Source organism: Rhineura floridana, chromosome 1 (assembly GCF_030035675.1).
Source record: "Rhineura floridana isolate rRhiFlo1 chromosome 1, rRhiFlo1.hap2, whole genome shotgun sequence".
Classification (NCBI taxonomy): Eukaryota; Metazoa; Chordata; class Lepidosauria; order Squamata; family Rhineuridae; genus Rhineura; species Rhineura floridana.
Window position 1 is genome coordinate 93,449,519 of NC_084480.1, and position 144,179 is coordinate 93,593,697.

At 42.5% G+C, this 144,179-nt stretch overlaps 1 protein-coding gene across 1 annotated transcript; it reads right to left on the bottom strand.

The window, feature by feature from the left end:
• Positions 1–22,513: 22,513 nt before the first annotated feature.
• On the bottom strand, positions 22,514–102,699 carry LRRC2 (leucine rich repeat containing 2). The gene is made up of 9 exons (XM_061626236.1): positions 102,578–102,699; positions 93,790–93,935; positions 81,552–81,759; positions 76,415–76,571; positions 68,450–68,586; positions 46,136–46,281; positions 35,416–35,571; positions 33,175–33,311; positions 22,514–25,845 (listed from the first exon to the last, which is right to left on the bottom strand). The coding sequence occupies exons 2-9, from the start codon at positions 93,912–93,914 to the stop codon at positions 25,796–25,798; spliced, it is 1,116 nt and encodes a 371-aa protein (XP_061482220.1). The 5' UTR covers positions 93,915–93,935; positions 102,578–102,699; the 3' UTR covers positions 22,514–25,795.
• Positions 102,700–144,179: the final 41,480 nt, after the last annotated feature.

Below are 144,179 nucleotides of genomic sequence, written 5' to 3' on the forward strand. Positions count from 1 at the left end.
TCATCTTTGGCTTCTTCTAGACAACTGCAAAATAGATTTTTGTTGTTGATGATGCTATCTCCATTGTCCAGCAAAATATGAGAACATGAAAACTTATTCTTAAAAGTGTCATGTATGCACACTTTGGCAAGAAACAGTTTATGTAAGGGTAGATTGGATTCCTTTAAAAAAAAGTGTGTGAATCAGAATGACTAGAATGACTAGACTCTGCATTTAGAACATGAACTTTCTAGCATATCTTCTGGTATTCTGCTCCACGAGCTAGAGGGAGCCCCAGCTGACGAAGCATCAAGGCCCCAGCTGACGAAGCGTCAAGGCCCCAGCTGACGAAGCGTCAAGGCCCCAGCTGACGAAGCGTCAAGGCCCCAGCTGACGAAGCGTCAAGGCGAGTTAAGCAGCAGAGCGAAAAGAGGGTAAGTAGCTCCCATTTATTCCATTATTTAATTGAAGTAAAACAGCTCAGCGCAATAAGTAATAAGGGCAGCCCAAGGTCACCCTGAGCTAGGAGCCAAATCCTGAAAGAACCTATATCTTAGGAGACAGATCCTAGAAGAAGGAAGCCCATAGAAAGCTAGTTTTCAACACCACCCTAGCAGGAAAGCTTCAGGGGACACTGTAAACAAGGCTAAATTCCAGTCGGAGAGAAGGGGGAAAAGGAAACTCCACCGACACATACAGGGAGAGAGTCAGCTCAGTCTTTGCTAAAAAGGGCAGCTTCAGCCTTCCTGAAACACAACCACAAGCTCTGTTTCCCTAGGTTAAAGAAAGGTCAGGCTGTTCTAGGTGGGAAAACAACAAACACAAAAGACTTGCCTGGAAGGCGCAGCCCCTTGATTAGATTAAAAGCAGCCAAAAGCTTAAACAGCCCCGCCCCTCGCTCAGGAAGGAAGAAAGCCTGAGAGAATACTAAAGAGTTAAGCCCCAGCTGATAGCCATCAGCCTCAAGTAACACATCATTGGCTGGCAGCAGTAGCTGGGAGGAACCAGCCACACATATAAAGTCAGAGCACCCTAGCGAGGGAGCCTGCTCCACGAGCTAGAGGGAGCCCCAGCTGACAAAGCGTCAAGGCGAGTTAAGCAGCAGAGCGAGTTCGGCAGCAGGGCAAGGAGGCCAGAGCCCCCCACTCTGCCCGTCTGTTCCCTGACCTCAACTAAACTGCAGTCTCCAACCCATTAACGTAATAAACCTTAAACAAAACTATGCAGGTAAGAAGCCAGCAGGGGTGTGGGGGCTTTCCAGTGTTTTGCACCGCCTGCAGCATGTACGACTATCTGCCTGTTGGACAGAAGTCGTGGGTGTGCTCTCGGTGCAATGAGCTCCTGGCTCTCCGGGAACGACTTCATTTCCTTGAGGCCAAGGTGGCGGACCTGGAAAAGCTGAGAGAGACAGAGAGGTGTGTGGAGGACGCCTTCAGGGACGTTATAGCTGTGTCCCACTCCAACGATGATAGCTCTCCTGCTATCATGGAGAACGATGGTCTCGGGGAAGGAGAGCATCCAGCTGAGGAAGAGGGAAACGATCCCTTAGAAGGGACCCATTCCTTGGGGGATGAGCAGCTATCCTCTCGTGCCAAGGATATATATCCAGGGGGTGGAGGGATCCTTGTAGTGGGTGATTCGATCATTAGGAACATAGACAGTGGGGTGTGTGATGGGCGTGTAGACCGCAAGGTGTTTTGCCTGCCTGGTGCGAAGGTTGCGGATATCGCCCGTCGTTTAGATAGTTTGCTAGACAGTGCTGGGAAGGAGTCAGTGGTCGTGGTGCACGTTGGCACCAACGACATGGGGAAATGCAGCCGTGAGGTCCTGGAAGCAAAATTTAGGTTGCTAGGTAGGATGCTGAAAGCCAGGACCTCCAAGGTGGCTTTCTCTGAAATGCTACCAGTTCCACGCGCAGGACCAGCCAGACAGGCCCAGCTTCGCAGTCTCAATGCGTGGATGAGACGATGGTGTCGGGTGGAAGGGTTTGAATTTGTTAGGCACTGGGGAACATTTTGGGACAAGCCGGGCCTGTACAAAAGGGACGGGCTCCACTTGAACCAGAATGGAACCAGACTGCTGGCACTTAAAATTAAAAAGGTAGCAGAGCAGCTTTTAAACTGACTGAGGGGGGAAACCCGACAGGAGCTGAGAAAGGTCCGGTTCGGAATAAACCTCCCCCCTGGGATAAAAACCAAAGAAATGATGAAATTTTAAAAGGGGTAGGCCTAGAAGTAGGCATTGTGAGAGCAGGGGCACAGGATATAAATTCAGAAGAGCAAAATTACCACAGGCCTAACCACAAGTGCCAAAGACACTTGAAGAGAGACACTGCTTACAAGTGCCTGTACGCTAATGCTAGGAGCCTCCGAACCAAGATGGGAGAACTGGAGTGCTTGGTCTTAGAGAAGAGCATTGATATAGTGAGCATAACCGAGACCTGGTGGAATGGAGAAAACCAGTGGGATACGGTTATCCCTGGATATAAACTATATCGGAAGGACAGGGAAGGACGTATTGGTGGCGGAGTCGCTCTATACGTGAAAGAAGGCATTGAATCCAGCAAGCTCGAAACCCCAAAAGAGGCAGACTCCTCCACAGAATCGTTGTGGGTGGTGATACCGTGCCCCAGGAGGGACTTAATACTGGGAACGATCTATCGTCCCCCTGATCAAAATGCTCAGGGAGACCTTGAGATGAGATATGAAATAGAGGAAGCATCCAAACTAGGAAATGTGGTAGTAATGGGTGACTTCAACTACCCGGACATAGACTGGCTGCATATGTGTTCCAGTCATGACAAAGAAGCAAAGTTTCTAGATATTCTAAATGACCATTCCCTAGATCAGTTGGTCATGGAACCGACCAGAGGGACGGCAACCCTGGACTTAATCCTCAGTGGGGACCGGGACCTGGTGCGAGATGTAAGTGTTGTTGAACCGATTGGGAGCAGTGACCACAGTGCTATTAAATTAAACATACATGTAACTGGCCAATTGCCAAGAAAATCCAACACGGTCACATTTGACTTCAAAAGAGGAAACTTCACAAAAATGAGGGGATTGGTAAAAAGAAAGCTGAAAAACAAAGTCCAGAGGGTCACATCACTCGAAAATGCTTGGAAGTTGTTTCAAAACACTATATTAGAAGCTCAACTGGAGTGCATACCGCAGATCAGAAAAGGTACCGCCAGGGCCAAGAAGATGCCAGCATGGTTAACGAGCAAAGTCAAGGAAGCTCTTAGAGGCAAAAAGTCTTCCTTCAGAAAATGGAAGTCTTGTCCAAATGAAGAAAATAAAAAAGAACACAAACTCTGGCAAAAGAAATGCAAGAAGACAATAAGGGATGCTAAAAAAGAATTTGAGGAGCACATTGCTAAGAACATAAAAACCAACAACAAAAAATTCTATAAATACATTCAAAGCAGGAGACCATCTAGGGAGACAATTGGACCCTTGGATGATAAGGGAGTCAAAGGTGTACTAAAGAACGATAAGGAGATTGCAGAGAAGCTAAATGAATTCTTTGCATCTGTCTTCACAGTGGAAGATATAGGGCAGATCCCTGAACCTGAACTAACATTTGCAGGAAGGGATTCTGAGGAACTAAGACAAATAGTGGTAACGAGAGAGGAAGTTCTAAGCTTAATGGACAATATAAAAACTGACAAATCACCGGGCCCGGATGGCATCCACCCAAGAGTTCTCAAAGAACTCAAAGGTGAAATTGCTGATCTGCTAACTAAAATATGTAACTTGTCCCTCGGGTCCTCCTCCGTGCCTGAGGACTGGAAAGTGGCAAATGTAACGCCAATCTTCAAAAAGGGATCCAGAGGGGATCCCGGAAATTACAGGCCAGTTAGCTTAACTTCTGTCCCTGGAAAACTGGTAGAAAGTATGATTAAAGCTAGATGAACTAAGCACATAGAAGAACAAGCCTTGCTGAAGCAGAGCCAGCATGGCTTCTGCAAGGGAAAGTCCTGTCTCAGTAACCTATTAGAATTCTTTGAGAGTGTCAACAAGCATATAGATAGAGGTGATCCAGTGGACATAGTGTACTTAGACTTTCAAAAAGCGTTTGACAAGGTACCTCACCAAAGGCTTCTGAGGAAGCTTAGCAGTCATGGAATAAGAGAGGTCCTCTTGTGGATAAGGAATTGGTTAAGAAGCAGAAAGCAGAGAGTAGGAATAAACAGACAGTTCTCCCAATGGAGGGCTGTAGAAAGTGGGGTCCCTCAAGGATCGGTATTGGGACCTGTACTTTTCAACTTGTTCATTAATGACCTAGAATTAGGAGTGAGCAGTGAAGTGGCCAAGTTTGCTGACGACACTAAATTGTTCAGGGTTGTTAAAACAAAAAGGGATTGCGAAGAGCTCCAAAAAGATCTCTCCAAACTGAGTGAATGGGCGGAAAAATGGCAAATGCAATTCAATATAAACAAGTGTAAAATTATGCATATTGGAGCAAAAAATCTTAATTTCACATATACGCTCATGGGGTCTGAACTGGCGGTGACCGACCAGTAGAGAGACCTCGGGGTTGTGGTGGACAGCACAATGAAAATGTCGACCCAGTGTGCGGCAGCTGTGAAAAAGGCAAATTCCATGCTAGGGATAATTAGGAAAGGTATTGAAAATAAAACAGCCGATATCATAATGCCGTTGTATAAATCTATGGTGCGGCCGCATTTGGAATACTGTGTACAGTTCTGGTCGCCTCATCTCAGAAAGGATATTATAGAGTTGGAAAAGGTTCAGAAGAGGGCAACCAGAATGATCAAGGGGATGGAGCGACTCCCTTACGAGGAAAGGTTGCAGCATTTGGGGCTTTTTAGTTTAGAGAAAAGGCGGGTCAGAGGAGACATGATAGAAGTGTATAAAATTATGCATGGCATTGAGAAAGTGGATAGAGAAAAGTTCTTCTCCCTCTCTCATAATACTAGAACTCGTGGACATTCAAAGAAGCTGAATGTTGGAAGATTCAGGACAGACAAAAGGAAGTACTTCTTTACTCAGCGCATAGTTAAACTATGGAATTTGCTCCCACAAGATGCAGTAATGGCCACCAGCTTGGACGGCTTTAAAAGAAGATTAGACAAATTCATGGAGGACAGGGCTATCAATGGCTACTAGCCATGATGGCTGTGCTCTGCCACCCTAGTCAGAGGCAGCATGCTTCTGAAAACCAGTTGCCGGAAGCCTCAGGAGGGGAGAGTGTTCTTGCACTCGGGTCCTGCTTGCGGGCTTCCCCCAGGCACCTGGTAGGCCACTGTGAGAACAGGATGCTGGACTAGATGGGCCACTGGCCTGATCCAGCAGGCTCTTCTTATGTTCTTATGTTCTTATGTTCTTATTACAAGCAAACCCAGATGCTACCATAAGATATAAAATATGTATTAATGATAGCAATTCCAGTCAAAACTCATTTTTCCTCAATTTGTCATCTCATGAAACCAAAAGCTAGGCTGTCCCTTAGAGCAGGGATGAGGAACCTGTAGCCCTCCAAACGTTGGACTCCCAGCCCCAGCCATCTTGGGATGGTGGGAGCTGCAGTCCAGCAACATCTGGAGGGCCAATGGTTCCCCATGCCTGACTTGGAGCAAATGAATATGCAAGCCAATTTCAGTGTAACTAATGACAATATTATACTGATCTCTCCATTCATATAAGAGAGGAATGCAAGAGGCAAATGGCCATTTTAAAGCCACTTGGACTCACCTCGGTAGTAATAATGCCTGCTGTGTCTGTTGTGCAAGTTGTTAGAAGAGAGGTGAAATAGAGGGACAATGCACAGTCCTGGCAATATGCCATTAGATCCATAGTGTTAATGGAGACTCTAAGAGCAGGCTGGAGGTTAGAGAAAATAACACACAGCAGTTTGTAAAGCAGTGGGGGGAAACTAACACAACAACTTTGCACCAAGTATGATTTACACTAACCCAGGAAGTCTTCCACTGTTCTTTTCTTTACAGTATTAGAAAATATGCAATTTCTCTTTTTTAAAAAAAATAATAGCTACCTATGGTGTAAATTAGTTCATTTCAAAACACATTCTGCTATGCAAACATTAAAAAACACAAGGGGAAAAACATTCAGCAGGATTTCTAACATTTACTTTTCTTGTCATGTGCTTTTGTTTGAAATACCTCTCGGAAGAAGAAACGGCTTATGTTCCCATAAATAAAATCCTTTTACTAATTGCAAGTAAGGTTCTCTCTTAGGTCAATTAAAAATTAAACTAATTGGAATAGCTGAACAAGATTTTATCTAATTACTATGCAGGCCATATTGCCAAGCATGATAGGGAAAAGTCTAAAACTCCTTAGTAGCATTTTGGAAAGGAGATGAAAAACCAGATAAAAGACCTCAAATGCCTTTGTGAAGCATTGGGTCTGTTAGCATAAAGTGGTAAAAGTGTATCATTTTGCCAATGGAAGGTGAAAGTTTGATCTCTTCCCATACTCTCGCCCACCCACTGCTAATTTTGCTTCTTCTAATAAGCTCACTTTAGTGTAAACTAAAGGCATGCTCTTAAAAGTATATTGTACTAATTGATTCCCCCCCATTGGAATCACATCTGCATCCACTTTTGTGAATGGTTCCACCACCCATGTCTAGACTGTAACTTAACAAGCTTTGGATAAAATGTGGATTGAACCAGGAAATGGAGATGTAGTACAATTTGAAACCTATTTGAAATATGCACATCTATTAGAAATAGATCTTAAAGGTGTTACTAAATTAATTCTTTCGGCATTGCAGAAACAATTAGCACAATCCTCAACTAGCATAAGTTATGGTCATTGTACTCATTAGTTCTGTAGCATCTAAAGTGACTTTTACTAATCCCCAGTTTTTAATCCCAAAGATTTTCACTACAGCAGCACTCAAGACTCAATATATGTTTGTTTTGTTGTTGTTTTCTTAATCTTCAGGACATGAGCCGCTCTGTCCTGCTGCTCCAAACCACTGCAGCTTCAGCTAGGCCCAGAAAGTCCACAGATTCAACAAGGCCCTTAATCAAGGGGTTAAAGACCAACTAAATAATAGCTTCCCTAGCAGCCGCACCCAGGACCAATTTTTCTGCTCCACGCTTTTGATTGCAGTCTTCTGTATCTTTAAAAGTTGTGCACGGGGAAGGGAGAATTCCACCTTGTGGTTTTTCCCATTACAGTGTTGCAAGAACACCTGCACTTGGCTGACTTTCTCTTCTCCTAAAATACAGGATCAGTCTCAGGGATTGAACCTGGCAACCATATCTAAGATGTTGGAAAACTCGTTGTTGTCTACACTGCACTTGATGATCTAAACCGGCCTTTCCCAACCAGTGTGCCTCCAGATGTTGTTGGACTACAATTCCCATCTTTCCTGATCATTGGCAATGTTGGCTGAGGCTGATGGGAGTTGTGGTCCAACAACATCTGGAGGCACACTGGTTGGGAAAGGCTGATCTAAACCCATTCAAGTCTCCTTCCTCTGGTAAATCTTCTTTCCCTGAACCCTCCCTCACCACTTTATTGTTGAAGTGTGTGCGTTGTTGCGTGAAACAGCATACATTACGTTGGAGTTAAGTTGAGCAAGAAACTTCTTCAGAGCATTAGATCATGTTAAGAGTCTTTATTAAGACATTATGGCCAAAGGCTTAAGAGTAAATACATGTAGAGTTTCTTCAGTCACCCCCCTTCTGGTACATCTCTCTCCAAAGGTAAACACAGAAGACAACCTCTCAGTTCAGAGGCAATACACAGAAAAACTCAGCTCAACACAGATAGCTGCTAGAACTTTTCCCAGTCTATCGCGATGGTTACCATAGCAACGGCCTTGGCAGTCCGTTCCCAGACTGGGCAAAGACATAACTCCCCCTAGCTACAGTTTTTCAGACTTGATGGAAAACAAACTCAGTGACAGTGCGGTTCGATGGTCAACAATTCCCCCTTTTTCCCATCATGTCTGTAACTCATTACAACAATAACAACAATACATTTCTCCAATACATCTTGCAATACAGCTTACATTTCAGTACAGTTCAGAACATCTCTGTACATTTAGCTAACACTTTATTCAATCAAACTTTGGTTGAACACATGTCATATATAACGTGTCAGGATCCATTTCAACCAGTTTGTGCATTCCAGGACTGGTCACTAATCCCACAGTGAATCTTTCTGGCGGTTTGCCTATATTTGATCTTGTAGAACGTCTTAAAGGCACTAGAGCTTCTGCTCTTCCATCCCCCCCACTTGAGCTGGTACTTGGCACAGCCTGCACAGGAGATTCCATTTCCTCAGCCTTGCGTTTCTTCGATCTACGTTTCCCACAAATGAGCTCATTTAACGCATCCCTGAGAGGAATATGTGTGCCCTCCACCTTTATGTCTGGATTTGGCTTAAATGTTTGTGATTGTGTGTCATCTGACCCTGTAAGAATGACTGTTTCCCTTTGATCCCAAGGTTTTTCTGAGACTTTAATGCTTCTGCTCAGAATTAACTGCTGTGTTTCTGGACACCAAACTCTGAAATATGCATTCTGAAATCCCAAAACAAAACCTTGCTGCGCCCTCGGTGCAAGCTTGCCCCTCCTTTTTCCCTGTGGAATGTGGATCCAGCATCTTGCCCCGAATTTTTGAATGTGTTGTATTTTCGGTTTTCTGCCAGTGATTTTCTCATAAGGAGACATTCCAAGAGCACTGTGTAATACCCTATTGTGAATGTAATTCGCATAAAGAATTGCTTCTCCCCAGAAGGAGTTCCCTAAACTGCAATCCATCAGCATGGCTCTCATTGCTTCCTGAAGCACCCTGTTTTTTCTCTCTGCAGTTCCATTGGAAAACGGGCTGTATGGGGCAGTGAAATTCTGTTTTATTCCCTTACTTTCAAGGAAGTCACTCAATGTTTTACTCGTGAATTCCCCCCCCCCGGTCCGAGCGTATAGCCCCCACTGTGGTGCCATGTTGAGTTTCGATTCTCTTAATGAACAGTTTCAGCTTTTGCTCTGCTTCACTTTTCTGCTTCAGCAAATAAAGATGAGTATATCTCGTAAAATCATCAACCAGTACCATAAAGAATCTCGCACCTCCTCATGAAGCATTTATTGGCCCTGATAAATCAACATGAACTAGCTGGTAGGGAGCTGTTGTGGTTCTTTCAGCCTCCCGGTTTATTGGTGCAATAGTCATTTTAGCTTTATGACATGCATCACAATCCATTAACTGTCCACAATCTCTTAAACGCATGTCTTCACTGTACATTGGGGTTTTCTTAATCGTGTCAAAGTTTGCATGCCCCAGCCTTTGATGCCATTCATGGACGCAGCCTTGATGTGTGTGTACCTCAGCGTTTAACACAGCACACCCTGCTTGACTGCTCTTTATTACAAACTGTGAATCATTAAGGCTTCCCTGCAAACACACTTGATCTCCCCTCATTACATAACATTGGTCTTTGTGAAACAAGACTGAAAAATCACAACTCACCAGTTTTCTCACAGACAACATGTTATGATTCAGTTCTGGTACAAACAAACAGTCTGACAGTATTCCCAACTTGTCAAATCTCACCAGACCTCGGGCTTCCACAATCTTTTGCGATCCATCAGCTAGTTGCACAAAATCCTGCACATTTTCTGAAGTGTAAAACAAACTTCTGTCTTTGATTAATATATGGCTTGCCCTGCTGTCAACAATCCAGTCAACAGGTGCTAAAGTTTGTGGCTTCTGTTTACAAACAAAGTTCACACTTCCCTGCTTCAAGCCTCCGTCCCTGGAGTTGCGCTTGACTGCACAGTCTCTTTGAACATGCCCACAAGCCCCACAGGCATAACAAGCCTTCAGCCGTTGCTGTTCTTGCTTGTTTTCCTGTCTGCTGCTGCTTTCGTCTTTCATCTTGGCTCTTTGCTTTTCCTCAGCACTTTTCGCCTCTTGTCTCTGCTGCCATTCCTGGGTCAGCTTTTCCTCAATAAACGCAACGTTCAGACCTCCGTCAGGTATGGCTTCGAAAGCCATGACCATATTATTCCAAGTCCCATCGAGTGAAGCCAGGATCAAATAGGTCTTCTGAAGTTCAGAGTGTTCGACGCCTCGGTCCATCAGCTCAGCAAACAAACGTCTGAATTCTGTGAGATGCTCACTCATTTCGCACTCACCCGTGAAGCGCATCTGGTAAAGCTTCCGTGCCAAACACAATCTAGATCCCGCAGTCTGTTGCACATGTAGGGCCTCCAACACGTCCCACATCTGTTTGGCGTTTGTAACATCTCTCACGTGTAGCAGTTGAGAGTCAGATAGAGCCAGAAGTATAAAAGCTTGCGCCTTCTGATCTCTACGCGTCCAGGCCGCGGTCAGTACCGCCGGAGGGGGTCCATCTATAATGTCCCATAAATCCTCTTTTATCAGCAAAGCCCGCATCCTTGGCTTCCAGCTGCCATAATTCTTTTCCGTCAATCTTTCCATTGGCAAGCCTCCCCCAGACAGGTTTACAGCCATGTTGCTCACCTCCGTCTGGTACAATCAATCAAGCTGCCCTCTGGAACTCCGTCTGCCATTCAGACCAGCAACTTACTCCCGTGTAATGCGCTGTGGATCTGGGCCCATAACCCTGTTGAAGTGTGTGCGTTGTTGCGTGAAACAGCATACATTACGTTGGAGTTAAGTTGAGCAAGAAACTTCTTCAGAGCATTAGATCATGTTAAGAGTCTTTATTAAGACATTATGGCCAAAGGCTTAAGAGTAAATACATGTAGAGTTTCTTCAGTCACCCCCCTTCTGGTACATCTCTCTCCAAAGGTAAACACAGAAGACAACCTCTCAGTTCAGAGGCAATACACAGAAAAACTCAGCTCAACACAGCTGCTAGAACTTTTCCCAGTCTATCGCGATGGTTACCATAGCAATGGCCTTGGCTGTCTGTTCCCAGACTGGGCAAAGACATAACTCCCCCTAGCTACAGTTTTTCAGACTTGATGGAAAACAAACTCAGTGACAGTGCGGTTCAATGGTCATTTATTTTATTTTGGAGGTTTTCACCAAGTGCAACTGTACCATGCCAGTAACAACAGGAAAGCCAGCACATGCCAGACTGGCTCCCAGCAGGGGCCAATGGGGCCAAGCCGCTGGCACACAAGGCAGCCTGATTGGCTCCCCCCTCATCTCAACAGGTACACAAGCAAGGAAGTTAGAAAGATGAAGAGTTGCTCCTTGAGATACATGACCCCTCATGCTGATGTCAGACATGTAGGACCACCCGCCACTGCAAAGGTAGGCATCTCAAATGTACACACTTTTGCTGGGATTCACTGTGTTTTGAATATAATGCTTCAGTTCTCAACTCGGATTGACTTGGGAAAAATGCGTTAAACAGCAGTATTTCACAAGAAACTACAGGATACCTTTGGATTGTGGCAAGCATCATGTGTACACAGATTCAAAAACCAGCAGTGGGAGCACACTGGAGTCAGAGTAAACAGTACTGTATACACAGCCTAAGTGTGTATAATCTATCAGATACATAGCTGTTCTACATTTCTTTGTCAAAGTGGAACATAACCAAGAATCCTTTGAGGTTTCATATCAAAGATAACTTTGATCCTTACATGTCTGTGTTACACATAGCTTCTAAATTTTCTAAATCACAGGTTACAGAGATCTTTCACAAAGAAATGCAAACAATACTTACAGGGAAGAAAGCTAATTTCAGCCTCCAATTTATATTTGCAAAAGTATATTCATGTTTCTTTCACAAAGTAAGGTTTTTACTTATTATGGTTGCAATCTTAAACTTTAAACTCAATAATGTACTTGTTTGAAATGTTATCATCCTGTCCCAAGGTGCTTCCCTATCTTATCTCTACCAAAACAATAAAAGAATTGGGCACTTCTTTTCCTTGTTCTAAGAGATATTGCCCCAAAATCAATGAATTTCTGGTGGAAAAACTAAAAAGTCAATGAATTTCAGGTGTAAAAAATAGAAATTCTAGAAGCAATCCTTTCAGGTAGAAAAGCTAAACATTCTAGAAGCAATCCTTGCTGACTCTTTAAAATTCAAACAAAAAGAATCTTGCAAAAACACTGCTATGGAAGGACATAACTTACCCAATGCTGCTCTTCTGAAAAGCCCACAGAGGTTGCACTGGAGCAATGCTTGGTAAATTGCATCCCTGGAGCTGATTAATACAGAATACCAATGCTGTAGTTTCACTTCTGAAAGTCATCTCCCTATGTGAGCAGCCAACAATGTAAGTCAGGAGGTTAAAGGTTTCAGGTATAGTAAGTTCTGAGATCTTCAAGATTCTGAACTGTTCAACATTGCAGGAATTGCTGTGACTCAGACAGACAAGCTCCTGGCTCACAGTTGAAGCAAGCAACTCTTCTAAGTGGAAAAAAATGGACAATGATTATGCCTCAACCTGCCTTCAGTTTACATACAGTGTAGTCCTGTGCATGTTTATTCATAAGTAAGTCCGAGTGTGTTCAATGTTTAGACAGGGCTGGCCCTACCATTAGGCAAAGTGAGGTAGCTCCCTCAGCCAACAAATGATGGGAGAATGGGCATGGTGTGAACAGAGCTGTGTGTACCATTTGGCCTGCTCTGTACCATCGATGCTAAGCTGCTACCCACAGGACGGTGGAGGATGCTGCCAGTGCTTGAAGTAAGATTTCACTGCCAGTCTGGTTAGGCAAAAAAATGATTTAGGATGGCCCTGTGTTTGAGATTGTAGGCACAGCGGAGTTTGTTCATCTGTGCTGTGCATCAGCCGTGCATCCACATAATGTATAAAGAAACTACACCAGGATGTGTGGAATGTAGACATGATTTACTGGGAGGTTTCCAAGTGATTTTAAGTAGATCAGAAAATATTCTGACTCCCATTTGTTTAACAATACCAACAACAAAAAGGCTTGTTTGCCCTTCTAAATTGGGTGCCAGGCTGGAAATAAGGAGTGATTTTGTGTGATAGAACTGCAAGTTCAGTTACTGTACTGAAAACAAATTCCTGGGCGAAGCCTGATCAGAGGCATCCTCTACCTTAACTTTAAGAATATGTTGCTCCATATTGTGCCCTGGGCACTGTTTTGCACCTGACTTCAGTTGGTAGACCTCAGGGTTTAAACCAGGGCCGGTTCTAAAGAGCGGCCAGGTGGGGCTCTGGCCTGAGGGCCCCTGGAGCTACAGAGGGTCCTCCGCTATCCTTCCGCGATCAGTGGAAGCATCTGTGGACCACCATCCCCCCACTATCCCCCCGCTTTACCTACCTTTCTGTTGTTTTTTGCAGCGCGCATATTTGCCATCAATCAAGATGGCGGCCAAGGTTTCCTTAAGGGGCTGAAGCCTCTGCTGCCATCTTAGCTGATGGCATGCATGCATGCATGCTACATGCACGCGTTGCTGCCATCAACAAAGATGGCGGCAGAGGCTTCAACCCCTTAGGGAAACCTCATCCACCATCTTGATTGATGGCAAACCTGCACGCACCGCAGAAAAACCGGAAAGGTAGGTGAAGCATGGGGATAGTGGGGAGATGGCAGGCGGCGTGGAAGCTCCTGTCTTGTGGTCCGCAGGTACTTAAGTTCCACAGATCGCGGAGTGGGAGCGGAGGGGCCCAGGGCAGGCTGGTACCCAAGGGCCCCAGCATGCCTGGGGCCGGCCCTGGTTCAAACAACAACAACAACAAACCAGAAACAATGTAGAACCAAGTCCCTGATCTACACTACTGCATTCCTAGACCTGAGGAATTGTAAAGCAACTCAAGGCATTCACTTGAGCAATCATGGTACACCAAGCTTTGTTTTTATTTATTACATTTATACCCTGACTTTCTTTTTCATGAAACCCAAGGAGGCTTACATATGGTTTCCAGACAGTCTCCAATCCAGGCACTGACCAGATCTGACCCTGCTTAGCTTCAACAGGGAGCTGGCCTTATGTGCCTTCAGACCATGGCCTGGAATCAGGCCATTGTTTTGACTGTGGCTCATCCTAGACCATTGATGGAGAACCCATGGCCCTCTAGATGTTGTTGGACTCAGCTCCCACCATCCTGGCCATGCTAGATGGTGGGCACCCATGAACCACAGGTTCACTTCCCCTGTCCTCAATCCTGTAGTTTCAAGGTAACACACATTGCAAGTGCCCCTTCCATATCCTGCCATATTGGAAAGGAGGAACAAAAATCAGATAGATAAAAGCAAGATCAGTTTATTCCTTTGGAAAAAGACAAAAAAGGATACTTGTGAATTTTTTATTACTTAAACATACTCGTTTTTATCAATGCAGCAAGTCATCTTCTTGTGAAGAAAAATACACTGTGAGAAAGTCAAAAATATAATTTCTATATATATAACTAATAATGTTTTCTATTTTCTCAAAGCCAAATGTATTTCAGTAATCTAACCAGGAGAAACCATTCAATACATAGACAAAATCACTATCTTACAAACATCTCATTTTGCAAGAGCAGCAAGAGACACAACTTACAATAGGAGTTATAGTACATGGATTTATGACTATGAAAACAAATATCACACTCACAAAGGTTTAGCTACTTAAATGTTTAAAATAAGACCATTTCAAGTCCACATTTAGTTACCAAAGTAAGAATTACATTTTCACACACACACACACCAGTTGGCTGATAGATACAGACTTAGCATATGAAATATGAGGAAACTGTGTCCCTTCAGTTCTTGTCAGACTCCAGTTGCCATCAGCCTCAGTCTACATGGCCAACGATCAGGGATGTTAGGAGTTGGACTCCAGTAACATCATGAGGGCCCCTGGTTCCCCAGCCTGGAAATAAGATATTTAGGCAACAATCCTATAGCAAAGGTAGCCAACATAGTGCCCTCCAGATTTGTGTATCATTAGCTACAGCTGACCTTCAGGCATATTGCCTGGGTCTGATGGGAGCTATAGTTCACAACATCTGGAGGGCACCTTGGTTGCTATCCCTGCATACTTACTAGAATTAAGTTCCATGAATCTGACTTACTTTGGGGTAGACATGTATAGGATTGCTGTCTTATTCTGTGTTTAAAGAGTGCTTCCAAAGGGTCCTTCCAGACTGTCAGTAATTTGCAGGAGTGAGTCAATCATATACCAGAATTTTAGGTTTGCACATTTGAAGTAGATGAAAGCACTCCGTCATGCAAGCACAATTTTGCAATTTGGGAAGTGATAGGAAATGCACTGAAAAGTGCAGGATGCACAAAATAATGGGAAGGCATATGAACACCCTGCAAGCAGATTAGGATGAATGCAGGAAGAATGCTCATTGTCATATAACCACCCTGTAAACATCAGAATGAATGCTCCACGAAGACCAGATAGTAGCTAACCTCTGAGTATATGCTTTGTGGAGAGGCCCCAGGTTAGCATTGTCAAGTGGTCTGGTCCATTTATTTATTTATTGGAAAACAAAGGAAAGAGTCTGAAACGACTTCCTTCTGACACGAAGCTACAAGAGACTACAAGACTAATGGATCTGCATCATCTGTAACTTGCACAACAAGGTCCTGTCAGAGTAAGAGTAGAAATATATTAACATTCTCTGACAGTAACAATATGCCAAGGAGTGCAAAGAACATAGATGCATGATAATTGCCCTAAGGCAATTAGTGCTTGAAGAGAGAAATTAATTACTACAGACACGAAAAACAAGGACGCCAAAAGGTAGTTCCAGAACTCAATTATACAGATTTCCTTTCTAAACACCACCATGATAAAGACTGCTACTTCCTCCAAGTGTAGTCAGCTGTAACTACTGCAATTAAATTAAAATGATCTGTTTGACCCATGTTCCCATTTTTTACGTCTTAGAATAATCCATAAAATGTAGGAAAGAAAGCCAGCACTAAATAATCGGGAGGCTTTTATACATCCAGACACAACATGGTTTAGATGTAATGTGACCTCCAAATGGCCAGGTCAGCCAAAAAAACTTCAATGAGCACTTAATTGTATCCAGCATCAAAGAGAAGCAAACTCAATGAAAAACCAAAGCAAGATGAGCACAACAGATAATGAACTCTTCTTGTTAAGGTAATGGCTCCGCTTACTAATAATGATAATGAATGAAGTTAATGGCTAGGACAGGAGTGTCCAATGTGGTTGGACTGCAGATGCTGTTGGACTGCAGTTCTCATCAGGCCCAGCCAGAATGGCCATTGATCAAGGATGATGAGTGTTGTAGTCCAAAATCATATGGAGTGCACCACATTGCATACCCCGGAGCTAGGATCTAAAGCCCTACTTGGATTCATACAAGGGTTTTACATTACGACAGTGCCTTTTTTCCTTTTTCTTTGAATAGCTGGTGACTACCCCTTTGCCATAACACAAGCTACTTTAGAAACTGCCCTCAGTTTCAAAAGCAATTTGCCACATGGCAGAAGGGACTGCTGTTTAAAATGTATAAAATATCTAGAATGGAAATGGTTTCAGAGTTCTAAAGATCCTGGCAAATGTGCTCGGAAAGCTATGCATGAACAACTTTTGTGTCTAGTGCAATGCAAGCCTCTTGTTGCCATCAAGAATGTTAAAGATCTACAGCTACATTCAGCTGCAATTCTGTATCCATTTTCCTAGGAGTGAGGAACTCAATGGGACTTCCTTCAGAGTAGACATATAAGAATTGCACTGTAGGAGGTTACTTTGGTTTACAGAAAGTGGCAGGAAAGTTTCCAAGTAAAATAATCACGTGGGGGGGGGAGGTTTACTTGGACAGAAATAATTGCTATATAAAGCTATGTTCAAACGGCTGTTTACTCTGGGTCCAGTGCACTCCTGCTGCTGCTTTTTGAATCTGTGTACACAACACATCAGTGACAATCTAGAGCTTTCCTAGAGTATTTGTGAAATATTGCTTTTCCTCAAGCCAGCTTCAAACTTGAAAACTATGGCATTATCACAATAAATCCCAGGTGTATACAGTTGAGATGGCTACCTTTCCTACAGCAGGATGGCCGTACATGTTTGACATCAGCAGGGGTGTGTATCTCAGAGGAGCATTCTCTTTGTCTTTCTAACCTCCTTGCTTGCTTCCCTGGCAAGTGGGAGGGAGCCAGTCAGGCGGCCATAGGGTCCCATTTTCTGACACTGGGAGCTAGTCCAGGCTTGTGCTGGCTTGGAAGGAAGGATTTGCCAGAGGAAGGAGGCTTGAATAGTTTTAGTTTGCCAAGGGCAGTACAGACAACATCCATTTTCCATACCTTAGAAGTAGGGTTGCCAGGTTCAGGGACTGAGAATGATTCTGTATCTTTACAAGAAGAGAAAATTCAGCCAAGTGCAGGTTTTCTTGCAACAGTGTAATAGGAAAAACCACAATGTGGAATTCTCCCTTCCCCCTGCACAACTTTTAGAGATACAGAAGACCTCTTGGAGGCTGGGCCTGGCAACCAAGAGGTCGTCTGTAGCTTCAAAAGTTGTGCAGGGGGAAGGAAGAATTTCACATTGTGGTTTTTCTCATAACAGTGTTGCAAGAAAACCTGCACTCGGCTGAATTTTCTCTTCTCTTAAAGATACAGAATTATTCTCAGGCCCTGAGCCTGGCAACCCTAGTCCCAATCCATGCATTTCCTCCACATTCTATGGAAACTACTGTCTTTGGGCTCCTACGTAATCATTCTCCCTGAACCACTTTGAACCTATTCATTGAAAAACTTATACTTGTTTTATCCTCACAATGTCTTCTTCCCCTTCCAAAGATAATTATTTCTGTGTAGGCTGCCATGGAAATCAGTTGATGGAAGAGCAGGATTGTTTTAAAGAAACAAAGCAAAACACAGTTTGTGAGTGCCTCCATAAACTGAAATGGCCATGTGAACAGGTTTATAAAAAAAAATATCCAAGAACCATTTGTGACTTGGGAGGTCTCATTTTAAGAGTCATTCCTCATTTCAGAAGCTCAGAACCCTGTAAATAAAAAGTGTAACTGATAACACATACACCCTTATCAAAGTTCAGTGAAAGATACTAGGGTTCATGTATAGATGTAAATATCACACACACAAACAGAGAGGGAGAGAGAGAGAGAGAGATGAGCTAATCTGGCAAACATGGAAACAATAATGGCAAACCTATGTGTGTACATTTTATGCTCCCAGTTTGGCAGGAAGAAACCCTTGTCATACACACAGAGAGAGCAGAGCTTGGAAGTAACTAGTTACAAGTAATGAATTACTAGCGATAATTAGGAAAGGTATTGAAAATAAAACAGCCGATATCATAATGCCATTGTATAAATCTATGGTGCGGCCGCATTTGGAATACTGTGTACAGTTCTGGTCGCCTCATCTCAAAAAGGATATTATAGAGTTGGAAAAGGTTCAGAAGAGGGCAACCAGAATGATCAAGGGGATGGAGCGACTCCCTTACGAGGAAAGGTTGCAGCATTTGGGGCTTTTTAGTTTAGAGAAAAGGCGGGTCAGAGGAGACATGATAGAAGTGTATAAAATTATGCATGGCATTGAGAAAGTGGATAGAGAAAAGTTCTTCTCCCTCTCTCATAATACTAGAACTCGTGGACATTCAAAGAAGCTGAATGTTGGAAGATTCAGGACAGACAAAAGGAAGTACTTCTTTACTCAGCGCATAGTTAAACTATGGAATTTGCTCCCACAAGATGCAGTAATGGCCACCAGCTTGGACGGCTTTAAAAGAAGATTAGACAAATTCATGGAGGACAGGGCTATCAATGGCTACTAGCCATGATGGCTGTGCTCTGCCACCCTAGTCAGAGGCAGCATGCTTCTGAAAACCAGTTGCCGGAAGCCTCAGGAGGGGAGAGTGTTCTTGCACTCGGGTCCTGCTTGCGGGCTTCCCCCAGGCACCTGGTTGGCCACTGTGAGAACAGGATGCTGGACTAGATGGGCCACTGGCTTGATCCAGCAGGCTCTTCTTATGTTCTTATGTTCTTATGTTCTTACTTGTAATTCATTACTTTTTTGAGTAACGAGTGGGTAATTCCTTTACATTTTGATTGTAATAGAATTAGGAGTAATTTTACTACTTTTTTGGAGTAATTGTAACATTTCCAGCATTACTTTTGGGCATTACTGTGGGGGGGAGCAGGGGAAGTCTTCTGCTCCTCTGATTTGCGGATGAAAATCATGTGCCTCAAACTGGGCTTCTGTGCAGCGTCACTCTTTCCTCATGCTCTGTGGATGGGCAGGAGGTGATGAGGGAGGAGGCGGAGAGTGAGACGGGGTGGAGTGGAGAAAACAATTATTTAAAAAAACAGATAGTGGTAGTGAAGAATGGAGTGGAGGGGAAAAGGAACCAGAGGTCAAGAACATGGATAAAGGAGGAGAAGGAGGCCGCAGCAGAATGGAGATAAAGAACTGTGGAAGTGAAAGATGACAGTGTGTGTATGTGTGTACTGTGTTTGCACTTGGCACACAAAGTGGCCTCCATCACCCTCTCTGGTTACTGTGCTGCATTTGCAGTATTTTAACTGTTTTGCATCTCAGGGGAAAATGTTTGCTTGAGTGAGTGTCCCTTAGTTGGTGGCAGGACAGGGTCTGGGAGGTGGATAAGTGAGAGAGATTATGCTTGCTGGCTGAGTGGAGGGTGGGGTTGCACTTGGTTTGATGTGCAAAGATCTGAGTACTGGCCTCAGCCTCGCTCCCCACCATCCTTACCAGTGGAGAGACCACCATTGCTATCTTATGAATAAAAATAATTATTCTACTACCTGTGTATGTGTTTGTTTATTTTTAATGTTGTTTTAGGCTACTTAGATGTGCAGCAGCCAAGGCCAGAACCTTGTAGGTTTTTTTTAAGTAACTGAAATGTAATTGTAGTGATTACTTTGGAGGAAAAGTAAAGTAATCAGTTACTTTCAGAGCAATTGTAATTGTAACGGTAATTACTACTTTTTGGGGCCATGTAACTGTAACTGCAATTTATTACTTTTTAAAAGTAATCTTCCAAGCTCTGAGAGAAAGGAATAGAGTTATGGAAAAACTCATTCTTTTAGTATGTTACAGAGCTGGCTCTATTCATAGGGTTTTCATGGTAAGAGGTATTCAGAGATATTCAGAACCAGAAGAACTATGGGTTGAAGTCAGAGACATTATCAGGGAAGAATGCAAAAAAAAAAAACACCCAATACCTCTAGTTTTAATGATGCTGATTTGCTGGTGTTGTTGTTGACTTCACTGCTGTTTTAGTGCTGATGTGATCTTTGTTTTCCAAACAATGGTAGGCAGTAGGGTGTCCTCCAGATGATTTCTATCATTCCTGAGCATTGGCCATACTGACTAGGACACATGGGAATTGTAGTCCACAAAAGCTGGAGGGTACCACATTGGCTATCACTGTTTTATATTGTTTTTTTGGGGGAAATAATATTTTAATAAGGGGTGATTGTTCTTTTTTGTGTGTGTGAAAAACCACATGGCTCCCAGGCAGGTTGAGAGATGGGATATATATTTAATGTATAAATAAATAAATATGAAAGTAAAAACAATTCCCTAACCCTACTCTAATTCCTATTGGGAGCCTTGTATTAACCATTCAGTCTTGCAACTGAAACTGATTTCATCTTTTCCTGGCCTCTTGATGCATACAACTTATACCAGAGGCCTGTTCGTAAGAAATCATATTACAGGAAATGCTGTCAGCACGTATGATAAATGGATGCTTTTCTTTTTCCTGAAGTGAAAAGATATTAAGTTTCAGATGGCGTTTAAATGTCACTGGTCAAGAGGAAAGAAAAGGTAATTGTATTTTCTTTTTAGCATTTTTAGTACAAGACTAACTAACTTTATTATTTATCACTCAGAAATGCTGGTTTATAGGTGATAACTCTATGTTGCTTGCAAGCACTTCAGGCATGACACAAGCCAGGCAATGTTAAGCACTCTTAAGTACCACTAATTTCAGTGCAATTCAAGTAAGGCTAATCACTGCCACAGAAAAAGCCTCTCTCCTAGTAACCTGGGGGTAACGTTTAAATTCCTCTCCTGTGTTTGTTCTACTGCAGTGCAGTTGATTTCATTGTATTAACATTCCATGCATTTGAACAGTGGTACCCAGTGAAGGTATCTTAGCATATTTTACTCCCTGCTGCATGGCTCACCATGTTGCTGGCATGAGCAAGATTTTTTTCCCTTAGCAGCAACCACATGTGACATTAAATAAGTACGTCTAAATGAGTGTTGGGAGAGAATTACACATATCCTTCAATTTCTCCTATTGATAATGTCAAACTGACTTTAAGGCTGCCATTCTGTACACACTTAACCTGAATGGGAGCAATTCTAATTGAATTCAATGGGGCTTATTTCTGAGTAAACATTTTGAGTTGCAGCCAACCAAGTTCTGCTCAGAGGAGACCCACAGAAATTAATGGAGCTAAGTTAGTTATGTCCATTAAGTCTAATGGGTCTACCTTGAGTATGGCTAATATTTGATACAACCCATTAGGATTGCACTGTAAAACTTCAGCATCTTCAAAAAACATCAGAATTCTATACACTTTTTCTCAGACCCAACATCTTCAGTGGGGTCTACTTTATAAAAATGTAAGAAGAGTTCTGCTGGATCAGGCCAAAGGCCCATCTAGTCCAGCATCCTCTTCTCACAGTGGCCAAACAGATGCCTATGGGAAGCTCTCAGACAGGACCTGAGTTCAGAAGCACTCGCCCCACTTGTGAATCCCAGCAGCTGGTATTCAGAGGCATACTGCCTCAAATAGTGGAGGTAAAACATAGGGGAATAGGAGGAAGGAAAACCCAAATGCTAGAAAAATAAGTATTTATTTGTAATCCAAGACCAACGCCTTTATGTATTTAGGCCTTCACAGAGCTTGGAAGATTACTTTTAAAAAGTAATAAATTACAGTTACAGTTACATGGCCCCAAAAAAGTACAGTAGGGCCCCGCTTATATGACGGGTTAGGGACCAGGCCCCCGCAGTAAAGCGGAAATTGTCGTAAAGCGCAACCCATTGACTTTAATGGGTCACACGAAAATGATGCCAAAATGCCGCAAAACGGCAAAATCGGCTTTAAAACGGGGAATTTCCCCTGATTGAAAGCCACCGCATCAGCGGAACGCCGGAAAGAGGAACGCCGGAAAGCGGGGCCCTAGTGTAGTAATTACCATTACAATTACAATTGCTCTGAAAGTAACTGATTACTTTACTTTTACTGAAAAGTAATTGCTGCAATTACATTTTAGTTACCTTTTTTAAAAAAATTGTGTACAAGGTGCTGGCCTTGGCTGCTGCACATCTAAGTAGCCTAAAACAACATTAAAAATAAGCACGCACACACAGAGGGTAGTAGAATAATTTTTTTTATCCATAAGATTAACAGAATGGCATAACAGAATCTCACATCCCCGCATCCCACCCCCAGCAATGATGATGCCCCAACACACATATTTTTGTATATATATATTGCGTCCAGCTCTTTTCTCCATCCACTCCTGTCAATTTTTAAACAATTGTTTTCTCCATGCCGTCTCGCTCTCCACCTCCTCCCTCATTGCTTCTTAAGCACCCATAAAGCATGAAGGAAGAACAACGCTGCACAGAAGCCCAATTTGAAGCAATGATTTTTATTCACAAATCAGAGGAGCAGAAGACTTCCCCTGCTCCCCCCCCCAAGTAATGCACAAAAGTAATGCTGGAAACATTACAATTACTCCTCAAAAGTAATGAAGTTACTACTCATTCTATTACCAGCAAAATGTAATGAAGTTACCCACTCGTTACTCAAAAAAGTAATAAATTACAAGTAATTTGTTACTTGTAACTAGTTACTTTCAAGCTCTGGGCCTTCATCAGGGGAATAAAGACTGGCAAGAAGTATCTTCCAATAAGCAAACTGCTTTCACCGATGCAAATGCCAGGCAGTTTGCTTATTGGAAGATACTTCTTGCCAGCCTTTATTCCCCTGATGAAGGCCTAAATATGCAAAGGCTGAAATGCATTGGGCTTGGATTACAAATAAATACTTATTTTTCTAGCATTTTGGTTTTTCATCCTCCTATTCCCCCGGTTTTACATGCTAGCCACTTTCTGTTGTTGTTGGAGGTAAAACATAGTCATCATGGCTAGTAGCCATTGATGCTTCCTAGTAAGTGTGTTTAGCAGCCAGCTCCAGGTTTGACAGGACCCTCAGTAAAGTGCTGTCCATGGGCTCTCTCCTATGAACCCTACCCCTGGACTTACCTGGTGGCCCTAGCAGGTTGCTGTGAGCCATCATTTAAAATTCCAGACAATGCCCTACTCAGCTTGACTCTGGGAATTGTGGGAAATTTCAAATGATATTGGCTTATTGTCCTGTTCAGAGCGGGATTCACAAGGCTGAGATACAGGTGCAATTAAATCTTGTTTTATTAAAGTAATGGATACATCAAAAGCACTGCGCTTCATAGAAACCTCTAAGCTAGCTCACTAGAATTCCCTAACTGCACTCTAGACATGCTCTGCAATGTGTGGAGAAAGTTGACTCAGCAGCTCAACCCAGAGAGCTGCAGTCTTAAGTAGGGAAAGTTTTAGATCGTAATCTCTGACTCCTTTGCAAGTCCTGCCTCTGTCCTGTCCGCTTCTCACAGCGTCGAGAGCGGGGTGATGGGGTGTGTGCTTCCAATGGCTCATCCAAAAGAACTGTCTCCTTAGCAACCGGCTCAAGGTCATGGGGCGGTGATGCGCTTGAAGCATCCCAAGAGCCACTTGGTAAAGGGGGAGTCAACGCGCCCTCCAAAACATCTTCCAACGGCTCATCCAACCTGACTGGGGGCGGCGCGCTCTCCTCTTCGGAGACCGCGCCATCCATGGGAACTGGCCCGGACTCAACCTCACTCCCCCGCCCAAGGTCTTGCTGAGACTCAACAACAACTGGGTCTTCCGCGCCTTCTGACAGCTGGGAAACCTGAAACTCATGTCTTCTCCCTCCCTGGCCCTCGTGGGGGAGTGGAGGCTCAACACTTATAGCCTCCGCCTGTTCGGTGTGATGGTCCCACTCCCAGAGCAGGCATAGGCGGCCTTTTCTGGGATACTTCTGCTTGAGAATGCTGCGGGACAACAGGCCTATGTTTTTAGCTTTGCAGTGTAACCATACTTGATATCGTATACCTTACTAATTATTGTTCCAATGAATAATGGTTATTATTATTTATAAATGTAATCTATCTTTTCAAAATGTTGTAACCATTTAGATGCTTGGGTGTTATACAAATGAAATAACTCTAACTGCAGAGGTTATCAGAGGTTATCAGCATGGTTTATTGATTGAATGAAAAAAGACTATGCAAAACAAAATCATTTTAAAAGTCTACTGTACACTAAAAAAAGTATGACAGATTACAAAACAAGTAAATTGTCATAAGTAAAAGTGAAGTTATGGCTATGACATTTGCACAAAGCAAATATTTTTATAACAGAAAAAAACTGTGATTCAGAGTTATCAATACTAATGAAAGTGCCTAGTTTTAAATATTACTCTAGCTTTTAAACTGAAACATGTTTCTTGAGCTGTTCTTTCTCTTAAAGTTCTGTCATATCTCTCCAAGTTGTTATTATAAAACTGCTTTTCAGAAAAACTGCCCCTCTGTAATATTCAGGGATGCCAACTTTTCAACTGGCAGCTATAACTGTGTCTTCAACAGTATCTTAATATACATATATTATTAGCTTTTACAGCAAGAAAATAAGAATTACCAACTGAATTCTGTATATCAAGCTATTGTGAAATGCACAAGAGCTGGCCAGGCTAGCTTTTCTACCCAATTGACATTCTTGGCTATTGTTTTAAAAATACACTCAAGCACATTCTCAAATTGTAAACCCTGTTTCTGTGCTAAATCCCAAGCAGCCCAGGGAAGTTTAAAGCAAAAAAGTCCCTGTTCCTTGAACTCATCGTTTTCTTGGATGGGAGTCCTGTTTTAATTCATTTTTATTACAGCTGTGCCCAATTTCAAATGATTTTCTTAAAATCTCCTGAGTTTAAAAAGTTGTTTAATAGTTGGGAGAGGACTGAAGCTGATGTGAGAAAAATGCAGGGCACCCCAGAACTGTGCACAGATCTGGCACATACATGCAGGATTCTAGACTACAGTCTATTGCTGACAGTAATTTCAACTGCAAAGTGGCATGGGGAAGAGGAGGTTCTGAACAGCAGAGTAAACAAGTTTACTGCAAGTAATCACCTTTTCTCCAAGGATGCAATTACAGAAAAATTGCCATTAACTACAGCTATGTTCAGACACCAGCCTTCCCTGGTGACCATACCACTAAATAAATGGCACTTCTAGGAAATGGTACCAAACACCACAGTCACTGATTTGATAGCGATGGTATGCTGATCCCACTAGTCCAAAGAATGATCAGCAGGGGAATCAGCATAGTCCTCTTGCGGGCTGGAAATGTCAGATATGCTAGTTCTGGACACCTGGCATTTGCAGCAACCCTGTCATCTGAAAAACAGCTTTAATTAGGCTTTAGTTCTTACAGTGCTCCAGTAGATAGGGCACATACACAGAAATTGCCGCTATCAAAAGAAAGGTCTTAAAGAATTCAGATGCCTATTTTTGGTCTAAAGAAATTACAGTATAGCACATATCTTAAAGTATCAGTTTTTCTACTCTTTTTGTATAAGAAACCTTTTCTAAGGGTAGACAGAGCCATGGTTACATATTATGATAACTATCCCATGATAGCCTGATCATTTGAAGCTTCCATTATGCATCAACTACCATAAACATAGATAGCTTTTTTTTAAAGAGCTTATATTGGCACTTAATACCGATGAAGTTTTCCCATTTGTTTTGGTGAAATTAAACCTTGGATTCTCCAGTGACGTATGAATTCCAGACCTCATATGTGGATACTAAGTGATACTTTTGTAGTGTAGGAAGGAACCGTCTCTGTAAAGAGAAAATATAAATATATAATGTTAGTTGTCAATCATTGAATGTTGATAGCTTACTTTGTTAGGCAGGTGTTGAAACAATTGTTGGAATAAGGTATACTCTTACACCCAAATCCTGCAAACATTTTTCATTAATAGCTTTTGCAGTGGAGAGGCTTTGGAATACATGGATGCTTCCCACACAATGTAGAACATTTAACTGTAGGATCTTACATCACATGAGGAGCCTCCAAGAATAGAGAAGACTCCCTGTTGCAGAGGTAATGGTGAAAACAGTGATGGTGGGGGTGGGAGGAGCCACAGAATTTTGGGGGTGTGGTGACAGTCCCTGTTGCCATACATATCCTGTTCATGGGAGGAATGTATGAAAAGAGTTTCAGTGTGTAATGGTTACTATGCAATCAGGAATAACGGACTGACACTCAGGGTGCTTCAATCAGATACCAGCAAACTCAGGTTGCACAGTTACAGTTGATTGGGAAGTCTTGTGCAACAAACCTGGTTTCCAAAAAAACCTGGCTTTCTTGCAATAAGAAAAGTGACAGGGAAATGCAACTGACATTGTCTCTGGGTGAGGAATTGGAGCCACAATTTATTTATTTATTAAATTTATATCCAGCCCTTCCTCCCAGTAGGAGCCCAGGGCGGCAAACGAGAACACTAAAAACACTCTATAACATCAGAAAAACAGACTTTAAAATATATTAAAACAAAACATCTTTAAAAATATATTTTTTAAAAAAGTGTTCAAACCTCTTAAAAAGCAATTAAAAAGCAGCTTCTGGACCAACCTCAAGGGCAACCCCACACAGAACGCATTACAGTAATCCAGCCTGGAGGTCACTAGTGCATGGACAACAATGGTCAGGCTATCCTGATCCAGAAATGGCCGCAACTGTCTTACCAGCCAAAGCTGGTACAAGGCACTCCTAGCCACTGAGGCCACCTGGGCCTCTAGCAACCAAGATGGATCCAGGAGCACCCCCAGACCTGCTTTTCAAGAGGGAGTACAACCCCATCTAAAGCAGGTAACTGACCAATTATCCAAACTCGGGAACCACCAACCCACAATGCCTCCATCTTGCTAGGATTTAGACTGAGTTTATTGGCCCTAATCAAGCCCACCACCAAGTGCAGGCAGGGGTCCAGGGCTTGCACAGCCTCTCCTGATTCAGATGTTACAGAGAAATATAGCTGGGTATCATCAGCATACTGGTGACACCTTGCCCCAGATCTCCTGATGATCACTCCCAAGGGCTTCATATAGATGTTAACATTGGGGACAAGATGGTACCCTGCAGCACTTCACAGCACAACTGCCAGGGAGACGAAAGACAATTGCCCAGTGCTATTCTCTGAAAACAACCCTGGAGATAGGATTGGAACCACTGTAAAACAGTGCCTCCAAAACCCATCTCACCAAGTCGGCCCAGAAGGATACCATGGTCAATGGTATAAAAAGCCACTGAGAGATAAAGTAAGAATAACAGGGTTGAACTGCCTCAGTCCTTGTCCCGATAAAGGTCATCCATCAGGGCTCTACAGTGCTAGAGAGGGTACTCAGGGGCAACTGTCTTATGAGCCTGATGCTCCCTATTGTTCCACAGCGTGACAAGAGCTTCAACACCTGCTCTATCTACTGGGAACTGCTGGGCATTCAGGAATTGGGGATTCCATTAGCCTCCGAGAGTGGACCATCTTAATCTGTCTACCACCTCTTCAGGGGAGGATCAGAGCTGTAAGTCTAAACTTCACCAGGAAGTGTTCTGGCCATGACGATGGGGTGACATCCACCTTCCCTATCTCCAGAACACCCCTTCCTCCATCTGGAGCAAAAACCAAGTTGAGGGTGTGCCCTACCCTATGTGTTGGGCTGGTGACAACTTAAGACAGCCCCATGGTCTTCATGAAGTCCCGAGCAGGAACACTAGAGGCAGCCTCAGCATGGACACTGAAGTCACCCAGACCTATCATTCTGGGTTCCTCCAAATCCACAGCTGAGATTGCCTCTGCCAGCTCGGTCTCCCTGTCTCCTTGACCTGAGACCAGGTGCAGGCCCTCACAGCCAGCTCCAATACAGAGTATTTTCCTGGTGACAGAGATGGAAGTTCTGTAGACCACAGCAACTCCTCCTCCCCCTGTCCCTGCAGCCTGTGCTGGTGTATCCAGGTGGGCAACACTGGGTCAGAACAACTTCTCCCAGCTCACCCACCCATGTCTCGGTAATGCACACCAAGTCAGCACCCTCATTCATGGACAAATCATGGATGAGTGTGGTCCTATTGTGTACCCATCTGGCATTAAACAGCAGAACGCACAGGCCAGTGGACACAGCAGATAAGCAACGAGGAGCCTGTCCATGTGAGGAGTGGGAGCAAGGAACAAGGCATAGATAGACTTGCCTTGCTGACCACCTTCCCATGGCTATACCTCTCACTACCCATGATCACTGAGTTTGGGGTGGCATCACCCATGTCCCTCCTTACTAAGACTCCTCCTAAACACCTGATATGGACCCAACAACAGCCCAACAACAAAACCTATCAGAAACGGTTATCCCAGTAGGCCTCTGAGAGAACTGAGAACAGTCAGACCCACTCAATATCTTTCACACAGGGCACATCTACTCCCCCCCATCTCATGCCCAGGGAGGGTCAGCCTTCTGCCAGTTGCAGACTCTCACTCCAAAGGCATCTGGCGACTTTCTCCTACCATTCAGTTCACTGCACGGGCTCTCACCCTGCACAGGAACTACACATGCACTGTATACCCTCCCCACTACCAATCTCCTTTAGATTGTTTTTTTAAAAAATAGAAGGGGCTAGCGCCCTTACCCTCAAAACTCCCCAAGGGGCTCTCTGAGGGATGACCCCCTTTGGTGTTGCCTCAATTATGAAGTCTCATCTATGTATACAAGGCTTCAGTTTCCACAAAGGTGTGAAACATGTTGAAGTCTTGGTTGTTCTACTATTTTATTATTAGCTGACAATATACAGTTTAGGGCAGCATGCCAGATCCTTCAATAGCCAGAATGATCATTCTTGGTCTCAGTTCAGACTCTCATAGATCTCTGTTTTTATGTGTTTGGACAAGTCATAAAGTTCATACAAGTGTCATCTATAGTTACTCCTGACCTTACACAATTATACATATAACCTTCTTGATTATTTTCCCTAAAGCTTCTGCCCCAGACTGTCTTCCTATAATCTAGCTGTTAACCTATTCCCTCAATGGCTCCCAGGTGGAGTAATTATTTACTTTCAAGAAGCATGAATGGGCTGCTTGCCCTAAAAACTGGCAAAGATTTGTAGGTGCTTATGGCAGTGTTTGGCCACACGACAATAAAACAAATATCCAACAGTTTGAGCACACACACAACTTCCAAAACATCTAAGCAACGGCAGAGTTATCCCTCTGTAAATCAACTAAGTTCAACAAATGGGATGCTTCCAACATGATCATTACTGAATGCCTACCCTTCTCTGAATTACAGGGATGTCTCCCAACTGGATCTTTGTAATTTGATTCAGCCTATGGGTGTTTTCACAAATGATACTGAAAACTTCAGTACGGATGGCAACTTACCATCTATTCACAACCTTAGCTTGAAATGTATCACTTGTGAATGTTGTTGATATAGGATGGATGAAAATCAAAGAGGGCTAGTTTTGAATCAAATACTCAAGGAGCTTTTTCTGAGTAATCCTAAATGGGATGGGTGGGGAACATTAAGGAACAGATGATCTGTCACTTCCAAAACACTGACAACCGGCTCTGGCCAAGGCAGGAGGTGGGGCCATTTTCTCCAGGTTTTTCTCTTTGGTGGTTTTTAAATCCCCCCCCAGCTCATTCAAATCAATAAGTTTCAGGCTGGCATAGTTAAGGGACCCAATTCAGAGGACTGTTGGGGGAGTGAGGGAGCTTTGGTTCCAGCAGATCCAAGGTCACCCTGACTTGCAGGGTCACTGATTGCATATTGGCTTCTGATAGCCATGTGCAGTATGCAAGAAACGCTGAGGGCAGGGCCAGTATGCACAGGTCAGGTTGGGCCCCCTACACATATTTAGCACTCCCATGATCAAGCTGAATGCCTGGGCAGGCCTTCTGATACTAGAACATTTTCTTCAATCGGCGGTTGAACCATCATCCCTAGTAGGAAATGAGGGGAATGGGCTTGATGAAGGCAGGTACCAAGATGAGAAACAATGCCACCTTTTTTCCCTGTGTCTTCAACAGGTGCTGTTTCCAAGCATAGGGATGCAGTGATGGAAAAGCTGTATCACTTGCATTTCTGCCTGTAACGCATCTGTTAAAAGGATAAAGCCTAACTGGAATTTTCTTAATTCTGGGCCTATACATGATTCAGCATTACAATGGCCTTTCTTGGAAATGGATCTGTGTATAAACTTTTCCCATACTATATTTTTTAGATACATGAGTGACCTATAAGAGGGCAAAGGGGTTCAAATATAACATGAAGAGAAAAGCTGCTATTGAATTGAAACTGTGGTGGTATTCTGCATTTTTTTGGCAATCACTGAAGATGAGAAATAAATTATGGCTGCAAGTTTATGCCTAATAACTGGGCTATTTTTTAAAATTTATGCAACAATATCTTACAATAAAGATTATATAGGCTCTACAAAACAAACATGTAGCAATTTGGGTTAAGCGTGTCATAGGGAAATAAATATTTCCTTCAAAGAGGCAAATTCATCCCCGATTCTTGTGGCTCCAAACAGCATCAATCAAGAACCTGTTCTATATGATAGGCTGGATCCAGGCTTGCTGTTTCAAAAAGGGACTGAGATCCAAAGAAGTCTAACAATGGACTAGGGATGGGGGAGAATATCCACCATCCAACCTATCCAATTGGATTTATTACTGGATTTTGACATAATCTGATAATCTGCTGTGTTTTCAGACTGGCATTGATTTCTTGCAGTGTCACAGCTGTCATCAGCATGGTTTTTTTAAAAATCTGCTCTGAATTTTACACGGTTGTCTTCAACATTGACTTTTCTTTAAGCTTGACTACTGTCAAGGTGATAAGGATCACCACTTACATCCATTAACCTCCCTCCAATTTTCTTCTCACACCCATTAAATTGTAGTACAGAGCAGACTTGGTCAGGATTCTCCCCACAGGCTTTTGAACCTCTGCTCTGTGTATGTGTGAGTGAGTGAGTGAGTGAGTGAGTGAGTGAGTGAGTGAGTGAGTGAGTGAGTGAGTGAGTGAGTGAGTGAGTGACAACTATAAATTCTCAAAAAAGAAGTTAAAATAAGCAGTGGTGGTTGACTTTTCAACAGTAAAAATCAAAAGTACAGCAAAACAAGAATAATGAAAGTGGGGGGGAGTCATCTTTTATCAGCACATCAGTTAGGCTGAGGTAAGAGACAGACTCAATGGGCGATTATCTGCCTAATTGATATGTAAATAGAAAAAAAAGGTGGAACAAGCACCTACAGCATAAGCAGTGTGGTAAGCATTTTCATTAAAAATTACGGGTTTTTTTGCTTAAAAAAACCAGCAGATTGGCAATTGCAAAACAAACGGGAACAAAAAAATGGTGGATCGACATTGTAAGCCAGACTGTTGGAATTAAAACAGGTAGTAACCAGCTAGCAAACCCCATCCCTACAATGGAGTAAGGGGGGAGGCAATTTTTGCTCATTCCCCCTCCCCCCTGTATTGTAGGAACATTGAAAGCTACCTTATACTGAATCAGGACATTGGTCCATCTAGTCCATTGTTCTACTCTGACAAGCAGCAGCTCTCCAGGATTTCAGAGAGAGAGGGATTTTCCAAAACCTACCTGGAGACACCAGGGATTGAATCTGGGACCTTCTGCATGCAAGGGAACTGCTCTGCCACTGAGCTGCTGCCCCTACCCCCTAATTCTGGGTCCATAAACAAACTAGAGGAATGTGGAATTCTTCAGAGGAATTCTGAAGAACCCTATTCTTCAGAACTAGATACACACCATACATTTAAAGCATACACACCAAGAATCCTGGGTACTGTCGTTTGTAGCTCTGTGAAGGGTAAACTACAGTTCCTGGGATTCTTTGCAGTGTGCTTTAAATGTATTATGCGCATGCAGCCAAAGACAAACTTGTGTAGCAACTTCTAGGCTGTTGGAACTGCCTGGATCTTGTGACCTTAGGGCAAGTTCCCTAGTGCTAAATTATAAGATCTACTGTTAAATTATAAGATCTAAATGCTTACATCCTTCAGCCTCCAGCAATATCTCTCACACTGTTTGAAGAAGTTCCTTGATCCTCCAGAGCAGCTTTTGGATAGCGGGATAAGGGAGAATAGGCAAAAATTGTCTTCCCTTATCTACCTCCAATGGGAAACTACCATGAGTGAAATACCACCCAGGAGGAGTTTGGATCCAACCCACAGAGTGTTTCTGCCAGGCCTGGCAACCAAGAGGTCTTCTGTATCTTTAAAAGTTGTGCAGGGGGAAGGAAGAATTCCACCTTGTGGTTTTTCTCATTACAGGGTAGCAAGAACACCTGCACTTGGCTGACTTTCTCTTCTCCTAAAGATACAGGATCAGTCTCAGGCCAGGAACCTGGCGACCCTAATTTCCACATATGGGAAAACTTCATCTTCTTAATTTACAACACAGTAAAAAAAAAAAGACAACCTTAGTGGGGCCTGACATTTAAAAGATGGCTCCTGCAGGCAAATAAAAATGATGATACCAATAGCTTCCAATGTGATTGTTTAATATGCAATAGCTTTTAAAGCACTACACCGCACTCACCATACAACAAGAACAAAAAAGGCACACAGAAAAATGGCAGGGACATGAAAAGGAGGGCAGGTACAAAGTCTCGGGGGGGTGGAAGAAATCAGGCCCTTGTGGAGTCAGGGGTGAAGGAGCTTAATGGTCTATAATTTTGTAGTTTCTAGCACATATAGGAATGGTTAGATGATCAACCAAGAGTTATTAAATAACGGGGCAGAGTTGCTTTAAGGAACATGGCAATGACAATGGAATGAGAGAGGAAAGCAGTCTGGTAGGACAAAAAAATTTAATTCCCACCCTTCTCTCTTTTTAAAAAATATCCTTCTTGCATATTTCAAGCAGAATCCATAACAAGATTTAGAAATTTTCTTTCTTTCTTTCTTTCTTTCTTTCTTTCTTATATGCTATTCTCAGGAATCCTAATTCTGTGCCAAATTCTATGAAACACCTCACATAGGATCACAATTGACTAACATTTTTCTAATGTGTCAAAGAAACTAGCATCCGAATACACTGGAATGAAAAAGGAATTAGGTTGTAGTCTCATTCATGCGTGTCTGTACCTCTTTCTCTTAGGTCTGTAATGTAGGCTTTCATAAATTCTTTTTCAAACAGCTCACGATCACGGTCACTTTCTCTTATTTCTTCCATCTCTTGAAATGAGGTTGTTTCGAGAGGGTTATCCTTGAGGCTTATAAATCTGTGAGAAGATGAAATATTAGCATGAAGTGGGTTATATAATGTTTCTTATCATGAGCAGACTGCAACTTGCTATATGCCAAATGATTTATTGCCCTATAAATTTCCTGTTCTTCCTACTTTGTGACGGAGCCAAGTCAATTTATCTACTGGGCACAAGTTTGCTACGCTGTTTGTGGGCATGTTCGTCACAGACCTTTAATGCTAATTAGCTAGAATAAATATTAATTCAGAAGTGGCCTTGTGGAGGCAGACATGTACAACACTGAGAGCATGTGTGTAATTATTGAGTCAAAAGGTGTATTTCCCATCTGCTGTGGAACATGAAAACAGTTTACACTCCACCCTCTTAGTCTATAAATACTACTTCAAACAGCAATCTTTTGGGGGGGGAAACAGAGGAAAAATATTTTAACTCAAAGGGAGGACTTTCCCTAGAGTTACAAAGAGGTAAACTTCCAGATTTCCATGTGAGTCAACTCCCATATCCCTTATGTCTTAAAGACAAGGATTGCTGGTCCTGGAGGCAGAGGACTTAAACCACTGATATGCTTGAACTTGCTGAACTTGGCAGCTAGGAAGTATGGATTACAGAATTAAGAGGGCTAAGGGAGTCTTTATCTTATCTTCAAATATGGTTGTGATACATAGTGATTAGGGATGGGATCTATTGGCCTGTGCCAGTTCAAAATAAATCTGTTGACCTAACAGGCCTAACAGGCTATCAATTCAAGTTCATTCTTTGTCCTCTAGCCACTGCTTTTATTTCCCCCTCAGAAAAATATTGTTATTAATATCTATATTTTAAAAAGAAATATAAATATTTTGAAAGGCAATGTCAATAAATTAAAGGAAATATCAATAAATTGAAGGAAACATTAAAAAAGCTATTTTAATATCAATATTTTATACGTGGATTTTTTAATTTAAATATCTGTTTCTGAAAATAGCCATGGAAAATCACAATATAAAAATCTGATCTGCAACAATAGTGAATAAGCAGATTAATGGAAAATTTGGTACCAAATCTGAATTGAGCAGAATTCTAGCACATCCCTTAAGAGTGAAAAAGTCCACAAAATTCAAATAATTAACCATTTAAATGGCTCCATTAATTGTTGTGGGCAGCTCTCCCTTACATCCCTGAGGACATTTCAAAATACCTTCTTAATAAGAACCATGAAGAATAACCTATTCAAACAATGAGATGGTTCTCTCTATCCTTTTTAAATCTGTGTTGACTCCAACGAAGCCTTGTGCAAATGCAACAACTTCCACTTGTGTGACAGAACTTTCCCTCCCTCTTCTCCCATAGCATTCTCCTGATCTCCTCTCCAACTTGCTCCCAAGGGTTGGGGGAACCCACAGTGCAGATGTGGGTGGAGTGCAGGAGGTGCAAGGGGTGGGAGAGGGAAAGGAAATTCCATTGTTCAAGCAAAAGTCATTCTGTTTGCACAATATCTTCACTGGATACAAGCTTCTACCTCTATACTTCTTTTCCAGTCACTCTATATCACTCTTCTCAGTTTCCCCCCAAGTCTCTCAGCATTTGTTCCCTCTGAGCACACTCAGTCCTCACTAACTATTGTGGTTTTTTTGGGGGGGGGGATTATCTCCTTAAAGATTTTATTAACGATTTTTACAAATTTTGGGTTTCCGCCAAGTCTGCCAATGCCCTCCTCTTGTGTGTGGGTGCTGCTGTTATGTCTACTTAAGTGCAGGATCTCTCCTCTGAAGATTAGAAACAAACTATTCGATGATTCCTTCAGAAGTGCTATAGAGATAGGTAAACAATCAAGAACTCTTAGTTGGACCTATCAGTTCCCCAACAGCAAACCAAGGCTACAGTTTCTCAACTACCTGAAAGTATTTCCCTGATATTTCCCCCCTTGTTTTACAAGCATGTATGTCAAGATGTTTCTTCAGGAGTCTGTTTATAATACATTGTAACCTGGCCAATATGGCTTAATCTGCTCTGTGTATGTGTGTGTGTGTGTTGGGGTGGGGAGATGCTGGACTAGATTCCATCCACTGCAGAATCTAAATGAATAAATCCAGGAAAGAGAAGAGGAAGAGCTTTGTTTAACATTTTATTCATTACTTACTTTAAGCCGGTGGTTGATTCACATACAGCTGTGGGCATCTGAACCAACCCTTCACTGCTCACTACCAGTAAAGTGAGTTTTGACATGTTGACCAAAGCTTGAGGAAGATACGTCAGTTTGTTTTTCTGCAGGAGAAGAGTCTGTAATTCTTCTAGCCTTAGGGGATTAAAAAGAGTACCATAGTTAAATGTGTTATACTTTATTATATACCAGCAAACTGCCTGTTGATCTGACAAGCTGTATTTGCCAGGCAAAGAGAGTGATTGCCTAGCATGACAAGAGTCTTCTCTCCCCTTCTCTACCATCCTGTGTCAAGAAGAGGGGACTTGTTCATTTTCCCTAGATGCCAGTCCATCACGTGGGTAGTAGTCTGTCATCTGAGTCCAAGGACAGGAAATGCGCTGAAGCTTGCAGCTTGAGGGGGCATCGCTGGCTTGTAGACCCCAGTTCATTTCCTGTCCTGGTCCAAGGCAGACACATCAGAACTACTCTCCACGTGAGTTCTTCCCAATCTTTTAAATTCCCTGATATTTATTTTTTTTTGCTCCCTTCTTTGTCGAGGGTTAAGGGGCCAAAGATCCCTTCCCCCCCTTTTGTTGTTCTTTTGTCATCCGTTTTTCTCTTTTTATCCCTTTAAAGTTTTTTAAAAGTTTTTGGCGTGAATGGGCGCCATTTTGACTGGCTCCGCTGAGGCCGCATGGTGGGGAGCCCGACTCAGTCCTCTTGCCGGGACTGTGGAATGGGGGCAACTGAGTTGAGTTCCTCGGAGGCTCCCCCCTCCCTCGTTCTCTGTGGCCTTACTGGGGCAGAGCAGCAGCAGCCCATTGGCGGTTGTGGCCGTGGCTAATTTGTTCCACCATGGCATGGCGAGGTGTCCTCGTTGCGGTGGCCACCACTTGCCCTACCGGTACAACGCGGTGGGGTTTTTTTTTGTGGCTGCAGCCACGGCTGTCACATCACCACCACTGGCAATCAGCTGGCCATTGGGATCCAACACAGTCGGTCCTGACGCAGCTCTTCCCTTTCCTTGCAGCTTCTGCCACTTGTATCCAACATGGACCCCCGGTGATCAGCTGGCCAGCGGGTCCAACACAGCCCATTCAGCCCCTTTTTTCTTGCAGTGCATTCTTCTCCTTTTTCGGCACTGAGATTGACACTGCTGCTGACGATCAGCTGGCCGGCGGGGCCGTTGCAATTGCCCCCATGTGATCAGCTGGCCGACCCTCCACGTTGTCGCTCAGTTCCTCCAGCGCCCCCTCCTGGTCTAAAAAATAATAAAAAATAAAATAAAAATAAATAAATAAGTCGCTAAGTTCCTACAGCTGGTGGGGAAAAAAAAGAAATTAAATTAAAAATAGTGTAAATAAGTAAGTTTAAGGTAAAACATGACATGTTAGGCCAGACCTCTAGCTCCACCTCATACCAGTAGTGGTACTGGGCAGAGCAGAACTCGCTTATACCTTGGATCCTAAGTTCCCACCCCATATCAATTGCAGTACTGGGCAGAGCCAAACCTCGACTGGCACTCGCATGTCAAGCTCCCACCGCATACCAATTGCGGTACTGGGCAGAGCAAGCCTTGGCCGGCATTCAGATGTTATGCTACCACCCCATACCAATCGCGATACTGGGCAGAGCATGTCTCCGCTGTCATCCAGGTTGTTAAGCTCTCACCCCATACCAGTTCGTGTTACCGGGCAGAGCAAGCCTCTATAGACCACAACCTCGGGGCTAACCTGCCTTCTTCTTCTTTTTCCCTTTGATGCCTTTCCTCTTCTCTAGCATGACAGCGGTCAGAACAGAGACTCATCAAAGAGGACAATGGGCCAGGCAACCTCCTCATAGCCTCTCCTCATGGCCTCTAAGCAGGATACAGCCGAACTGCCTGGTTCGTCACTCGCACAGTCAGCTCAACCTAGGGTGAGCCCATCTCTTCCCCCATCTGGTCAGAACACTGCCCAGCCCCCTCCTGCCACCAAGAAGTCAAGGAAGGCACATCACAAGGGATCCACCAGTCAGCCCTCCAACAGGGCTAGATACATGGGGCAGGAGGAGCAGGCACAGGACCTCATGCCCGAGACAGCTTATAATCTCGAGGACCAAGGCCCCTCAGGACAGGGGGCAGGCAATATATCCACTGTAGAACCCTTGGATGGTGAGTCTAGTGGGCTCTCTCAGCAAACAGCTCATTCGACGCATTCTTCAAGCCGCTCCACTTTGAGCCGGGGCCAGCCTTTGGAGTTTCCTGAGTTCATGGTGAGGTTTAGGGAGGCCTTCTTTAATTCCCTTGCCAACGGCATCAGCTCCTTTCAATCTACAGTCTCTACCCGCCCCTCTGATTCAGGCACCTCTGGTGGGCGAAAAGCTAAGCACAAGTCTCATCACACGATGGAGCCCCAGCCTTCCTCAGAGGAGGAAGGGGAGTTGTCCCCAAGCCCCTTTGACGCGTCGAGAGGCAGGTCCCAAGGGGAGCAACTACAGGACTATGACCTCTCATCGGATCAGGAGTTCTCAGAGGCTGGTTGGAGCACCGACTCTGAGGAGGAGAAGCCTGAGCCTCTCCCGCAGCGCCTCTTCCAGTTTTCGGACCTTGTTTCAAGGTCCATCCTCCCTAAGGGGGAAACACAGCTAAAGGACCCCACGGAGCGTCTTCTGGATTATGCCTTGAGGCCGTCACCATTTGCTTCAGAGCCTCTAACAGCGCATCAGCCTTCGCTAGGGCCTCCCTGGTCTGGCTGAATGAGCTACCAGAACCCTGAGCAGGACCCAGAGCACACTAGGAAGACACTGTTAAAGCTTCATAGGACAGCGTCCTTCATTGCAGATGCCACAATGGACGCCTCTCAATTCATGGCCAGATCCATGGCTGCTCACATTGTGGCATGTCACACTGTCTGGCTCAAGCACTGGGAGGCAGACAATACAGCCAGGGCCAATCTCGCTACTAGGCCCTTCGCCGGAGTCAAGCTTTTCAGCGACAAGATGCTTAAGGAGGTGCTAGTGGATCCCAAGGAAAAGAGAAAACCATACATGGCGACTGCAAGGTGCGAGGAGAGGTGTGTCCAGAGAAGATATATCCCCTACAACTCCTTCCAGTCCTTTTGAGCGGCTAGGCACTCCCCAAGAGGTAGGGACTACAAGCCCACCTCCAGCTACTCATGGGCTAGGCCCCACTATCACACCAAGCAGCGTCCAGTTCAGGGAGGCCGTTCAGACTACGCAGTCACCCCCCAAGCGAGGTGGCAGGCGCCAACAGCAATGATGCCATACACATCGGGGGCGTCTTCTACGCTTTACCCCCACCTGGGAGGCCATCAGGGTGGATGCCTGGGTCCTCAATACAATCACCAGAGGTTATTCATTAGAATTCTCCCATCCACCACGCCCCTGATACATTCCCTCCAGGGTCCCAAAGGATCAATCACAGAAATTCAATCTGTCAGCTGCAGTACAACACCTGGTGGAGATCCAGGCCATGGAGGAGATCGAGAAGTCTCAGCATGGCTCAGGCGTCTACTCTGTCTTGTTTCTCGTGCCCAAACAAGATCTCTCATGGAGGGCGATTCTAGACCTCAAGCACCTAAACAGGTCGATGAAATACCGCAGGTTCAAGATGGAATCCCTAGCCTAGGAGGCGCTGCAGGAAGGTGACTATTTGGCATCCAAAGACCTGAAAGAGGCATATCTCCACATCCAAATCCTTCCTGCTCACAGGAGGTTCCTGAGATTCTCGCTCGGGCACCATCACTTTCAATACAAGGCCCTGCCCTCCGGCCTCTCTTCAGCCCCGAGGGTATTCATGCAGATCATGGCAGCCATAGTGGCCCATCTCCGACTACAGGGAGTACACATCTATCCATACCTTGACGACCTGCTAGTGAGGGAAAGCACGCTACAGTACGCTCGGGACTATGTCCATCTAACCCTGAGTCTTCTCGACTGACGAGGTTTCCTAGTCAACTACAAGAAGAGTCACCTAGCCCCATCTCGACAGCTGCAACATCTGGGGGCCCTCATAGGCACAGATTGCGGCCTCGTTCGGCTCTCCCCTCAAAGAGTACAAACTATCATCCGCCAAAGCAGGTCGGTGGACATCATGAGCCTGGCCAGGGCCCTGGGGCTCTTTATCTTGACCATTCAAATAGTTCCATGGGCTCGCCACCACACACGTTCCCTGCAGTGGGCCCTGCTCCCCCATCAAGTGAACATTGCGAGGTCCCGGCACAAGCAGATTTCCCTGACCAGGGAGCTCTGACAGTCCTTCCAATGGTGGACAAGGCGGGCCAACCTTCTAGGAGGCACCCCCTTCAGGGAACCCCCCCCCAGGACCATAATTACAGCGGACACCGGAGACTGCTGGCATGGGGAGCACACTGCAACACAGCCTACAACCAGGGCACTTGGTCAGAGGAGGAGGCAACTCACAGCATCAACTGGCTAGAACTTTGAGCAGCCCATCTCGCCTCCTTCACTTCAACCAGCTTTTTCATCTCGACAACATCCTGATTTACACTGACAACTCAACAACGAGGGCTCACATCGTCAGGCAAGGGGGAACTCGATCAAGGAGCCTACAGGCAGAGACCACCCTTCTCATGCAGTGGACAGAGCAAAACCTCTCCTCCTTGCCAGCAGAGCACCTCAGCGGAGAGTACAACACCACGGCAGACTGGCTCAACTGCCAGAAGGTTCTACCATGGGAATGGGCCTTACACCCACAGGTATTAAGATTAAGGTATCAAGATTCAGCAGAGATACGGCCGGTTAGAGATAGATCTCTTCGCAACAAATCTCAACCACCAGCTGCCTCGCTTCTTTGTGTGACACTGGTCCCTGGGAGCGGAGGCTGTAGACGCTCGCTCACAACCTTGGCCGAGGGGCCTTCTCTATGCATTCCCGCCTGTCCCTCTCCTAGACCACACCTAGTGGAAGGTGAGGGAGGAGAGGGCCCACCTACAGCTGATTTCTCCCTGGTGGCCACAGAGACCATAGTTCTCGGAGCTCCTCAATCTCTCAGTTGGAGAACCATGGAGACTACCACTAAGGCAGGATCTGCTGTCCCAGGGGCCACTTCGTCACCCGGACCCGAAATGATTGAGCCTGATGGAGTGGCTCTTGAGCAGAGAGCCCTGAGACGCTCAGGCCTTACGTCAGGAGTCATTGACATCATTCTGTCAGCACGTTGCCCATCCATGACAAGAATTTACCAGGCTACCTGAAAGGCATTTGCTAGCTGGTGCCCCTCCAGGAAAATTCACCCATCTAAAGCCAGCACTCCGCAGATTCTAGAATTCTTGCATAGAGGACTCCTACTTGGCCTGAAGGTCACCACATTAAGGAGGCAGACATCAGCCATATCTGCCTTCCTTTCGCCCACTTCTGGTCAGCCAGTTGGCAACAACCCGCTGCTCTGGCATTTCTTCAAGGGGGCAGCAGCCTCACAGCCCCCTGTTGTCCACCGTTTCCCCTCATGGGATTCACATAGGGTCCTATACGCACTACAGAGATCACCCTTCGAGCCGTTAGAGACCATTCCTTTTCAGCTCCTGACCTATAAGGTTCTGTTCCTCATCACCATCACATCAGTCAGATGCGTCTCGGAGCTGGGTGCCCTGTCCATTGCATGCCAGCTCTGCACCTTTCATGAGGACTCTGTGGCCTTAGAACGGACCCATTCTTCATCCCTAAGATCAATGCGACCTTCCACAGGGAACAGGAACTGGTCCTATCATCATTTTGTCCCACCAATACACCCAAGGGAAAAGGAGTTGCATTGCTTAGATGTGACTAGGGCGCTCAGGGTGTACATAGGCAGAACAAGGAAGCTGAGGTCCACAGAGGCAATGTTCATATCATTCCACCCCAGGTCTCTGGGCAAAATGGCCGCCACTCCAACTTTAGCGAGATGGCTAAGGATGTGTATCTGGCTGTCCTACGAGGCCAGCAACTTGACACCACCACCAGGCATAACGGCCCATTCAACTAGGGCAGCCTCCACCTCGGCAGCCTTCGCCACCAAAACTTCTCTGAGAGAAATCTGCAGGGTGGGAAACTGGTCTTCTTCTTCCACCTTCATTAGACACTATAAGATAGACTGTTACGCCTCAGCCGAGGCCTCCTTCGGGAGACGAGCCCTGCAGCAAACGATCTCTACAGATTAGTGGGCTTGCCCCGACCACCCAACTGGGACAGCTTTGGTATGTCCCACGTGATGGACTGGCATCCAGGGAAAATGAACCATTGGTTCTCACCTGAAAGGTGATTTTACTGGATGCCAGTCCATCACGGCCCGCCTGGTTCAGTCCATCGGGGCTTGACAACTATTTCGAGTTTAGAGTCAGGCCGCTGCCAGTGCATGCGAAAGTTCATATTAGAAGGAGAAGGAGAATCGACCTGCTAGGCCGATCGCAGTTCTTGTAGATATATTGCACACATCTAGACTAGGTTAGCACCGTAGTTTTTTATTAGCTAAGTTAGGACATCGCTGGCCGCAGCATTGTTACCCATTCTTCTGGGTTCGTGGCAGGGCTGCATACAGGCTATTCCAGTATTACGACTTGGTGGGCGGCGTCCGAAAATGAACTGGGGTCTGCAAGCCAGCGACGCCCCCTCAAGCTGCAAACTTCAGTGCATTTCCTGTCCTTGGACTCAGAGGACAGACTACTACCCACGTGATGGACTAGGATCCAGTAAAATCACCTTCCAGGTGAGAACCAATGGCTCAATTTCTCACTTGCCCCTACAGTGGCAGGAATCTTTAAGGAAAGACAAAATGCACAGAGGCATTGCCATCCGATCCATTGGTCACACAGAGTTTCCAATGCATGCATATCCCCTTCAGGACAGATATCACACCAAAATCCACCATGAGAAAAAGGAGCTAGTTTTTATGTACTCATTGTCTTCAAACATTACCCACTCTCTTTCTCTTTTCCTCTTTCTTTGTATGTGTTTGACAGATAAGCCATAATCACCTTTTTTAAATCCTATTACCAACATATAGACCAAATTCATCCCAATTTTCAAGAGGGACTTTTAAAATAAGTGATTTGATACATCTGTACAGCAGTGAGATCACACACACACACAAACACACACATATATGCACACATCATCCAGATTTATTTTCCCATTACAATTTTGTAAGCAATATTATTTCACCACCATCACCAAAATCTCAGAAGTGTCATGTACCACTATGATGACTATGACTGCACTTCGTCACAACCTGACTTTTTCATATCCTGAAACACTAATTTGCAAATTATTCCTTAAGGCTTATCTGCACAATCTTGGTTGAGCAAGGTTAAGTTCTAAGCACTGCGGGCACATAGGATTACAGCCACAGGACTATGGCTAGCTAGATTAGTGCTGGCCCAAACCTGTCCTCCAATTTCTCAAAGGTTTTCTTCCTGTGCAAAAAAGAGTATTATATTTCCCTGCCTTGTTCTCAGGGCATGACAGAATTTCTTTAGCATTTTGGTGTGTGCAGGATCTATCTTACCTTATCTTTGGCCATGGGTGGGGTGTGTGTGGTTTTTTCTTTCCATTAAACATTTCTCCAGCATTCTGCAGCTTCCCTGATTGCCTTCATTTCCTAATCTGAAAAAGGCCCATGGGAGAAGTTACCTCATGACATCTTCTCCTGAGCTTTAATTGAAGCATGGGAAGCCAGAGAGGCTAACTATTGAGCACTTAACATTGATGCATTCACTGATTTTGGTTCATATCGAACAAAAAGCACTTACTGAAATTAATGTCCACTGAAATTAATGTCCATTAATTTCAATGGGTCCACTCTGAGCGTGACTAACGTTGCATACAGCCATCTGTGTTTAAGGGAAGTCCTTCCTTTAAACATTTCCTTTTTTTAACATTCTACACTGATTTCTTTAGATGTAAAAAGACTTCACTTAAACCAAGGAAAAACTGTCAGACACACTGTAGTCAACCTTCCCATGCTTACAAGAAAGACCAGCTGAGGATATCATGGGAATCCCAGGAGAGCTGCAGAAAGCAGACAGCCGCAGAGATCAGAAGCAGCTTGTCAGGTGGGGCAGAGTGGCTGTGCTAGCTTCCTGGCAAGTGGCTCACTGTTGCTCATGGGGATGCAGAGAAGTGAGGCAGCAGGGAGGTCGGTGCAGAATTTGTGGAGCCAATTCAGTGCTCCTGCCAGGGCATTTGCACAGTGTCAAGCTCACTGCCGTCTTGCCCCTCCCTCCCAAAACATAACAGTGATCCATCTGCTGAGAAGCTAGCTTAGTAGTTCCATCCCACCCAACAAACCACTTCTGGGAAAGATGATCTGTAGGATGAAAGAAAGGGCACTCACAAACACCTCTTGGCTACCCTGAAAGCAAGAAAAGTGCAGCAAAAACCCTGCACCCCCATCCACGAGAATTTCACTGACATTTTCTCTCCCATTTGATCATTTTCCAGTGCAATTTCCTTTCTCATTACCTGACAGAGAATGACAGAAAAAAGGTTTGGCATATACAATATAAACCAAGGATGAGGAAGCTGTGGCCCTCCCGGTTTTGGTAGACTTCAGCTCCAATCATCCCTGACCATTGGCCATGCTGGCTGGAACTGATGGGAGTTGGAGTCTAACCACATCTGTGTGGCCGCAGGGTCCCCATCCCTGATATAAACCTTCTTCAGGCATGCAAAAGAACATGAGGGCTCAAACTGTGTAGGGTTCTCAATCAAAGGGAAGATTCTAACTGCATTTAGCTGGACACTGTTAAAATCTCCCTGAAGACCTTAATGCTGAACATGTGAAGGGCAGAAGAGGAGGGGACAGTGTGTAAGGGGACACCAAGGGCAGGGATGGTGCACTCATGCCCCCAACCCAGTTTGAGCCCTCACACATTTTTTGAACAACTGAAGAGGGCTATATAGTCCAGAACATTGTTTTCAAAGCAGAACAGCACACATGTGGCTTAGCTGTCACCATCTCTCATACAGTGCAATATTTTTGCACATCCAAGGCTTCATGGCTACCACAGCAAACCACAATTAGACTAGTGGTGGCTGGTCTACTATGGTGAATGAAGCACTGTCCCACCTATTAATGAGATCAATTCTTGGAGCAAATCTGGGTGCGTGATGAAGGTCATAACCCAAGAAGCTGTGGAATGGAATCAAAGAAAACATTGGTCAATAGACTCTGCTTCATGACAGAGATAGGCCCGAATGCTTGCCTTGGAGGCAGAACTGTTTTTTTCACTTTGAGGTGTGTGACAAGCAGAAACGCTGACAAGACCATGTGTCTCCCAGTAGCCTGAGAAGGCTTATCATGTCAACTCCTAAAACAATGGAAAACTGTTTCTGAGGGTGTTTGTCTTGCTGCTTGTCATTTACCAATATAGAATCCATTTTTAAACAGAAAAAGTAGCGTGAGAGAAAAGAATAAAACAGAAAATTTGGGATGCCATTAAAGATAAAAAAGAGACTTCACTCATTGCTAGAGCTCATTTCTTCCTCTTCTTCTTTTCTTAATTTTATTTGTGGTTAGCTCCAAGTTTTTCTAACAGATTTTTCCTTGTTCGGGTCTTTGGAGCCCAGTTTGCCTTCTCTTTTAGATAAGAGATTTCTTGCTTTGAACCTCTTTTCTTCTATTTTGAGGCAGTTTGTGGCCATTTTTCTGTAAGTCTCCTGGGGATGTGGCCTATAAACAATTTTGAACATATTTTGCTTTCTGCTAATTATTGGTGGTGGTGGTAGTTGTTGTTGTGGTGGTAGTGGTGGTAGTAGTAGTAGTAGTTCCCAGGTGAGGGTTATACCTCACCATTTTATTTCCATTTTTATTTTTCTCTCTTCATCTGGAATCTTCTGGATCCTATCCATTGGATCCTGCAGTCATGTCTCAGCTCTCCTCGAACTCTCTGAAACTGGTTTCTTCCTTTCTTAATATTAGGATAAGTTACTATATAGCTGAACCATAGTAAAGCTTTTAACTAGTTTGGAGTGGATGAAGTTATAGGGGACAATAAAAGTAGAGCTGCATAATAGTTAAATATATTTTGTTTTACATGACATAATTATTGTTTGTAAAAGATAAGCTGTATTTTGTTTCTCTGAGTAGTGTTAAGTTTAATAGTTGTACCATATTCATAACTCATTTCATTTTTCCATACAATCATTATTTGCATATACTGTACCTTATTCTCCCTTTCCCAAGATTTATTCATGGACAATGTGCTGTTGATTTCCCTTTCATATCACTACACTCATCTTTTATAAACCGCATTATAAACCGCAATGTATTCACTGCTCTTCTGCTGATGTCTTTAAAATATATGTTTTCTAATAGATTTTAGTCTCTCAAGTCCTGTTTGGTCACCACCCTCCCTCCCATACGGGCAATTTAAGAACTTCATTTTCACCACCAACCTCAGCCCTCACCCAGCTCCCTCTCATCCCTGCCTGCCTTCTTACTTACAACCAGTCCAGAATGTGGCACTGCCTGTCACCTTTCTCCTTCTTAGTCTCAAAAGGGAGGAGGATGGGGACAACAGTAGGATTAGTTGTCATTGGCTCTGTCTCCACCTACTGTTGGTCTCACTCTCTTCTTTTCTATCAGTCCTAATGGGCACCAGCCACCACTGAATCAAGACAGCCTTCCAACCCACACCACTTCCAGATTTCGACCATATAACTAGTCAATGCTTTATTTGTCAAACCCAAAGTTAATTTCAAAGACAGTATAAAGAACTACCTGTCTATGTCTTGTGGGAGATCTTTGAGGTTGTTGCTGCTCATATCCAACCACTGCAAATTTGACATCCGGAGCACACATATTGGAATTGAGGGGAAACTGTTTGCTGACACATCTACAAAGGTCACTTTTTTCAAGTTACTTAGCTGTAAAGCAAATGAAAAACCATGTTATAAGAAATTCAGTGAGGAAAGGATACATTTAATTATGGTACTTGGGGTTTCTCTCTCAGAAAGGGGTGAACCCAGTGATGTTGCATATAAGGCATCATGCTGCTCCTCTTGAAATCAGTAGAAATCTTTATCACAGCTCCTCCAGAACCAAATGATGTATGTATCACAACAAATGCACTGGTATATCTCATTTGCTGTGTGGGATATATATCTTCTCTCACATAAGTTTTTCTGTTCCAGGTATAACCTGTTTTCACACAGCTGAAACAACAATACATTGAGAAAATGCAACTATTCCTCACTTAGCAGTACCTCTTGGACAGGGTGATAAGTAACAAAACTCCATGACTTTGCTAATTTGTTACTGTCACCAGGCTTTTAAAATCATATTTATGTCCCCAGTGGATATGCATTACTCCAGTGCAGAGGATCTGGATTAGCTACCTCTACTTTAAAAAAAGGAGGGAAAAGCAGTTGAGATGACTTTTTTTCCACCACTCACAGTGTCCCAGCATTTAGGATCAGGTGGGGAAACACAGCATTGCCTGCTCCTTTGCCATGTCTGATATGCAACAGTTAGATGGTGGGAATTTTCATAGCCTAGAGCTACGCATTGTCACTTGCCAATTGTTGCAGATCAAACTACTGTTAAAGGGACTGCTAGTAAAGAAGCAGGTCAAAAGCTATCAACTCTATTGCCACTTCAGGGACCTAAGTGAAACTGGGAACCAACCATATTTACCCCTCTGTAATGGCAAAAATAGCATGGTGGGAGGGAAACATTGTTCCTATTTCCTTATGACTGTGGCACTCGGTCAATTTTATGGTTGCTAAAATTAGTTGGATTGCAGACAAACTATAATCATTCAAAGAATTGGAGGTGGTACAATAGAAACATTTTGACATATACCTCTTTCTTTTGTTCTAGTCTGTCAAATTGGGTTTGCAGATGTCCATTTTATTGAGCAGTCATCAAGATTTGTGCTCATGATGATATCAGGACAGTTATACGCAATCATGCTTTCAATACCTGCAGAAGTGTTGGGGCAGTCATACTGCTTTGTTTGCAATAAGTGCATGTCACATAGTTTTCTGCTAAAATCCAGCAACCTTTCATTCCAACAATTATTCCTCTGTGTGTTGTGTTGTGTTGTGTTGTGTTATGTTTCTGTGTCGCCTTTGAGCCAAAAAGGCCCTCAAGGCGGCTCACAAAAAATAAACACAAATACAAAATACACATCAGAAAAGAACAATAGTTCACAAAAATTTAAATAACAAAATATTAACATTATTAAAAAGGCAACAGCAAAAACTTTCAATAACAATACAGTAACAATCAGTTTCTGTGTGTGTGTGTGTGTGTGTGAGTGAGTGTGAGTGAGTGTGAGTGAGTGAGTGAGTGAGTGATCTGTCCCACTTTTGTTGTGTTATAATGCAAGAGTGCATTGGGAAAACATCACAGAAATCTAATAAAGTGGAATGATGTGGACAGACCAATATAAATCCACCACTAATGTGCTATTATTGCATCAATGACATGTTGCAGAATACACCCGCAAACAAAAAAACACCAGTCTGGAGTGGTCATTTGTAGTGCTTCAAAAACCAGTTAAACCTGTTTTACTGAGACATCAATGCACATGGCATTAGCAATTATTCTTCTGTCATACCACCTTCAAGTCTCTGGGTTCATCTCCAGCCCATCAACATGCTATATTTATTTAGAAAATTTATAAACCACTTTATCAGAAAGGTCTCCAAGCTGTGTACAAAATAAAATTATAGATAAAAGACAAGTAACATCCATAAACCAATGAAAAACAAATATACATAAAACCATCATAAATAAAACAAAGAAAACATTTAAAACAAATATAGGTAACTAAATCACATGTCTTAAGATAGATCACTGAGAAATACATATCCCAATATTTTGAAGAAATAGTCTTACAATGCCATTTGATTATCAAATAATGTATACTCTCCATGGCAGTTATTTGGCTTTTATTTGAATATCTGTTCCCAAAATTATGTTTTTTTCTTAAATTATAAAATACTTCAAGTCTAACTATCCAAACACAGTACAGATGTTGGGGGAAATTATGTGTTAATCTTGTTCAAAAACAATGTTTTGCATTTATGGGAATACAGAATCTTATGCAGTAGCTAAAATGAGAGCAGACATATTTGTTTACAATTGTAATATGAACTATTTTAAATGGTCACCTAGTCTTTAAAAATATTTTACCAAATAAGCAATGTTGAAGTTTGACTACATTTAAAGGAGCTGACATATGCAAGTGAGCTGAACTTTTTTTTAACATTCTCAGACAGACAGCAACATTATAATAATCACAAAGATCTAAGAATTAAAACCATATGCATGCTTTCTGACTCAACACAAAACTAGAAACTTATAGAAACTAGAAAATATTACTAAGGCTATAGTTCTAACAATGCAATCCTATAATGACTACTCATCAGTTAAGTTCCATTTTCAATGGGATTTCAGCTCAAGCAAGTGGCCATAGGATTGTAGCCTCAATCTACAATTCTATGCACATTCACTAGACACTGACCAGTCAGGAAACACTAAAGCAGATCAGAATGATCTCTCCTGTTTCTGGGATGCTCTGCTCTGTTCCAATCAAAGGCAGCCACTAGAGCAGAGATGCACTGACACCACCAATGCTGACACCACTGCCAGTAAATTGGGTCAGAACTGAAGGGCAAGAAAAAGACTTCGTTCATCCCATTGAGCGTAATGAATAAATATGCATAGGTTGCACTGCATATATCTGAAAGTGCAACTAGGATGACTCAGATACAGGCACACACATTTAAGTCTTGCATGTCCCAGAGGGTAAAAAGTGATAGTTGCTCACTTGCATGTATTAAATGTGCTTAACCCTCTCTCAACAAACATGGAAAAGACAACAATGGCCCACAGACTGGAAGCGTTTAATATACATCCCAATTCCAAAGAAAGGGGATCCCAGGGAATACAGTAATCATCGAACAATTGCCTTGATATCCCATGCAAGTAAAGTAATGCCCAAGATTCTACAACAAAAGCTCTTACCATATATGGAGCGAGAAGTGCCAGATGTCCAAGCTGGATTTAGAAAGGAAAGAGGCACCAGAGATCATATCGCAAACATATGTTGGATAATGGAAACAAACCAAGGAATTTTATAAGGAAATCACTCTGTGCTTTATAGTTTACAGCAGTGATTCCCAACGTGGGTGGTAGCACCCCCCTGGGGGGTGTTACAGCCTTTCAGGGGGGCATTGGTGTGACTGCAAACTTCAGGGGAGGCATTTAGGTCATTAGGGGGGCGTTGACATTTGGCGGTCTGATGCGACAGTTGAAGCATTTAAGTTTAATTTTATTTAATACACAAATCATTAATGTTTAAAGTGTTTTGTCCCCAGTTAGAATGTATTTAATAGTCTCAATTCATGGAAACAACACTATAAATAGTGTGTGCTCTTTAGTAAAGAAATTCTGAATAGCGGCCAGTGTCATATCAAGGAATGGGGATATTAGCCATGCCCCGGCACTAGGTAATGTTCCGATGCTGTCTTGAGGAATGTTGGAACCAATCATGAGAGAGTGTTTGATAAGCTGGGTGTATTGGTGGAGGGCGCATTCTTCCAACGGATGAGTGCTGTGTGCAAACAGGTGACACAGACAGTCAGTTATTCGCTAGTTTTCTTCAGAAATGGGACATACTCGCTACCCGTTGTTCCTATGATGTTTAAATAAACTTGTTTAACGAAACAATGCCGGTAAACTGAATGAGTTTGTTGTTAAGTAACACAGTGTATTCTATTGGTTCATACTGTGTGGACTTAATTCGTTTTTGCTTATGTTTTTAGGATTTGTGAAATAAGAAACAACTCCTATATCTGCAATTTGTTTCTTGCGTGTAACTATGTATGTATATTAATAAATCATACTAAGAATTCAATGTGTAATCTAAGTGCAATAAAAAGGCATGATAAAAGCGATCAGTAATAATCACTGGAAATACCTTTTATGCATTACTCATATTTTAAGGGAAGAATAGGAAGCATTGACATATACTTAATCTGAGGGGGGTGTTGGGCACAAAAAGATTTTGCAAAGGGGTGTTGGGTCGAAAAAGGTTGGGTAATGCTGGTTTACAGCAAAACATTTGATTGTGTAGATCATGAAAAATTATGGAATGCTTTAAAAGAAATGGGGGTGCCACAGCATCTGATTGTCCTGATGCACAACCTATACTCTGGACAAGAGGCTACTGTAAGGCAGAATAGGGAGAAACCAATTTGTTCCAAATCAGAAAAGATGTGAGACAGAGGTGTATTTTATCACCCTATTGATTTAATCTATATGAAGAACATATCATACGGAAAGGGGGGTTGGACCAAGATGAAGGAGGTGTGAAAATTAGAGGGAGAAATATCAATATGGGCAGATGATACCATACTACTAGCAGAAACCAGTAATGATTTGAAATGAATGCTGATGAAAGTTAAAGAGGAAAGCACAAAAGCAGGACTACAGCTGAATGTCAAGAAGACTAAAGTAATGACAACAGAAGATTTATGTAACTTTAAAGATGACAACAAGGACATTGAACTTGTCAAGGATTATCAATACCTTGGCACAGTCAATAACCAAAATGGAGACAATAGTCAAGAAATCAGAAGAAGGCTAGGACTGGGGAGGGCAGCTGTGAGAGAACTAGAAAAGGTCCTCAAATGCAAAGATGTATCACTGAACACCAAAGTCAGGATCATTCCCAATGGTATTCCCAATCTCTATGTATGGTTGTGAAAGTTGGACAGTGAAAAAAGTGAATAAGAGAAAAATCAACTCCTTTAAAATGTGATGTTGGAGGAGAGCTTTGCACATACCATGGACTGCAAAAAAGACCAATAATTGGGTGTTAGAACAAATTAAATCAGAACTATCACTAGAAGCTAAAATGATGAAACTAAGGGTATCATACTTTGGACACATCATGAGAAGACATGATTCACTAGAAAAGACAATAATGCTGGGGAAAACAGAAGGAAGTAGAAAAAGAGGAAGTCCAAACAAGAGATGGATTGATTCTATCAAGGAAGCCACAGAACTGAACTTTCAAGATCTGAATAGGGTGGTTCATGACAGATGCTATTAGAGGTCTCTGATTCATAGAGTCGCCATAAATCATAATCATCTTGAAGGCATATAACAACAAACTCTCTCACAGAAATTAGTGAGACATAAAAGAATCTAACTTTGCCTAGATCTCACACATTATAATTAAATCAGTTAGGCTTACTTTCAAGAAATGGATGAAGCATCAGAATTTTGATGCCCCCCGTTCTTTAAGGGACTAGCATAGGATAATGCTTTGCCTTATTCTAACATGTTTCCTGCAGAGCAAAACACACTGGAAAGCCAAAAAATATAATTAATCTTATTTCCTAGCAAAGTCATAATAAAAATAGCAAGCAGAAAAAATATGGGCAAGAATTAAAACAACATTTTCTTTTGCTTATGGGGATTCAGTCCACTAGCCCCTTGTGGAAGAAACATCATAGAATGTGTCCCATTGCTTTATTCCACCCAGCATAACTGTCGTATGACTTCCATATATTTCATCCTCTGAGATAAACAAAAGTTGCCAGTAGCAATTCTTGCTTAGTGTTAGCCTGCATTTCAAGCATAGGTTGTGCTGAAATCAGTTTCCTTTATGCAGTGATTGGCTTCTTTCACTCCAGGTTTTGCACAGTGGGCAGGGTTCTTACCAACCCCTATCCCCAGAAAATAACACTAAATAATCAGCCTTGCTCACCTAGAAGAATAAGGGTATTATTTAAACACAGGTTTGCTTGGGTTTGAGAGCAGGGCCCTTGAAGCACCTGAACAGCAGACTGAACAAAGATCATGTGGTCTCCACTATGGTCAGATGTCTGCAGAACGTGTACTTTTGCAAATGTCATCATAATGGTCATTCTGTATCTGCAAGAAATCAATCTTTCAGAGTGGCAGGACCAGTGCTTTGGAATTCCCTGCCTATTAACATCAGGCAAGCACCTTCATTATGGTCTAGGGCAGGAATGGGAACCTGTGGCCCTCCAGATGTTGGTGGACTACAACTATCATCCCTGGCCAAAGGCCATATTGGCTGAGGATGATTGGTACTGGAGCCCAACAAAATCTAGAGGACTACAGGTATACAGAAAGTGCTCTGTGAACCAATGGTACACATTTGCATCCATTTCTGAGACCACAGCAATATTACAGTGTGTACCTGTGTGCCATTGGATCACATGGTTCTCTCTCCATGAAGTTGGACTGTCAGGAGCAGCTCCTATGCAGAAAAAAAAAACAGCCAAAGATGATTGTATAAATCAACCCTTGAAAATACTGGGGTGAGGCTGAGAAGTAAGAGATATGGCTTGTTTGTGCAAACATGATTCAAGATTGTTATTCTGCATTAACTTCCTGTCAAGTCCAAATTATCTCAGCTGTAGCCAAGGTATTGATATTAACAAGAAATAAATTAAAATGACCCAGAATTCTTTTTTCAAATGCTGGCTGCATGGAGCTGCTTCATGAACTCTGTATATTGTACTGGAAAGGCAGGAAAAACAGTAACAGACTTCTAACAGCCACGTACTGTAGATATTTCAAGTCAGTTGCCCAATGATAGAAAAGGACTTTATCAGTAGTAAATTTAAAATGTACATATAAGGGTCAAGCACTGAGAGAAACCACCCTTCCTTTTCCATCAAACAAATGTCACGTCCTCCACTGTAAAAAGATCCCTGTTTTCCTATTGCAAAAAGACCTAGTCAGACATCACGGCCTTCAGAAGCTGCCAAGTATTTCAGTATCCCAGGCCAACTGCTAGACTGCAAAAATATTATGTAATATAAATGCGGAACTGTTACAGGTGCCGCAAAATACTCATTCTGCACTTGTAAGAAATCATTGTTTTAGTGTGGCAGCACCCACTCTTTGGAACTCCCTGCCTATTGACATCAGGCAGGCATCTTCCCAGTATTCCTTTCAATGCCTGCTTAAAAGTTTTTTTGTTTAGGCAAGCCCATCCAGAGACATAGATGTTGACATGTTTTAATATTTTTAGTTTGTTGCTGTTTCAGTTGGTTTTTAAATGTTTTTAATTACTTGTTTTCAACTGTTTTATTGTTTTTTGTAAACTGCTTAGAGGGTTTTTTATAATCAAGCAGTATATAAATGTTGTTAAATAAAAAAATATGAAGATGCAACAACATAAGAATGTTTCACAACCAGTGAAATGCTCACTAAATGGTTGGGTGTGTATAGAAAATATAATGGATGATTGAGGGATTGATTAACTGATTACATTTTAATCCTGCGCTTCCTCCATGGAGCTCAGGGCAGTGTACATGGTGTCTCCCTCCCCTTTTTGTCATCACAACAACCCAATGAGGCAGGTTACCTTGGAAGACATTGACAGATTCTGTCACCTAGCAAACTTTGTACCAATCAGGAGCTCCCTAGTAGTTCTAATCCTAGCACCTCGCCGTGCATTTCTGTGCCATGCCAACCTCACCATTGCCTCTCCCCTCCCCCTTTCCAGCCTGGTATGCAGTAGCAACTCACCCTGAGCGAGGCCATGACTTAGGCCCTACCACACTGTCCACGGCTGGAAATTTGGGGCCTAAGTCATTTAGGATTTTAAATACTAATGTAAGCACCTTGAACTAGACTCGGAAACAAAATGGCACCCAGTGCAGCTGTTTTAAATTATGGGTTATGTGAGTTCTACATGCAACCCTAGACAGTAATTTAGTTGCTGCATTTTGGCCCAGTTGCAGTTTCTGAGTCGTCTTAAGGGCAGCCACGTGTAGAGCACATTGCAACAATATGGTCTGGAAGTTACTAGAGCATGGAGGACAGTCACCAACTAACCTGTGTCCCAATGGGGCCGAATTTGGCAAACCAACCAGAGCTGTGAAAAGGCCCTCCTAGCTGGAAGCTGGGGATGTGCTAGAATTCTGCCCAATTCAGATTTGGTACAGAATTTTCCATTAATTTGCTTGTTTGCTTTCAGTGTCAATTGGATTTATATGTAGTCAGTTTTACCTATCTTAAGCATGATTGCACGGAAGTAAATACCACTAAACTCAATAAGCATGCAAAAGATCAAACCTGCCCTCCCCCCTTCCTTTGCCCCCTCCAATCCACTCCTTTCCCTTCCCCCTCCTCTGCCTCCTCCCCCATGGTCAGTTTTACCTATCTTAACCATGATTGCATAGGAGTAAATCCCATTGAACTCAATAAGCATTCAAATGATCAGACCTGCCTTTCCTCTCCTTCCCCTCTCCTCTCCCTTCCTCCTCCCCTCCCCTCTTCCTTCTTCCTCCTCTCCTGCCCACTCCAGCCCTCCCTCCCTGCCCCCTGGTCAGTTTTACCTATCCTAAGCATGATTGCACAGGAATAAACCCAACAAAATTCAATAAATATGCAAATGATCAAACCTGTCCTTCTCCCCTCCCCCTCCTGTCTGCTCCCATCCCCCTCCTCCCCTCTGCCCTTCCTCCTCCTCCTCCTCCTCCCCTCCCCGTCCCCTGTGGTCAGTTTTACCTATCCTAAGCATGATTGCATGCAAATGAGTAATCCATTCTCAGGAAACTTGCATGGGATCCCATTTCTTATCTCCTGGATAAAAAAGAGAAATTCACTAATAGGCAAAAAACCTTGAGGTTTAAGAATGTACCTATAGCCCACAGATATTTCTATCAAACTTTAAAAAGCAGGGAAATTGGGCAGGTATTATTTGGGATGATTGCAAGTGTTGCCACCACTCACCATATGCTCAGAGGCACGTTACCAAATTCTTCCCAGATACACGGGAAGTGGATTGGACTGTGAAAGACCAACCCAAATTGTGTTTGCATTTTGACCAATTTGTAGGGCAGTACAATATCTCAGAGAGGAGGTCAGGTCTCCTGCTCCTCTGGTGCATTCACTATAGCTGCCCATTTCCCTGCTTTTTAAAGTTTGATAGAAATAGCTGTGGGCTATAGGTATGTTCTTAAACGGCAAGGTTTTTTTTGCCTATTAGTGAATAATCCTTTGGAAATGGGATTTGACAAAGAAATATGAAGAAATGGAGTAACATGGGAGAGAACAAACTTGGGTTAGTTGTGCCTCAGAAATATGGGGTTCTGATTATACTGTAGAACAGCTCCTTCAGACTCTTTCATATAAGGCTATGTTTAACAAACTCTGTCTGGTTTCTATACTGCAATGAAGCCAAATGGGGTTTTTATTTAATCTTTCTCCCCACCCCGAAATGCTAACAAATCCCTAAGGTATAGGACACAGAGGAAATTATGGCAGCTGAATAGTATATTTAATAAAGGAAGTCCCATACACTTTATTTCCTTTAGAAGACTGATGCATTTCTGCACCTTCAGTAACATTTTGTTTTTAAACAAGTACACCAAGCTTATCATTTTTACCTCAGCAGTTTATTTTGCCACCTCTATTTTTTTCTTCTTTTAAGCGTTTTGTTATCCAACTCTGAATCAGTTATAATGCAGGCTTTGTGCAAGTTTCATTTTATACCACATTTGACAGTCAAACTACCCGGCCACCATTACTGCTGTCCTGATTTTTAATCAAAATTGTCATCTTTATTTGACAAACAACCTATATTTCTGCTTATCTTAATCATTTTGCTGTAAAATATAGCCTGCACAACATTCCAAACAGCCCCACTCCTTCGCTTCCCAATTTAACAGTGAAAGTTTCAGCTGAGAGAAAAGGACGCCATGTCCCTGAATGGAAAGAGTTGTTTGATTAATGGGTGTGTTTTCAGTTCTGCTTTATTTTTTTTTGTCATTGAAAAGGATCTGCTGATAAGGTTGGCTGCTTGTAGTTTTAGCATGAGCTGCCCATTTTATAGCATGTCAAAATGCAGAGGTCTGTGATAATTTGAGTTGTTGGCCACCTCTGTAAAACAAAGCTGCAGTCAATTAAATGCAATCAATGTGTCATATTCCAATAAACTAAAACTTACACGGGACAAGAACGAACAGGGCCGGCCAGTAAGGGAGCAAAGAGTAGCCTCATCACTAGGGCAGCAGATTAGGAGAGGCAGCAGATTACACTCCCTTATCCACCATCCTCAGGGGACATGCCACAATCACCAGGCCAAAGCCTTCCTGCCACTAGTTGCCCTCTAGCTAGTCCACCATCCCCCACACTATGTGGTGTCCTGAGATTTGTCTGTTCAGGTGCATCCTAATGGCCATTTCTTAGGACTCTGGAACTACCATTACTACTTTCTCACATTGGCAAAATTTAAATTTTAACATGATTTTTACTGTGGCAAAGTAGCCCAGGGTACTCCTACAGGAAGCTCCAGTGCCATGTCTGGTGCTCATGCCTCATTCTGAAGAAGGGGCCTTCTCATCGTGAGGCACTGTGGGCAAGGTGACTGTGGAGAGTGCTTGTGCCACTGCCATTTTGCCACTGTGGCAGCAGATACTGTTGTTTAACAATAGCAAACTATTGTTTGCTATTTATTTCTGCAACAAAGCAATGGCAGTACGATGGCAGTACAGGCACCTTCAGGGCCACCTTACCTACAATGCCTCATTCTGAGGAAGGACCCTATGTAACAATGTAGGGCTATTTCTCATAGCAAGGATTTGTGGGTTGAGATTGAGCCCCGCAGATCTGAGGCATGCCCATGCCGCCACCACTGATGCACAAGTCCCCAGCTGAAGTTCAGCAAAAGTCTCCCAGAAATTTGAATAACAAGCTTTCTCTTTGCAGCTTCTGGTTGTAACTGCTTCCTGTTCAGCACGGTGTGGAACTAATGATGAAGCAACTCAGTTCCTGTTCTTTGTGCACAAAGAATTAATTCATCTCATTCTATTCTTTTTAATTGTGAAATATTGCTATTTCATATTTTTTTTAAAAAGGGGGGATGTGGAAAAATGTAATTAAAGTTGAGAGGCAATTCATCACTTATTCCTTGATGCACTGAACAGGAAGCAATCAGAGGCCAAAGTGGCATAGAGGAAGCGTCTAATTATAGACCAGTTCCCCAGAAATGCCCTTTGTCAGCCAATACTGGAAAAACTGGTGCTGAAAAAAGACAGGAGAATAACACAGAACATATTGAAATGCAATGGATTGGCAATGACATTTTCATGGAGAATTCAAACAAAGAGACAGAACAATAAGCCAATGCCAGGCTGAATAGCAAGCAAGGACCAATGAAGCAGCACAGCTATATCTCAACATTCTTTATGACTTCACTCCACACAGAGACGGAAATATTTGAAAAGCACTTTCTCATTGATTGACCTAATTGCATGGAGCTTCTCAGTGCCAGTACCATTGGCTGCCAGGATTCTACAGTGCTGGCATAAAGTGAATCCTCCCAATTAGGTCAAACAAGGTGGAAAGGGGCTTTGAAATGTTAAAATCATTATGTGGAGCATTGGTTCATGGGAACCATTTTTGACAACCTCCAGCTAGGTCTGTAATGATTGATCTGGCCCCATATACTGCACAAACACATTTTTATATGGGTGAATTATCCTGGTGTCCAACACCACTAGACATAGCCTGCAAGCAAAACCACTAACGAACAGCCGAAACAAGGTTTAAATCAGGGACTAGCAGGAGATAGACAGCAGTGGCTCATGTAGCAATGCTGTGTCTTGCAAAGAATGCTGGATTAAGTGGGCATTGGTCTGATTCAACAAAGCACTCTATGTTCTTAAGCAAGTGTGCATGATCAGAACCACTTAGCATAGATTAGTTCTGCCTTAACTGTTAAGAGATCCTTAATGAGTATGTGTACTTGCTTTTCAAATTTTAAGCACATTGGTAGACCATGGATATTCTAGTAATGCATAAATAAATAAGTATAGTAGACCATATAGGCAAGAATTATGTTAGCCCACCCATGAAGCATTAGATACCGGCCTGGCCTGAATTTCGTTTGGCCTTTAATTGCCACTTTTTCTCATTGTCCCTTTGGCAAGCTATAGAGCCAGCTAATCCATAAATGTGGTTTCAGTGGAAGAGGCTGCTAAAGTCAACAATCAGCAATACTTCAAAGTAACCAGCAACAACTGCAATATAAGTTATTGTTTTATTTCTCATAAACTGCCATTTTAAAAAAATCCTTTCTGAAACATAAGGTAAATCAATCATTGCTTTCTAGAGGAAAAATGAAGTTTTTACAGAGGTAATTTCATTGCAAACATTCATATTTGAGTAATATAATCCCCTCCACCACCACCACCCCAAAAGGACACAGTTACGCTGAGAACTGTAAAACACTAGTTGGCTGCTTTCATCTACCCTATTGGGGGGGGGGAGTGATTGTTCACTTCAGGGTGGAAAATATTGAGAACATTTTAAAAGATAATATCACTGAAATGGAACCCTGGAATAGGATAGCAATGGCAGATGCTAAATAAATGTCAAAGGAAAAGATGGGAGGTAAATGTTAAGGCATAGCTAAAAGACACTGATCTTTGGCAATGTGCTATTATAGCAGCAACATTTCAATGACTGATACTTCGGAGATGTTATCAGCTGGTTTGATGGATGCTGGTGTAGCAGAAAGGCAATTGCTTACATGTAGCATTACTGAATCATATATTCACAACTGGAAAAGCTACTTTTTTATCCTTCGGCTAATAACAGATCAGCTTTTCCATAAAGTAGCATTGTGACTTTTGAATATCACACATGAAGATGAACTTTTAATACAACTTTTATATTTGTATGGATGTTGGACTAAGAAACACTTTGAAAGATAGCACCAAATTTTGACATCTATTAGCAGGAAGAAGAGATAATCTCATTTACATAAGCAGATTCCTGAATGTAATAGAATTCTTTTATGAAGGTGGGGATGTCATTTAACTGGCTCAGTTTTTCCCATAGATATGCTTAACTATAGTTGCTGGTGACCGTCCTGAAAGAATGGGGTCAGGACAGCAATCAGTCTAATAAATCTGCACTAGAACTGAGCATGCACACACACACACTTTTTAGTTTCCTTTTCACTTTGTTAATATTGAAAATGAATGCTTTGGGGTATGCTGCTGACTGCTCCTTAATTTTTTTCAAGTCCTGGACATTAGATGTGACCCGGTGAGTCACGGGTTGTTCAAACCTAAGATTTGGATTTCTAGTTCAAAATAGTTCCCTCTACTCACTACTTTGATATACACCATCAACTACTTTAAGTTGTTGTTGTTGCTGCTGTTGTTTGTTGTTATTTCAGTTTCTTATCCACCCTTCACTATAAGGTCCCAGGGCAGGTTACAGCAATTTAAAGATACAATAATAAAATCAATTTAAAACAAATCAAAAGAATAAACAGTTTAAAACAAATCAAATGAATAGCGTGGGTCCTAATTTATAGGGATATAGTCATAAATATAGATACAGATATCAGGTATGAAAGGCCAGGGTAAAGAGGTACATCTTCACTATGCAATAGAAACTACATAATGAAGGGACCAGAGACACCAAGGTGGGGAGGGAATTTCACAAGTTAGGGGCTGCCAGCCAAACTTCTAAAGGTGGTGGAACTACCAAGAGGGCTCCCTCCATTGATCTTAACACCTGAGAGGATCTGTAGGGAAGGAAGTGGTCTTTCAGCTATGTGTTGTATAAAGTCTAGTGAGTAGTTACAAAGGATTCCTGAAGAATACATTCTAGGCCAATAAAGAGCTATCAGATCATTGTACCCCAAGTTCATGAAATGTTCATCAAGGTCATGCTTGCTTCAGCAGTAGTTATGACGGTGGCAGTGATACCCTGGTCCAGCCTGTGGACATACATGGGAGGACTAATAAAACTGGTTCTCCAGTGTAGTCATGCTATTTAAAACTTGAAGCAAAACACCTCAATAAATGGGGTTCAAAGGCATGGGATTCTGAGAAATTATTGGCATCTTTACCAGTAAAGCAAGCAGATAAACTAACATTACATATGGCAGAAAAGGACATCAAGCTATAAAATTTAGAAATTAAACTTCCCATCTGTCTTGGATCAGAAAAACTTTCAATTTACAGAAAAATTATTCTGTGGTGCTAGTTTGTTAGTCGTGATAGTTGCTTTAAACTTCCTGCTTTTGACCACCAGAGAAGGCAGATATTGTCTTAAGACAAACTGTGCACTACATGAATTGGCAAATATAGGCCTAAGAGAGCAGAATGACCAGAGGGCAGAGCCCCCCAAGTTATAAATCAAAGCATTGGTGGTGTGAAAGACCATTGACCTTTGCTGATTCACACGGTACTAGAAACAGTATGTTCAGAATGAAAAGTTCAAAGAAAGTGTTGAACCAGGCCCTCAGCAGCTCACCTATTTGCCTATCCTCTTTTACAGTGCAATCCTATGCCTGCCTACTCATAAGTAAGTCTTGTTTTCAGTGCTTACGCTCAAGTAAGCATGTATAGTGGGGCTGGAGAAGCTGTTTTCTGTTTGAGAACCATGTTCCCTTCTGGGTAACTTTCCAGGGGCCACATGCCAGTGGTGAGAAGAGCCAGAGGCAAAACTGGATAGAGCAACAAGGGTGAATGTTACCTATGTACAGTAGGCTCATTTCTTCATACTCACACATTCCTCTGTCTCCTCCACTCAGAGGCACGATCAGAATTCAAGGGCATATCCCAGGCAAGCAAAAACACTCAAGGAAGGTGCAAAGCAGGGTTGGGGAGGGTCGTAGCTCGGGAGGGTGTGTGGCCGTGGGGGGAAATCCGGAGGGCCGTACTTAGAGGGCCAGTTCTGATCCCTGGGCCTGTTTCCTGTCCCTCATTTACAGGATTGCAGCCATAGCCTCTTCCAAACATTTATAGGAACTCATGCCATGCAAATACTTCCACAAATCTCCTCTGTCAACTGACACCTCACCACCTGCCCTTTTCATTTTCACACCCTCCTGCTAATTTTGGGAATTATATGTCATGCCAATACCAATGCCTCAAACCACACACACACCCTGCAGAAAAAAGAACCCACCTGCTTCTTTCCTTAGAGTGCCAGACTTTTGGCAAACACTGTAGGGGTGAGGGTAACTATTTGGGACAAGCGGCTTATCCAAATGGGGTTTTACTGTGTGTTTGCAGCTCCTGCTGTCTCCCTTTGATTCTCATCGTTTACATGACATTACCGCAAACATTTTTCCATGTAAATTCAAAGTAACCTAATCCGCCAATAATTCAAAAAGTTTAGATACAACTCTACTCCACGTTAGTGATGAGCTCCATTTTTTCAATAATCAGATTTGCCATTGGATTAATTATTATTTCTGATATTCTCTCTTCGCGGAGAAAATTTTGAAATAGCACCTCTCCATGCCTGGTTTCCAATTCATTCTTCTTCTGTTCTGATTTGCCTTTTTTTTAAATCACTTTGGAATCATTGATAGTGTGAGTGATACTGATATCAATCTACTTTCTATCTGAGCTCTTCAAATGTGTATTCCCTTTCACCAATGTCAATGAGGAGTTGGTTGTAACTAAGAGACAGAAAGCAGCAGGGGGGAGAGTTTAGAATAAAGATCGATACCAGTGGAGACTCATGAATAAATAGTGATTATGATATTGATAATTCTCTGCCAGGTAATATATTGGGAAAATGAAAAGATATTGAAGGAAAAAGGAATCGGATCGTTAATGACCACCAGGGGTCCACACTTAAAACAAAATGAAAAAAGGAGAGGATTCCATTCCACTTTGCAGACTGTTGGCTTCTATGCTTTTTGGTGGATGGATGAATCATCACTTTCTGCTACTCTCCTTTCTACGTCCACTATTTCTCCCATGAATTCTATTTTTTTTCCGGTGGTTTATCCAGCAACTTCCAGCTGCTCTGTCCTCCCCCCTTCACAGTTTGTTGCAGCCCTCCTTTCCTTTCTTCCTGCCTGAGTAAACAGCCACCAGGCACAGTAAGCAGCAGCACTTCTCATCAGAGGGAAGTTGCCTTTGTTTCCCTCCCTAAATTTTGCACAGCACTGCAAGGCTGGTCTAACAGAGCTCTATACTCAAGGAAAAGCTGGGAAAAGCTCTTGCAAGAGCTCTTGCTCACTTCAACATGACTAGCCATGGAGTGGAAAACCTTCCAGCTGATGGAAGCATCATTCCCTTTTGGATTAATTTTTATTTGGGGGAGGGGGGTGTTTTAGAGAGAGCCAAAACCAAAGTGGGTGGCACCAGAGCTGGCCATAAGTGGAGTGCACACACACACACGAACAGGGGTACGAATCTCCTCAGTGCTTTCTCAAACAATGCAGACAATATGTCGCTGCCATGCTCCCACAAGAAAGGCAGGGGAGGGGGAGAAGAACTTCTCCTTGTAACTGACCAGGAAGAAGAGGGGGGGCTGCTTGCATGATTGAAAGAACTGATGGCGAGCCTGGACAAGCCTGGAAGAAGAGGAAGGGGCAGACGACCCCACATCTTTTCAACTGCCAAATTTCAGGGAGCGGTGGGAAGGAGGGAGCAAAAATGCTGCACAGGTCAAAAATATTTGCACATGCCCAGTAACTGAGCAAACAGAGGGAGTAAAATGTAACATTAGAGGGTGGGCCACAAGGAAACAGTGACATTAATCCTTTCCAGAGGAACACTTACTTGTGTGAAAGGAAAAAAAATGGATTTGCAACTACCATTCAACACAAACTGCGAATGGTGCAGATCAATAATGAAGGTAAAAGCAGTGTATTTGCTACAAAGAAATGCTACCATGTAGATTATACAGCCACAAGAGTGGCTATATACTATAGTCAGCATGGATTTTTCGCATTCCGCAATGTTAAATTGAAAATACCCCCCATGCCATTCTGATGCTTCCCATAAGCTCAGTTCAAAACAAAATCATACAAAGCTTACAGTCCTAAACTTGGAAACGTTTGCTTAACAACCCTCTCAATTTTCATGGCAATTCACAAAACAGTCAGAGAGAATCAAGAGTTCAAAGTCTAAAAAGAGGGGGGGGGGAAACAAGACCCCTTTTGGACTTTTTTTCTGTCAGAGTTCTCATAATTTGTTTAAATTAATTAAAAATCAGCCATGTTCACAGAGTACCTATAATCCTATTACCGACCTTGCCCCATACTCTGGCCTTCATTTTCTGCAATTTAAACGTTAAAAAAAATGCCTGACTGATTTTTAATTAAAGAAATTTTGCATTGAACTCAATGATAAGGCAGGGCATGCTCAGTAAGAACCATCAGTATTCTAAAAGCCAGACTCACAGCTGTTTGGCTTGGCTAATCAGGGGACTACACCCGCACCAGACCTTTATTTCACTTTAGACAGTCATGGCTTCCCCCAAAGAATCTTGGGAAGTGTAGCTTGTGAAGGGTGCAGAGAGTTGTTGGGAGATTTCTATTCCCCTGCAGAGCTCCACTGGCCAGAATGGTTTAACAGTCAGCCCCTCTTCTGGGGATTGTAGCTCTGTGAGGGGAATAGGGTGTGTCCTACCAACTCTCACCACCCTTCACTAACTACACTTCCCAGGATTCTTTGAGAGAAGCCATGACTGTCCCAAAGTAAAATAAAGGCCTGGTGTGGATGCGGCCAGGGACAGCTTTGCTTTAAATTTGGGTGAGAGGCTACGGGTGCCTGCTGTAGAATAAAAAGGTGGGGAAAACACTGAGAAGCAATGATACTGTTCACAATGTGTTCCCTTTGGAAAGGAAAGGGGCTTCCCCTCTGCCCAGTGCCCACCCATCCAATCTCCTCCCCTCCCCCTCTTCTTTCCTCCCTCCTCCTCCCCTTCCTGCCCTCGTCCTCCCCTCCCTGCCCCTCCCCAAGGTCAGTTTCACCCATCCTAAGCATGATTGCACAGTAGTAAATCCCACTGAACTCAAAAAGCATGCAAATGATCAAACCTACCCTACCCTCCTTCTCCCTCCTATCCCCTCCCTCTTGCCCCTTCCCTTCACCCCTCCCTTCCCCTCCCCCATCTGGTTCCAATCCCCCCCTCCTCCTCCCCCTCTCCAAAGTTATCAAAGGGTGTTGATGTTGTATACTGTTCTCCCTGGCATGGGGAGATATCCCCTCAGAATTTGCTCACCCAGCTTTGACCTCCCTGATCAAAATGTGGTAAAATACTCATGGTTGGGATGTTTGCAACAATAAGGTAAGATCAAAACCCTGCCCAGCTGAAATTCTAAAGAAATTATCAGGTGTCCTGAGAATGAAAGAGAAAAATAGAAGCCTCTTTTACAGAGGAAGATTTTTATTGAGAAACTGAAGGAGAAATTTTGGCATGGCATGATAGTAAACATTTAAAACAGGAGTGGGGAGTTTCTGGCCTCTGGGCTAATCATGGCTCCCAAGGGCTCCAATTTGGCTCCCAAACTCATTTCCCCCAGACTACACTTACCCCCCCCACCAGCTGACATCACTGGTGAGGGCAGGTATTAGAAAGTGCACTCCCATCAGCCCATTTCAGCTGATGGGCCAGTCGGAGCATGCCTTCAATCTCACACTTCCCTGCGCATTTTCCCAGCACTTTCTTTATCCCGATCCTTTGGGGAAGGAGGTTTGTTTCCAAATCAGCTTTAATTGTGCAGCCTGAATTTGCTGGGATGTGACTGAATCCCACCTGAAAATGATGGCAATCTGGAAGTCACCAGATCTACTAGCAATGGCATGAGTTATATATATACCTCCCCCAGCCCCCATGGACACCCATGGCCTTTATGGGCATTGCTGCACTTTCATGCTGTAGCAGGGCTGTACTCAGCCAGTAAATAGTTGTGTTGTTAAATGTTTGGCACAGTAAGGAGTTATATCATTCCTCATGACTTCTTTAGGAATATAGGAAGCTGCCTTATTCTGAGTCAGACCATCAAGCTCAGTACTGTCTACACTGACTGGAAGCAGTTTTCCAGGATTTCAGGCAGGGCTCTCTCTCAGCCCTACCTGGAGATACTGATGCTCTACCACTGAACTGTGGCCCTTCTTCCATAGGCGCCAGCTAATATGTGTCCAAAGACTTTGTAAGTCAAAAATGGCACCAGTTACTGTAAGGGATGATCTAGCTGAATTGAAAACAAAAAAATAAAGTGGTAAAATATTGTGTTTCAGTTCTTGGGGGAAACGTATTTTCCCCACTACAGTAGTTCTTCTTTTATAGAAAAGGCTGTTTTCCTCACAATTGCCTAATTACTTTTCATTTATCATGCCCATAGTAATAATAATAATAATAATATGGAAAGGTTGAAGGACATTTTCACAAATGACTCTAAAATGAGTATTTGACTTTACTGCATCTGTATGAAAAAATAAAATACATTCACTAGAAACCTACATTCTGCTTTAAAATAGCTTTCACCCATTTTCTGTATTCCGCTAACAACATTCAGGACAGAAGGACACATCCCAGACTAAAAAGGTTCCAAACAGCAGAGATTATATGAGAGACTGATCATGGCACAAATATGTTTACTAGGAAAAGTGTTCCACTAGTTGATGCATGTTTAGAAGTGTAGGCTAGGATGAATTTTCAAACAGCCCTTATAGGGCAAAGTGCAGTTATTCTGAGAAAATGCATTGACTCCCAAGCTTGATTCATAAAGCATTCTGCCGTTTTTGTTCTGTTTTAGACAGACCATTGTTTCAGCATCCTTGCAAAATTTGTGTTGCCTTCCCTGTGGAAATAAGAAGCAGAATGGCACATTTTTTGTTGTCGTTGTCCTGTATGTTTGTTAGACTAATCTGACACTGTTCCAGTGGTCATTGCAGTGACTGCAAACACCTTCTTTAAAATTTTATTTGTTTGCAATCTCAGACTTGGCAACTGAAAACTGAAAGCTAAATCACGCGTACCTTTTGACAAGGCAGATTGCCAGAATGCTTTATCAGGCAAATCCCCAAACCTGTACATTCCTAGGTGTCAACATAAGTCTAATATACCAGTTATTCCACAACAAATGTTAGAAATATACTGTGTTTAGTAGATTATTTGAGATGGCAGAACCGTTAAATCTGTGACAAATGTCCAGTGCATTACGTATATTGAACAAAATAAGGCATGTAATAAATGAGATGCTGGAGATCTGTACATTTGATTGGATTTAAATTTCTTTAAAAACCAGCTGCAGCAGTAACCCAAATTGCATTGGGACTGCAGTATTGGGGGAGGGAATTAACTCTTTCCCTAAAACATGGTGCTTACCAGCATACATGTGCACACAGAGACCTTCCTTGGTGCCCATGGGATTCCCCCACTGCTGAAATGTGGCTTGAAACAAGCATTCTGTGGTCGTGAATAGGTTGGCTGTAGTGTGTGTGTGCTGCCCATGACAGTTTTTCTGTTTTGCAAATGTGCCCACAGGCCCCAAAAGTGCAACATTTCCCCAATAACAAATAAAACAGGCAAAATAGCAGCTGAGAGGGGGGCAATTTATAGCAGTACATGTACTTATAATAGTGTGGGGAGATACATACCTCAGCACCACAATTCCAACGATGAAGGCATAGTTGAGTAATAGAGTACATATTTTGCAGGCAAAAGTTTCCAGGTTCAATCCCTGGTGTCTATAGCGAGTAGAAGAACCAGCTAGGAAGTGATGGGACCAGGGCCGGCTCCAGGCATGCTGGGGCCCTTGGGCATCAGCTTGCCCTGGGCCCTGGCGTGTGCGCACATGCACACGCGTGCAGACCCCCCACTCCCTCCCACCTACATGTCTCCTGTCTTTTACCATTGCCCTTAATGAAGATGGCAGCCGCAGTTTCCCTAAGGGGATGAAGCCTCCACCACCATGTTTGTTGATGGCACGCGTGCATGCTGCGCACATGCATCTCTGCCATCAACTAAGATGGCGGCAGGGGCTTCAGTACCTTAGGGAAACCGCGGCCACCATCTTCATTATGGGCAATGCTAAAAGGCAGGAGACAGGTAGGTGGGGCGAAGGAATGGCGGGCAGGCAGAAGCTCCTGCCCTGCAATCTGCAGCTGGTGCCGTGGATCGCAGAAGGGGAGCGGACGGGCCGCTGAGGGGGCCCCCGTAGCTCCAGGGGCCCTCGGGCCAGTGCCCCACCTGGCTGCCCTTTAGAACCGGCCCTGGATGTGACCCCTGCCAAAGACCTGGAGAGCTGCTCCCAGTCAGCATAGACAATACTGGGTCATATGGAGAAATGATCTTACTCAGTTTATTGCACCTTGGCAGGTTCATATGTTCAACACCACCCACTTTCATAAACGTCTCTTAAAAGATCTCTTCAATTTCTGATCTAGTTTGGCCCTAAATGTATATATGGATGCATGAATCTTCCTTGTAGAAAGTCAGACCACTTGTCCATGTAGCTCAGTCCTCCTGCCTATCCTGACTCACATTGGACCTTCAAGGCTTTTCACAAGAGTCTTTCCCAGCATTGCTACTCATGGTTTATTTAATTGAAGACACTTGGATTAGACCTAGGAACTTCTGCAAGTCACTTCTCTTTATCCCTGAGTATACAACTGGACAACTGTGGATTCCTTCCCCTTCTATTAAGAATGCTCACCTAATTCTGTGACAGAGCTGAATGTTCCTTAGTGAAGAGCATCCATATTCTTTAGGAAAATCTTAGCTGGACCACTGACATAAGTGTGTGTAACTGAACTTCTGCCAGACATTTTAGTTTTGACTGTGGATGGCAGTCCTGGAACCTAGCCATGTGCTTTTAATAGGCCACGCCTAAATAGTAGTGGATTGCATGAATCCAGCTGTCTACATAATTCTGTTTTTCATGGCATAAAGCCATTGACGCTATTATTAGCCTGGTACAAAGCACCTCTTGGCAAGATTTTGCTCTCCTATTTGCAAGCACAAAGAGAGCCATAACACAAAGTCATATATAAAACAGGCACTCATCTGCTTTTCCCAGCGACAAGGCTTTTTGGTTTTATACATTCTAAAGCTGTGTCATTAAAATACTTTTGTGTCATGGACTACAGTTGTGATATTTTACATGAAGGTGTGGTTTATAAATATTTAAACAAATAATGTTAATTTTCATCAGGGTCTCAGTTAACTGGGCATCTGATTTTTTAGAAAAAGAAAATAATAATAATCTCACAGCCCAAATTTACTACCATCTCAAAAGTGAGGTCAAAGTCTTACTTCAAATGGGAGCTCCGTTAGTTCTAGATTTCCAGACAAATCAAGTTTTTCCAGATTCTCACAGTCTCCCAGTTCTGGAGGGATAGTCTTCAAGCGGTTAAAACACACATTGAGCTCTTTCAGGTTTTTTAAACAACCTGCCAAAATAAAGTGAGCTAAAATCAGCTGAGTAGTAATTCAGATTACTATAGTAACAACAAGAGGCACAATCACCTTAATACAGAGAGGGAAAACAGGTCTGTTATAATTTCACGCTGGAAGTGGGAGAGGGATTAGGGCTATCGTCCAATTAAATACATTTTTCTTGATGAATTGTATTAAGTAATTGATTGATTAAATACATATATTTAACTATGGGGAAATAGTTGTAAAGAAAAAAGTGATACACCTTTTTAGATTACACCTTTAAATAACACACAAGTATCACAACAAGTATCATCTTAGAACAGGTGTGGTCCTCCAACTTGGATGGCTTTCAAAGAAGATTAGACAAATTCATGGAGGATAAGGGTATCAATGTACTAGCCATAATGGCTATGCTATGCTTCCATAGTCAAATGCAGTCTGAAAACCAGTTGCTGGAAGCCACAGGAGGGAAGAGTGCTCTTACACTCAGGTCCTGCTTCCCATGGGCATCTGGATGTCCACTGTGAAAACAGGGTGCTGGACTAGATGGGCCACTGGCCTGATCCAGCAGGTTCTTCTTATGTTCTTATGTTTCTGAACTACATCAGCCATCATCTCTGGCCATTGGGCATGTTTGCTGGGACTGGTGGGAGTTCTAGTTCAGCAACATCTGGAAGGCCAAAGGTTTCTTACCCCATCGTGGAAAAAGCATTCCCCATTCTCTCGTAGGAGGAAATACCTCTTTTTAAATGGTGCTTGCCATCTGCAGTTTTTATAAGTACTTACAGTTAAAAAATAACAAACAATTTAAATCTGCTTAAGGTGTTGAAGTACAGCCTGGGAGACCAGGGTTCAAATCCCCACACAGCCATGAAGCTCACTGGGTGACCTTGGGCCAGTCACTGCCTCTCAGCCTCAGAGGAAGGCAATGGTAACCCCCCTCTGAATACCACCTTCCATGAAAACCCTATTCATAGGGTCGCCATAAGTCGAAATCAACTTGAAGGCAGTCCATTTCCATTTTTACCCAGTTAATCAGGAGCACTTGATTCTTAGTTGATGGAAAACGTTTTTTAAAATAATAATAATAATAATGTCACTTCTCATAGAAGACAACAACATAACCCTCTCTCTCTTGTACTGGAGAAAATGAAAACTGGAAGTTAATTTTATGTTATTGATCAATATACTGTATATCTTGCCTTTTCTATAAGGACCTATAGTGCCACCTTGAGGTGTTTAGGTTGAGAGACAGAGTGACTAGTTCAAGGTCACCCAGTGAGCCTCATGGGCTCCTGCTGGGAGGAAGGGTGGTATGTAACAACAACAACAACAACAATCATAATAATATAAACAGGGATTTGAAACCAGCCTGCCCAGGTCTTCCCAGTCCTAGTCCAACACGCTGCACATCTCTTGAATGTTATACTCTGTATCATCTAGCTTACATGCCAGATATACTTATGCACAAAGGCACCATTTGCCACTCTGCTAATCCCATATCTACAGTCTGCTGTAGTAATATTCTAGTCAAAGACTACAGGAGAAGAAACAAAGAGAGGAAAAATAAAATCCTTGTGATTTCTGTTCTCTGCCATGTGATGAAGTGCACCATCTCTGATGTTCTAGGGCTGTGGGAAATTTTAAAGCAACCCAGTATAGGAAGCAGATCTGGTATACTACTACACAAAATCGAGCCTTCAGAGTTATCAGCCCAGTTCTCTGGAATGCTCTGCCAACTGATATTCAGGAGGTGCCTTCTGTTTTAATTTTTAAGCGCTGGCTGAAAACCTTTCTGTTTCATCAGGCTTATGCAGGCAATTAAGAAGATGCTTTTTTCGCAACAGTTGGCCTTTGTTTTTATTGTATTGTTAATGTTTTTTTATTCTATGGTGGTTGTTTTTAACATGTTGTAATCCACTTTGATGTTTTTAATGAAATAGCAGTATACAAATGTTTTTATAAATAAATAAATAATAATGTGAATCATTTTGTGAGGCTGTGCAAGTCTTTAACTTCTCGGGCTCTGATATAGGACAAGAGGAACAATATTGAAGTGGAGGACCAAGTTATGGCCATCTCTGGCATGATGACCCACTTCTACAAAGGGCCAAAGGCAGCATCTCCATTTTAGAGAGGAAAATCCCCCGTCAGTCTCTTGCCCCATTGTAAGGTGGCTTCCGAATATATTTTACTGCCTGAGGCAGAGCAGCAAATGACACAGCACCTCCCATCAAGCCAAGGTGCATAGTACTCAAGACCAACCAAATGATTTTGGTACCTGAGGCAGAAAACGCCACAAGCACATCTCTCTTTCTCTGGCAGGAACATTTAATAACACCAAATTACAGAGCTAAGCTTTTGCTGCCCTTTTGTGGCATCCAAAATCTGGTGCTTGAGGCAGATACCTCACTTTGCTGAGTGGTAGGCCCAAACCCACCAGAAAAACATAGGAAATTGCCTTATACTGAGTCGGATCATTGGTGTCTCTAGCTCAGTATTGTCTGCACAGACTGGCAGCAACTCTCCAGATGTCAGACAGGGGACATTCCCAGCCTACCTGGAGATGCCAGGAATGTAACCTAGGATCTTCTGCATTCAAAGCAGATGCTCTACCACTGAACTATAGCCCTTCCCCAGAAACATCCTGCTATAGAGCATCTCACTGAAGCTATACTGCAAGCTTCTCTTGGATACTGGAACCCTTTATATTTGCTATCTTTCTACAAAATAGCATACGTTCAGATGTAGACCAAAGCTTTCAGACAGTATAAACCCAGGATCTAAGGAAGCAAATGCAACAACAGGTGAAGAGGCAGCCAGTGTCACTTGATTTGAGATCATTTACTTGCATTAAAGTCAGTGGGACTAAATTATTTTACATAGACGCATTCTGACATAAATGGTATATGTCTGTGAATATCCATGTGTGTGTGTACAAATTAAAGAATGAAACAACAACTTTCAGAGTGCTTTCAGAGTAGAAGCAGTTAAAGTAGTAATGAAATCCAGTTTCCCTGGTAATTTCATGCCTGAGAATATTTTACTTTTAATTAGTAGCTGCGATAACATCCCAGTCACTCCTGAGTCATGATTTATTCTCATTTTTATTTCTGCCTTTTAAAAAAAAATTAAACCCATTAAAACCAGTAATTAAACTACAACTTTTAATTTTAATAGGCAATGGCTATTATTATTCTGGAAATACAACTTCAAGATATAGAAAAGCTGCATTAGAGTTCCTAGGTGGCTCTTAAGAAAACTATAAGTAGAGACAATTATAAAGCCATTTTTGTAACCTAAAGCCTTTTTGAAAGGTAAAGAATCTTCTGATAAATACTGTACTAATAACTGTTGCTGCCTATTACCCATGATCGCCTCCTCTCCTCCAGCCATTTTTTGCTATGATGTCATGGAAGGTTCTACACCACTTAATCACTGTGTAGCAAGAATGTTATGTAAAGGTGTAAATGATGATGATAATAATGGTGGTGATGATGATTATGCATCTTCTGTGAAAAAAGGAAAGGACAGCTTGACGGGGGTGGGTGGGAATCCTACACAGGCCTAGCCCTATACGCAGGAACAGCATTGTGGGCAGATTGGATGAGTGAGCCATGGGAAACTTAGTTCTCACAAGAGAGGGATGATAAGAGAGGGCTCTGGAACGAAATATGCAATAGGTGGTTAAGAAGCAGCTGGGGTGAACAAGAGAGATGAGTAGATGCCGAAGAGAGAAAGAGAAACAGGGAGGGCATAAAGTTTCCTCAAGAGATTTGAGAAAAGGCTGGTCCAAGCAAAGGGAAAACTTCACATATTTATTTATTTATTTTGTTCAATTTATATACCGCCCACAGCACCTTGGGCAGGAAAAACTACAAGTTCCTGGCAGAAAAAGGTGGACAAACCATGGACCATTGGAGGCTGTGGAGACAAGAGCCCTGTATGGAGAAAGTGGTAACATGCCTGCTGCTTCTGGTCCACAACCTATGCACATTAAGCATCACATCTCCATAAGGGAAGCCTACAGGTATATAGCTGAATATGTGTAGGGCTTTTTGGGACTGGAAACCACAGCTGAACAGTCTACATACACTGAGCTGTGCACATGCAAGCTTTCCATTTGCACATGTTGCACTCAAAACATGGACAGGAGGAGAGGGGTTGACAGGGTGCACAGCATCAGTGGCAGAGCCAGCATGCATAGTAGTGCCCACTACTCCTTTCATGTGTAGGAACATCTGCACTGGAGTGAGGAAACAGAAGTAGGAAGGGGTCTGAACTTTTCATATTGATTTGAACCAAGTACACAAAGTTTTAGCTACAGGTCCCCAAAATATTAATAACTTTGCTTTGTTCACTGACTTCTTACAAGGCATCTGTATGCTGTTGTGAGCACAATATCCGTTTTCCATGTTTTTGTCCTTCCCCTTTTCTCAGAGTTCAGAAAATTGTATTCTTTTTTAACACCTGGACAATCTGCTTCAGAGTAGATGACCTGTTGCGCAGCTGTTCAATAGCTTTTTGAGCTGATATGGCTTGTATAGATTGAGCTAGTTCCACAAAGAGTTATATACAGTGTAAGTCATACTCAGAGTAGACTCACTGAAATTAATAGACATGGCTAACTTAGGTCCACTCGTTTCAGTGCTTCTACTTTGAGTAGAACTTAACTGTATATAACTCAAAGTATCTCCTATAGAATGTAAGTATCAGCTCTCCTAACAGGAGAGGAGAGAATTTTGAAAAGGCAAGTTCTGCTATCACACCTGTGACTTACAAGTATCCAACTCATATATCTCCAGGAAATTAATGTGCAGGGAACAGGCAGTTCATCATGGTAATTTCTGTTAGCCAGAGTGTGGAGGCTATCAATTTTTCAAGAGGTCTTTCTTGAGGAGAGTGAAGAACATACATAAGTGAAGTGCATTTTATGCAACTGAGTGAAGTGCATTTTATGCAACTGAGTGAAGTGCATTTTATGCAGCTTTTTAAAAATATGTCAAATCATACCTCAAGAAGTCCTGTTGTGTGTGGCATCTCAAAAAGCAAGTATCCTTTTTTTAAAAAGAGAAACCTTGAGATAGAGTCTAATTTCAAGAATGATTCTATTTTTATACTGTTCTCCACTGCCACCTTGTGGAATACTTAAACCAATTAACCCTGCTATCTTGTTCCTTCCCAAAGATCAAAACACCCATAATACAGCCAGAATTTGACTTCTTGTTTTATATCCATTAATTCATGTTTGTGCCTTCTTGATGGTTTTCTAATGCATTCACCTTTCAGATTGCCCGTAAAATATATCCTGATGTCATTGTGCAATTCTCTTTGTAAAATATAACGTACATAAATAAATAAATCATATCCATTAGAGGTATTTTTACAGTTGGAAAAATCTAACATGGTTAACCAGTTCATATACTTTAGATATGCCTAATTACCCCTCCCCCCCCTTAAAAATGTACAAAAAGAATGCTAAAGTTTTATTTTGTTTCATTTCATTCTTAAGTAAATAAACTTGGTTTTTTTTCTGCTATAAACTAAGATTCTTGTATTCAAAAATTCAGCAAGAGCAAAGCATAGTTCTTTTGGTTTAAGCTCAAAAAATAATAGTGGAAGTAGTTATACATTGGAATCTTTTTTAATTCTAACATCAATAATTTATTGACTATTCAAAACCCCAATCTGAATATCACCCAATCCTTCATATCTCTCGATGGTACTAATCACTTTGGATATTCTTTAGGAGTATTTTTGGAGAACAAACATAGTGTCTCATGCCTTTAACTTTTGAGACACAGGATAAAAGATGTTGACCATATAAGTGATGTTGGAGACATGGAGAGTGACCTCTCCATTTTTCTCCAGTTGTTGCTGTTTTTTTTTTTAACAAGTGCATTTTAACCCCTCAAAAACTGCTTCCCAGCAAGTAGGCAGCTCTAAAGAAGGCACAGAAGCATTCATGGGGGGAGGCAGAGGGAACATGTCCCTGTTGCCTCAGTCCCAGAGCAATTATCTGTTTTTCTGTGCTGAGCTACAGAAATATAAGACCATCCAGAGTATCAGCCTAGCCTGGATGGACAGCCTGGATGTACCTCTGAGAGCTAAACTGCAACTGTGCTTGTAAGTCTAACTATAAATTGGAAATAGGGTTGGAAGTAGGGGTTTCATTTTTTATAGAAAAGGGACCACATGGGGGATAGAAGTGAAACCAGGCTGGGGGACAGGGGGAGTCTTTGAGCAACACAGCATTGGAAGGTAAGATGAGAGAAGGGAGAGTTTTACTCCCATTCCCCATGCACATCATCTAGTCTAGAAAAAAAATAACATCACCACCACACCACTTTACAGTCAAACCAATCAGCACATCTTTAAGAAACACCTGTGCATCTGATTTGGCCATATACGTGCATTAAGAAATAATGGCCATATTTGGCCATATACGTGCACTGTTAAGGAAGTGCAAGGGGATTCTCATGAGACAAGGGAGGGGCCAAGGAGTATAGAATGTTGTGGTCCCATCACCATTCATAACCACGGTTAAGATATTGGGAATGTTCCATTTGCAGTGGTTCCACATGCCTTATCCTTTTACTAGGGCCTTTCCACACTTACCATTTAAAGTGGTATAGTTTCAGATTTTTTGGCATGTCACCACATGACATCACTATTCAGCTGGTATTCTGGAATAATGTACACAAAAACTGCTTTTTCTTCTACCTCAAAAAAAAAAGCCTGTAAAAGATCTGGAATGGATCCTCAATATTTTCATTTGTGTGGCATGTGTACAAGCATTGCCTTGGTTTCTGTGTGGAGGGTGTTGGAGTTGCTGGGCGTTGTTTTGGAGATGCCGCTTCTATCTGACCAATGCAAACTGTCAGTTTCTGAGCTCAGTTCAGAGGTGGGTCATGACAGATAGCAAAGGGAGTTCAGGGACAAGCCTTAGTGGTCATGGGGTTTCATAGTTCCTCTCATCTAACTTCTAATCTCCTGTACACCCACAAGATTGGATTTCTGGAATGCTAGCAAAAGGGCTATCCCTGTGTGCATGCTCACAACAGCAACATACACTGGCTAGAGGAACCAGAGAACAAAAGGGGTATGACTACAGCCATGGAACTTTTCTCAATTTGGGCACAACCCACCACTAATGTGGAAAGAAACCCCCCAGCACTCACTCTCTAATAACAGTGACGTGAGACCAAATATGAAGACAATCAGCTACAAATTCACTCTTTAAAATGTCGGATCAAACAGCAACTATACCACTATAAATGGCAAGTGTGGAAACTTCACTTTAACTGATAAAAAGCTGCTTCTAGAAGGGTATTCCTCAAGAATGTAAGTGTTGTTGTTGTTTTGCAGTGTTGGCACAATTATAATCAAAGTGGGCCTATCATCAAGGAAGATGGATGGAAGTACCTGTTGCAACTATCCATTTGTGATAACAACCCAAATGCTCCCTTCTGGAAGTACTGAAAAGCACTGCCATTGCAGAACCAGATGCACATCTAGAGACAACAGTTACCCATCCACACAGCGTTGTCTGCTTCACCCATTCACATTACTGTCATTGGGGTGTGCACTGAGATGTGCATTCATATGTACACCCCCATTTATAATATCCCCCAGTTACTCAACTATAGGAGAATGGATTGTGGTGAACTGTCTCTTCCTCAACAATGCATGCAAAATGTCACCTAAAACTAAGAGAGTACATTGGATAGGGATCAAAGATGTCCATGAAATGCATCCTCCCATTTAGTTCAGCACTAAATGTGATTAACAAACAAAAAAGTGATGTCTTGGTGGTGGCAGGGGTGGTGGGGAACCTACCAATTTCAATGGGAAGATCTGTGATCTGGTTACAGGGTAATTCTAGTATTCTCAGCTCCTGAAATAAGGCAATGTAGGTTGGAATGGTTGCGATCATGGTGTTGTTTATATGCCATTCTTTTAGATGTGTTTGTTCTTTCAGCGAATCTGGCAATTGCTAAGAAAAGAAGATACAAGTAAGATCTTTGTTTAGAGAGATTCACAGATTTTGTCAACATTTTTGGATGGAAGCCAATGTTACCAAACATGCTATGAAAGGACATTTCATTGTCTCGTGCACTTCTGTTCACATTTCATAGAAATATTTAAAGTAGATGAACTGAAGTTCCATTTTACAAGCCTTTGTAACAGTGCCCCACATATTTTATGAACATCGGCTCTGCCAGGAGTTGTGCAAATGAACAAAAAAGAAAAAGCCAGCTCTCATGAATAATCCTACCAGCAAGTAGACTTCCATTAGAATTAGAATACCGCCCTGGGCTCCTACTGGGAGGACGGGCGTGATATAAATCAAATCAAATCAATCAATCAATCAATAAAAATATTTTCTTAGACTGACCTTTCTCTCAATGTAACTTTGGCCCCGATTGGGACCTGCAGGAGTGCTCTGGATGGGAGTTGGATGTTGAGTCTCTCCAGCTCCTCCTCCAATATACCCCCCAGAACAACCATTTTTCAGGCCTTATGCTGGCTTCCACTGACACTCCTTCCACCAAACTGGGTTTCCCCGGTGGACCCCTAGCTGAGCAAGCAAGGTCCCAGTTTCATCACGGCAGAGCTGGGACTCTGCCAGCTCAGCCAGGGGTCCACCATATCCAACTCCCCTCAGCCCGGGGTAAATACAAGTTGGATTGCAACCTTAGTCATTTTGCCCCATACCATTTCACTAGTGCAAATCATCCCACAGCTGCTATTTGTGCTATTAAAGGAAACATACAAGTATATGTATGTTTTCTCTAATGGGGCAAATTTAAATAAATGAGAGATCCATTAAATCATAAATAAATGAGAGATCCATTCACAGATGTCCAATGCCTCATATAGTTTGGCCCTGAAGACACTATACTTTTTCTCCTGGAAAATTCACTACAACGTGAGAAATCTCTGTTAACTATTTCATGGTACATTTTCTTAAGGATGGTCCAAAACATGATTAACAGACACAGAATTACAAGATTTTTTTTTCATTGAACAGGAACAGAGATAAATCTCTTTCAAGAAATTATATATTTTTTAATTATTTTGTATCTCTTGTTGCCAGAACATTTCAGCAGAAATCACAATTTTAGTTTCTTTCCATTAAGAATGATAGTCTACCTTTCTAACAGGGATGGGGGAGAAATTTGTTTCAGTTCTCATTTAAAGGCAAACCTGCCTAATTTGCACTTTCTGAAACAATATGAGAACCAAAACGCAGCCATCCTTGCAAATGTGCACCCCTCTGAATTTTGCAATATGGTTCTCCAGCCAAGCAATGTGCACCAACATCCATATACTGGAGCAAAGTGTGCATAAAGATGCATATTTTAATGAAAATAACACAAAAAAATTACCAGAAAAAAGTGTGTATTAGACACACTAGTGTGTATATTAAGAAAAATGCATACTCAAATGCTGATTATTTTTTTAAAAAAAAAATCTGCGAACTGCCGTGGAAATGTGGAGAACTGAATTTAAGACTTGAAAAATGAGAAACTGAAATTTACAGATTTGCCCATCCCTATTCTGTAAATTATTAGAGTTAGCAATAAGCTGTTTCAAAAGAGTACAGGAAGAAATGAAGACAAGAGAGATGCAGTGATGATCTTCTAAAACGGGTGGGAAACCTCCAGACTGTGGTCCAAATCTAGACCACCAAACCTCAGAATACAGACTGCACAGGTTTCTCCTCCCCTTTTGGTCATAAACATTCCCTAAAAGCTGTTTGGGATGCATCTGAGAACCTGAAAGCGCTTCCTTTGTTTGTGGGTTTGCAATGTTTTCTTCTCTAATCTTGAAAGAAGAAAAGGAAGAAGAGGAATGTCTTGTATTAAGAAAAGTTAACATGATACTGCTGTAAGGGACTACAACAAAATTCATACTTGAAAAATAAATTTTAAAGGGGATCAAAAGAAAAGTTGAAAAAATGAATTGGAAAATCTTTTTAAAGGACACTAGAAAACTTATTATGAATGGCTTTTCAGAATTGTGCTTTCTACCATGCATGTGGCTATGCACAGGCTCATATGGCATTTTAGTGCTGGGTTTACAAACCAGCTTATGATAGGAAGTGAAATTTACACAGGCTTCCTTTTTGGCTCTGCTCTTCAATTCCCTCATGTTCTTCAGTAATCTTCACTTAGGACACACAAGCCAGCAGGAAGTTGATAAATTGTTCCACAAAGACAGCCACTAGAAAAGTCCAGTTTCATAACAAGCCAATATGGAAGCCCTCTACCTTTCTAACATTATTTTAAGGTAAGGTGTACTGGAAAGATCTTTGGGCTATAAATGGATGGCAGAATTCTTTTAACCACGGGGTGGAGAACCTCGGGCCTCTGGATCAAATGCAGACATCCAGACCTCTTTACCGGGCCCTCAGAACTCTACCTGGGCCATCCCCTCACTGGCTCTGCTTTACATCCCAAATATTTTTGCCTGGCTGGAATGCAACTTTGAATCTGAGAATGCCACTTGCTTCCCTGGATATAGGATAAAGAGGGCTGTGTTAGTATGAATAGAGACTAGCCTACTGTACAAAGGTAAAGTTTGCATTCATTGCTCCATCTACTTTTGCCTCTGGCCCCACCCGCCACTGGCATGTGGTCCTCAGAAGTTTTCCCAGAAAGGAATGAGGCTGGAAAAGGTTGCTGGCCCCTGCTCTACTGTCACAGGGGCAACCGTTCACTGACACAGACACTGACCAAACTTGATTTATCTCCAAAAGGACACTGATGTTGACGTGTGTGTGTTGTTGCGTGAAACAGCATACATTACGTTGGAGTTAAGTTGAGCAAGAAACTTCTTCAGAGCATTAGATCATGTTAAGAGTCTTTATTAAGACATTACGGCCAAAGGCTTAAGAGTAAATACATGTAGAGCTTCTTAAGTCACCCCCCTTCTGGTACATCTCTCTCCAAAGGTAAACACAGAAGACAACCTCTCAGTTCAGAGGCAATACACAGAAGACTCAGCTTAACACAGATAGCTGCTAGAACTTTTCCCAGTCTATTGCGATGGTTACCATAGCAACGGCCTTGGCAGTCCGTTCCCAGACTGGGCAAAGACATAACTCCCCCTAGTTACAGTTTTTCAGACTTGATGGAAAACAGACTCAGTGACAGTGCGGTTCAATGGTCAATAACTGAAAGGCCCTTTATTATAGCCAGTTCCAGTGCTGAAAAGGTTCAAAACAAAGCTGCCCCTGGTGGCCCCTGGCAGGCATATCTGGCGGCACTCAAAGCAGTACTGGGTGACCTCTAGCAACATAAAGGTATTGTGAGAAATTAAAGGGGTGGCAAGATACAGCCCCCTAGTGCTGATTACAATGCTACTCCAGACAATACATTAATGGGGAGGGGGGGGCAGGGTATGCATCAATAGCAGGCCCTGACAACTGCCAAAGGATGCCAAGGGTTGACACCAGCGTTGCCCTTTATACTGCTTTGCAAACCAGTGTTAATCCAGTTTTTTGGGTTGCCAATAGGGATGGAGGGATCTGTCAGTTTCAGTTCTCTCCATTTCTCATTGTTCCAGTCTTAAATTCAGTTCTCCACATTGCTGCAGCAATTTGCAATTTTAAAAAAATAAAAATTCTTCATTTTACTGTGAATTTTTCTTAGTAAACACATTTTTGTATACAGTTTTGAATAAAGTTCACATTTTTGCAAGCCATTTCTCCTAATATAATGCATGTTTGTTATTTTCACAAATATATTTGTTTTTATGCACCTTTCATAATATAATATATGCATTTTTGAAACATCGATTGGAGAACTGATCACAAAATTTGGGTAAGTGTACATTTCGAAGGATGGCTGTGTTTCGGTTCTCATATTTATTTTGGAAAATGCAAATTTGATAGATTTGTCCTTAAATGCAAACTGAATAGAATTCAAAGTTTCCAAACTTGGTGCTAAAAGAAGTCAAAAGAACTCTTCCCATATGTCAGTGGGCTTCCCACATACTGAGAGTTGGGAAAAGAATCCGCACTGCAGTGGCTGCATTGTTTCAAAAGGTAACGTGGAAAAGAGTCACAGGTCATTTCCGGACAACCTGCTTATTTAGCATTTGTCCTGACTTTTTTGCACAAAGTTTGGGGGGGAGGATATATGACATCCTTTGCTGAGCATTTTTTTCTGATTTGTTTGCAACAAGTAATTGGTATTCCACAATTTCCAGTGCATTTTCCCATCACTTTCCATAAAAAGTCCTATGGGGGGGTGTATTGTTTTGTTTTGGAAGTGGATTTGTTGCACAAGAGCTCCAATTCCACTTTAGCTGCGCAACCTGAATTTGCCAGCATCCAACTGAATCATACCCACAAAATAGTGACAGTCTGGAAGTGCCCATAGAGTTTCCTAACCTTCAAGCCAGGATCATGGGGTGAAGCTTCCTGAGTGAAAGATAAAAACATTAATAGACACCAGGAGAATGTGGACTGGGTCAGTTCAGGCCATGACACATCAGCAGCAAAATGTCACTCTGTGGTTTGCCCTTTCAACAATGTTTGCTGAAGATTTTATGACCCACAGCTTCTAAAATGAAAAATATATGATTCCTCATTTATCGCAGGAAAAGAAAAAAATGTTGCTGTCACTTTTGACCAGTGCAGTAACAATCTACTGGGTATAGACAACACTGACAACTCTAATCTAGGATGTGGAACCTAGGGCCCTCCAGATATTGCTGGACTCCAGCTCCCATCATCCCTGACTGTAGGCCATATGGCTGGGGCTGATGGGAGTTGGAGTCCAACAACATCTGAAGGGCTATAGGTTTCCCATCCCTGCCCTAATCCAGCAAAGTATGGGCATGCTTAAGCCTATTGAAATCAACAGACTTTAACACACCTAACTTTGATGGATTGTGGCCAATGTATAATAAGGCAATCATTTGTGGAAAAGCATTGCATCACCCAACTATACCATCTACTTACCGTCCAGTGCTCCCCTGAAAGTTGAAAAATAAATTTGTTTCTTTTTTTCTCCGTTTCATTCAATAAGGCAATCTTCTTAATGAGAGAAGAGTTGTTTTCAAGCTTATCCAAAATCCTGTTAGTATCTACGACACCATTATTCAGATATGCAGCTTGTGGAATGCCTTTTCTTCTGCACTCGAGGATAATGTCCCATTCTTGCCTTATCCTGAAACAGTACAAATGAAAGCATTTCTCTTTTCTTTCTTGTTCCCTCCCTACACAGAAAAAAACCTGAAATAATGTCATGTTTCAAAAGATGAGATCATTCAGCATCCAAAAGAAATTGTAGCATTTCTGCCTCTATAAAAGACACAATTTAAAATCACAGGAAGGGGGTGTGACTGGGTGCAAACAACACAGTCAGTAATATGGATATCATTATTACATGTGGAACTCAAGTTTTTTGGCCAAAGACAAAAACATCCATTGGGTCTTCTCTTGTACGTGAATAGGTACTACAAGGAAGCCACACCCACTCTTAAAGAACTCCCATACATTTCTGAGATGCTTAGGAAGACAGGAAGCTGTCTTACATTGAGTCAGACCATTGGCCATCTAGCCCTGAATGGAAGCAGCTCTCCAAGGTTTCAGGCAAAAGTCTTTCATTACGGCAACTAGGAATTCACATAAGCAAGACAATGGCTCTTTGAAGAGGTCGCACAGATATAAATTTTCATTCTAAGATCTAAGGGGATTGAACCTGGGACCTTCTGCATGCAAAGCACATGTTTTACCATTGGAATACAGCCCTTTCCTGATGGCTTATGCTGCAATTCTCTACACATTTACCAGGCTATAACACATCAGTTGCACTGAAGTCAGTGCGGGAGTCTTGCGTCTTTGGAATCATGTTTATCCTTATACTGGTTTGCATCATCAAGTTATCTTTTCTTTTTCTTCCTCTTCCTAAAATAGTTTTCTGCTGCTCTGTGTGGAGTAGCAAAAGAAGAATTAAAGAATGACTGTGAATAATCTTTAGCCTATTATATAAGGTTACAGTGTTTGTTCATGGTTAGATCAACTGATTGGGAGGTCAGCAACGTAGAAGCAGACTGGAGCATTTTATAGCCAGCATTTATGTGCCCAAGCTCACTTGATTGTCTATTTGCCTTGCATAGGATGCCTCTTTAGTAGAGGCAATGTAAAGTCTCTTTATGCCATAGCAATGGAAGTTAAGACTGGGTTGCTACACCAGCATGCAGCCACCTTTTTCATTCCTAACACAGTGTTTGGCACTAAAGAAATGTTTCGGAGTGGTAACAGCTATAAACAGTCACGAGCCAAAGGTCACCAATGCAGTATAGCTTGCTGAGAGTGACTTTAGAAGTGATGTTACTAATGTAAACAGTAAAGATCACCAGTGCAACTAGGAATTCACATAAGCCAGACAATGGCTATTTGAAGAGGTCATGTATGCACCACAGTGGAAAGCTTCAAAATGCCGTTATAATAGCGCTGAATAAAAATAGGCCCAAGAGAGTCATGCATAAACGTTGTCGGTAAGCCTTCAATCAGCCAGGGCTGCTAATGAGCTGCAAAGATTTTTGAGATGTTACTGAGGAGAAAAGATAGGTAAGAGGTGAAGTACATGGAGAAAAATATGTGAATAATTTAAAAAATTGAGTGATGTAGGGAGGAGCTTCATATGAAATCTAGGGGGGGGATTAAAAGAGAGGGAGAAGTTGAAACCGAAACATAATCCAAGTCACAAAGAACTCTGAATGAGGCCCATTTCCCAGATCTGCATGAAATTCCATGTTCTTCAACACCTGTGAACTAGGCATACCTCCCTATTTTATAATGTCTGTCCCTAGAAAATGACTTTCCCTTTTGCCTTTGGAGAATAAGTTAAAAATACATTTTTAAAAAGCACCTCGGTACAGAGAAGTTAGACTTTGTGGGGAGGATGAACTACTTATTTACTACATTTATACTCGGCTTTTCAGTCAAGTTTGGTTCCCAAAGCAGTTTACAACTGAAATCCACATAGAGGTGTAATATAATTAGAAATATGTTGGTAGGAGTGGGCAGTGCCTTCTGGCAGTTGGTGGTGCAGTCCAGGTTCCAGGCTCTTCCTTTTCGAAGGAGGGGGTAGGAGGTATAGATGGATTCAGGAACACACCTCCATGTAAATGCTCAAACACATGGATGAAAAGTACCAGTTTACTGCTTTTCTTCTATCCCTCCTCCCATTACGTCCCATAACTCAGATAGTAAAACAAAGAATTGGAAGGTATCTCAAAGGTCATCTAACCTAACCTCCTGCCAATGCAGAAAATCCACTACATGTTATTTATTTAAAAACATATTTATTAATACCAACTTTCAATCCTAAAAAAGGGCTCACAGGGCAGCTTGCAATAATGCAAGGCTCCTCCAGACTGGTGTTTTATTTGTGGGTGTATTCTGCAACATGTTCTTTACACAATAATAATGCATTAGTAATGGATTTGTTCTGCGATGCTTCCCCAGTGCTTCCACATTACTGTTGTCTGGAAGATCTACAGCACAACAAAAGTGGGACAAAAGTAATCAGAACATTTGTGGTATAAAGAATGTATGAGATTTCACAAAAAAAAAAAAAAAGCAGGATGTGCATTGATTGGAAATGGAGCAGTATGACTGCCCCAAAACTTTTTCAGGCAGAAAGAGTATTGAATGTGAGATTGCAAATGACCACCCAATAGCATCAGGAGCACAAAACATCATGAATGTGTAATTAAAATGAATGCGCAATTAAAAGGACTTCTGGCAGGGCCTCAAACCTCAATATAATTAAATTAGTGAGTATTAAAAGCCAGACTAAAATTCACTAAGAGTTGCCTGGCAGAATAAAAATGTGTTAATTACCCACTTAAAAGACATCAGAAAAGGAGTCAATCTAACCTTGGGAAGGAATTCCACAATTAGGGTGCTGCTCCCAAAAGACTGTTTTACATTCCTACCAGTCATACCTCTCTTGGTGGTGGAACACAGAACAGGGCCTCCAAGAATTACTGCACTTGATGACCAGGTTCATATGGAAATATTGTAGTCAGCAGCAAGTACAAGATAGTATTTACACAGAAAAGGAATACTAGAGGTGTGCATTGACTTTGTGTGCAGCCCAAATGATCAGGTGAACAGGAGAAATTTGGGTAAGGTTTTCACATGCCTGACTCAGATTACACCATTAACAAGGCAACCTGAGTTGTATCAGGGACTTCCTAAATGACCAAGTCACTCTGTGAATTCAAGTGCCAAACAAATTTTTCAAGATCATTGCATTTTTTCCTCTTAAATGAGAAACTAAACTTTGGGGAAATGCCCTGAGTACAAGTGGGGTGAGAATGGAGATTAGATTCAGACCCAAATAACAAGCCAAGTTGGAAATAGATGTCGTTTCTTCAAAACGCTAGATACGGATGAATCTTGTGGTCAGTGCACATCCCTAATGAATACAATATACTACAGGTGGAGAAACTCTGTCAGCAAAGGGTCTGAGAGAGCGCCTCAGGCAGCAACTCATGGTGTGGAATAAGGATCTTATTAGTACTCAGAAACGTTCCTATTTTTATGTGTAAAATGTTGAAGGATATGAAATTCAAGTACAGCAGTTAACTCTTGTAATATTAACTAGATTATCCCAAGGTCTTCAAAAGCATGCAGATCATTCGGTCAAATGATTAACAATGCAGACAAGTTAGATGTTCTGGTTCATTTCTGATGTTGGCCATACAAGACTCAGTCTACTCTATTCTAGATGAAATCCACACAATTTGAAATGACCATGCCATGTAGAGTATATCTCTAACTTCTGCACACCTTCATATGCAATCTTTTTTGTCTACCTTGGACTTCAAAAACAAGCGGCATTCAAAGCAACTGGCAGCCTATCATACATGGTTGATGGAGGTCTGATTTAGACAGATATATTTTTATCTGCATGCTTAACCATGCCAAAGTTATAGTTAGCTACAGTTGTGTGACCACCAAGCCTGGCAGCAGCAGGCAACCAGGTCAGGCAGTGGCCAAGGAAGCCTGCAGCCCAGAAGGGCCCCTGAGGGGCCTCTCCTTCAGCTGGGAGAGTGGGGCTCCCACTCTGTGTTCTGTGCCAGCATCAGGTCGCCTAGTGACCTGACACTGCCACAGATTGGGAGCTTCACCCTTCCAGGAAACACCCCCCATGCAGGCGGCGCAGGCTTAAATAGGCCCACCCACCCATCCTAACTCCCATGTCACCACGCCAGCACACTAGATGTTGTGTGAGCATGATGGCAGGCATGCGTGCACAGTGCAATAGTGTGCTGATGCAGCGACATGGGAAGTAGGTGGGCCACACTGCCTGCATTAGGAGGGGGTGTTGGGGAGAATGACAATGAGGGCCCCAGGCAGTCTGGTGCTGGCCCTAGTGACCATAATGTTTGAAAATGTTTATGTTAACAGCCAGTGAAATGGTTTTACATGTTGAAAGGAAAGCAAAACATGATGATAAGCTAACTCAAAGAGCCCGAAAACTGTTGTATATTTAAATTTGTGCTAGCATTCAGTCACTAATATTCAATAATTATATTTGAAAAGCCAATTTCAATAATGCTAAAAACAGATATAATCTCCTTCCCTTTCTCATAGTAAATTCTCTTTCGAGGCTGATTGAGCTGAATTACAACCAGTAATCTCAATGTAACTGACAACTGAAAATGCTGCTATACTGCCATATACTCTATTGCGGTGTATTCTGTGACTTGTTCTTGACACAATAATAGTGATTAGTGGTGGTTTTAATCGGCTTTAATTTATTCTGCAATGCTTCCACATTATTGCTGTCTGGAGGACCTACAGTGCAACAAAAGTGGGACAAAAGTAAACCAGAACATTTATGGTATAAAAAGTTATGGGATTTCAGCAGGATGTTACTGGATATGCACTGACTGGAAACGAAGCGGTCTGACCACCCCAAAACCTTTGCAAGTGCATATATATATATATATATATAAAAGAGTAAGCAAGTTCCACGCTGAAATGCTTGCTGGCACAGTATCTAATTCATAAGTGGGCTGAAGTCTTTGGTGCAAAGCTTTACTAACTACAGCTGGCTGAGAATGTAAATACCATAAATCCCACACAAGTGGTAAAACATCTGGACTTGTCAGCCAAGAGTTGTTGTTGTTATGTGCCTTTAAGCCAATTACGACTTATGGCGACCGTATGAATCAGCGACCTCCAAGAGCATATGTTATGAACCACCCTGCTCAGATCTTGTAAGTTCAGGTCTGTGGCTTCCTTTATGGAATCAATCCATCTCTTGTTTGGCCTTCCTCTTTTTCTACTCTCTGCTGTTTTTCCCAGCATTATTGTCTTTTCTAGTGAATCAGGTCTTCTCATGATGTGACCAAAGTATGATAACCTCAGTTTCTTCATTTTAGCTTCTAGTGACAGTTCTGGTTTAATTTGTTCTAACACCCAATTATTGGTCTTTTCTGCAGTCCATGGTATGTGCAAAGCTCTCCTCCAACACCACATTTCAAATGAGTTGATTTTTCTCTTATCCACTTTTTTCACTGTCCAACTTTCACATCCATACATAGAGATCGGGAATACCATGGTCTGAATGATCCTGACTTTGGTGTTCAGCGATACATCTTTGCATTTGAGGATCTTTTCTAGTTCTCGCATAGCTGCCCTCCCCAGTCCTAGCCTTCTTCTAATTTGTTGACTATTGTCTCCATTTTGGTTAATGACTGTGCCGAGGTATTGATGATCCTTGACAAGTTCAATGTCCTCATTGTCAACTGTAAAGTTACACAAATCTTCTGTTGTCATTACTTTAGTCTTTTTGACGTTCAGCTGTAGTCCTGCTTTTGTGCTTTCCTCTTTAACTTTCATCAGCATTTGCTTCAAATCATTACTGGTTTCTGCTAAGAGTATGGTATCGTCTGCATATCTTATTGATGTTTCTCCCTCCAGTTTTCACACCTCCTTCATCTGGTCCAATCCCGCTTTCCGTATGATATGTTCTGCGTACAGATTAAATAAATAGGGTGATAAAATACAACCCTGTCTCACACCCTTTCCGATGGGGAACCAATCGGTTTCTCCATATTCTGTCCTTATAGTAGCCTCTTGTCCAGAGTATAGGTGGCGAATCAGGACAATCAGATGCTGTGGCACCCCCATTTCTTTTAAAGCATTCCATAGCTTTTCATGATCTACGCAGTCAAAGGCTTTGCTGTAGTCTATAAAGCACAGGGTGATTTTCTTCTGAAATTCCTTGGTGCGTTCCATTATCCAATGTATGTTTGCGATATGATCTCTGGTGCCTCTTCCCTTTCTAAATCCAGCTTGGACGTCTGGCATTTCTCGCTCCATATATGGTAAGAGCCTTTGTTGTAGAATCTTGAGCATGACTTTACTTGCATGGGATATTAAGGTAATAGTTCGGTACAGCCAAGAGTACAAGGAGGAAAAGAAGAGAAGCAGCTGTTAATGAATTGGTGTTCTGCACAATCAGGACCCCAAATGTGTGGGGGTTCCAATCACATGACACACCTCTATGGGAGCAGCTGCTCATACATAGCTGCACCACTTCTAATGTGTGAATGCTCTACACTCTTAGAACAAGTGAGAAAAAAACCTGCAACTTTTCCAGTTTTTTTATAATGAAGGTAAAACCACCATGCACAATAGTCCCGACTTCAGCAAGTTTCTTACCTAGAGACACCTTCCTCATGTCCCCAGTTTTCAAACTGATTGCCCCCTAAAACTAGGGGAGGGAATGTGATTTCTATTTTCCCACTCAAAAGTGGTAACATCTGCCCTCACAGGACAACTGATGCACCTATCTTTATGAAATTTGTCAGACGGCCTCTGTGTAGAAGGGGCAAGAATGCCTGCAGTTTGCATCCAATTCTGGCAGAAAATAAAAAAGTAATAGATTTTTCCTTTTTTAAAAAAGTTAAAAGTTCCTTGTACAAAAACTCCCTGGATAGATCTGCTTGCACTTTGGCAGGTTTAATCCACTCTGAGGGGACAACTTTGTCTGCAAATTTCATCCACTTATGTTTTAGATTCCACATTATAGTCAATGGAGACAAAACAGGTTTGGATTTAACAGATCAGATTTAGGCCCAAATAATCATCATTGGCGATCACTCATGACCAAGTAAAATTGTCTTCCAAGGTAAGGTCTTTAATGGTGGGTCCATAAGTGACTGTGGAGGCCAATCCTAAATCCACACAGCCTCCCACAGCGAGGACATAGGTTTCCAGATGGAAGACAGTTGTGATAAGAATTTGCTTGATGTGCCTTCCACTTAGCTCGTGTGGCCCTTTCCCCCTGCACTCGTGCTTCTTCAAAGTCCATTGCATGTTTGATCATAGCCAACCTCCAATTGGGACGCTCATGGGCCAAAACTTCCCAGTTCTTTATGCTCATGTTACATTTTTTTAGATTATCTTTAAACCTCTTTTCACAGTCCTGCCCCCGTCACCATCCGCCAGTCACCACGGGACTTTTGTTTTGTTTTATTTTGGTTGGAAGATGCCTGTGCATGAATTTGTTTCATGTGGGGAGATCAATCTTGACAGAAAAAGGCTTTGAACCAATGGCATGGATACCATGATGAATGGAAGTCTTTTATCTGCTGCAGCCTTCATCCACCTTCACAGCCGTTTCAACATACATATTGTTATCCTCTGTCTGTTCTGCCATTGAGGACATTCTTGGATCATTCTTTGTCTGCTACCTCTGCCTTGACCTTACTGGCATGGGTAAGGTACTGGGTAAATTGTGCTGGGAGTACATGACTCCCGACGCCATCACTCACAGGGTTCATTGGAACACGCAAGCCCACTCACCACTACAAGGTGACAATCCAGCAAGTGATTTAACAGATCATATTTAGGCCCAAATAATATAACTAATTGGAATCAGATAGAGCCATTCTGAAACAGATTGGGCTGCTTCCAAAAGCTACAGATACAAGGTAGGTCTTGTGGTTACTGCACACTTCTAATAATTATTATACCTCAGTGAATACGTCTAAGAAATTTTCCAGATTACTTATTTACAGCATAATAAATGTCATAATAAATGAAAGAAAATTAGTAAGACATTCTTACTAATCACACAAGAACCCTCAAGGTAGCACTTTTGGTGCTTGTAGAGCAGCTTCCCAGAACTCAGAGTAGAATTTTTTGTCATGGGGGAAAATACACTTCTATATCCAGACACAGCCATCTTCATACTATTGTGCAAGCTATATGAAATGTGGTTGCACCAGTGGCATGGGCATCTGTTAATATGTATGACATCACTAGCAATAAGAATGACAGCTACTTACTTGCACACACACCCCATTTTGTGAACTTAAAAAATTGTTGTTTGTGCCTTTGTGTTGCCATACTGTGCTACCAAAACATGGAAGTGCTCAAGTTCAAAGAACAGCAAGGCTTCATCTAGACCTATGTATTAAAAAATGTTGCAAACAGTAGCATAGTTGTCCCCTTACAGCATTCTTATGCATTATATGAGTATGGGAGGCTTTCATTCGTTCATTGGCGATCACTCATGGCCGAGTAAGATTGTCTTCTGATTTTTCAGAAAGGCATATAGCCAAGTTGTTCTGAATTCAAGATCAGTTACTCTAATCATTTGCAGCCACTTGGGCATCACAACTAATTCAATTTATCAATGTAGCCTTCCTGGCCCAGAAAAGCAGCAACCCAATCAACTGCTGGCTGTTTCACTCAATACATTCTAAACCTTGGCCAAGCAGAGAAATCTCAAAAACTGTAATAACAATTTTAATGTACTTGATTAACTCTAAAGATGAATTAGATATTTGTATGCCACAGGCATGTCCAAAGCAGTATGTAAAAGCATTGTATCCAAGCCAGAGTTCATTGCTATGCTTTAGGTTAGCCTGTATTAAAGAATGGAACTGCTGCTGTCTCTTCATGAATGCTCATGCAATGGGGAAAAGTGCTGGATTTAAGGAGGAGAGAGAATTTGTAGCTGTTTTAATTCAAGTAGGAGGCTGGAATCAGGCTGCTGCATGTGTTAGCTCTAGCTACTGGAAGTGAAACAGCATGCACAACAAGCCCTGTGCATGGTTCCCTCCCTAATCCAACAGCTAGAGCTATGCGTGCAGAATCTCCTTTTAAAAACAAAAAACTGCAGAGCAGCTGCTTGGGAGATGGAAAGGGGGGCTTCCCTCCCTTGCCAATAGCTGATTGGTGTGTTTTTTTAAGGGGGCTCCTTATGTGTAACCACAACTGTTATGTTCCTATGTTGGATGGATCCATTATGACATATCATTAAAAGTCTGAAGGAAGACTGTCCTTTCTACTGAAAATTTTAAAAAATTAAGAGGTAGCTTTTTCTAAAACAGCAGAAAGGTAGCAGCAAATGACCATGTTTTATTTTATTTTATTAAAAGCATTTATATACTGCTTAATATTTCAAAAGTCATCTAACCATAGTGATCATTTGTTTAATGTAGGTGGGGTTTTAAGACAAATACATACACTTAGAGCCAGAATAAAGAGGCTAAACACTTGTTGTTGGTTTAACTTGGGCCACAACTTTTATTCATGTTCAACATAAAAAAGAGATCTGGTACTTCACACAGTGCATAGTTAAATTATGAAATTCGTTCCCACAAGAGGCAGTGATGGCCTACTGGGATGCTTTTAAAAGAGTATCAGTAAAATTCATGGAGGAAAAGCCTATCAATGGCTACTAGCCATGATGGCTATGCTCTGCCACCACAGGTGGAGGTGGTATGCTTCCCAATACCAGTTGCTGGGAACCGCAGGAGGGGAGAATGCTCTTTGCACTCAGATCCTGCTTGTGGGCTTCTCATGGGGAACTGGTTGGCCACTGTGAGAACAGGATGCTGGCCTAGATGGGCCATTGGCCTGATCCAGTAGGCTCTTATTATGGTTTTACAATTACTCATGTCTATGTAGGGACACTGTCTAGGGACACTGTCCTTGTGACCTCCCTGCCACTTAAGTAAGGGTGAGCCTGAGTTGCCCCGAGTTACATGCAGTGTTCTGACTGTTTCTACCTCTTGTCCAATGCTGAGCATTGTCTATCTGATTCGCAATCCCCCAAGCCCCCCCCCCAATTTTGGAGTTGTGCTCTAGGTCAGGTCCCAGTGTGGGTTTCTTTCCCTATCCCTCACATCCAAGCTCCAAGTGGCATGTCTAGAGAATCCCCATTTCCCATTGAAGAAGGGCCATAGCTGAGTGGTAGAGCATCTGACTTGCATGCAGAAGGTCCCAGGTTCAATCCCCAGCAACTCCAGGTATGGGAATGTTCCTGCCTGACACCCTAGGAGCCACTGCCCGTCAGTGTAGATCATATTGAGCTAAATGGAACAATGGTCTGACTTGGTTAAAGGCAGCTTCCTATGTTCCTATGTTCCCATGCACTCATCTGGGTACCTCCAGTTGGTCACCAACCAATGGCCCTATTTGTAACTTACTTTCCTGCACAGCCCCTCTGTCGTGACTACACTATTTAGAGGCATGTGCACACACACACAGAGCTCTGACTGGTGATTCACTTGACATAACATCATGTAAACTAAATGAAAAAACCCTTCTGTCTTTGCCAATTTGGTTGATGAGCACAACATACCTATGCTGCCATTACGTAACCAGCTAATCCCACACTATGATCTTGGGACGGTGAGTGAGCAAACTGCAGACTGTTGTGGCTGTGGTTCAGTTGCCAGGCTTGTAAACTGACTAGAGGTTTTTCACAATCAAGCTGTAGATAAATTTGGATAAATAACAAATAATATAATCCTTGTCTGGCTCCACCCCCATACAACCTTTGCATGCATTAGATGTGCATCCATAAAAAAATCCTGCATAGCCTGCACATTTCTGAGGCCATACACAAAACGTCCGGCACACATACAGACACTTACATACTTGGTGGGCCTGGGGGAAAGTGTGGGTTTGGATCAATTACCAGTTTCTTCTTAAGTGATCTGTTTTGCCTTAGAACCATGTACTAATGATATATTAGTCATCTTGCTTATCATCATTCTGTATTCCCCTGTGGAAAATTATTGGGAGTTTCTAACAAGATGTAGACAGCAGTCATAAAAGCTTTAAATGTCATCAGTGATGTTTGGCATTTTGCATGCTTTACTACCACAGTTCAATCCAGATCACTACTGAAATGGCAAGACTCATAGCAGCCACAGCAGCAGGGCCGGTGCCAGGCATGTCAGGGCCCTTAGGCATCAGCTGGCCCCAACACACACGCCCCACCTACCTACCTTTCCCCTGAAGGGCCCCTCCTTAGGGTGGGTGAGTAGCGCTCCCTTCCATGATCTGCGGCAGCATTGGCTCCCGACCCTGCGGCGGATTGCAGAGAGAGAGCTCTCAGGCACCCCCTACTACCGCACAGGCCTGCAATGCCTGCCTGCCTGCCCCACCTACCTCTTCCTTGAAGTAAATGCTGGCTGCTCTGTGCATGCATGCGTGCCATCAACCAAGATGGCGGCCAAGGCTTCCCTAAAGGACTGATGCCTCCGCCGCCATCTTGGTTAATGGCATGCATGTGTGCCACACGTGCACATATCTGCTATCAACCAAGATGGCAGCAGGGGCATCAGAGTATGACAATACTGGGCTAGATGTACAAGTAGTCTAACCTGGTATATATTACCATCTTTTTAAAAAAATGACATCATGGTGTACAGATAAAGAGACTACCCTATGAGAAAAGGGTAAAACAAAGGGGCAAGATGATAAGAGGTTTATAAAATTATGCATGTTTTGGAGAAAGTAGATAGAGATTATTTCCCCCTTCTCCCATGATGCTAGAACCTGGGGTCACTTGATCAAATTTATTGGAAATACCTAGGACAGACAAAAGAGAGCACTTTTTCGCATAATTGACATATTTTGCCACAAGCTTGGTAATGCCACAGCTGGTTATCACAGGATGTGGCAATGGCCTTCTGCTTAGATAATGTACAAAACACGTTAGACAAACTCTGGGAGGATAAGCCTAGAAAGGGCAATTACCAATGGTGCTGTCGGGGCATGACTTTGGGGTAGCAGTCCAAAATTATCTAATAAAATAATGTAGAGAAGCCATTGTTGACTGTGATTCATCGACTGCTTGATGTATAATTCAGTTTTCAGACAACATCAGATTAATGTTAAAAAGAATAATACGTTTCCTTACTTTTCTAACGCGCTTGTGGCTACTCTTTCCTTCTCCTTCTTTTGCCTTTCTTTGTGCTTCTTAGCCCGAATCTCCCACATGCCTCTTATGGATGAAAAGTCGAATATTATCACCTGATGCCCCATGGTGTTGACATTAAGATTCTCCTGCAATAACAATTTTATTAAGAGAGTGTCATGATAAGGAAAAGAAGCATCTCACATATACTGCAACCACACTGTGCTCCCCACACCTTGCCCCTCTCCCTCTCAGTAAGCAGCAGTGACGCTTAGTGTCTGGAAGCCAGGTGCAAAACACCATCTCTTCTTCTTCGCCTATCGACCACTGCTGAATTTGGGTCACATCTATACAATACATTTAAAGCACTTCCATTTAACAGAGAAAGCAGCTTGAGGAGTTGCAGCTAGAGTCAGAATGCAGCTAGAGACCAAGGCTGTTTCCAGATGGGCAGCTCCTAATGCTAGTCACGGAGTGATCTTCCACCATAAGCTACATGCTTTGCACACTGTTGTGCTTTTTATGTGTGAACAACATGCAATGTTCCATCCACACTAGTGGCATGGCATAGACCTCTGGGTGGGTGAAAGGGTGGATAAAATTCATCTCAGTAGCACTTTAAAAAAAAACTTAATATCACAAAATACAGGTAAGCTTCCAGTTGTCTCACTCAAAGGAAACCATATACATTGCACATCTAGAACTCTCACCACTTGGAGAATTAGGCTACGTCTAACATATTATTAAAAGCTGCATCTCCAATAGCATTGTTCTGGGACGTTGCTCCAATGTCAACATGGTTACCAGTCAGTCAGCTATTAAGTCTGTCAAAAATGTAGTTAGAAAACTAATTGAGCTACTCTCTCATGCTCAGAGTCATAGCTGAAGATGTAATCATTTCCATTTGACTTTTATCATGAAATACAACAAATCCATCTATACCGGGCTTTTGTTGTACTTGTTCATAAAATCATTCACTGATCTATGTAACTGAAGTCAGAAAGCCTTTAAAAAATAATTGCTTCATCCCAGATCAAAAACTGCAGTTTCTTTTCCTTTTTTAAAAAAAAAACTTCACTGGAGATTTCATCAGCTCTCATTTTTATTACACTTAATAAAAGAGAACTGAGAGCAGTTAATCCACTACTAGAGAAATACCTCGTCCTTTCTTCCCTCCGTTTTAAGTTTAGACAAATTGAATGATAGCTACTACAATGTAACATCATATGCAGAAGAATACTAGTTGCTGGGAAGATGTTGCACAACTGTGAGCAATGTGCTCTTAAGGTTCTTGGGAGCATTTAGTAAGGCCAGACTTCCCCAACCTGGTGCCCTCCAAATGTTTTGGACTACAATTCCCATCAGCCCCAGCCAGCATGGCCAATGATCAGGGATGATGGAAATTGTAGTTCAAAACTTTGGAAAGCACCAAGTTAGGGAAACCTAGTGGGCAACCTCAAGGAGAATACAAGGGCACACCCATCATGAAGAGTAATTCCCATGTCACCTATGTATGAATATGATATGCTCCTACTACATGGAAAGGAAAGGGGTGGATATAAATCAAGTATGTGGACGTCCTCTCACAACCCTTTCATTCTGTATTCTACCATCCTTGCTTTCGTCCTCTGACTCATGTACGATTTATCACCTGCATCATCTCCTATAAATACCTCTGCATTAGCAAAGGAGGTGCTTGTATTACTTATATTTGAATAAGGCTTATTTGGATAAATCTTCTTTGCCTAGCTGCTTGCATTAACAGTCAGAAAGCAGGTGCTAATTTATTCTGTTGGATGAGCTTTTGGCACATGCAGCTTACAGGTCTGGGATGGAAGAGCATTTAGCTGTGGTTTCTGCACAGCTTTGCGCTATAACCGTTGCTGCTGAATCCCATCTTTCCTGGAGGACGTCTGCTTTTGAATTATTTTTGAGGTCATGGCCCATCTTTCTCAGATGTTGTATTATTGTAGTATCACTCATTTCTCAGAGAGATCATGAAAACTGGTCTCTCTCGCAGTATGCTATAAAAAGAACAGGATTTCTGACCAAGAAGGAGTTCAAGACCAGAAAAAAGGGAGATGATGAGTAATTTATAATGGTATCACCTGTGACAAAGAAGCTCTGTGTGTTGGAGTCTATAATAGTAGGTAGCCTTAACTTTAGCAATACCTGTTTACACATTGGGATTTTACTGGGCTTCAATCAATATGCCCAGTGTCTCTCCAACGGCTTCATCAGATTTACACAAGAAATGAGTCAATGCATCAACTGTAATGCATGGCTGCTGCAAAACCCTTTTCTGCTTTCAGAGCATATATACAAATTTTCAGAGTCGCTGCTGCTCTTTTAACTAGAGCAAGATTTGGAGCTGCATTTTATTCTACAATTGGTTGCTGGATGTCACATTAGCATTATAACATTATTCACAGTTACAGGCTTCAGAAATTGATTTTTTTTATTGCTTTCATGTCTTTTTGGTTATGATTTTGTTGCTTTTATATTTGGTTTGCAGAAACAATGTCCTTTGTATATTTGCTTCTATTTATTTTATTTTATTTTTACAAGAAAAGCTGCAGAAAGGTCCACACCATACATTTAAAGCATATCCAATGCACATTTAAAGCACATGGCTTCCCCTCGAGAATCATGGGAACTGTAGTTTGGTGGGAATTTGTAGCTCTGTGAGGTGAATATCATAGTCCCCAGGATTCTTTGGAGAAAGTCATGTACTTTATTTATTATTTTATTTACATCCTGCCCTTCCTGTTGGAATATATGTGGTTCAACTCCAACTTGTGGGTTGAGGCTGCATGGGGTTAAAAAGGGTAGTTAGAGAGGAGACCTCTTGGTTGCTAGGCTATACCTGTCCTTTGATCTCCTGCTGTCTCTTCCTGCCTGCTAGACTGATATGCAAGGATGTTGATCACAGTTTCTTCCCTCCTTCTTACTTCTTCTTTCTCTTGAGAGGGGAGCAGATATATTCCTTTGTCTCTCCCTCTCCTCCAAAGCATGAGGGCAAGCGCTGGGCTCAGTGTTTGCGGCTCCAACTTAGCTAGTTAGCTAGATATAGGACTCTTTCCTATCAAGTATGTACTTCCAGAATAAAGTAGTTATTTCTTATTTTAAAGCTTAAAGTCTCTGTCTGACTAATTTGCATGGAAGGTAGAATCTTTAGCAAGGATTCAAACACACACACATAAGCTCGCACAGAACTCTCCGTTCCCAGCATCACGACTCTCCGACACTTCCTCCCAGCAGGAACCCAGGGTGGCTTTAAATGTGCATTGATGTGCTTTAAATAAGGTTTGGCTCTTAGTTTAAATGTAATTGTAACCCAGTGCAGGTCATCATAACATTCACACAGACCAAAGTGTTCTCATTTTTTCTGAGGGTGGCCAGTCATGCATCACCAACAAAGCATTTCCATCGCCAAAAAAGAGGACACCAATCTGCATAACATTTGCATATGATATTTATATCTATGGGCACACGTTTGGAAATAATTACTATAATTTAACTATAAAGACAATACATCTACCCAGGGGTGTAGTTATCCAGGGTCAGGGGGGGTCTTAGACCCTTTACTTTTTTAAGAACCAGGTCCCAGCAGGGTCCCTATGTCTCCAGCATCCTATGAGCCAATCAACATAAAAGGGGAGTGTATTAGGCACTAAGAAGAGTCCCAATGAGTGTCAATTGTAAGCAAGCCTTTATTAGTTCTTACTTCAAAAAGCAAAGACAAGTTGCAGAGAGTGAGAATTCTGTAATGGCAGAAGAAGAGCCAGTGAATCCTATGATAGCATCTCATATACATCATCAAGCAGTTTGGTAGCAGTAGGAGATAAACGTGTAGACACTGAATTCAGTAATTTCAAGCAATGTCTCTGGCAGTGAGAAAGGGCAGGTAAATGGTGACTCTGATAGAGAAGCAGAAAGCAGTATTATATAATCTTAGTATAATCAGTATAGCAGTATAATCTTAGAAGGGGGCATGGCTGTGAGGGGGTATGGCTGTGACGACCATGAAGGGACCCTGCACTTCTGAATTTGCCACTACGCTACTGACCTCACCATAGATGACTTGTGCACCTGCTCACTCTGCTGACCCGGTGCTGCTACTGATGGGCAGCATCAAGGCTCTTGCTCTCCCTTTTTATGGTTCCTTATCTGCAAACCAGGACTGGGTATCCCTCAGACAGAAGGCACCTTTAAATAAAGTGCTGGCAGCCCTTCAAAATAGAAGGCTAGTCTCAATAAAATAAGACATGTGGCCACTCTATTCTTTCCCATACACAGGGCAAATTGATAGAAACACTGGGCCTTTGAAAATATGGTCTTGATAGGCCTTTGGATATTATGCTTCAGCCTTTCCCACATCACTCCTCTGAAGAAAACCTTTCCTTTCTCCCTGTACCCAAGTTCCCAGAGAAGTATGGTTCTGCTCTCAGGGCCAGCCTGAAGCAGAGCAGCAAATGGCACCACCATGGCTTGGCATTATGTTCACAGATCCCCCGATTTATGTGAATATATCTGATTTGTTTGTTAATGCTGGGCTCATGGCTCTCTGTCATAGTGGTAATGCATGCAAGCAAAAGGCACATGTGTTGCTCCACTTACATGCTTTCCCAACTAGCACCATATCTCCATTGGAGCCACTGGCTCTGGCAAGGAAAGCAGCAACATGCTCTGGATATGTGTTGTGGTTGCAAATTGATGGGGCAAAACACATTTTATTTTATTATTTATTTATTTATTACATTTATACCCCACCTTTCTTTTTTCATGAAGTCCAAGGCAGCTTACATATGGTTCCCAGGCGGTCTCCCATCCAGGCACTGACCATACCTGACCTTGCTTAGCTTCAGCAGGGAGCTGGCCTCATGCACCTTCAGACCATAGCCTGAGACATCCATACCATTTTGTGGTCTTGCCTCTTTTTTCATTCTTTTGGCTGTGGTAGATATTTTGTGTTATGCTACCCCCATGACAGCCATTGGTGTTATGCCATGCCTCCAAAGCAGCCATTCTGTGACTTCCACCCACAGCACTTTCTCAAAATTCCAGACCTGCCCACTTGGCCAAAAAGGTTGATAAACCACTGGCAAAGTTTTCTCATACCCTTAATGTGGGATTCATCGAAAGAAATTATCTCATCAACAAGGTTTTCTCTTATTACTGTATTTTTGCCCAGAAAGTCTAAGCTCCTCATAGGGATGTTCATTAATTAAGCCTTTAATTATGGATTAATTAGTGGTTGATTAAGAGTATTTTTTGTACTTCCCCTGCTCTCACAGCACTAATGTGTTTGCCATCAATCTTGATGGATGCTACTGTTGTTACTCATGTAGAGGGATTTATTGCAGATGTATTCCCCTATCTCTTCACTTAGAGGGGCAAACCCATTCCGTAAATGAATTCCTCCTTCTGCCATTTGAAGAAGCTACTTTTTTCCATGCTGATTTCCTTTCATCCTTTTCATATTTTATTGACAAAATGTTGATTATCACCATTTCATAAAAAACATTTGCCAGGGAATTCAGTTCAGTGTTTCATATTATTATAATTACAATGAACTGTTTGATAGCAGTTTAGGAGCAGAGGAGACTGCCTTATACAGAGTCAGACCATTGGTCCATCGCGTTCAGTATTGCCTGCAATGACTAGAAACAGCTCTCCAGGATTTCAGACAAGAGTCTCTTCCAGTCCTACCTGAAGATGCCGGGGATTGAACCTGGGGCCTTCTACATGCAAAGCATGGGCTCTACTACCTTGAGCTACAGTCCTTCCCACTAGCTCGGTCTTTACTCAAGCAAAGGGCTTAGAGTGAGGCCAAATGTTGGCCCCCAGGCCTCTCTAGCCAGCCTTTGGGGCTCTTCTTAGGCCACATCACCTTTCTCCAGGCCATATTCCTCCCTGTCCCAGCTCTCCCCCAGAGTGCTTTTGCCTGGCTAGAGCTGTGACAATCCATTTTGTTTTCCTGGATGGAGATGGATGTGTAGAGCCCCCTGACTTTTGCAGGCCTGGAATATAGCATTCGGTGTACAAAGGTAAAAATCACTCCCATTGCTCCCCATGCCTTTTATGTCTGGCCCAACCCACCATCAGCTTGCGGCCCCCAGGAGATTTCCTAGTAGGGAATGCGGCCCTTGGACTGCAAAAAAGGTTCCCCACCCTTGGCATATGGTTGCTGTGCATTAAGGAAGTGAGAGAATATCAAGAATCCTGGAAGGGGAAGGAAAATTAGTTGTGTTACAACAGGAAGAAAGAGAGAGCTGGAAGCACTGTACGTTGTATGTCAGACATGTAGGAAGGAAGCACTGCTGTCTGACATAATAACATAAGAGCCCTGCTGGATCAGACCAATCTAGGTCAGCATTCTGTTTCCACAGTGACCAACCAGATGTCACTGGCAAGTTTTCAAGCAGGGTTTGAAGGCAATAGCCCTCTCCTAACAGCAACTGCTATTCAAAGGCTTACAAAAACCACAATAGTGAATACTGCTCAAATTCACTTGATTTCTCTTCCTTACCACTGATGAACATGAGAAGTGCAGCAAGTTCCACTCCCCTTTCTGTTTCTAATGGAATTCTCTGAACACCCCTAGCGGTAAAGCAACTGTTTTGCACGCAGGAGTTCCCAGGTGCAACCCCAGCCTCTCCAAGTAGGGCCCAGAGAGACACCCTCTCTGAAACCCTGGAGGGCCACTGTCAATCAGTGTAGACAATCCTGAGCTGGATATATCAGTGAACTGTCTCAACATAAGGCCACTTCCTATGTTCCTGCTGTAATCCCCTGATCTCTCCTCTCCCCCAGAGCCATTTAGGGAGAAAGAGCCATATAGCTCAGTGATAGAACATCTGTTTTGCATGCAGAAGGTCCCAGGTTCAATCCTCGGCACCTCCACGCAGTACTGCCTGAAATCCTGGAGGGCCCCTGCCAGTCAGCATAGTCAATACTGTTGGAACAGCATAGGCAGACTATTGTTCATGTAGCCCAGTACTATCAACACGATTCCATTGGCCTTCAGCACCTGGGTCAGAACCCACTACTGCATTGTAACAACCATAGGAGGGCCTCAGCAGTAGCACGACCGCCATATAAATACATGATCCAGATAAATAAATGATAATAAAATTAATGAAATGGGTCCCCAAAGGCATGCTTGTGCTAAGAGGTAGGTTGCAAATCTTAAAAGGTTGAAGACATACTCTGACAGGCAACAGCTACAGTGATAGTTCCTCACACATTGATTGGCAGAGGTAACATCTAATTATTCCAGCCTAAGCTCAGTAATGAATGTGGATGAAATGTTTTGTTGCCATTTGCAGCAGTCCAGTGTTCTGCACAGGGTTTAGCTAATTGTGGGTTTTAGGCAGGGGATCAACAGTAGCTTTTAAGAAGCTTGATGGTGGCATGTCAGAGGCATGATTTATCATATGTGTGTTCACACTCCCCACCACCACTGATGTGACCACTGATAAAATAGACTGTGCAAAGTTTTGAATCACTACAAAAACCCGCAAATCCTGCTTAGCAAAGGCGACTGTAAGCAACAATGCCTCTTTTGTGCCATTCAACTCTCTGAGGGGAAAAAAACCTGTTACAGACCTAAAGATAAAAACACACTCACTGTTCTGCCAGTTCTAGTGCGTCTCCACCTCTCTCTTCTGATAATGGGGGCACACGACACTAGTCAAACCCACCCTTTTTTATTGTAAAACCTGGTGGGAGCCACCATTTTTAAAAAATTCAGCTTCAAAAAGATTGTGCAACTGATCCGTAGACCAACCCATTCCCACTCCAGGTGTGGCCAATGGAAACGCTTTGATCTGGCGACTAGCGTGTTTACAGCCTAAGAGCCCTTCTAGATCAGACCAAAGGCTAATCTAGTCCAGCATGCTGTTTCCCCAAACCAGATGTTTCTGGGAAGCTTACAAACAGGACATGAGGGCAATAGCCCTCCCCTGCTATTGTTCTTCAGCAACTAAATTCAAAGGCATGTTGCCTCTGATTTTGGAGGTAGCATAGCCACCATGACTAGTAGCCATTGATACCCTTATCCTCCATATCAGCCTCTAGTCATAATATTTACTCCCTGAATATTAAAGACAAGTACTTCACCTTTCAACTAACATGCATTCTCTTCTTACAGTGATGGGCGCCAGGCGATAACTTGTTAACCTGCAGTGTAACTTCTTGATCTACACCAACACTCTCATATACCATCGTCTCTTGGCTTGCTAGATATGCTTTATCTGTGTTAGATGCTTGGTGTACATGGCCTTCAGAAGCAGACATTCTATAACTCTTTTAAGCTTCACTCAAGATCCTGACACACAACAAAGATAAATAGCCATTTTTTTATATAATAAATCATTTTCACTCCAACCTGTGCCCTTCAGATATAATAGTCCAGTGTTTAATGTTATTTTGTTTGTTTTTTACAGCAGAGACAGAGAGAGAACTAGAAGCAGGTGTCAGGTATGCTTTAAATAAAATAAAACATTAAAAGCTCACTATATACATTACAGGTTCAGGTTAGTATCATAAATGCATTTTTTAGCTATCATTACATTATATTTGAAAGATCAAGTGTATCAAAAAGTATAATGTTCTAAGCTTAAACTATTTATATGTCTCCCTTGCACTTGCACGCTCCCACACACATACATTTTGGCAGACACCACAACACTACTAGCAGAATCAATCAGCAATGATGACTTTGCATGTTTGATCCCCACAGACCCAAAGAGCTGTAATCTCAACAGTCAGCAAAATGGCCACTTACCTAAACCTAAAGAGCACTATTGTTCTGAACTCCTCAGTGTACCTGTGGTAAATAAACTGGAAATGCTGAAGTTGTTTACAGCAACAACATAGCTGTTGGTCAGCCCAGTATCTCTGTTTGTTTAAACTTGCCAACGTGACTAACCTTCCAGATTCGCTAATGTTCTATATTTGCAGCGTGCTAACATGATCTGTGGTTTGAAAGCAGCCAGGGGGGTGATAGAATATCAACACTGCAAGGCTCCACTTGGAGAAATGAACAGAACTTTGAATAGGATAACCAGTTTACCAGCACTTCAGCAAGAGTGATCAAAGCAACATCAACTTGACCTATAGTCCCAACATTATTTAAAATCAAAGAGAGATGGCAAGAGGAGGAAAGAAGACAAGGTTTGTTTTTGTTTTAGAATTAGAATAAGTTTCTGTAGTCTAGAGACCTCGTCATAAAATAAGGAAATAAAAAGAAAACTGAAACAAAGTTCCTGCAACTGTCAGGGCTGCAGGGTGACACGAGTGATACTGCAGAGCCAAAAAGACTCCGATCGCAAACCACTCCAGCTTGACAAGCACGTGTTTAATGGGAAAGGTGTCACTGCCCTTCTGAACTTGGCAAGTTCAACTCTTCCTGATATAGTCTCAAAGAGCGCTCTAAGGAATGGATCCAACTTTTTTTTTTTCCTGGCAGAGCTTCATCTCTGAGACAGCCCCTTTGAAATATACGTGGAGTAGCTGTGCCAGGGAGACACCATGCTTAAGGACTCTTAGTAAAGAGTTTGCTGAGGCTGTAACAGAAGGTCGCTGCAGAGGGCTGCCACCTTTGGTTATGTGCCGAACCTCTGCACTTTTACCAACTGCACAACAGGCAAAAAAAGAAGGTGTTATGTTTCCTCCATCACTGCATCTCTATGCAGAGGAAAGCGTCAGCTGTTGATTTCTGATTCACCTGAAAAAGAGTTGAATACTATGGGCCGAAAAGAGACAGAGCGGCTTTCATGCAATTAGTATTTGTTTTTCTGGTGTGTGTTCACCCCCTTCCTAAGAGAGCCAGTGTAGTGTAGTGGTTAAGGTGTTGGACTACAACCTGGGAAACCAGGGTTCAAATCACCACACAGCCATGAAGCTCACTGGGTGACCTTGGGCCAGTCACTGCCTCTTAGCCTCAGCGGGAGGCAATGGTAAACCCCCTCTGAATACCCCTTACCATGAAAACCCTATTCATAGGGTCGCTCATAAATCGGAATCGACTTGAAGGCAGTCCGTAATTTTTTAAGTCAGTGGGAAATGTGAGTGCCTCTATATGGATTGGGACCCCAATACCCCTCCATGCTTACTATTTGCATTGGAATGGGAAGCTTTTATTGTACCAATGGAAGTTTTTTTTTCCATCGCAAATCATAGGTGCAGGGGTGAGGAACCCTATCCCCACACCAGGGACCCCATGTCTAATATTTCATTTTCAAATGCCATTCACACAGTCACTCACTGTGCGCATGGCATCCCATCTAGTATAGCCCCAGATTACACTTGCTATGAGGATCAGAATTTTCCAGCTGCATTGTTTGTAGTAGAATTTACCATGTAAGTTGAGGTTGTGGCATAGAGTCTCCCCATTCACTGCCCACAGAAATGACAGAAACTGGCAGGGACAAGGCAACCTATTACATGATGGCCATGTGGTGCTATATGGTATGGCCAGCAGGGTAGGAAACTTACCAAGGAGATGTTGATCCCCAATGTGAATATATATTTCTAAGCCATTTCATTTGGTCCTCCCTTGACCACTGGAAAAATATGGCAAAAATATAAATCAGCTACATTAATTCTTTCCAGGAACAGCAGCATCTAGATCACACTTTAAGAGACAAAATAGCAGAATATTGCCACTTTGATTTATGAAACACATCTTCCTTCACTTGTGGAGAGTTGATCCTGCCTTTGCAAAAAGGCTGGTTTGGGGAAAAAACAAGGGGGGGCATGGCTGAGGTTTATGAAATGATGCATAGTGTGACAAAAGCAGGTAGAGGAAACCTTTTCATCCTAGCTCGTAATACTGGAACCCAGGATCATCTAATACTGGTTGGAGATTCAGAACAGGTAAAAGGAAGTATTTCTTCACACACAGTGCATAGTAGTTCAATTATGGACTCCACTACCACAAGATGTAGTGACAGCCATCAGCTTAGCTGGCTTTATATTCTTGGAGGATGCTATCAATGGCTTCTAGTCACGATAGTTCTGTCTCTAGATACAATTGCTGGGAAACAATTGTGGGAGAGGCTACTGCAGTCTTGTCCTGTTTGTGGGCTTTCCATACGCATCAGGTTGGCCACTGTGGGACTAGATGGGCCTTTGGTCTGATCCAGTGGGGCTCATCTTGTAGAAGTACTTCTGGTCCCCTCCTGATCTAGGATTCTATGAAACTACTTTTTAAAAGCTGTAAGGGCTACCGTTAAAAAGGTACTATATATTTAAGTGCCTCCACATTCCTCCAACCAGTCAAGAGATTTTACATGGGAAAAGACTGCATGAAATTTCCCTGTCACCCTATCACCATAAGAAGGTGCTTAAAGTGATAAACATCAAAGGGGCTCTGATAAGACAAGCTGCATTTATAACAAGATGGGTGGACAAGTAAGTGCATTGAAGAGAGATGATCAGTGTATATGGCATCAGTCAACAAATCACTAGCTAAGAACAGATATCCTGTCCCTACAGATTCTTCTGGTCTTTTATGGTAATGCAGAGTGCCTTCCTAGAGATTTGTGAGAAGCACTGAAGAGACTTTGGGAGTTTTCCTAGAACATTGTCCCATCTGCACCAGTCCCATTTAAAACATAAATAACCAAAGAATGTAGTCTGTACCAGTAATACTAGGAATCAATCCCTAAGGTTCTCTAAAAGCATTTTCTCACATGAAGGTTAAAACAGTTCTTGCTTCAGTTGGCTTATGACACTGGCAGGAATGCTCATTATATTACACTAGGGGCTCCACCCCTGCTCGCTTCACTTACCAACCCCACCTACTGTCACCACCACTATCCTCCACGGGTTGTCAGCACTCCTCCCTCACTCTCTCCCCCACAGGCCGCTAGTGCTACCCCTCCCTTTCCCTGCACATAGGTCACCAGTGCTCCTCCCCCCATGGATCACCAGCACTCCCCCTCCCTCCACAGGTCACCAGCGCTCCCTCCCTCCCCCTTCCCTATGCCTCATGCCCCACTGCCATTGCCACTGTCGTCTTGCCTTGCCTCGCAGCATCACACTACTCGTAAATGTTTCTGCACAGGTGTGTGCCTGTGCAGAAGCATTCACAGGTAGTGTGACACTTAGAAGAATATTATATAATAAGAAATATTGCTCCTTTCCCCTTCTCTTCTGCATTCACAAAGAGCAGTTTTAATATAAAGAGCTATGTAAGCATTACAGTCCCAGGATATGGTCAGAAGATGCCTGCAGCCACCACTACCTTACTGAAGCTGAAGGCTCCGGTCAGTGTCTGGATGTTGGGAGATCTCCTGGGAACCACATGTACCCACAGCTTGGAAGATTACTTTTATTGTTACATGGTCCCAAAAAGGAATAAATTGCCATTACAATTACAATTGTTCTGAAAGGAATTGATTGCTTTACCGTTACTCAAAAGTAATCACTACACTTACACTTAAGTTACTTTTAAAAAAAACTAGAGTGCCTACAAGGTGCTGGCCTTGGCTGCTGCACACCTAAGTCGCCTAAAACAACATTAAAAAATAAACACACAAACACAGAGGAAGTAGAATAATTCTTTTTATCCATAAGATAGCAATGGTGTTCTCTCTGTTAGTAAGGGAGGCAGGAAGGGAGGCAGAAGCCACTACTCAGATCTTTGCACGTCAAACCAAGTGCAACCCCCCCACACACACACACACACTCAGCCAGCAAGCATAATCTCTCTCACTCAACCACCTCCCGGACCCTACCCTGCCATCAACTAAGGGACACCCAACCAAGCAAACATTTTCCCCCAAGATACAAAAAAGTTAAAATACTGCAAATGCAGCAAAGTAGCCAGGGAGGGCAGAAGAGGCAGCTTTGTGTGCCAAGTGCAAACACAGTCAGTCTGTCTGTCTGTCTGTCTCTCTCTCTCTGTCTCTTTCTCTCTCTCTCTCTGTCTCTCTCACACACACACACATTGTCATCTTTTACCTCACCAGTTCTTTATCTCCATTCACCTGCTGCCTCCTCCTCTTTTATTCATGCTCTTGCCCTCCAGCTCCTTTCTCCCTCCACTTTTCTCCACCGTCCATTTTTTTAAACAATTATTTTCTTCACCCCACGCCTTCTCACTCTCCACCTCCTCCCTTGTCACCTCCTACCCACTCACAGAGCACGAGGGAAGAGCGATGTTGCACAGAAGCCGTTTGAGGGACATGATTTTCATCCACAAATCAGAGGAGCAGAAGACTTCCCCTTCTCCCTGCCCCCCAAGTAATGCCCAAAAGTGGTGCTGGAAACATTACAATTACTCCTCAAAAGTAATAAAATTACTCCTTGTTCTATTACAATCAAAATGTGAAATTACCCACCCATTCCTCCAAAAAGTAATGAATTACAAGTAATTAATTTTTTTAAATTCTCTTGGAGGTCGCTGATTCATAGGGTTGCCGTAAGTCGTAGCTGACTTGGAGACACATAACAACAACATTTTAACTAATTACTTCCAAGGTCTGCATGTACCTACCTGGAGTTCCATGATGGAAGAAAGACAGGACACAAATGTAAGAAATGTTTAATAAAAATATAGTGCATGAATCAGCCTTATACAAAGTCAGTGATTGGTCGACTGCAGGTGTGGGGAACGTTTGGCCTTCTGGATGTTGCTGAACTACAACCTCCATCATCCTTGGCCATTGGCATTCTTGCTGGGGCTGATGGGAGTTGTAGTTCAGCAACATTTGGACAGCCAAGGATTCCCCACACCTGCAATAGCTGATCTCAACCAGAAGCCTTTCAAGCACACTTCTGCCTGAGTTCTGCAACTTGCACACATGTGAGCACAAGGGGAGGCATCATGTGAATTTATAGACATTGGGATGTGATTTGTAATTATTGTTTCCACCAGTGAGCACCAATTGCTGAGGGACAAATAACAGGAGAGGGTGGTTGCCTTCTCATGCTGTTTGTGGGCTTCTCAGAAGAATGTGGCTGGCTCCTGTTGAGGGCAGGATGCTGAACTAGATGAAGCCTTAGGCTGATCCAGCAGACTGTGCCCTTTGTAATTATATACAGATATGCATAAATTGTGAACATGGGATCTGCAATAAATTGTTTGTGTGGATTTTCACCATTCCAGAAACCAAGCCATGCCCTCCTCCATGACATTCCATTCCAATCACCCTCCCAACCAATTTTCCTCCCCTCACCCAACCCAAACAGTCGGTCAGCATTCTATGGCAACTGAGCATGCTCAGTCCTCATTGGGTTATTTCTTACAGTCTAAAATTGTGAGTTTTTTCTAAAGATTTGTTTTTTGTACCTTAGGGTTCTCCTGCTGATGCCTCTTTCTTGTGCATAGGTGGTACTGGTTCAGCTACATAAGCAACAGTGCTCATGCCTAAACACTGAAAGCAGAACCAATTACTAGTAAATCTGAAGTTATTTTTACTTGCCTCCAGGGTGGCATGGAATTTCATAGGAATTTCCCACATGATTTGAGTCATTACTTATTTTATTGATTGATTTCAATATGTATAGGCAGCCTTTCAGGATGACACATACACACCCTGCCCAAAAGTGGTTTACAACATCCAAACTATTTCAGAAACCACTAAGCAACCACCACAAAACTGGAATATTGCAAGACTAGGCATTACTTATAAACCCTTGTAGAGCAATTTCTAGATCTGCTTTTGACTGGCTCGCTTTGCTTTAGAATCATTTGCTATGAACAGAGTAGTGGGAATGTTATCAGCAATCGGCTAACCTTTGGCTGTTTTCATTAGGCAAGGAACCAAACATACAAGAAGGCCATTGGTGTCACATCTAATTCTAGCCTTTCATCCCAATCAACTCAGTAACTAAGCTGAAATTCCTTCCAGAGGATCATGGCTTCTGTACGCTCCCCTCTTCCACAGTCACATGAATCAATATGAACTGCTAAACAAGGCTAAAAGGTCATTCTGATTTTTATTTTATTTTTTACAATGCTTAGACATCAGTTTTTAGCCTTCATGTTAACAGAAGTAAGTATGATGGATATGTGTCTGGATTCAGAAACACAGGAGGCAAAGGAAAAAAAAGTAGAAGCTCATTTACAGATCTCATTATTTTTGTTTATTTCACTATTTCTATCCGTTGATTTATTATTTTGAACATTTAGACATTCTGGGTCAGCCAAGAAACTATAATTGCAGTTTCAAAGCTGGGCTTTCAACTTACTTGAAATGTGCAAAGGTCATGTAGGTTCCAATGAACCTTTTCTGGTGGGCATTCTGTATATTTGAGAGTGAGCACTTCCTCTAGTGACTGAATGTAAATAGAGTTTAATGATAATGTCCTAAAAAGTACCACTTCAGTTCTAACATCAGAAATTTCACAGGCAGCATTATATTGGCTGTGTACACATACTTGCTTGTAGCACCAAAATGTAGTTTTTCCTTATAGAGAATCATTTGTGCTCATCTTCAACATGCTGTTTTCCATATTGATTGTAGATCCTGCCATCCTGATGGGTGTGTGTGGTTACTTGCTGTGTGTCTGAAAACCGTCCCCTTGATTAGATTGCACATTTGAAAATCCTCCCCTTGCTATCATAATATACATCAACCCACTGTGGAAGTGTGGATACACCCCTCATTGCTGGGACTGCCTACATCTGTTTTCAGATGGAAAAACTGCAGGGTAAATGAAGAGTCAGTCTACAACGAGCTTTTATGTTCAGAATGAAACCAGTTTGTCAAGAAGTGGTTTTCAGGGCCAAAAAAATATATGCAATAGGTCTATATTGTGTGCGGACTAGGTAGAAAAAACAAAAACTCAGCCTCCATTGATTATAAAATAAAATATGTGTCAAGAGTCACAGCTGCTGGGCTGGGCTAATCAGGGGGCCACACCCATGCCAGACATTTATCTCACTTTAGACCAGCCTTTCCCAACCAGTGTGCCTCCAGATGTTGTTGGACCACAATTCCCATCTTTCCTGACCATTGCCAACGCTGGCTGAGGCTGATGGGAGTTGTGGTCCAACAACAGCTGGAGGCACACTGGTTGGGAAAGGCTGCTTTAGACGGTCATGGCTTTACCCAAAGAATCCTGGGAAGTGTAGTTTGTGAAGGGTGCTGAGAGTTGTTAGGAGACTCCTATTCCCCTGGCAGAGCTCCAGTAGCCAGAGTGGTTTAACAGTCAGCCACTCTGACTGAAGCTCTCTGAGGGGAATAGGGTATCTCCTAGCAACTCTCAGCACCCTTCACTAACTACACTTCCCAGGATGCTTTGGGGGAAGCCATGACTGTACTAAAGTGAAATAAAGGCCTGCTGTGGATGTGGCCAGGAACAGCTTTGGTTTAAATTTGGGTGGGAGACAACATGTGCCTGCTGTAGAATAAAAAGGTGGGGGAAACACTGAAAAACAATGATACTGTTCACAATGTTTTCCTTTTGGAAAGGAAAGGGGCTTTGATGCTGCCCAAGGGGCCACCCACCCAACCTCCTCCCCTCCCTGCCCTTCCCCCAGGTCTTTCACCTTTCCTAATCATGATTGCACGGGAGTAAATCCCACTCAACTCAATAAGCATTCAAATGTTCAAACCTGCCCTCCCCTCCTCCTCCCCTCCTCCTCCCCTCCCATCATCTCCCTTTTGCCCTTTCCCACCCCGACCTTCGCCCCTGCTCCTCCCCTTCCAATCCCCGCCCCCTTCTTCTGCTTCCCTCTCCTCTCCCCTCCCTCTCCTTCTCCCCCATGGTCAGTTTTACCTATCCTAACCATGACTGCACGGGAATAAATCCCACTGAACTCAATAAGCATGCAAATGATCAAACCTGCCCTCCTCCTCCCTTCCCCCTCCTGCCTGCTCCCATCCCCCTTCTTCCCTCTGCCCTTCCTCCTCCTCTGTCCCCTACCTCTGTCCTTCCTCCTCCTCTCCTCCCCATCCCTGTGGTCAGTTTCACTTATCCTAAGCATGATTGCAAGGAAGTAAATCCCATTGAACTGAATAAGCATGCAAATGATCAATCCATTCTCAGCAAACTTGCACAGGATCCCATTTCTTACCTCCCAGATTAAAAAGCAGAGAAATTCACTAATAGGCAAAACAACAACAACAACGGGGGCGGTGGGGGAGAGTGTAGCAATATGTATGAAGCTTAAACTAAAGGCAGCAGTAGCAGGGGGTGGAGTTGGAAGGAGGAACAGGAAGTGAGTCGGGAGAGACTAGCAGAAAGAGGTAGTGAGAGAGAATTGCAAGCCCTGTAACTACTTTCTTTCACGCCTATTTAAATTCACTAATAGGCAAAAAAATGTGTGGTTTAAGAACGTACCTATAGCCCACAGATATTTCTATCAAACTTTAAAAAGCAGGGAAATTGGGCAGCTACAATGAACGCACCAGGGGAGCAGGAGATCTTACCCTCCTTTCTGAGATATTGTGCTATCCTACAAATTTGTCAAAATGCAAACACAATTTGGGTTAGTCTTTCACAGTCCAATCCACTTCCTGTGTAGCTTGGAAGAATTTGGTAGCATGTGCCTCTGAGCATATGGTGAGTGGTGGCAACACCTGCAATCAGCCCAAATAACAGAAACAAGACATGTGCTGTGCTAATCTTGTTTTAGCAAGGAGGAGGCAACAATATTAAGACAATTGATCTAGTTCAGATAGTCACTTTAAATATGTTTGATTTAGTTTGCAATTTTAGTGAACTTTCCAATAGTAAATCATTTTCTTTTGGTTCTGTTTCTGTGAATATGTGAAGTACAGCAACACTTTGCATAATTTGCATTTTAAAAACTCCAAAAACACTTGTGGAATAATGGCACTGACTATTCTGCAGAATAGTCTCCAATGGACATGAGGAATGTCTCAGATTTCACAACATAAAACGGGGAGGTGAAATACACAAGATCCTAGCAAAATTCTAGGTGTGCTGTATGTTTTTCATTGACTAATATCACCTTTCCTTAAGGGGAGGGGTTTAAACATAGCTGGCCAAAAACATGCATCTTGAGCAGACCAAGTTTGTTTTTTCCAACAGCTAGATTTATTGCTTACATAGCAACATATTGTAACCAGTCTGATTTTACATCAAACTGCAGTTTCAGATTCAACTGTTAATGCACCCAAAATAGAAATAGAACATAACCTCCAGTTTGAAACACAAAAGGCTGTCTTCACCATAATATGACATTGACCAATAAAAAGGCTTTGAAATTAATAAAAATAAATTTGACACAGATTTCTAGGATGAATAATGAGAGAAATTAATTTTCTAGCTTAGATTCTCAGTAGAAACAGTAGTAACACAGGAAAGAAGCAAAGTAAGAAGAACACCAACAAACATACAAAAAATGTAATTCATCTTTGGAGATGGCAGGTGTTGCCATCACTCACCATATGCTCAGAGGCACACGTTACCAAATTCTTCCAAGCTACACAGGAAGTGGATTGGACTGTGAAAAACCAAACCAAATTGTGTTTGCATTTTGACCAATTTGTAGGGCAGTACAATATCTCAGAGAGGAGGCCAGGTCTCCTGATCCCCTGGTACATTCACTATAGCTGCCCCATTTCCCTGCTTTTTAAAGTTTGATAGATATATCTGTTGGCTATAGGTACATTCTTAAACCACAAGGGTTTTTGCCCATTAGTGAATATAACTGTAAGACTGTTGTAGCTTAATTTTTCTACTTTTTGTGTATTATTTTTCTTTGTCCAACCACCCCCTGCTTTGTGTAATAACTTTCCTAATGAAGAGTTCTGGAGAACTTGAAAGCTTGCCCTACTTGTATGGCTTTTTGGTTCATCCTAATGTATTACCCAATTTTGGACTTTTTTTTCTTATGGACCAACATGGCTGCCCTTGTTTGGTTTTTGTTGTTTTTAACAAGACTGTACTAATTGCACACATGTTTTGGATTCCTTCCAAAGAGGGGGAAATGCATTGCACAATGGGGTGAGTGATGTATTTACAGTGAAACTAACAGTGCCATCTGCTGACTGAAAAGTGCTAATGCTTCAATAGTTCACATACATCAAACGTAACACTGGAACTCTACAATCCTGTTGAGCTATGTTCCCCTAAATCCCTGTTGAGGAAGGTGCAGGTCCACCCATGCTAGACACACACCCAGCATCCTCATCCCCAACAGCTGCTCTCTCATACTTTCACATATTGAACAGAAGATCTGAAGCAGGTTCTGCATATATCCAAATACACTCAGAGTCCTTCCTATGACCAGGACCCTTGATCTTGCAGGGCTCCGTCCTGACCATGGAAAAGCTTTTAAGCACCTTTGGCCAAACAAACTTAGAATCCCCCTTCAGACCTTCCTGCTCAATGTGGGAAGATCGGGGTGCAGCTGGCAGCTGATGCACACAGTCCTGCACCCTCTAAATACATCTCACACACACAATGTGTTCTTTTAACATCCAAACAGGGCTTTAATCCAGCTTCTTTCTGTTTACATTCACACTGTTCATCAGGCATGGGGAACCTTGGCTCGCCAGGTGTTGCTGAACTACAACTGCCATCAGTCCCAGTAAGCATGGCCAACATCCAGGGATGATGGGAGTTGTAGTTCAGCAACATCTGGAGGGCTAAAAGTTCCCCACACCTGCTGTACATCATAGTAACGACTTACACAAATGACAGGACTTGTGTCCTCCAGTAAGATAAGAAATTGTTTCTTCTGTATATTGAAGTTCTGCTCATCAAATGATCTGCCAGGCTTCGTATTTTCTCCACAGCTTACAACACAATCCTGTACACAATTACTCACAAGTCCCTCTGTGTTCGGTGGGGTTTATTCCCAGGTAAGTGTGCATAGAATGGCAGCCTAAATTCCCATGTGTACGAACACTAAATTTTGCTGGACATTGAATGCCTTCACACATTCGGAAGGCCTTCAAGAGCCTTTCAAAATAGCATGCCTAAAGGAGGCAGACTATAATAATAATAATAAAATTTTATTTGTGAGTCGCCTATCTGTCCGAATTAATGGACACTCTAGGCGACGTACAATAGCATAGTAAAATACAACGTACAAATCAAAAAGCCATACTCATCAGTTAATCTAAAACCAGCCTTCAATTAATACATCATAAAAACTAATCCACCCCAGCAATCCTATAGGCCTGCCTGAATAGCCAGGTCTTTAAGGCTTGGCGAAAACCCATCAGGGAGGAGGCATGTTGAAGGTCAAAAGGAAGGGAATTCCAGAGGGTGGGGGCCACAATCGAGAATGCCCTCTCTCTGGTCCGCACCAGCCTAGCTGTTTTGAGTGGTGGGACCGAGAGAAGGTCTTGTGTGGCTGATCTTGTCTGGCGGCATAATTGGTGATACTGGAGGCATTCCTTCAGATAAACTGGGCCAAAACCGTATAGGGTTTTAAAGGTCAACACCAACACCTTGAATTGGGCCCGGTAAACAACTGGTAACCAGTGTAGGTCTACTAACACCGGAGTGATGTGATCCCAGCGACGGCTATGCTTGATCAAGCGTGCCGCCGCATTCTGTACCAGCTGCAATTTCCAGACCGTTTTCAAGGGTAACCCCACATAGAGCGCATTACAGTAGTCTAAGCGAGAGGAGACCAGGGCATGTATCACCCGTGGGAGCAGATGCACAGGAAGGTAGGGTCGCAGCCTCTGTATCAGGTGTAATTGATACCAAGCTGCCCGGCTCACCGCCAAGACCTGAGCCTCCATGGACAGCTGGGAGTCGAGAATGACCCCTAGGCTGCGGACCTGGTCCTTCAGGGGTAATCTCACCCCATTGAGCACCAAGTCTATATCTCCCAACCTTCTCTTGTCACCCACGAGCAACACCTCGGTCTTGTTGGGGTTTAGTTTCAGCCTGTTCTCTCCCATCCATCCACTTACGGACTCCAGGCACTTGGACATGGTGTTCACAGCCAACTCTGGTGAGGACTTAAATGAGAGATAGAGCTGAGTGTCGTCCGCATATTGGTGACACTGCAGCCCAAAACTCCTGATGATAGCTCCCAGCGGTTTCACATAGATGTTGAATAGCATGGGGGAGAGGATAGAACTCTGTGGCACTCCACAATTGAGAGGCCAAGGGTCTGAAACCTCATCCCCCAATGCCACCCGTTGATGCCTGTCTGAGAGATAGGAATGGAACCACCGTAAAACAGTGCCCCCTATTCCTAATCCCTCCAGGCGATTTAAAAGGATACCGTGGTCAACGGTATCGAAAGCCGCTGAGAGATCCAGGAGGACGAGGAAGGTATATTCTCCCCTATCCAACGCCCTCCTCATATCATCCACCAGAGCGACCAAGGCTGTTTCAGTTCCATGTCCAGTCCTGAAGCCCGATTGGAATGGATCTAAATAATAACTATAGATTTAGACTCCCTGAAATCAAACCTGTGTTCACAATAAAGCTAAGGCAGGAGCATGTCAGTCCTTGCAGTGAAACTGTATGGAGTTCACACATATTCACCACCTCTGACATCAGATGCTTACTTGCATGTGTGAAGCAGTTACCACAGATAAGACATCATAGAGAGAGGGCTCATCCAGACGACTGTATAATCTGTGATATGATCGCTTTGTGTGTTCATTAATTTTCCATGGTCCGTACGACCTCACCTGTTAAAGTGGACTTTCTCGCGGTTAAATCCGCTTTGGCATTACCACAAAAAATGCAATTTGCTTTTTTAAACCGGGAATCATCTGCTGTACCTTCAGGCGCTCGGATGCAATACCGTGGACTTTAGGGCAGGAGGCGTTCATGGGAGGTGCTTGGGCGTTTCCCCATACCCCTTCCCTAGTTCCCAGCCAATCATGTATTTCCACTTTTGCGCATGTTCGAAAATGACCAGGGAAAGCCCAGGAAAACTGAACCAATCAGAGCAATGGGGTGGTGTTGGGGGGGACTCTGCAACTTCTACTGTGCAGATGCAAAAAAACGCATTTGCGCAGAAGCAGAAGCAGCATTAATTTTTAGCCAGCGTGCGAACTGGGCGGCAATTGTGGTTGTTTGTAAAAAAAAACCCTTTTCCTGGCTGGTCTCACTCAAGTGTGGCTGGTTGGTGCAGGGAACTTGCTTTGCTCTTTCCTCCTTGCTGGGAGGCAGACAGACACGCACAGGCACACACAGGGGAGAAAAGGGAGACCCTGTCGCTTTGTCTTTCTTTTGCATTAACTAACTTTTCTCTTCCTCATTCATTTTCCGTTTTCCTTTCCATCTACCGACATAGTACTGGATATATACCTGGGAGGAGAGGAGATTTCCCCCACGCACACACACCGTGTGCTGCTTATCTCCCCCCGTTATCTGTGCCTCCCCACCCCCCACCCCCCTCCCCGCCACTCCTTCAAAGACCTGCTTGCTCTGTGTGTGTGTGTGTTTAAAAACAATAAACTCCTCATTACCTGCGTTTCTGGAGAAATAAGTGGAATTGCCAGCCGTGTGTATATCCAGAAACTTTAATATGCATAAAGGCAGAAAAGCATACAGTTGGTTTTGCGAAATATCGCAAAACAAGCAATAAAAACCACAGGAATTATTGGCATAAGCATACAAGTGGTTTGCTAGAGCGTCTTGGCCACCTGGAACCATAGAGACTGGTGCTCTACCTTTCTAGACATGACATGTCATTACTTGCTTTTCTAGAGAAATAAGTGGAATTGCCAGCCGTCTGTATCTCCAGAAATTTTAATATGCATAAAGGCAGAAAAGCATACAGTCAGTTTTCCGAAATATCGCAAATAAAGCAAACAAAAATACAGGAATTATTGGCATATAAGTGTTTTGCATGTTTCTTTTATCAGAGGGAACACCGCAAAGCCTGTGCTGGGCGCTTCACCGCAGATTGACATAGCAGCGCGCAGGGCTGTTTGCCTGCATTCCCTGCCCAAGCCCAGAGCAGCCACCCGCCGGGGGGGCTGTTTGCTTCCCTCGGGGGCAGCATTCCTGCCGCCGAGCCGCACAACGCCCTGCAGTAAATGAGCCCAGGGGTTACGGGGGATTTGCCCGGCAATTACAAGAGCTGATCCCTTGCACTGCCCACAATCCCCCTGGATGGTCAGGGGCACCTGGAGACACACCCCCGGCCGGCCCTGCTCCAGAGTGGCGAGTGGCAAGGAACTCCATTAGAGCCACTACTACCAAACCATCAGGTAATTCAAACTTTCGCACTCTTACGTTCAAGCGCATGCGCGTTATTGCACTTCGGTGCAAAGTGGGAGAGAAGCATATGTCATATTTTGCGGACCAATTGGCTGATAAGGGGTGGTGTTACAGGTGGAGCTTGGAAAAGCGAAAAGAATGTACAGGTCTTCCTGCTGCGTGTGCGGGCACAAAAAAAGTATTTTTTACATCGGAAAGAGTGAACAAAGTGGGGACTGTCAGATGACAAAGCGAATATGGAAAACATGGATTATCCGGGTCAGTTTGGACAAGCCCAGAGTGTGTTTGTAATCATCTGGCATGACCTGCAGTATAATACCTTTTAACGGAGGTTTTACAGACATTAAGCTGAAAGTGATCAAGTGTTGAACTATTTTGTGATTATGTGCGAGTGAAGGAGGAGAGATTAGGAAGGAAATGGATTTGTTAAAGACTGTGTGTTTCAGCATGTCACTGGAGAGTTTGCCATATCAGTAACAAGCTCTAAATAAGAGTCCTCCATTAAATATATTATATTTTGGTCTGTCACACAAATATTACAATAAAGGGAGGAAGGGAGATCTGCAGTGGTAATTACAAAAGGTAATTACAGGTGGAGGCAATGCACTCCATCATATGCGATGACAAATTACATGAAAAAATAAAGAAACCCTCCACAAAGAACTAATGACTTCTGTCCATGACTTGCACAAAGATGAAACAATAACTTTAAAATAATTAACAAGAGAGAAGGTGATGACGGGAAAGAAGAGGCCAGTTTAAATGGCACTAAGTGCTTAATTTGTTGCAGTGAGTTGTCCCATTAGGGCCTGCATCAATCACTGTGATCTGCAAATGAGGTTTTAATACTTCCAACCACAACTGAAAGTTTAACAACATTGTAAGACATTTACAGGTACCCTGCAAGATTTATAATCTCCCAGGAACTGCAGAAGATCATTCTTACCCTGCTACAATGGCTTGTGCACTCAGCTGTACTAGCATGATATCATAACCAACTGTATCTGAAAGCATTTTTTTCTCAAAGTGATAAATCTAAAAATATTTTTTCTTTCTTTTCCTTTTCCTCCAAAACCCAAACCCTCTTCCAGAATACTCCATTCCCTCTCTACCTTCATTTTTGGGGTGGAGAGGGTCTCTGTCAACACACTTAGTGGTCTGTGCCCACTGAGCATACTCAGTCCTCACTAGGCTGTTTTGCGGGGGGGGGTGATCCCTTAGGACTTTTCAGAAGATGTTTTGTAATTCTGAAAACCTCAAGCTTCACTCGAGCATACTGATACCTCCCTCTTATTTATAGTTTGGTGCATTTTGGCAACATAAGGAGTGGCTCTCAGAAAACTGAGTTTGCTAGTAGTGTATGTTATTTTCCTCAGATGAGGGGAAAGTATGAGTATTTCATTTTCTCAGTGTTCATTATATTATATTCAATGGGAAAAGTAATCACCTAGAGAATATCATCTGACTTTTACTTAACTTAAGTGGTTTCTCCCCCTTTAGGATGCACACCTTAATGTGGTGAGGGGGTTTGAGAGTGTTGAAGAAGCTGAGAGCAATGCCATCAGGAGTCTAGACCAAGAGGCTAGACTCCTAGCAGGGGCACACAAGGCGGAATGGTCAAAGATGAGACACCAGACTAAGATGCATCCAAACTCAGAGGAAGGCAATGGTAAACCACCTCTGAATACCTCTTACCACAAAAACCCTATGAACACAGTATCCAAAATGCAACATGAGATAGTACTGGAAGATGAGACCCCCAGGTCAGATGGCACTCACTGAGCTACTGGGGAAGAACAAAGGACAAGTACGAGTAGCACTGTGACTAATGATGCAGCTGGGTCAAAGCCAAAAGGAAGCCCAGAGGCTGATGCACACAGATGCGAAAGGAGAGACTGGAGTTGTATGACGCAAACAATAGGAACATGGAATGTGAGAAGCATGAACCAGGGAAAGTTAGAAATTATCGAACAAGAAATGGAACATATCAACATTACAATACTTTGAGTGAGTGAATTAAAATGGACGGGAATGGGACATTTTCAATCAGGCAACTACAAAATATTTTATTCAGGAAATGAGAAATCAAGAAGAAACGGGGTGCTTTAATAGTGAGAAGTGATGTAGCAAAAGCAATTAAGAGCTACAACGCAAGGTTTGAGCGAGTGATATCAATGAGATTAAACTGGAAACCTATTAATATAAACATCATCCAAGTCTATGCTCCAATGGCAAGCACAGAAGAAGAATTGGAGAGATTTTACACAGAAGTACAGGAGAAATTTATCACACACCAAAACAAGATGTGATGATAATAATGGGGGACTGGAATGCAAAAGTATGGAACAGAGAAGAACTAGGAATTGTGGGGAAATGGGGCTTAGGAGATAGAAATGAAGCAACATATTGAATTCTGTAAAGCCAATAATTTGTTTCTTGCAAACACATTTTTTGAGCAACCAAAAAGACAACAGTACACGTGGACATCACCAGATGGTAAATATAGGAATCAAATTGATTATATAATTGGTAACAGAAGATGGAGAAGTTCCATACTTTCTGCAAAAACATGACCAGGAGCAGACTGTGGTACAGACCATGAACTGGTCGGATCAAAAATCAGAGTAAAGCTAAAGAAGAAGAACAAAGCAATCATAATGCCAACACAGAATTTAAACAACATCCCAGAAGAATATGTATGTGTACTGGGTTCAAGTTGATTCCAACTTATGGCGACCCTGTGAATAGGATTTATTTATTTATTTATTTATTTATTTATTTATTTATTTATTTATTTATTTATTTATTTATTAAACTTGTATACCGCCCCATAGCCGAAGCTCTCTGGGCGGTTTACAACAACTAAAAACAAATACAATTTAAAATACATCTTTTAAAAACAATTTAAAACACAATTTAAAAATTTAAAACATGTGGATAAGAGGCAGTGATTGGCCCAAGGTCACCCAGTGAGTTTCATGGCTATGTGGGGATTCGAACCCTAGTCTCCCAGGTCGTAGTCCAACACCTTAACCACCACACCACACTGACTCTCAGAAGAATATAAAGATCAAATAAGGAACAGGTCTGAGGCTTTAAACTTAGTTGACAGAGAACCAGAAGAACTATGGAATGAAGTCAGACACATCAGGGAAGAATGCAAAAAGACAATACCTCTAGTTAAAAAGAGAGAAAGACCTTAATGGATGACTGAAGAAACTCTTCAAATGGTTAAAGAGAGAAGGAAAGCAAAAGCAAAAGGAGATAGAAACATGGTCAGAACCCTAGATGCAACAATACAGCGACTAGTATGTAGGGACAAAGAGAACTATTACAATAGTTAATGTATAGAAAAAGAAGAGGACAATAAAAAGGGAAGAGCAAGAGCCCTATTCCAAAATATTAGAGAAATTAAAGGGAAAATTAAACCACGAGTAGGGATGTTGAATAATAAACAGGGGAACACACTGACTGACCGAGATAAAATAAAAGGAAGATGGAAGCAACACACTGAAGAACACTATAAAAGAGATGCAAGGATGACAGATTCATTCACGGAGGAACCATATGATGAATAACCAGAAATTTTAGAGTGTGAGGTAAAAGCTGCTCTTAAAATACTTGGAAGAAACAAATCACCAGGAACAAATGGCATACCGATAGAGTTGCTACAAGCTACTGAGACTGAATCAGTCCAAAGTTTGACAAGAATTTGTCAAGAAATATGGAAAACTAAACAATGGTGCGCAGACTCGAAGTGTTGAATATATATCCCAATTCCAAAGAAAGGGGATCCCAGGGAATGAATAATTATCAAACTATTGCCTTAATATTCCATGCAAGTAAAGTCATGCTCAAGATTCTACAGCAAAGGCTCTTACCATATATGGAGCGAGAAATGCCAGACGTCCAAGCTGGATTTAGAAAGGGAAGAGGAAACAGAGATCATATCGTAAACATACATTCGATAATGGAACAGAGCAAGGAATTTCAGAAGAAAATCACCCTGTGCTTTATAGATTACAGCAAAGCCTTTGATTGTGTAGATCATGAAAAACTATGAAATGCTTTAAAAGAAATGGGGGTGCCACAGCATCTGATTGTCCTGATGAGCAACCTATACTCTGGACAAGAGGCTACTGTAAGGATAGAATATGGACAAACATATTGGTTCCCAATAGGAAAGGGTGTGAGATAGGGATGTATCTTATCACCCTATTTGTTTGATCTGTACGCATAACATATCATACAGAAAGTGGGATTGGACCAAGATGAAGGAGGTGTGAAAATTGGAGGGAGAAATATCAATAATTTAAGATACGCAGACGATACCATACTACTAGCAGAAACCAGTAATGATTTGAAACGAATGCTGATGAAAGTTAAAGAGGAAAGCACAAAAGCAGGACTAAAGCTGAACGTCAAGAAGACTGAAGTAATGACAACAGAAGATTTATGTAACTTTAAAGCTGACAATGAGGACATTGAACTTATCAATACCTTGGCACAGTCATTAACCAAAATGGAGACAATAGTCAAGAAATCAGAAGAAGACTAGGACTGGGGAGGGCAGCTATGAGAGAACTAGAAAAGGTCCTCAAATGCAAAGATGTATCACTGAACACCAAAGTCAGGATCATTTAGACCATGGTATTCCCAATCTCTATGTATGGTTGTGAAAGTTGGACAGTGAAAAAAGCGGATAAGAGAAAAATCAACTCATTTGAAATGTGGTGTTGGAGGAGAGCTTTGCGCATACCATGGACTGCGAAAAAGACCAATAATTGGGTGTTAGAACAAATTAAACCAGAACTGTCACTAGAAGCTAAAATGTTGAAGCTGAGGTTATCATACTTTATGTGTCCACATAATGAGAAGACATGATTCACTAGAAAAGACAATAATGCTGGGAAAAACAGAAGGGAGTAGAAAAAGAGGAAGACCGAACAAGAGATAGATTGAGTCTATAAAGGAAGCCACAGACCTGAACTTACAAGATCTGAACAGGGTGGTTTATAACAGATGCTATTGGAGGACGCTGATTCATAGGGTCGCCATAAGTTGTATCGACTTGAAGGCACATAACAACAATCAAAATAAGACTGCAAAATTAATTGAGGATCAGGCCTTTGGATTTTTGATGAATGAACATAACCATATGACATGTAAATTATAATTAAAGTCTAATTAAAGCAGCTAAAGTGTTTAACACAGTGATTTGTTTGCAAGTCTTCATTTAAGTGGGGCTTGATCACAAATGAGCCCTGCACAACTTAGCCCCCTAGCTGTAGATACAATACATTCTCTTTGTCTTCACAACCGTTAAAGAATGAATGCACACTTAGAGGCTATGGATGGTATTCAATGCTACTCCTATGCAGAGCAGACCCATTAAAATTCATAGACATGACTTAGATTGATTCATTTTAATGGATTTACTTAGCTGAATACAACCCTTGGTATGCATTACTTTACCCCTTGCTATGCAAAGAGTTGACTAGTGAATCTTACCTGTAAGGCAGGATGGGGAACCTGTGGGACTCTAGATGTTGTTGGATTGCAACTTTGATCATCCCATGCTGGCTGCAGAGGACAGGGAGAAGGGCTTGCCCAATGGGGTGGAGTTGCAATGCACTGCTGTTTACTGGGAAGGAGAAAGAGAGGGGCAAGGCAGTGATGAGGTCAGGGCTGTGCAGGCCCACCAGTACGAGCACTGGATTGACTCCACCAGTGTGCTTGCACAGCCCCAACCATGCTGCTGACTCATCCCTACCCCTCATGGCAAGCAGCAGTGATCCCACTGCTGGGAAGCTAGCACTGCAGCTTCACCCCACCAGGTGAGCTGCTTCTGATGGAAAATGGGGTCCAAACACGTCAGGACAACCACAGGTTCTCCACTCCTGCTGTAGGTGCACAGCAGACTTTCACCTGAGCAGTGACTAAAAAGGCAACTCACTTGAAGCTACCAGGGTGTAACTGCTAAGGGTGAGAACTACCCATTATTTTATTGGTCCAACTAGTAAAGCCACATATTTGCAGCTTGCATCAAATGATGAAAAAGAAGCAATCCTGATAGTAATTCTTTTTTAAAAAATGACTCTACCCCTCAGCCCACAAACCTCTGCTCAGACCCTACCAGATTTCATCCTGGCTTCATAGCTGCCCCACCCAGCAATGCCCCGCACATGCTAGATTACACCCTAGCTCATCCCAGCTCTACCCTCTGATCCCACTCAGGGAGTTGGCATTTGGAATATTAAAAGTTTCCAAGAGAAAACTTAAGACAGGATGAAGGAGAACTATGCTTGCAAATGTTATCATTATCATGGTCCAGAGGAGGGCTAGTGCCTTCAATATCTGAACAACAAAATGATTTAATAAGCGAATGGAGTTGCTGTGAAAATGACACCTTTTGAATTCCTACCAGTCATGTCACAGTTAAGGCACAAAGTCTCAGGAAAAAGTAGCATCCCTGCAAATATACTCCAGGGTGATTCCTGCAAAATATCTTCAGCTTGAAAGAATCTAAAAGACAAAAAGGCTTTCAGTAATGTTTTGGCCCTGGGGAAACTGGAGCTTTTCAAATGTAAAATCTGTTTGAATGTTGTCAACCCACAGGACTGGGTTCATCCCTTTGTCATTGACCTTGGAAGGGTTAAGGAAGCTCTAATAGGATATTTCTGCAAAGGAGCTAATAAGAGCTATCACTACTTCCTCAGTGCCTTCACACTGGCAACTTCACACTTTCTGTAGTTCTAAGAGCATTGATTTCAAATGCTCTGTAAGGCTGCCAGCTCAACTTAACACCAAGAAGAGAGACAGATGTAAGGGAAACCAGCACACAGCAGCTTACATCCTGAAAAATGGATTTTGTTGCATTCTGGAAGAAATAAGGCTTGTATTTTGTATTTTTCTCCTTTATTCCCCTCTCCAAATCAAGGCAAGGGAACAAAAAGGCATCCCAGAATGCATGTTTCCGCCCAAAGCAAAGTTTGTACAAACAACTATTTGCATCTCTCTAAGCACACACGCTTATACTGAGTTAGCTTGCAAGCAATTTTGCTAATGCTCACATCTCAGCACGTAAGAAAATGATATTGGGACAGCCATAGTAAACACTTCTGAGCTTTCTCTCCGCTAGGGAATGTGTTTAAAATTCAAGTATTCTCATTCTCATAGGTTAAAGGATACTGTTCAACGTTCATGAAATGGAAGCAACAGCTGCATTCCATCCAAAGTTGGGCTCCTTGTAATGCTTTGACTGGAGAAACTGAGCCATTGTTAACAGCAGCTGCAACACTTCCAGTAGGGTGCTTGGTTCTAATTTTCCAGTGTCTATGTAATTATTAACAGCAGATCAAATGCCACTTTAGTAATAATTGTCAAATTTCTGACAAGTTGTTGCTCTTCCCTTATCAAATTAAATGACACCAAGTAATAAGAACTCTATTGTCAGATCCTTCAGCAAACACTGCTTTGTTAACACAATGCCATTATTTTATCAGATCTATGTTTAGAATGTTCAGTGTGAGCTTCAGAGTCACACAGCACTCTTTCTCAGCCAGATGCCCTGGAAATACAATATGAAAGGAGGGCTAGAGCAGCCTTTCCCAACCAGTGTGCCTCCAGATGTTGTTGGACCACAACTTCCATCAGCCTCAGCCACCATTGCCAATGGTCAGGAAAGATGGGAGTTGTGGTCCAACAACATCTGGAGGCACACTGGTTGGGAAAGGCTGGGCTAGAGGCTCAGAGAAAAAATAATGTAGATAGTGTTTACCTACCCAGTCTGTATGCCAATCAGCGTACTGGAGACTTGGGTTCAGGGCAATATATGGCCTCTTGATATCAGGGATGGGAAACCTCAGAACCAGAGGCCAAATACAGCCCTCCAGGCCTCTCTGTCTAGTGCTCAGAACTCTCCCCAGACATGTTCCTTCTCCCTAGGCTACACCCCTCACCAGCCCTGCTTTGCACCCTCCTTGAGTGTTGATGGCTGGCTAGAATGTGTCCTTGAACTCTGAGGATACTTCCTCCTTGCCTGGATAGAGAATAAAGACGGATGTGCAAATGTGAATAGAAACAAGGCAACTATCTATAGGTAAAATTAACATTCATTGCTTTACCCTCTTTACTTCTGACCTGTCCAAGACTGGCATGTGGCCCCTGGGAGGTTGCCTAAAAAAGGAATGCGGCCCTTGGACTGAAAATGTTCTCCCACTTCTGGTGCATACGTTTCCCCTGGGCCCAAACCAACCTCCCACTTTCAATAAGATGGAGAGTTCAACTACTTTTCTACCGTGAGGAAATCATGGATAGCTAGGAAAGAGCAGCCTGCCACTCTCTTTCCTGCAGCACAAGCCAAGCCCCTGCAATTCTTTTGGGAATGCATTCTTTTCCTTCAGCCCTCGAGCCACATCCTCACAATTACTTTTTATTTAATAAATAAAACCAAACGTGGAGTGCAATAAAAACAGAAAATGGTGGTAAAGGAACAGCATTTTCTTACTGGAGCTTTCATAGACAACTGCTTATTTATCTATGGTAGGGACAATCAGAAGGTAAATCTACTGGTAGACCTCTGGGCAATTTGCAGTAGATCAGTAGAGATCTCTGACTCAACTGTTTTACAATAGCAACTGCAAATCATTTTATCTCCCTAAATTTAGCTGCTGAAGAAGAAAGCTTACCAGGGCTGGGAGCTCAGTTCAGTTCTGGTATGGAAAATAAAATCCTTCCTTCAGACAGTGCCCAGGAGCACCCAGTTCTTTACTTCTTACAGTGTATTTTTTGCACCTGATTCTAGTTGGTGAATCTTGGGATTCTAGTAAAAACCAGCACTGACCTATCAAGCCTGGCCACCCTATGAAGCCTGCTGCCTGGCATGACACCACAGAACAAGATTGTGAATAAACCTGATTCCATATGGACACTATGCACGTCTTGTCCCTCGTACCAGGTTTGTGTGTGATTTTGAGACCTCTTTGTAACCACTTTTAAGAACCTCTTTGGTCTATAAAGTGGGATATATACATTCTAAATAAATAGGGTTGTATTATACAGCCACAAGAGTGGCTGTATACTATAGTCAGCATGGATTTTTTGCATTCTGCAATGTTAAATACCCCCCATGACATTCTGATCCTTCCCATAAACTCATTTCAAAACCCTTACAAAACTTATAGTCCTGAACTCAGAAACCCTCTAAATTTTAATGGCGATACACAAAACAGTCAGAGAGAATTGAGAGTTCAAAGTGTAAAAAGAGCGAGAAAAAAACTAGATCCCTTTTGGCCTTTTTTTCTGTCAGAGTTGTCATAATCTGATGAAATTAATTAAAAATCATCCATGTTCACAGACTACCTGAATTCCTATTACTGACCTTGCCCCATACTCTGACCTTTATCTTCTGCAGTTTAAAAGTTTAAAAAATGCCTGGCTGATTTTTAATTAATTTAAGACTTTTTGGCATCAACTCAATGATAACGTGGGGCATGCTCAGCAAGAACCAACTGTCAGTGTTCTAAAAGCCTCCCAGCTGCTTGGCTTGGCTAATCAGGGGGCCACACCCACACCAGACTTTGACTTCATGTGTGACAATCATGGCCTCCCGCAGAGAATCCTGGGAAGTGTAGTTTGTGAAGGGTGCTGAGGAGACTGACAGAGCTCCAGTGGCCAGAGTGGTTTAACAGTCAGCCGCTCTGATTGAAGCTCTGTGAGGGGAACTGCGCATCTCCTAGCAACTCTCAGCACCCTTCACTAACTACACTTCCCAGGATTCTTTGGGAGAAGCCATGACTGTCCAAAGTGAAATAAAGGCCTTGTGTGGATGTGGCCAGGGACAACGTTGGTTTAAATTTGGGTGAGAGGCTACATGTGCCTGCTGTAGAATAAAAAGGAGGAAGAAACCCTGAAAAAGAACGATACTGTTCACAAGGTTTTCCTTTTGGAAAGGAAAGGGGCTTCCCCTCTGCCCAGTGCCCACCCACCCAATCTCCTTCCCTCCCCTCCCCTTCCTGCCCTCCTCCTCCCCACCACCCCTCCCCCAGGTCAGTTTCACCTATCCTAAGCATGATTGCACAGGAGTAAATCCCACTGAACTCAAAAAGCATGCAAATGATCAAACCTACCTTACCCTCCTCCTCCTTCCTATCCCTTTCCTGTTGCCCTTTCCCTCTCCCTTCCTTCACCCCTCCATTCCCCTCCCCATCCTCTTCCAATCCCCTCCTTACCCCTCCTCCTCCTTCCCCTCCCCACAGCCCTCCCCCATGGTAAGTTTTACCTATCCTAGGGCTATGACCTGGGAGACCAGGGTTCAAATCATCACACAGTGATGAAGCTCACTGGGTGACCTTGGGCCAGTCACTGCCTCTCAGCCTCAGAGGAAGGCAATGTAAACCACCTCTGAATACTGCTTACCATGAAAGGGTTGCCATAAATCAAGATCAACTTGAAGGCAGTCCATTTCCATTTTACAGCAAAGAAAGAGTCAGAGCCTTTGACCCACCCACCTTTTGCTCCTGGTCCTGCCCACCAAAGGCATGTAGCCCCTGAAAGGTTGCCCACGAGGGAGTGTGGCTCTCAGGCTGAAAACATCTAGATTACAACTTCTATAAGCTATTCATAGGGTCACCATAAGTCAGAATCGACTTGAAGGCAGTCCATTTCATTTTCAAGCATGATTGCATTGGAGTAAATCCCATTGAACTCAATAAGTATGCAAATGATCAAACCTGCCCTCCCCTTCTCCTGCCTCGCATCACCTCCCTTTTGCCCCTTCCCTCCCCCTTCCTTCACCCCTCCCCTACCTTCACCCCTCCTTCCCCCTCCCACTCCTTCTGCTCCCCACTCCCCCTTCTTCCTTCCCTCCCCCTCCCCCTCCTCCTCCCCCATGGTCAGTTTTACCTATCCTAGCCCTGATTGCAAAGGAGTAAATCCCATTGAACTCAATAAGCATGCAAATGATCGGACCCGCCTTTCCCTTCCTTCCCCTCTCCTCTGTCTTCCTCTCCTCCCCTCTTCCTTCTTCCACCTCCATTGCCCACTCCAGGCTTCCCTCACCATGGTCAGTTTTACCTATCATAAGCATGATTGCACGGGAGTAAATCCCACTGAACTCAATAAGTATGCAAATTATCAAACCTCCCCTCCACCTCCACCTCCGGCCTGCTCCCATCCCCTGTGGTCAGCTTCACCTATCCTAAGCGTGATTGCAGGGGAATAAATCCCACTGAACTCAATAAACATGCAAATGATCAATCCATTCTCAGCAAACTTGCACAGGATCCCATTTCTTACCTCCCGGACTAAAAAGCAGGGAAATTCACTAATAGGCAAAAAACCTAGATCAGCACAGCACATGTCTTGTTTCTGTTCTTTGGGCTGACTGCAGGTGTTGCCACCACTCACCATATGCTCAGAGGCAGGTTACCAAATTCTTCCAAGCTACACAGGAAGTGGATTGAACTGTGAAAGACCAACCCAAATTGTCTTTGCATTTTGACAAATTTGTAGGGCAGTACAATATCTTAGAGAGGAGGTCAGGTCTCCTGCTCCCCTGGTGCCTTCACTATAGCTGCCCAATTCCCCTGCTTTTTAAAGTTTGATAGAAATATCTGTTGGCTATAGGTACATTCTTAAAGCGCAAGGGGTTTTTTGGCCTGTTAGTGAATCCAGTTTTAATCATCCCCAGTGAAATTAATGGACATAACTACTTTAGGACTATTAATGTCAGTGGGTCTACTCTGAGTATGGCTAACATTGACTACAACCCATAATAAATATACTTCTCATCACCAGGAATTCCATGTACCATTATCCTCTCCTCCCTGAAAAAGCTGTTATTCGAGATGTTCCAAATGTTAATGATGTTGAGTTCTTTACTGCTTCTTAATGCAGGCAAAAAAAGAAGGGAAGTCCTTACAGATAAGAAGAAGAGATCATCAGCTTTGGCTCATGCAAGTGAGGACTACTCATCAGGCTGATGGGCAGCAGCAGCAGGAGGTCCAAAAGACTGATAGGCTTTCAAACTATGATTCACGGTTTAAGAATATGGGCAACCAATAGAATAAAAGAACTCTGTATGTTTTTTGAAAGAGAGGGAAAGATACAACTGGTGTAGCACTTTGTTGATTGTTTTAATCTACTTAGCTATTGTACTGTTTTGTTAGCAAGTCAGGGGATAGCAATTTGTCAACCCCCAAATCTAGTACTTGCTGCTTTCTTCTTCTTCCTCACTGTTTTCTAAGAGTTGGTGTTTCTTTATTTCTAAAATCCCATATTGTGTTTTTCAGATCACACAAGAGCCTCTTGACAAAGCTCCTCCAACAGTAACTGAACTTTTTAGTGATAGCTCAAGAGGAGTGCTGATCCTCTTGTGTCCACAGTTATAGCTGTGAGTGGAAGCGCCTACTGTGCACAGCTTGAACTGGTGCCAAACTTACAGCCTGTGCAAGAAGAATGTGTGTTTGACAAGCTGTGGAAGTTTCTTCCATATGGTTAAGTTAGTTGGAGATGTTTAAGATGGGGATGTCAAGTTTCTACTTTCTAGTGTAACTGAATGATGTCCTAGCAAGATCTTCTTCAGCCATATGCTCAGGAGTTTAATCGGCAATTTTTAATTGATAATACCTTTTAATATTGTTTTACCAGTAATGTGTGCTTTTATTGATATTTATCTTGAGAAGTCTCTGATTTGTTAGCTGCAATTTCTTCTTGTAATACAGGAAATCATGATAAAACTACTCCCAGCTTATTTTTAGAATCTTTTTTTTTTTAATGTGGAAGCGGATCAATTGGAAGAAGGCAAGGAGATAACATACACAGATTTCTGGACTGCATATATCAGTGATTCCAAAACTTTTTTCCCCACAGACCTCCTGAAAATTGCTGATTGTCTTGGCAGACCTGTTGACCATTTTTTCTGCCTCTGTAGCAATTGTAATGTGTTGTGCTACATGCTTGCAATACAATAAATTTCAATACAATAAAATGCAATATAGGAAATAAAAGAAGCTATAAAATACAATTAAAAATATGACTACTTAATCTGAACATGCTGAATGAAGCTCACAGACCAGAGTTTGGAAACCCTTAGCATAGGCTGCATCATTATCATTATCATCATCATCATCATCATCATCATCAATAGAATGTATAAGACACCTTTCATTTTGAGAAAAAATACCAAGGCATTTCACAAGATTCTGGATGTTTACACTATCAAAGCTGGAAAATATACTGAAGTTGTGAAGAGTACTCTTGTTTTCAGCTTCTCCTAATATTTCTTTAATATGGAGATTAACAGCACAATCCAATGCATGCATATTCAGAAGTTCAGTCTTACTTGGCTGCTGGGGCTTACTCCCTAGTGGGCAGAGCAATCCAACTCATGGGAAGCTGACAGAAGTGGTGCCAGTGGAGGAGGAGCCAGTGGGAAGGTCCACAGCATCCAATTGTCGTTCAGGTGCCTCCGGGCGGCTGAATGCGGGTTCAGCCGGGAGCTGCACATGGGGTAAAATGTAAAGGTAAAGGTATCCTCGCACTTGTAGTGCGAGTCGTTTCCGACTCTTAGGGTGACGTCTTGCGACGTTTACTAGGCAGACCGTATATGTGGGGTGGGAATGCCAGTTCCTTCCCCGGCCTTTTTTTACCCCATTTACCGACCACGGATGGATGGAAGGCTGAGTGGACCTCGACCCCGTTTACCGGAGATTCAACTTCCTCCTTCCGTTGGAATCGAACTCCAGCCGTGAGCAGAGCTTCGGCTGCGTTACCGCCGCTTACCACTCTGCGCCACGGAGGGCCTTGTACATGGGGATCAGAAAGTAAAAGCTTGCTCTCAGAAATACCCCTACTGGGGAGTAAGTACTCCCCATAGACTTTCATTGTAATTATTTTCTTAGACCAACCTTTTTCTTGGAATAACTTTTGCCCAGATTGGAACCTGCAGGAGCTCTCCAAACAGGAGTTGGATGTTGCGCATGTCCCCCCTTTGGTCCCTATTCTGACACACACCCAGAATGCCCCTTTTTCAGGCTTTACACCAGCTTCCACCAGCACCCCTTCCACCAGGCTAGTCATCCCTGGCGGACCCTCCAGCTAAGCCAGCATGGTCCCAGCTCCGCCGTGGCTGAGCCAGGGTGAGGGGCTTCTGCCTGCACAGCTGGGACCCTGCTAGCTCAGCCAGGGGTCTGCCACATCCAACACCCCTCAGTTGGATTGCACTCTAAGCGTGTTTAGTATCAGTCTCCTTCGTTTATGTGACAGCCACCCATCAAATGTTTGAAGATGGCTATCACATTGCCTCTTAATCTCTTCTCCAGGCTAAACATACCAAACACTAGAGTTGCCAGGTCAGAAGCATTGCAAAGCCTGAGATTTCAGGGGCGGGCCACAGTGATGTCATTAAGCATGATACATTAAGCATCAACCACAGTTGCTTGGAGCATACCACTCAAACAAAAAGAATCTCTGATTGGAAATTAAGATAGAAATCTTAGCTTAAAGAGGGTGTTCCCAGGTCCAGCTGAAGTGATGGGATCATTCCTTCTCACCTGCTTAGACAGCCTTGGTAAGGAACATTTAATCTAGCCTACTTGCTTCTGGCAAGAAGAGTTTAAGTGCCCTCAGGCCAGGTCAGTCACCAGAAGGCCATTATAGGCCTTTTAGGGAGAAAGACTAATGTTGTCGAGATGTTAGATGGGAGCACTCAGGACTAAAGATGGATGTTCCTGAAGGGTGCAATTCTAAACACACTTACTAAGGGACTAAGCCCCATGGAACTCAACAGGACTTACTTCTGAGTACATATGGTTAGGATTGTGCTGTTGCTAAGGCTTGACTAGGGATCCTCTGCAAAGCTAACAAAGCAGAGATGGCAACCACCTACCTGGAATGCCTACCTTTAATGTCGCTGTTCCAAACTTCTTTACAGACGTAACCCTTCACTGCAGAGAAAGATTTGAAAAATGTGTAAGAAGATTCTCTACTTTTTCCTGCCTATTCTGTGGGCTGCTATAAACTCACTTTGACAGCAAACCCAATTCTGCTGAGTAATAATTGACAGAAAGAAACACACATGGTTTGGTCTACCTTCACAGGCAGTAGATTGGGAACAGCAGCAATTGAAGCTACACTTCCCAGTACAGCAGGGCCCCACTCACATGGCAGGTTATGTTCCAGACCCCCGCCGAAAAGCAAAACCCACCAAAAAGCGGAACTCCATCAATAGAATGGCACCCGATGCCTGAAAAATGCCTGAAAAGCAGAACAAGCGCCATATGAGTGGGGCCTTACTGTGACTGAAAACCGCCATATTAGCGGAATGCCAAAAAGCGGGGCCCTACTCTATATTAATTCTCTTTTACCACTATTGGGCAAGAAACAAACCATCATGCACATTGAATCACTGTTGTCGCTTCTATGGATGTAAGGGAGTAAGGTCAGAGGTAAATGAAATGCAAATAGAAAAAGAAAAAAGATAGTGATTATTTCCTAAATGTAATAACATACTAACTACAGCAAGATTCCTACAAGTAAGGCAGAAAATTTAGCATCACACAATCAGTCAGGATTCCTTACCAAGACTAAAAAAATTCTGGCAGCCAGTCAGCCAAAGTCACAGAAATCCCCATGCAGCACAACCTGACTTGGGGGCTGCAGTTAGTGCAGAATGCTGCAGCACAATTGCTGACATGAGCAAGACCATATCAGCACATAATACCTCTGCTCTGAAATCTGCACTGGTTGCCATGCAGCCAAGTGCTACCCAGCCAAGTTCAAGGTGTGCTTTCCATGTTATGGGTTCCACATAGTACTTGTTTTGGTTTTGTAACAAATCAATCCTTTAGTGTGGCAGTACCTACACTTTGGAACTCTATGCCTATTGATATTAGTCAGGGGCTTCATTGCACTCATTTTGGCACCTGCTAAAAACATTTTTGTTTAGGCAAGCCTACCCAGGCATGTAGAAGCTATTATGTTTTTAACTCATTGTTGGTATTCTTGTTTTGAATGTTTTTATATACTTATCTTTAACTGTTTTTGCCAATAATTTTATTGTTTTAGTTCCTTCTATAAACCACTTTGAGGTTTTTTACAATAAAGCAGTATATCAATGTCAATGTACTGCCTTCAAGTAGATTCCAACTTATGGCAACCCTATGAATAGGGTTTTGATGAGGCTGAGAGGCAGTGACTGGCCCAAGGTCACCCAGTGAGCTTCATGGCTATGTGGGGATTCAAACCCTGGTCTCCCAGGTCGTAGTCCAACACCTTAACCCAGCCTTTCCCAACCAGTGTGCCTCCAGATGTTGTTGGACCACAACTCCCATCAGCCTCAGCCAGCATTGCCAATGGCTGAGGCTGATGGGAGTTGTGGTCCAACAACATCTGGAGGCACACCAGTTGGGAAAGGCTGCCTTAACCACTACACCACACTGGCTCTCAAAGCAGTATATAAATGTTGTAAATAAAATACATAAATAAATTTTGGAGTCATTGTGGCTCTTGGGTCTCCTTCCTCTTTTAGGAAACTGTAGAATACCTGCCCACATTTCCAAATCAATGTTGAAGTGCACAACCAGAAGGATGAAAAATGTGCCTCAACTCCAAGGTCATCCATGCCAGCAGCAAAGACAGGTCTTGCAAGACCATATAGGGGTGGGAAATCTCAGGCCCATAGGCCAAATGTGAACTCTGATAATATTTCTTATGTGAACTCTGATAATATCTCTTGCTTACAGGATGTACAATAGAAACTATCCTACAAATACAAAAGTAAAATCTATATTTGTTGACCCCCCCTACTTGTGCCTCTCACTCCATCCCTCTCTGGCATATGGCCCTTGGAAGGTTGCTGAGAAGGAAATATGGTCCTTGGGTTGAAAAAGGTTCCCTATCCCTGATACAGCCCAATCTTTCCAATCAGGAGCCCTCCAAATGTTTTGGACGACAACAATTCCCATCATGGCTGACTATCGGCTGTGCTGGCAGAAGCTTATAGAAGTTGTAATCCAGATGTTTTCAGCCTGAGAGCCATATTCCCTCATGAGCAACCTTTCAGGGGCCACAGGCCATTGGTGGGCAGGACCAGGAGCAAAAGGTGGGTGGATTAAAGGGTGTGACTCTTACTTTACTGTAAAATGGAAATGGACTGCCTTCAAGTCAATTTCAATTTATGGCGACCCTATGAATAGGGTTTTCATGATAAGCGATATTCAGAGGGGATTAACCATTGCCTTCCTCTGAGGCTGAGAGGCAGTGACTGGCCCAAGGTCACCCAGTGAGCTTCATGGCTGTGTGGGGATTTGAACCCTGGTCTCCCAGATCGTAGTCCAACACCTTAACCACTACACCTCTCACACTCATCTGTCAGTCCTTCATCCTGGCAAGCAAGAGACATTATCACATTTCATGGACACATTCTAGCCAGGCAAAAGCACTTAAGCAGGCTGGTGAAAGCCATGGCCTGGAGAAAATCCCAAGGGCAACATACAGATACCTGAAGGGCCATATTTGGCTCCTGGAAGTAAGTTCACCACCCCTGTTGTTGTCAAAAACCATTGGGAAAACCATCTGGGAAGATTGGTACAGCCAATGGTGAGAAAAATGTCCAGTCATTTGTAGTGGTAGTGGTGGAACCTGTTGAAGCCTGTGAGCTAAAGGGCCCAGATTTGCTACATGGCTGTATATGATCCTTCAAATGTGGCTGCTGAGGTGAAATACATGCCTTCATTATTCTCCGCCCGTATACCTGCTCTGTCTTGAGAAAATAGCATGCTTAAATTGTCTCCTTGGAACTCCCATGCTCACTGCCTTAAACCATCTTTTGTTTACCAGTGTGGAATGATTTGACCTACTCTTGGAAACCATTGATCATCTGTCAGTAGCAGGATCTTCTCAGCAGGAGCTCTTGCATGAAACATTTCTGTTAACTTGGAACATGAGCAAGAGGGGCTAGTGTCCTGTTAGAAAATGGCAAATTACAAGTCTAAAACTCAGATATGTATATCAGATCACAAATGTTTTAGGGCTGCACACTGCAAGTCAAAATGATCAAGGGGATGGAGCAACTCCCCACTGAGGAATAGTTACACATTTGGGGCTCTTCAGATTATAAAAAAAGGCAAATAAAATTATGCACAGTGTGGAGAAAGAGGGAGAGGTTTTTCTCCCTCTCTTATAATATTAGAACTCGGGGACATCCAATGAAGCTGAATGTTGGAAGATTAAGAACAGAAAAATGGAAGTATTTCATGCAGAGCTTAGCTAAACTATGGCCTTTGATCCCACAAGAAATAGTGATGACTTTATTTATTTTTTTTTTTTCAATAATTTTTATTCAGATTTTCATAAAACATACAAGACAAAATCATAAAACATTCAAAGACAAAAAACAAAATCAAAAATAGTTAAACAAAAAGAAAAAAAGAAAAAAAAAACAAAAATAAAAAATAAAGAGTAAAATATTGACTTCCCATTTGTCAAAGATCAAATCAGTTATAAGTCTATAATATATAACAATCCTGTCTCTTAAGTCATATTATAAAATCACTTTCCTCCAGTAGTTATCTTACTTAATCATCAAATCTCATAAACATTACTTTATTCTTTCCACAAAAAGTCAAAGAGAGGTTTCAATTCTTTAAGAAATATATCTATCAATTTTTTTTCCAGATAAGCATATCGATTAATCCATCTCATTACTAATTATGATAATCTTATTGTCATAACCATAGTCAAAATAAACATTTCAATTAATCCATCACATCAGAATCTGTTAGGTTCAATAATTTCAGTAGCCATTGTTCTATTATCTCTATTAGTTCCATTTTCCATCTTCCATCTTCAGTAGTCTTGTTAAGTCCAGTAATTTCAATATCCAATCTTCCATTATCAGTATTCCATAATAATCTTGCTGTCAAAGCCATAGTCATATAGTAAGAGTCTGATGGGGATTACCTCTATCCCAAATATTTTCTTGCCATCCATTCTGAATAGGTTGCTGAAATACTGCTGTAAAATCATATCTCTGTTCTTTTTTTCAAAATACACTGGGTCATCTCTTAAAAGTTTTTCCATTGTCACATGGCTGCAGTTAATTCCATAGATTTTCTCTATATTGGGCTCCATCACATCATTCCAGTCCAGAAGATTATCCATGCCATTGATAACTTTATCTCTAGAATCTTCATTCATTTCTTCAGAGATAACATTGAGTTCCAAACAATAGATTTTATTTCTAAAGTCCATAGACTCCAAATCTTGTTCCTGTTCCACGTTGGTTCCAATCTCCGGGATCTCCTCTCTCACAGGGACCCCTATTCCAGTCTCCAGGGTCACCTCTCTCACAGGGACCCCTGTTCCAATCTCCGGGGTCTCCTCTCTCACAGGGACCCCTTCCAGGGTCACCTCTCTCACAGGGACCCTTATATCTTTAATCTCCTGCTTCATTTTACTCAATTCAATTTTCATTATCTCAATCTCATCCATTATTTTCTGAAACATAGTTATTTCCAGATTTTCAGCCACTTTCTTAATTGCCATTTTAAAAGAAAAATATAGGAAAACCACTTCTTATTTCAGCAACAATTGGGTTAATACTCCAAACTTGGTGACATCACAGTATAAACAGAGCAGACAGCCTTATCTCTCCAATAGTTAAGTAAACAAAATGCAGTTCCCAGGATCGAAACAATTAATGGCAATCGTCAAGAAACAGATTCGTCAAAATAAAATAGACCAAAAAGAGAGTAGTCTCAAAACAGTATAATATTTTTCAAAATAAAAATCTGGAATAGAAATCCCTCTTCTGTGTATATCTTTAGAATGCAAATCCAGGACAGCTTTTTGCAACAAAAACAGAGATAAGCTATTAATTAGTGCGTAGCAGAGAGAAGTTACGGCTCCCCAGTGAGATGTCAAAAACTGATCAATCTGGCAAATCTCTTTTAAACAGCAACAATTTAAGTCAAGTAAAAGAAAAATATAGAAAGAAGGGTGCTTGCCTGTTAGTGCGTTCTCTCTTAGAAGATAAGGTGAACGTTCGCTTTATCAGATAGAGCTTGCTGTTAAAAATCCGTCCCACCTTCGTCGGCTGGACCTCGTCCCATAAATTAATGAGATCTGGTCGTCCCAACAAAAATAGGCTTTGAGGTTAATCTCTTCGTTTCTCCCTACCCGGGAGAAGTTTAATCAGTCAAAAAAAAAGAAAAAACTGACTGATATATCTGAATAAGCTTCTTTTGAGGCAGGAGCCCGTCTCAAAAGCAGGCACAGGCTAAGTCACCCTTCCCGGAAGTCCAAGAAATAGTGATGACTTTAAAAGAGGATTAGACAAATTCATGGAGAACAGCTACTAACCATGATAGCTATGTTCTACCTCCTCTGTCAGAGATGGTATGTCTCTGAATGCCACCTACTAGCAAGTGGGGGGGGGAGTATTGTTGTGCTCAGGTCCTGCTTGTGTGCTTCCCATAGGCATCTGGCTGGCCACTGTGAGAACAGGATGCTGGACTAGATAGGTCTTTGGCCTGGTTCAGCAAGGATGTTCTAATGTTCCTACAATATTACTACATGCTAATGGAAAACTTCTGTGTGTCAAGAAACCAACTCAATCTAATGCATGATACAGTCCTTTTCTTTGTTTCCTCCCACAAATTCTAAAAGAGGGGTGGGGAACTTTTTTTGGCTTCAGAGGGCCAGGCCTTTATCTGACTGCATTCCATAGGTCAACTTTGACAGGTGGGCAGAGAAACCCACCTGATATAACTTGTATGTTGGCTTTGGGTTCCATGCTAGAAGAAAGGCAGAAGAAAGGTGGGATATACACATATGAAAATTAATTTAATTAATTATGGATAAAACAAAAATAGCATTGAAAAAATTGAATGAACTGCCTTCAAGTCAATTCTGACTTATGGCGATCCTATAAATAGGGTTTTCATAGTATGTGGTATTCAGAGGTAGTTTACCATTGCCTTCCTCTGAGGCTGAGAGGCAGTGACTGGCCCAAGATCACCCAGCGAGCTTCATGGCTATGTGGGGATTTGAACCCTGGTCTCCCAGGTTGTATGAATGCAAATATATTTTGTACCTTAGGAACTAATTATTTAATTGCAGGATCACCCTTGTTAGATAAGAGCCTACTTAAAAGTTGGTGGGAATATATTTGCAGGTTGAAGTACAGTATAATAATTATTTTTAAAAATTACATCACACATATGGAGAAAGCCTTTTTGTACCTTAGGAACTAATTAGTTTTGTTAAATAAGAGCCTACTTAAAAGATGCAGGCTGGAATTCAGGAGAGGGGAAACAAAAGAGCAAAGTGGGATTTAAAGATAATACAAAGAAATATAAGGAGTGCATTCTGAGACGAGGGATGTACAATACATAGTCTCCATTTGCTGGACCTTCAAAAGATGAAAACCAAAGAAAATCTGAAACACCACAGTTACTACGGTTGCCAGGCTCAGGGCCTGAGAGTGATCCTGTATCTTTAGGAGAAGAGAAAGTCAGCCAAGTGCAGGTGTTCTTGCAATACTGTAATGGGAAAAACCACAAGGTGGAATTCTCCCTTCCCCCTGCACAACTTTTAAAGATACAGAAGACCTCTTGGTTGCTAGGCCCGGCCTCCAAGAGGTCTTCTGTATCTTTAAAAGTTGTGCAGGGGGAAGGGAAAATTCCACCTTGTGTTTTTTCCCATTACAGTATTGCAAGAACACCTGCATTTGGCTGACTTTCTCTTCTCCTAAAGATACAGGATCACTCTCAGGCCCTGAGCCTGGCAACCCTAACAGTTACTGTTCCATACTGAGATGAATAAATAACATCTGATCCTTATGTAAGCAAAGAGTGAAACTCAGGATCTCAGGAGTTGTGCATAGACTCAAATTTTGCATCTTCTTCTAAGTGTCCCCTAAATTTTATTGTTAGTTTAAGTCAGTGGTGGGGAACCTGTGGCTCTCCAGATGTTGTTAGACTCAACACCCACCAGCTCCAGCCAGCACAGCCAATAGTCAGGGATGATGGGAGTTGTAGTCTGTCTGACAGTATCTGGAGGGCCCCTGATTCCTCATCCTTGTTTGAAAAGCAGTGATAGAACAGCTAGAGAATGAAATGTTCCTACACATTGGTGCAGATAAATAGCAAGAGTCATGCTTAGCCCACTAAGTGGCCTGTATACAGTCTCCAAAACAAGGCAGGCACCAACAAACTAAGTGCTAATACAGCATTATGTAGTGGCCTGTGAAAATCTAAGTTAAAAGGAATTGTATAGCAAAGTGTTTCAGTATGACTTCTTTTGTGTTTGCCTTCCTAAACTCCCAGGTCAGATAACCATCCTAAGGTCATAGCAACCACTTCTATTACATATGCAAGCTGAATTTTCTTATATTAGTTGTCTTCTTACCTCTTATCCTGCACAGAAACAATGAACATTTGTATTGAATTTGGGACATTTTCATTATTACATGAGGAAAAAATGTGACCGGAAAAAAATGATAGGCAATGATTTTTTTTTAAAAAAAAAATCTATGTTAGAAAAACAATATTACTGTAGCAGAAATTGCATTTCAATCTCAGAAACCTGCTGTGAGAGAAACAGATTAGGTTCCCATTTCATAGCTTATGGTCTAAAAAAAATCCTCAGCTCTTCCTTTTCTCCCGTGACAACTTTCAATGTTTATTGTTTGTCCTTATTACTTCTGTATTTAACTTCTGAAGCACGTTCAAAGTGATTTTATTTTTCAGAATGGAATTTCAGCCAAGAGATCCCAGGAAGCCTGAATAGTTCACCGAGTCACATTATTTGTTCTACTCCTGTTCTATCTCAGCATTTACACTGGAAACATAATTCCTCACTTCACGGTGGTAATTGGACAGTGGAGAAATGTGGTCTCCTTCTAAAAGCTTATGGGTCATCATCAGGTACTTTTAAGTTAGTAATGGGCGTGGATGGGGAGGAAAAGGGTTTACACACAGCTACATAGGGTTAAGTAGGCTCTCTATATGCACCAGTAGAGTATTTGGCTTGTTAAAAGTTAATAGCATTTATAAAAGCCAAGAGAAAAGAGGAAAGTCATGAATGTTATGACCGCAGCAGGAAAATGGACAGGTGCAGAATCCCAAATACTATTTAGTATTTGTGGCAGAACAGTGACAAAATCAATGCAGACACCAAATTAAAAAAGTTGCACCCTTGTAGTGAAAACAATCTCCTACATTCAATATATTTGATGGACATATATACATATGGACCTATGAGAGGAAGGGAGAAAAAGAATATTCTCCACAGGTCTGAAATGTTGCATTGTATCCAACCCTAGTCCTACTCAGAGTAAACCCACTGAAATGAGTTAACCTACATTAGTCATGTTCATTAATTTCAATGGGCCTGCTCTGAGTAGGGTTAGCACTGGAGACAGCCCCCAGACTCGCTTTTGTTTTTGCACTAGTGCCAGCATCTATTTTAACATTAGGCAGTACATACATGAATAAATAATATCATTGGAATATGAAAAGAATTAAAAAGCATATTTTGTCATTAAGGAGTATGTGTAATAATCTGAGTAGTTATGATGCTGCTGAGTTCAGAGGATCAGGGCTAGATTTTATTATCTTGTGTCCAGGGGTTCCGGTCCCGGTAAGATGCTTTTTCTCCAGCTCGATATCTTTCCTCCCTTAGTTCATAATTTTCAAACTCTTTAACTCTAGTAGCTTCATGGAAATAGAGACGGCATGAAGTTTAAAGACTTGGCGATTTTCCCAGTACTATAATCTTCACTTCAAAGCCTAAACATAGCTGTATTTAAGATATCAAACTGACTTCCTTAAGCAGAATGTATAACTAAGGAGCAAGAAAAATGGGACACTGAAGTGAAATATCTATGTCCATGCCTTAGAACATCTAAATAAACGTTATATACTTAGGACTAATTCATAAACCCCTTTACTAGCAGAGCGGAAAGTTTATTTATTTACCTTGTGATTAACGCAGCCATCCAAACGGACCGAACTGTTCTACTTCCATCCATTTTAAGGCTTATGCTGATGATTACACAATGATCTTTACCAGGAAAAAATGCCAGGAGTTAGGCATCTCCTTGGGGGAAGGGAAAATTCCCCCCTGAACCAGCTCAACCCAAAATAATCCAACCTTGCCTACCAAATTCTACTTCTCCTTACCCTCCGGATATATCAATAAATAACTCAAATGACCATCCACAGTCGACTAACCTTCATGACTGGTCATTAGACCAGCAATTAACCATCAACCCACTTAAGGAGGATATCGGCACTAAAAGCCTCGCTGAAGAACTTCAGGATGCAGGCTTTGGCTGCATCCCAACACAGAAGGACGAAGAGCTTCCCTCTGAAATTTTAACTATAGATGACACTAATGTGCCACAAGATTCCGGGACTGCCTCTTCAGAGAACAACCCCAAAATTAATCCTTCAACACAGCAGAGCCTGGAAGGCTTGAACTTGCTGTCGTTAGGATGGGGAATAGCTGTAACAGAAGAACTTAATTTGATAAAAGCTTACATAACCGAAACGAACAGTCTACTTACCATTCTGACTAAATCTATGGGACTATTCCTGACGGAGAAACAAATCTCCCCCAACTCCACCTCAGTCACCCAAGATTCTCGAAACTCCTTGACAAGGAAACCAAAATCGAAAGTTAAAAACATTAACTCATCACACCAGACTGCTCGGAGAGTTAACAAAATGAAGAAAACAAAGAACATAAAAAACTTAAATCCTGCCCTAACAAAGAAAATGAATTTTAACCCCTTATATAAGCTACTAGACTCTTCAACTAAATCTCAGCATTCCCTTCCGCAAGATTGTAAAACAAAAACAGTTACAAAAAATACTTCTCTCTATTTAAATAAGTCTAGCCCCTTACTGGGGAATGCAAATTTTCTAAGAGAGCCTTGTTCTGAAAAGTCCAAATATGGAATCAGGAGCCCGGGTATTAATAAACCCCTAGGCGCTCACAGACTTTTGGACAACCACTGTAACGTTTCAAATTGGAATTTACAACTCACAAGAGACAAACTAGCAGTAACCTTTCTAACTTCGTCGTTGGAGCAGAGGTCAACTACATCGATAAAACAACTTTTTGAATCTTACCTTAAACTTTATCTCCCGAACATCTCATCTAACAACTGCGTCAAGCATGTGTCTCACTTCTATTCGCATTTTCCGGAAAGATGCACCATCATTACCTTTCAATCGACACACATTGCTGAGTGGATTTACAAAATCAGGGAAGACTTTTACACTCATGGTATCTGGATACGACGTTATTTTGTAAAATAAGGCTTCCCCTAATTCACTTTTTAACCATTCCTTTTCACAATTAAGGAAAGAAACATCCCAGTCTCAGCTATCCCCTGCTAGACAGAGTACTCAAGTAAATAAGGCCTCTCCTAATTCATCCCTTAATCATCCCTCTTCACATTCAAAGAAAGATAGATTTCGATCTCAGTCATACACCCGTAGAAAGACTAACCAGAAATACTCCACCCCTACTAACCCCCTGGCCCAAGCCCAATTTCAGTCTTGCGGGTCGGAGGCTCCAGACTATGAAGACCTCCCCCTCCCCCTCCTAACAAAGCGCTGTTCTGATCCGAACAGAGCTGACCCCCTCCCCTGTAATAAAAACAGGTCTATAACTGATGCTAAGGAAAGCAAGCTATTTAGACCCCAAAATTACAACCCGATTCCGGATACAGCTAAGCAAACAACCAGTGCCTCTTGGCTCGCGATGCATTATCTATATCCTGAAGAATTGGGTTCCCCAACTAAAAGCCAAACAATAAAATTAAATCCTTCCCCAGATTCAATACAAGCTACTGGAGTATCCTCCAATGTTAGTACATTAACTCCAATAATTCATATCATTACTCCACGTTATGATTCCTCTTAGACGTAACCACTAAAACAAACAGCTTATTATTTAACCCAGCTCTGGGTTTAGCCCTAATCCCACATTTATCATGATGAAGGACCCCCTTTCTCCATATGATTATGAAATATAGCCAGCGGGAAAAGTACTATGCGAGACATAACTTCACGTTTGTTATGCATTTTAATCTTGAAGATTTTTAAGGTCCTAGTATGTCGGAATTCCAAATATGTATTTTATAACCCTTCTTTTTGTAATTAATCCTGTTATATGGGCCTTTGGCCGTAATAAAGAAGATTGAATATCTTGTGTCCAGATTTTTAATGTTTATTGTATCTGTATGCTTATTTTGTATGTCGCCCAAAGTGGCTGGATAGACAGCCAGATGGGCGACTAAGAAATTCAATAAATAAATAAAATAAATAGATAAAAATTAAGAACAAGAATCTTTAAAGCAGACTACGTCTGCCCATCCAATATTGTCTTGGATCTGGCAAAAAATATCACAGGTGTATTTTTGTAATATTGTTATCAGGTACAGATACCAGAGTACAAAACCTGGTCTAGCACAACAGCTGTGTCTTTGAGGGCTGAGCTGGTATCGGGATTGAGGAACCCCTGAGCAAGGTGCCCAATGGACCTCCTCCCAGCACCACCCATAGAACACAGCAGCACTGGGGCACAGAGGCATTCTGGGTAAATTAAGATGGTGGTAATTACAACCACCACACCTGGTGCTGTTTAAGTAAAATAAAAAGAGACACTGTTGTCAGAAGCGGTGGGCTGTGGCATTTGCATCCATGTCCCAGGGGCTGACACTGTGCCTATTTGAGGGTCACACATGAATGTTTGTTCCTCCCATATTCCTAGCTTTTGGGGTACTGTGCTAGGGAGATGGTGTATTTTTTCTCTGTGAAGAGAGTAGTGAGTAAGCAGGCTGTCACAAACATTTTTGCAGTGACAAAACTTAAAGGTAAAAAAGACTGCAAAAATAGCCAAAACCTAAATACAATTAAGGTTATGTTTGAGATTATTTTCTTGTATTGAATATTAAAAAAATAAAATATTATCAGAGGGGAAGCTGCGTCAGTCTATTATAGTCAAAACAAAAAAATGTTATAGCACCTTAAAGAATTTTACACAAATATAAGCTTTTGTGGAACAGGTTCCACTGTATCTGATGACGTACACTCTGGTCCACAAATGCTTATGCCATAATAAGTGTGACTTTAAAGTGCCACAACGCTCTTGGTTATTTTTTACTGTTTGTTAGTTCTCCCAGTGCCTTTGCACTCACAGACCAGAACACTGAAAAGCAGGAACAAAGCTAACAA

Bases quoted from the DNA above. Each gene is read 5' to 3' on its own strand.
- LRRC2 (XM_061626236.1), bottom strand. From the start codon at position 93,914: ATGGGGCATCAGGTGATAATATTCGACTTTTCATCCATAAGAGGCATG. The intron at 35,572-46,135 runs GTAGTTCTTTAT...TAATCCCCTAAG, and splicing joins CTCCCACAAGACATAGACAG to GCTAGAAGAATTACAGACTC. The intron at 25,846-33,174 runs GTACAGACACGC...TTCTCTTTACAG, and splicing joins TACAGACCTAAGAGAAAGAG to AGACGGTTCCTTCCTACACT.